The sequence below is a fragment of the Ochlerotatus camptorhynchus genome, unplaced genomic scaffold, assembly GCF_037179485.1.
Source record: "Ochlerotatus camptorhynchus isolate MF236.1 unplaced genomic scaffold, CSIRO-AGI_Acam_v1.1 ptg000077l, whole genome shotgun sequence".
Taxonomy (NCBI): domain Eukaryota; kingdom Metazoa; phylum Arthropoda; class Insecta; order Diptera; family Culicidae; genus Ochlerotatus; species Ochlerotatus camptorhynchus.
Window position 1 is genome coordinate 1,721,175 of NW_027040567.1, and position 144,179 is coordinate 1,865,353.

The window sequence follows — 144,179 nt, forward strand, 5'->3', positions numbered from 1 at the left end:
TCTCACACTAGCGAATCGATCTTCGAAAAATCTTCTTTCATTTCTCACATCTACTTGCATCGCGCATCATTTTTTTTGCAGGAAATCTTCAGAATCGTCATCAATCTTCTTTCTATCTACTCAGCGTGCGTGCAGCTAACCAAAGCAAAACACATTTTTTCCTGTATTGTAGATAGAGTCGCTCCCCTCGGACAAATCTCGGGCCAAAAAATTTACTTTGCTTAAACGTAAGGGGGATGCTCCGGATAAATTCAAATTTGTCTTTGCAGATAAATTCGCTCGCAAGTTGATGATTTGGCAAGGCATCTGCAGTTGCGGAAAGAAACAAAGGTTTGCATCACTGGAGCGACTATGAATGGACAACTTTACAAGGAGGAGTGTCTCCAGAACATAATTTTGCCGTTCATTCAATCACACGAAGGTCCCGTAAAGTTCTGGCCTGACTTAGCCAGCTGTCAATACAGCCGCGATGTCATAGAATGGTATAAGCAGAATAATGTTGTTTTTTTTTTTTAGAAAAGTATAAATCCACCATATTGTCTAGATTTTCGTCCCATTGAACATTTTTGGGTATTTATCAAGCGCAAATTGAACAAATGTGGCAAAACAATCAAAACACCATCTGATTTGGAGAAGTGGTGGAAAAGGATGGTAGATGAGGTTGGCAGTACTACTGTGCAAGACATAATGAGAGATATTCAGCGAGAAAATTGAAAATTCATCCGAAAAGCTGACGAATAATTATTGTTGTATTTTTTCCTTAAAGCTAAATAGAAATCCTACAAAATGATACCTTTGCCGTTTTTGTACTTTATTTCCCCTTGGAGAAATGACCTAGGGGAAATGACGGCTTCGGCATGACAGACTATTTTCGGCAACCCAAATTGAAACACTATTTTCACTGGATTTTCTTACGAAAACACTTCGCTGGATGCATGCAAACGATTCTTTATGCTTTCAGCTTCAATTTGACTATATTTTTACCACTGAGAAAAAGCAATCTAGCAAGGTTTTCTTGAAATGCAACACACGCACTACAAATTGTAGCTGATTTCGAGTTGCCGATAATAGAACAGCAGATTTACATGCAGTTCAAATGGAACGGTTGCCGAAGAAAAACTGGTTGCCGACAATACTCGCTCTCACTAGAGAAGATTGGAGCTTTGTAAAAGCGTTTCAAAACAGTTTTTGACAATTCTTTCGACAGAAATTATTAGAGCAGCTGGCAGCAAAAGATTGTAAACAAACCAATACTGCATATGTGTGCGTTCCTTAGAGAAAAAGGCTATAGAAAGAAAGTCGCTGCTTAGGTTGCCGAGAATACGTAAATTCCCCTATTTTGTGCGACCAAATTCTAAATGGAACAGACTTTAGTAATTATTGGAAAACCGGGTAAAGGTTGAGTAAGCACCGTTCATGTTCAAACACAACTAAACAGCAGGATAACACCTGTATAGAAGCGTAAATAGATATACAATAAGAGTTTGTCCCAACCGTCACAACAGCCTTAAGTATCTAACTGAGTTCGCCAGATTTGCTTGTGTAGAGTTTGAGTAAAGGTTTCCACATATCGTATAACATTTGAATACAGCTTGAGGCTGTATAAATGAAATGAGTAATGCGTTTACATTGCGAAAATTGTTAGCTGGCGGGTCAGCTGTCTTCGGTTTTCTGCCGCTAGGTCGTCTGGGTCTCCTTGAATGACTTCACCACCCGGGAAATCGGTGAATGATGGATTCCCAGGTGTTTCCCAATCCATCTGTGGGACGCAGTCGGATTTTCCACGACAACGCACAAGATTTTTTTGGCGGATCTGCTCTTGCTCCGATGCCATCTCAATAACCACTTGACAGATTGTGATGAAATTCTGCCAGCATAAATATTACACTATTAACTAGTTTCAGTAAAAAAATACTACTTTGTAGCTGCGCCTTCACCGACTGAGCTAAAGACGGCTCCCAACTTCACCGGCCTGGTTAAAACTTCTCAAAATTCTGGAACTTACATAATTTGTGAGGTTTTGTGATTGGGATTTTCTTAGCATTTCAGGCTTATTTTTTTCAGAATGATCCTGGAGGTTAAAAAATTAAAAGATTCTGATTGTAATCTACTGTGGTAGAATATATAGAATAATTCAATCCACTATAATTGACAGTTCAGTCCCAAAATGATTTGAATCCGTTCAGTTATCCAAATAATCCACCATCTTTAGTTTAGAGTAGTTCCACGCCAATTAACGAAACGATTTAATTTTTCCCTCTCCGAGTTTCATGAAACTTCGCATAATTGTTCACTAGGGGCAATGAACCAAGATTGTGCTGGAATTCGGCCATTTTGACTCAGGCCTAATTTTCCAAAATGTCGTTTTCGAAAAAAATATAAAAATATCGTTAAATCTTCAATTACAAAAAAGTACATATCCTAGATATTTAAACTTATGTTTATTAAAATGCTTACTTTTCTGAAATGGACACTTCGTAATTGATCAAACTCTTAAAACTTCAACTATTGACTATTGAGTTTTTTTCCACAAAAATTTTAAATGTTTTTTATGCAGAAAATTGTTTTCTAACACATAAATGTTGAGTGAATAAAAGTTTATAAAGTTTACTAAAATTTTATGTTATACGATTTTGGTCATTTTTGAAGCGTCCATTGTGCCCATTTAAGGAAAATTAGAATTTTTGTAAGCTTTTAAATGAGCATTTAAAATATTATAAATGTATTTTTTTTTGTGAATGACGTTTTTTAAAGTGTTTTCATTTTTTGATAAAAATTTGTAATATTTTTTCAGCGTGTAGCAGCACATTTTGAAAAATTGGCGAATTTCAGCACAAACTTGGTTCATTGCCCCTAGCAAACATTATGCGAAGTTTCATGGAAGTCTAAGAGGTAAACTCTGTTATTTGTACTGTAATGCTTGGAACTGCTCTATAGTATTGGATACAATATTTATTCTACTTTGCCGAACATGAAGTTGTATAGATGCGCCACAGGCAATAATATTGCATATAATAAGGAAAGGGTTCTCGCCCTATCGTTTTACGTAGGTACTTAAATTTAGTTTTAATAATTCCGGTAATGCCTTATTCGGCACGATGCAAAACCATACTTACCTAGTGCCTTTTACGTTGATGTGACAAAAGAGTTCAGAAAAAGAGAGATTTGTGTTGCTACAAGCAGTCTAAAAACAAATCGGTGACAAGTCCAATGTTGCAGCCGTTCAAAAACTGGTTCACAACATATCCTCAACTGCTCGAATTTAGTCAAGACCCATGGATTTTCCCTTTTACCAGATGAAATATTTCACCCCACAAAACCTTCGATACACACCCGATTCATATCCTTCGAAACAGTACTCTCTAGCCGTGAGAGCCATGCCCTGAGCAAGAGCACGACGAATATCCTTTCGGACCACATGCTGCTCTTCTCTCCGGCTTCGAAAAGAAAACTTAACGAAACGTTCGTATCCCTACCCTACAACAGTGAGTCTTCCTCCTTCTCACCATAGTGAGCTAGCACACTTGTTCAGCTACGACTCGCCTGGCAGTCCCGCCGTGAGAGGAGAGTGTTTCGCCCGAATTTTCCTTTCTCTCACGCCTGCCGTATCCTACAGGAAAATTTCATCCCCTTGGACGACGACAATGATAGAGAGAGAGAGAGAGAGAATGAACGGGAGAGCGAAATTGCGTGTGCTGCATGTGTCGCGTTCGTTCTCCTGTCTCACGTGTGTGTGCCACTGGTAGACAATGCTGCCAGCCAGGGAGGAAGAAAAAAGGATGCTAGAAATTTATGCTGCCGTCCGTGTGAGAGAGGAGATTAGTCGGAGCTGGATGTTTCATAACATTGGTTCGTCGTCGTGTTCTCCGGTCCTGTCGTGTGAAGCTACGAGCGAGCTGTGCTGCACACTTTATTGATATATTGATATCGGTGACAAACCCAGGGGGTGGAAGAAGCTCATCGCCGCTTTTGGAAGAAGATATCGGTGCGTGTGATTTGAGGTGAACGAGAAAGGTGTAATTGATACGGCATTGAATGAAAGCCACCGATTTTGCGGTCGGAGCAAAGGAAAGCCGTGTGAATTGGAGCGTGATCAAGGATGTTTCCTTCGTTGTCGTTTTTTTTCCTGTGGTGAGCCGATTAACCTGAAGCTAATTGAAAGGTTACACCCTAGCCGTTGCTGCGGTTTTTGTGGCGTCGTCAAGAGGGTTAAAGTGAGAGATTAAGCGGAGAAAACGGAAGAATTTTCGTGTGCGGTTTTATTTGCGGTCGGATCTGGCGGTTCCGGGGTCAGCAGGTTAATTTTTGTGTCGACTCTCGAGTAATGAAAATTCCGTACGTGCGCAAGGGCGTGATTCGTTGGTGAACACGACTTCTGGTTCGGGATCAGAAGAAAGCAAGCCCAAGCCAGGAAGGGTACAAACATGCCAATTTAGGTGCTACGGTCCTTCGTTTAGGAGAAAGGATTTTGTTGCCGAAAAGGACGCCTGTGTACACAGTCAGTCACAAAACAGAACAGGAGGGAAAAAAGCACCAACCAGACACAGGTTCGTAGTTATTACATTCTTTAAATACTTCTCATGCTTTCCTTTCATTTCTCCATTAAGTCATGAATTATTTATAACGCAACGTTACGATTCTTCCACTCGGCATATTTTTCCGAGAGTTTTTCCTGGCGGCAGCAGTGCGTCGCCGTGGCCACTTTCTTGCTGTGTTTTTCTTTCCGTAGGTAGGTAGGTATTGTGGGTGGGGGTGGTAGGGATCACATTGAAGAAGGTGTCGATGATACGGTGGGCACTTGAAGTGGGTGCTGAAGGGGACGGGGAGGACTTATGGAAACGGTATTCTGCGTTGCGTTGGGCTCAATTTCGTTTCGTGGAAATATTTGCTTAGGTCCACGCTGGGCCTTGGCCGTGACTGGGTGGGTCTTGCGGTGGAGAAATGGCAACTGCGAATCAAAAGCCACCGACTGGAATGGTAAACAGCGAGATTCTGGACAGTGGTGTAGCAAGGGCTGTCTTTCTGCGATGTAGTATTCGTGGGTAGGTTTCGAGTGCCATTTTAAGCGAAGATAGTATCAATTAAATGCTTTTTTCCTCTATTCGGGACCTAACACCACTGCGACCAGTAATTTGATCTATTGTAGTATATCTCGTGTCTTTAGTTTAGTGCATGTCGTATTACTTCATCACTATTGAGAAATGATGAAGTATTCGATTTTTTACAGTAGTCATTCTTGCATTTATCGCAAGGATCCGAATCTAATTGAAAGGTCCCACTATTTATACCCTTTGGAGCGTTGAAACACCCACCAAAGGCGCACCCCTTTGTCAGTAAAAATTAGATTCCTTAGCAACAAAATTAAGGAATGACACCGATAATGACCATGCATCAGAACCCTAGTATTAACCACTTCAAACTAGGGAACAACTAATAGAAGATTAGGAATCACATAGATGAAGACTAACTCATTTTTTTCCCTTGTTTCAATATCATCCTCGGTAGACAAAGCCGAGTCTTGTTACTTTCAACAAGGCATAAAAAGTAACAAGGACTAAGATGTGTTCCTTGGATTACTGAAAAATTGTGTTCTCCTAGATTGAAGTAGTCAGGACTAGGAATCGGTGGTAGATCTTACATCCTGTAACGTACCACGAAAAGGTTATCTACCCACGTTACGGGGCAAGTAAACGCTTTAATATCAAGTGCTTCTTTGAATATTAGTTACTTTTGCGGCATTGCTCACGTTGTATTTGTATTATCTTTTGTACATAGACCTTGACATATACCTAAGTTTAAAAATTATCTAGCTAATTATTTACACATCAATCATTAAACAAAAAAAAAAAATAAGCAGTGTCTGCTTTCCTATTTTTCTTCTTATGAGTTATTATTCCGTATGGAGTTAAAGTATATATTATGCCGAGACATTGTAAAGTGAATGGTTTCGTAGTATTGATTGTAAGAGGCCATCATGCGGTTTAATGGCCCACATTTTGCATAATTTGTGCGATGATGGTTTATGGCAAATAAATTTCGATTTTGGAGTTAGGAGTTACCGAGTAGGTGAATAGAAATTTAATTTTGATAAAAGTTCTGTTGAGTCAATGCGCTGCGAAACGATATCGTGGCAAACGTTTTATTCTGACACTGTCAAATCGTACAAACTGTGAACATAAAATCTAGATTACTAAAGAAAACGGGTTTGTACTTTTTAATCCAGCATCGTCGGACTTTCGAGATTCGATAATGACAATCACAACCTAATCATAGCCAATGATATGCATTTAACCCTTATGTGAGCAAGGATTTTTTGCTTTTTCTACACCGTGTTATTCAAATAGGAGCAGGGTACCCGCCCCAAGTAACATTGCAAGTTTTATCGAGGTTTTAAAGTATTCTACAAGTTCAAATCGTGGTCTACAGAACCATTATATAAACAAAATTGTTACATGGGCAGATACTGCGTCTCGCACATAACGGTTACTACGAGGGATATGTTACAATTTACAATTTTTCTATGTTTGATGGTCGGATTGTGGGTCAAACTCAAAGTGTTTACATTTTCCGACCAATTTTAGCTTCTCGGGAAATGGGACACAGCTGATGAATCTTCGCAGGAATTCCCAGAAAACGGGAAATATTTTTGTTCAAAGTCTAGATAAATATGGGAAATGGCTCTAATGTTAGCCTATGGATCTAAGCTTGGGCCCATCGCTAAAAATCTGCTATTTTTCAACTTTATCTAGATGAACGCGTCATTGGGACGGTACTAATTGATATTTTTGGTCGCTATTGCAAATTTAGTCGATTGCTGAATTTATGTATGGGACAAATTAAGGGCATATAGGCCGACATTACATCCATTTCACCTAATAAGTTGAATTCATACCATCTATTCATCAGAATGTTTATTTATTTACTTCTGTATAGCGATTTATAATATAGAAAGTAGTTTAACCACTTAATTTTAATATTTTTACTTCTATTGGAAGTTTTACTTCCATCGGAAAACTTACCCTACTTCTTCTGGTTTTTGACGTAGAAAACGTCTTTCGGGAAGGTTACTTACCTTACCAATCAGGCTAAGGCCTTGTTGTCCTCTGCTGTCCGAAGAAGTCGTCTCCACTCTACTTGATCCATGGCCACAGTTCGCCAGCCTCGTAGTCTGCGAAGGGTCCGCAGGTCACCTTCTACTTGGTCGATCCACCTTGCCCGCTGCGCGCCTTTTCTTCTTGTTCCTGTTGGGTCGCTTTCTAGAACCATTTTCACTGGGTCGTCGTGCGGCATTCTTACGACGTGCCCAGCCCACCGTAGTCGCCCAATTTTTGCAATGTGGACGATGGATGGTTCTCCCAGCAGCTGGTGCAATTCGTGGTTCATTCGCCTCCTCCACGTTCCGTCATCCATCTGCACTCCACCGTAGATGGTACGCAACACCTTCCGTTCGAAAACACCAAGGGCGCGTTGGTCCTCCACGAGCATAGTCCAGGTCTCGTGGCCGTAAAGGACCACCGGTCTAATCAGCGTCGGGAAGGTACAGGGGGCAAATTTAAAATCTAAAATTGAAACCGTCTCGAAAATGTGTTAGGTTTTGAACGCTTATAACTTAGTTATTTATAGATTAAATTAAAATCTAAACACACCAATCGATAGGAAACATCTGTACAAATCTGTTAAATACTTTTCTAATTTTTCATAAAAAAAAAAACGTTTGAAAAACGTATAAATAAAAAGTAATATGTTTACAATAAACGTTTTCCCCAAACCCAGTCGTGATAATCGAGTAGCACTTGATTGCACATCGTTCTGCTTGAACCTGAAAAGAAGTATAAAAGAATGCTATTGTCGTTCCTCCGCTCTTTAATTAGGTAGGTTATCACTTTCGTACCGAAGTTCATTTTCGCATCGGAAAACGTATTGGACCGATTTCCTGAGCAACTAGCAGCAGCAGCAGTATCTCTGAAGGTAGGATGTGGAGCCTTCTGACTCGGATTGAATAATCGGTACTTCTCAGGACCATCAATTTTTACAGAAAGAATTATATTCCTGGGATAAATCAGCAGTATTGATCGATTTTCCGGTGGACTACAATATTATACTGGGGTGTCGCGTTCAAATATTACGAAACTCGGAAAATGTAATTTTGATAAAACAAAATATATGACGACAATCTAAAAAATCATTTTTGGACTTTTCCGTTAATGTTTTAGCCGCTTTACTACCACAGTGGGATTCTAGTTGTAAAAAATATCAATGCTCTGGGATTACATCCAATTGAGCTGACGTCTTCAGCTGAGTTTCTTGACTTTATTAGGACTATAATTTGATGGATAGAAATAGTTCAAGTTTTTGTCGCAAATATGGCGTAGCGATACCAAATTTTTTATTTAGCACGCTAGAGGATTACTGTCTTGAGCAATGTTGTAGAACGTAAAGTTTCTTGAAAAGTTGTTTTAGACATATTTGCTATAAATCTTCAAACAATAAAGATACAATGTTCGGAATTCTCGTTTTTCGTATTAATTCCAATAAATTCGTTCAAATGAATCCTTAGTTAAAAAGGTTAAGTGATGTTCTATTTTCTTCTAGCGATTGGGACCTGAGCACTAACTCTTGTCCTAGCCCTATATGGTACATGGTTATAGTGCCATTACTCGCTTTTTGAAAAGTTAAGAAGGAAAGGGAAGGAGAGGAAAAGGACTTGGAGTAGGAATTGAGCCTTTCCCTAACACCTCAGCCGTCTCAATATAAATTAATCTTCTTTCCTTTATTTAACGTCGGTCTCTGTTCCGCAATCTAGTACCAATCACCGACGGACATCGATTGCCATCCATTAACGGCAATCGAATGTGCAGGAAGGCAGCTTCTACACCTGCATAGGATATCGCACCCATTCAACACACATGGGCTGGGACCAACGGCTTTACTTCCCTTCCGAAGGAAGACGTGACCAGAGATTTTTATGCCTCAGAAAAATCCCACCGATCTCGGCTGGGATTGAACCCAGACCCATCGGGGTGTTAGAAAGAAGTCACGCTTACCACTACACGACCGGCGCCGGCTATCAATATATAAATGAATGATTTTCCATTATTATTTCCATCGTACTTATTGCCGTTGATGATTCATCAGTACCTAGTGAGTTTACCGACTTCTCGCTATCTGATGCTTTATTTCATAAGTATAACTTTGCAGCCTCTTTCTTCAAAGTATCTCTGTCATGTAGTATTCCTTCGAAGTCGGCTTTTGTCTTACCCTAATGACTGTAATTCTTTGTCCAATGTTACGAACCATGTATTGCATGGTCTGCAGAATCTTTTTGGACTTGATAATCGAAGGTTAAATGCTGCTTCTAGCAAATGATTTTCGTCTCTGAGTCAAGTTTTAAAAAGAAGATACCACGAACGTAATTGAACATGCAGGCCTAGCCCGTAGCTAATGTCGTTGCATTTGAAAGATTCGCTCACTATTTCTACGGTCACATATGTGCTGTAGGCGTATTAAGATTAATTTTACCGTTTTATTGCAATATATAATATAATATTTGTAAATCTGAAGTGATGTAAAAATTTTATTTCAACTGAAATTTTAAGTTTTAATTGTGGGCGACCCTGGCGTAGTGGTTAACATCCATACCTCTCACGCCAAAGTCACGAGTTCAAATCTCACCCCCGGACAAGTCACGAATGACCCAAGAGTGTTAAAGTGACTATAATAATAAAAAAAAAAGTTTTAATTGCTGTCTTAAGTGTTACCTACCAGTGACATCCAGGGAAACGATACCCGGGAATTTTATAAAAAATCACGTTTTCTCAATTCTAGGGAAACTAGTTCAATTTCCTGGAAAACAACTTAAACAGGCATGCCGAATATAAATTTTCACTGAAAATAGAGAACGCTGACCAGGAAACCATTTCCGGGAAATTTTATCTATGTAGAATCAATCAATAAAGCATGAGACATTCTCAGTGGATACTTTTTTGAGAGGTTTAAAAGAACTTCCAGAAAAACCTTGCCGGGAATGGTGGGAGATCAGCATCCAGGATAAGTAAGTGCTTTTGGGACAAGTTGGGTTAAACGCTCAGAAAAAGTTTAGAGAAACTTGCGAAGGAAGTCGAATGAAACTGTCGGGGCAAGTCAGTAGGACTCCTGGGGGAAGTCAGAAGAAGCTACTAGAATACATTTCATGAATCTCTCGGTAGCTTCTGGAAGAAATCTGTAAAAATCACAGTTGCTAGAATGAGCTTCTGGAGGAAACCAGGAACCAGGAGTTCTAAAAAAAACCTCCAGCAGAAGTTGTACGGCCGATTAAACCAACTCACTCAAGTTCGCAAAAATGTAGGTTACTCATAAACTGAGTAGAATTTTTCTTGATATTAAAAGGAAATCGTTTCGAATGTATAGTAATGACCCGACATAAAGGGTGATACGGTCAAAATTTGGTCAATATCAACTTGAAGTATTTCTTTCAATTTTGCATTTAAAAAACCTGAACACCCCTCATTTTGAAGGTGTGTGTGTGTGTGTAGAATGTTGCTCCTATTTTGATTTTGGAATTCACTCTTCAGTTGTCAAAATGCCGTCCAAGCAAGAAGAGCAGCGTATCAAAATTTTGCTCGCGCATCGCGAAAATCCGAGCTACTCGCACGCAAAGTTGGCAAAATCGCTAAAAGTTGCCAAATCAACCGTTACAAATGTAATTAAAGTGTTTGGGGAACGTTTGTCGACAGCCAGGAAGTCTGGATCGGGGGGAAATCGAAAACCGGAAGCCGCTGAGACGACAAAGAGAGTTGCCGGTAGTTTCAAGCGAAACCCTAACCTCTCTCTCCGAGATGCCGCAAATAAGCTGGGTGTATCGTCTACAACCGTGCATCGAGCCAAAAAACGAGCCGGACTATCGACTTACAAGAAGGTAGTGACTCCAAATCGCGATGATAAACAAAATACGACGGCCAAAGCGCGATCCCGGAGGCTGTACACGACGATGCTGACGAAGTTTGACTGCGTGGTAATGGACGACGAAACCTACGTCAAAGCCGACTACAAGCAGCTTCCGGGACAGGAGTTTTATACGGCAAAAGGAAGGGGAAAGGTAGCAGATGTTTTCAAGCACATGAAACTGTCAAAGTTCGCAAGCCATCTGTACCTGTGGCTTGAAAAGCAGCATTTTCATAGCTTCCGGGACTGTCAACCAAGAAATTTACGTGAAAGAGTGTTTGAATAAACGTCTGCTGCCTTTCCTGAAGAAACACGGTTGTTCCGTACTGTTTTGGCCGGATTTGGCATCATGCCATTACGGTAAAAAGGCCATGGAGTGGTACGCCGCCAACAACGTGCAGGTGGTTCCCAAGGACAAGAACCCTCCCAACACGCCAGAGCTCCGCCCAATTGAGAAATACTAGGCTATTGTCAAGCGGAACCTAAAGAAGACCAAAAAAACTGCTAAGGGCGAGCAGCAGTTCAAGGCAAACTGGCTTTCTGCGGCGAAGAAGGTGGACGAGGTGGCTGTACAAAATCTGATGGCAGGGGTCAAGCGTAAGGCCCGGCAATTCGGATTTGGAAAAGCGGAAGCCTAACTGAATATTTTTCCTGAATTTTATACTAATTGAACTTGAAAAAGAAATTTAATTTGATTTTTTAAATAAACGATTTCACCGATTTACACGCGTTTTCCCTTGACCAAATTTTGACCGTATCACCCTTTAGTCAGCACCTCCGCACATCAAACTTTTATGTTTCAATAATTTCACAAAACCGTAAGTGCAAATCTTTCTCATTCATCTTCAAGATGGATGTTCGAGGTATACTTTGGTGTATACTAATACCACTGAAAAGCGCATGGGTTTCATAGGTCGCTGGCAAAATCGGGTCATTACTATATGAGGTTAATAAAAGTATCATTCAGTCTACTTGTATACTCCTAGCCTGAGTAAAAATGTCGTTGATTTTCCTCATATTGGAGCAGATTTTTTAGTAGGAAAAGCGAAGAATATTTTACTCAGTCTAGAGTAATCTTCGTTTATCCGGTTTTGAGTGAAAAGCCACTAAATTTTGAGTCGATCCCATCGGTCGTGTGGATGAATCTTTCGGTGGAAGTCGTATGAAATAATGTAATAAAACTGAAACTAGATTCTGCGGAAAGATGGAAGAAATTTCCGGGAAAACTGGGAGAGCCTTCTTGGAAAAACTAAAAAATTAAATTCCGTGATTAGTCGGATGGCACTTTCTGATAAAAACTATTGGGCAAGCCTGAAGAATTGTTCAAATGGATGAAACTTCCGCAGGTAGTTAGAAGAAGCTTCTGAAGGAATCCAGAAGAACTGGAGATTTGGAAGCAAAAGCTGAATTCTCCTGCATTTTGCTACGAGTGCAGACTTTTTTCATCGGGGGATCGTTAACAAACAATTTCTGCTTGGATATTTTTCGTAAATGGAGTGAAAAATTGACCTTGTACTTCTTCTTTCCTTTATTTAACGTCGGTCTCTGTTCCGCAATCTAGTGCCAATCACCGACGGACATCGAATGTGCAGGAAGGCAGCTTCCACACCTGCGTATGATATTGCACCCATTCAACACGCATGGGCCGGGACCAACGGCTTTACTTCTCTTCCGAAGGAAGACGTGACCAGAAATTTTTATGCCTCAGAAAAATCCCACCGACCTCGGCTGGGATTTAACCCAGACCCATCGGGGTATTAGAAAGCAGTCACGCTTACCACTACACCACAGGCGCCGGCTAAATTGACCATGTAAATAAGCGCTCAAATTGGCTCAAATGATGCACAGTCAACTCTGCCGTACTTTGAAACGGACTTGCAGTCCATGTTTCATTAAGAACCCTATTTGTGGAATTAATTTGCGCCTTAGAAATAGGCAACCAAAGTGCTCGAATCAGTAGATAAGGATGGTATTCAGGGGAGTAGCATGTCATTTAATTGATCAGACCTTAAAGAAAATTTTAATACAAATATTTGGAATCAAGCACGATAGAACCGGAATAAAAACAAAATTTGGAAAAAATAGGCTTCTGATCACGAAAAGAGCACTGACTCGATCTATCCCGTTCAGACCGCCGAGTCATAAAGTCATAAATCGAAAATTTTCAAAGTGTATCTAGAAGCTAATCGAAACCAAGTCTGTGATTGTGATTGTGAAAACAATTTAAATAGTCTAACTTGTTGACATTAAATGAAAAGCTAATATAAAATCGTGAGTCGTGTTTAATTGGAAATTTGTGAAAAAAAAATAAAAACGTGAGTTTAGAAACTTCTAAAAAGGAAGCGCAACCATAAAATTGAAACTACGCGAGTCACCATACGTGGTCGCGTCCATTGTTGGGATATTGGCGACAGATTTATCGGGCCGCTCTTGTGAGCTGCCGCCATCTTGAAGCAGCTAAATCAGCACCCAAAGCTATCCATGTGCTTTTGATCGGACTGGGGCGATCCCCTGGGTTTATTCTTTGTCTCGTGGCTGCGTGCCGCTAAGAATAACCTCAGAGTGCGTGGTCATCGGAAAGGAAAGTTCGGCCTCGCGAGCACCACCCGTTACCACGTGGTTGCCACAATCCGCGAGTAGTCTGTCTGGGGAAAGTTAGCCACTGCCAGAGTGAATCGTCCAGACTCACGTCCCGGGTAAAACTCAAGGACCAGTCCTGATCACATCCTAGCTCTCCCAGTGTACACCTCCGTCGCCCTAAGGAAGCCGGGAGTTCCCTTCCTGGTGTTATAGAACGCTGTCTTGGCGTCCAAGTCGTCCTTTCGCACTCACCGCCCGGTCATCGGAGTCGGTAATCCACCGGCTCGCATCGTCCGGACACACGTGGCGATAGTCGAGACACCCGTGATCGACGAGCGACGACGGCGTCCACCACCAACCCACTCCGTGGCTGGTGAAAGGTAATCCAACGATCGACGGACGCTGTAAGTACCTGAACCATTTCTTTAGTACCCACACGAACACATTCCACCTCCAGTAGGGAAGACAGTTTATAGTAGTAGGGGAAGAAAGGGGAGAGGGGATTTAATCCCAGGTTGACTCACGTTTAGGGACCAGATACATGGAATGTCGTCACAGTTAGGAGAAGGTAGGGTGAGGGAAATGTTTTAATAGTTACAATACAGATATCAATCTTAACAAATAGACTTTGGAGATAAACATATTGCATGAATGGAAGTACAAAAAAAAAACATTTTATTGTTTTTGTCTCACTATGCTTTTCGTTTCAAATGACTGAATTAAAATTGAACTTATTACGCTAATCAAACCGAATTTGGGGAGAATTTATTGGAAAGGATATTGGGAGCTTGGTTGAAAGTTTAGCACATCCTTGGAGGTGGATTCTGCTGTAGGGTTGGACAAACAGCTAGCAGGGCAAACCGATCTGAGTTCTGACAGACGACTCTCGTCGTCTGGCGCATAAGTCAGAATTTTTGGAGGCCCTACCAGGATCCTCCTTACAACTTAAAATTGAAAGAACCGTCAAGTTAAGGAGGATATAAAGCTACGAAGGTGAATTTTATAACAGTTGAAGTATCCTGGATTACCAGTTTCAGGAAAAAAATCGAGTTAGGCAAAGATCGAAGAAGTCTACTGAGAGAGTGAGTTGATGGTATGAAAAGTACCATTGAGCATAAACATATAACTTCATTCTTTCTTAAGCCTCTGGTAAGGAGAGAGGAGTTGAGCAGAAGTACCGTTGAACTCGTTTAATTTAGTACCTAAAAAAATACTTAGATTAACATCAGAGAACTTCACAACAGTTCCGTTAACTCCAAGAAAATTCCAGGAATTTTACAAGACCTTTAAGAAACTTCAGAAAGCTGCGGGCTTACTTTAGCGATATTCAGAGAGGTTCGGGAAAGTTTTGAGAGTCTCAAGACAGTTCCACGATCATCCGGACAATTTTGGAATTCTGAGGGAAGTTCCAAAAACTTCAGAAAAATTTTGAGAACTTCAGGTCCGTTCTCAGGTCCGTTCTTAACTTCAAAAAAATTGCAGGAGCTTAACAGATGTTCAAAAAATAAAGCCCAGATGTCTTTAAAGAAGTTAAGAGTCGAGATCGACAGTCGGATCAGAGGTGCCGTTTCCGTGCTACAATTTTCAGATAATTTAAAAGACGGCATTTTGTAAATTTCAGAAGATCCAAAATGGACGAATTTTAGAAAATAAAAATTGTGAATCATTTTCTATAACAAACAATTATACAAAATTTCATGCAAATCGGTGAAGGTCGAGTTTTCCGAATCGTCATTTGACGTGGAACTGCTCTATATCGAAATCAAGTTAAACCCTTGGGCTTCGCTGAATATAACAGCAGCTTTTTATTAGATCATATAAATATAATTTGTAGTGGAGCCGGTGGTGTAGTGGTAAGCGTGATTACCACTCACCCCAGCAGGCCTGGGTTCAATCCCAGTCGGCGCCGCCGGGATGTTCTGAGGCATAACTTCTCTGATCACGCCTTCCTTCGGAAGGGAAGTAAAGCCGTTGGTCCCCGGTTCATGAGTTGATGGGTCGATAGGTAGGGTCCAGGTGTGGAAGCTGCCTCCCTGGTGTCGGTAGCATTGGTGCTCAGCACAGAAAACAAGATCGACGGAAAACAAATTGAGGAAAACAAAAAACTTCAGAAAGCTGCAGGTATATTGAAAGATATTTAGGAAAGTTCAGAGAGATTCGGGAAAGTTCTGAGAGTTTCACGACAATTCTATGAACATCCGAACGGTTGTAGAAAATTTAAGGAGTTTTCAAAATTCAAAATTTTGAGAACTTCAGTTCCGTTGAATTCACTTCTAAATAATTGCAGGAACTCTACAGATGTGCAAAGAACAAAGTCCAGAGAACTTTAAAGAAGTTAAGAGTCGCATGAACGTCAGAAAAATTGCGGGAACTCCAATGAAGTTCCAAAAACTTTGTATCAGGCGTCAAATTTGATCAGAAGTGCCGTATCCGTGCTACAATGTTCTGGAACAAACAAAGACGGCATTTTGGAAATTTCAGAAGATCCAAAATGGACGAATTTTAGAAAAAAAAAATGTGGATCATTTTCTATAACAAACAATTAAAAAATTTCATGCAAATCGGTGAAGGTTGAGCTTTTCCAATTCGTCATTTGATGTGGAACTGCTCTATATCGAAGTCAAGTTAAACCTTTGAGCCATAGAGGTAACTCTAGGACTAGTAGGTCCCGAAGAAACGTGCTCAACTTTTTGGCTCAGCTCTGGTACTATCTTCGGTCCCAAGCTGATCGATGCACCCCTCGAAACATAGGAAAATCTACGAACCCCTCATTTCATCTGTCAAACTTTCATAGCGAATCAAAACAAACATTGTGTAGTACTAGAATTTTGACTAGAATGGGGTACGTTAATCGATTTGCATGGGACCAATCGGCTAGTCAAGTAGTGAGCCAATTTAAAATCGTTAGTTTCCACCGGTTGCTTGAGCCTCGCTGAAAATGACAGCAGTCGAGCATATTTTTTGATTACACGGATAGAAATCCCCTTATACCTTTTGGCAAATTTCCATTGCTGATTATTCATAAAATGTATAAGTCAACTAATAAGCAGACGCCTTACTTACTACTTCTTCGCTTTTCAAGCTTATTGCATATCGCATATTAGTTTATTGCGTGCTCTCAACTTAGTGTTCTAGATGCACTTCCACAGTTATTAATTGAGAGCTTTCGATGCCTGTACCATTTTTGCATTGGTATAGTTGTGTGGCAAGTACAATCATACTTCTATGCCCAGGGAAGTCGAGAAATTTTCCAACCCGAAAAATTCCTAGACAGGACCGGGAATCGAACCCAGCCACCTACAGCATGGTCTTGCTTTGTAGCTGCGCCTTTACCGACTGAGCTAAGCAGACGCCTTGCAAAAAGTTAATAAAGATCATGTGTCAAATGAAATGTATAAATCCTCACACATACCGTTTATGCATTCTTATAGGACGTATGTGGTTTGTCTTATAGAATGTATAAGGCTGATGTTTTGGTAAAAATATATAAGTGAAACACATGAATAAAATAATTGATTTTCGTTTCGTGTAGATAGTATACGCATAATTTTCGCCTGAATAATTTGTCCGGAATGACTATCGGAAAGCCCGGATCAAATTTCGGTTGGCAGCGAGTGTCCTCAGGTCCATGTTTTATTGGCGTCCTAATATTCACTTTGGTTTGCTACATGGATTTGATGTGTTAAACTATATAGACCAATGTGAGACTAAATTTTCGGAGTGACCACCGGAGAACCCGGATCAGGTACATTATGTGGCTCTTCGACTACATGAGTGTTTTTATGTCTATTTTATATTAGCTTAAAATTGTTTTATTACGTAATATTCCAAGATTACATGTGGATCTGATCTTGCTGATGAACCGTGCTCCTAGTAAAGTCTGTTCCAGTTAGTATTTGGCCGCTTCTTTTTAATTACTGTAGCGCATCTAGTTGTCGTAGCAAGAAGCTATTGATTGCGTTTTGATCTGGAAGGATTGTTTATTTAGTAGTGAAAATTTCATCAGCACACTCACATTTTGATGGACGATGAAACTTACGTAAAAATGGACTTTGGACAAATCCCGGGCCAAAAATTTTACTGTGCTAAACGTAAGGGGGATGCTCCGGATAAATTCAAATTTGTCTTTGCAGATAAATTCGCTTGGCAAGGCATCTGCAGTTGTGGAAAGAAAACAAAGGTTTTCATCACTGGAGCGACTATGATTGGGCAACTTTACAAGGAGGAGTGTCTCCAGAACATAATTTTGCCGTTCATTCAATCATACGAAGGCCTGACTTAGCCAGCTGCCATTACAGCCGCGAAGTCATTGCATGGTATAAGCAGAATAATGTCGATTTTATTGAGAAAAGTATCAATCCACCAAATTTCTAGATTTTCGTCCAATTGAAAAATTTTGGGCGATTGTTAAGCGCAAATTGAAGAAATGTGGCAAAACAATCAAAACACCATCTGATTTGGAGAAGTGGTGGAAAATGATGGTAGATGAGGTTGACAGAACTACTGTACGAAAATTCATCCGAAAAGCTGACGAATATTTTTGTTGTTATTTTCCCTTAAAGTTAAATAAAAATCCTACAAAATGATACCTTCAGCGTTTTTGTACTTTATTTCCCCTTGGAGAAATGACCTATTTTGTGAGGTCAAATTCTAAAAGGAACAGACTTTAGTTGGAGCCGAGGGGGCGACTCTATCTACGATGCAGGAAAAATCGTGTTTTGCTGTGGTTAGCTGCAAGCACGCTGAGTAGATAGAAAGAAGATTGATGGCGATTCTGAAGTTTTCCTGCAAAAAGATGATATGCGATGCAAGTAGATGCGTGAAGATTTTTCGAAGATTGATTCGCTAGCGTGAGATTTGTTGAGCATCTAGAATTAAGATTTAGATCTGTCGCCCCCCCCCCCTCGGTTGGAACCAGAATTTTTTGACTTCATTTTTGTTTTACTATAGAGCAAATAAAGGTCAAATAGTATATTAAAAATTGAATTTCAACTTTGCATTATTGTTTGTTATGGTCAATCCAACCCGAGCAGGAACGAACATCTCGATACCTTAAATTGGTATGAATGAGCCTGACATAAGGGAACATGTATAAATGTCGTAGCATTTGAAGGGGGAGGTGGGGGTTTCAGAATTTGTGACCGGCCATGTATTGGATATAGTGTAATACGCTACGAGGGGGGGAGGAAAAACTGATACTCAACGCATCTGGGGCATGCTGTTTATATTGAAATCGCTGAAACTTTTCCGGAGATCAAAATCGGCTACGGAGATCAACGATGGATACCTGACAGCAAACTTGGTCAAAGCAAACTGGACGAGATGAATCGGAACGAAGTGTTTAAGTTGCCACCGGAACGATCGGAAGACGCAATTCCTCAGTCATAGTAAAATAAAAACCATTTAAAGCCAGCCAATCCAATTTCAAACTGTTCAAACCCAGGAAATTTCGCATTTTTTGTCATATCACATCCGGTACTTTGAGGAATGTGGATGTTAGCGGTTGCCCTGGTTTTGGTCTGCCGTGCGCGGAATTAATTACTTCTCGGACAGCCATTGCTGGGGAATCCAAACTCGGTTTTGGGGAGTCTATGGCAGGTTGAAAATTCGCCGTTGCGATTACCCGAATCCAAAGATTGGAATGTGTCAACAAACAAACAACAACAAACAACAACACAATTGAAAAGACCTCAACTCCATTTTGTAAACAAACCTTGGAAGGCCATTTTCTCGTGAACCGAAACCTACATTCGCGAACCTAAAACACAATAGGGTAGAGGAGAATCTTCCCTACCTGTTCATTTTGTTGGTTTGCGTTGGCGGACTTCAGATCGTGACAAAATGGCCTTACAACCCGAGCAGGAACGAATATCTCGATACCTTAAATTGGTATGGATGAGCCTGACATAAGAGGTAAAATACCAAAAAATAATACCACAATACCATTCCAATACCAAATTATGATAATGCAATACAAAAACAATACCACACAGGTATTCTTTTGGTATCCAAATATCAATTTTTGTTATTTTGTCTTACCTCAAATGCCAATCGTTTGAATGTATCAATATATACATTGGAAATGACGTTCAATCAAATAAACCCATACCCCACTCACTTGGCCAGGCTTCAGAATCGTCCAGTGGGCAGTGCGCTCTACACTCCAAGTTTCCTTTTTTCAAATTTACCCTATTTTTTTTTATTTTACCCCTTTGAGTGTTGATTAATCACAATGAAACATTGTGACAGAGCACGGACTTGAGGTTACTAGAGTATTAAAAAATCTAGGTCCTATTCAGGATTATATCTGAAAAATCCAAATTTGGCCAACGCCCACCAACTAATGAATACTTAATTCTGACCTGATACCAAAATTTTGAGTTGACCAGCATGACATAAGTGGTAAAATTGCATGCAAAATACTTTGTAAATAACAAAAATTGATATTTGGATACCAAAAGAATACCTAAGTGGTATTGTTTTGGTATTGCATTATCATTATTTGATATTGGAATGGTATTGTGGGAATTTTTTTTTTGTATTAATTTATGGTATTTTACCTCTTATGCCATGCTCATTCATTCCAATTTAAGTTGTCGAGATATTCGTTCCTGCTCGGGCATTCAATCTAGTTCCCAGGAGAACTTTAAATTGAACGCAGAATTCCGCGAGTTCATCCTATTTTTCTCTGCATTTGAAAAATTCTTACAACTCCAAATTCGCAACACTTGTAATTTTGTATACACACACTTCTGCATGAAAATTTAGAGCTTGATTTTAGCACAAGCTGTTTTAAACACATTTTTCTTATTTCTTAGCCGACGAATAAAAAAAGCAGTAGAAAAAAAAACAACCCGTCAGATTTTCACCGTGGCTAACTTCGATCGAATTCGACCATTTTGATTCTTGTATGTATGTATGTATCAGAGTCGATGTTATAATAAGAGTCCCGCCAAGAGAAAATGTTGCGAACAAGCAGCACTGTTTGTGATTTATTTTTCGTCAGACTAAACAACAACCAGATTTTTTGTGTTAGCATCGGATGACTTTCATGCAGAAAAGAAAAAATGCATGTCGATGACGGAGCTTCTGGGAGTCAAAAACAATTATAGAACCTGAAAAATGTTCAAACAAGTGCTTGGTATAACTTATAAATACCACAATGTACTAAATAAAGTGAAGAAATGTTTTTCATCTAAAATAACTAAAATATTGTCAGTAATGAACGCAATACTTGTAGTTCATTGGCTGTGGGAACAATAATGTTTATTTACTTTGCTTGTTTGGTACCCCGCTTGATAGTTCGATTGGTACTTCCGGCTTAACTCTTGGCGGGACTCTTATTATAACATTGACTCTGGTATGTATGAATAAACAATCCAACTTCCACTGTCCGGCATTGTTTTAATGGAAGAAAAATGTTTGCAGTATAATCTATTATTATCTTATACTGATCCCATTGGAAACAATTTTAGTCCGGAAGTTGAAAGGTGATAGCTCTGTTGAGATCCAGTAACCCATTTCAGAATGCCTGATCACTCACGTCCATTCCGAGGTTACTTTCACTTACAACAAGCCCCGCATACACGTAGTACCGATATAAAATGTATATTGGTACTGCGTGTACACTTCCATCATCAAAGCATTTCCTGCTTTGTATATGGCACGTATTTAGTAGCATGCATTTACTGATTGAAATATAATCTAATCTAATCTAATCTAATCTAATCTAATACAAACGCAGCCAGTACGAGAAAGCATCCTGGAAAATGATTACGTTAGATGAGGTCTAACCATTTTTCTTCTCTAATTGATGTTTACAGCATATCTGAGATATGATATAAACATCAATACGGCCAGGCCTACTGCGTTGTATTTGCCGCAAAGATGATTCTTGGAAATGAATGGGAACATCTCTTGAATCTACAGGGGTGGAAGGATGCGTGGACATACCGTACCAAACGCTCCGAGTTACTATGTGTAGTTGTGTGTAATGTGTAAATATTTGTACAATATTGAAGAATCATAAAATAATGCAATGGAAGGATCTTACCGAATTTTCTCCTATGTTGGTAATGATTCTTTTGCGCAACATTTACTGATTGAAATATAATGTAAACAAATAAAAATTAAGTCTCATCCGCATCAAATGATTCCAAATGCTATGGATTCATAGAAATTAAGTTTAAATAGATAAAAGTAGAAAAAAGGAACAATCTCACCAAATCAGTCCAAGTGAATCCTTTGCAAGCAGCTCTGTCACGTTTGGTGTAGTAGTTCCGATCATAGGCCCACCTTACGGGGATCAATCCTCTGGTCATACAACGCATAAATAAACTGAAGTTAAAAACTATCACTCGCGATGCCACAAATTTTTTGACCGGGAGCACAAGCGAAATCTAATTACAACTTCACAAAAGTCGAGAAAAAACGGAGCAAATATTGACGGCTGAAAATTTTCCATGTATCTCTTCGAGCACAGCACACTACGATCTCAATTCAACCATTTTGATTCTTGTAAACAAAAATACAAAATGGCGAATTTCATATTTTTAACAAATCATAGCTCAAAACGTTATTGCCAACTTAGTATTATTTATTAAGAAGCTTATATAAACCTGAGCAGGAATCGATAACTAACTGATAAAATATGAATATCTTAATGTGGTATGATACCTTATTTTGGTATGCTTGTGGTATAAGGTTTTTATTATTATTATTATATGATATTATTCAGCTATCGAAATATTTCGTAAAATATCAAATAAATATTAAAATAACAAAATGTGATCTTTCAGTTTTTAGACAATAACACCTCAAAGAGTTATTGTATTGGTATTAGAAGACCTTTCAAATAGCAAGTTATGGTATTCTGGCATTAAAAAGCGTCTGTTATCCGTCAGCTTTTATAATAACTAAATTAATAATAAGTTTGGTATTTGTAGATACCCCAGCAGGAACGAATATCTCGATACCTTAAATTGGTATGGATGAGTCTGACATAAGAGGTAAAATACCAAAAAATAATACCAAAAAATAATATCATAAAATGTTCCCACAATACCATTCCAATACCAAATTATGATAATGCAACACCAAAACAATACCACCAGGTATCCTTTTGGTAAACAAATATCAATTTTTGGTATTCACAAAGTATTTTACATGTAATTTTTGGTATTATTCTTTGGTATTTTACTTCTTATGTCATAAGAATTAGGTATTCATTAGTTATTTTCTCCTGCTCGGGTAATACCTCAATATTTTTGGTATTTTACCTCTTATGTCAGCCTCGTCAATACCATATATAGGTTGCCAGTTATTCTATTTTCATACTTGAATTTGGAATCCATTAGGTATTTTCTTCTGCTCGGGAATGCTAGCTTCTGAGAAATGATCAAGTTGGACACTTTAAATTTAACAAAAGTCATAGAGCAACAACTTCTGGTAAAATTTTTGAATTTATTATTCAAACATTTTTTTAACGAAATTATGCACAGAAAACGATTTGTCCAGAAAAAATCGCCATCCCACTGTGCCCTACCCCTGACTACGGCTCTTCCCGAACCATCCACTCAGCAATTGCCGGTCCACATAATGAGCCTAATGACTTCAGTTGGCTGAATTCGCGGTCACTTATCGAGCGACACTTGGTGGTCATCAAATCCCTCCGTGGCCATTCCCGTCATCAGCCCTGCAAATTTAACGAATCGTCCCATCTGTGCGGGGGCTGCTGCTCTTTATTGCTGACCATAATTTGAACTCCAAACCCCAACGCTTTCCATTAGGAGCAGCAAAGAAAAGAGAAGTTAAAGTGACTTTAAATTGTCCATTTCCTATCGCATCCGACGCCTACTGTTGAGGGGTCGATTTTTCCCGGGGACAGACAGTATCCATCTCAGCTCCCAACCGAGCCCATCATCACCACGACCACCGGGGGGGACATCAGCGATGGCCCACAAAATTTCCTAAGAAAAGGTTTCCATTCTTCCTGTGCTTGCGTGCTCTTCGACCCCACATTTTTTTCCCAGTCCAGACCGACCGTTGATGGCGGCAGTGCGCGGTAGAGATAAAGTGAAGAAAATCGCTTTCCATGTCACGCCCTGAAATTTGAATTCTCTCAGGCTCGAGAGCCAGTCCGATGTGACGTCTGCGATGTCTGAATGTCTGGCTGGCTGGGCTGTGTTGCTTGAATCCCGACTAAGCCTGATCTGAGTCTTTTGCATGCATTTGTGCGGAAAGGGATATTACCTACTGCTACTACTCGTGGTTGTTGGTGGAGGTGGTGGTTCTATTTGGGTCGCAAAACGACGACATTGATATTGAGATTTGCGGAAATTTTATTGACTGATTTTTGCTTCTCGCTGATACCTTCTTCCAAGAGCGAGCCGCATAAGAGTGAGAGTGATAGAGGAATGGAACGTGACTGCTGAAATCCGGAGGATAACGAAGGACCGGAGTTACTTGGAAGATTTATCTGATGATGACGGGCGGTGGTGGGTGGCTGGTTGGTTGGTTGGTTGGTCCGGATTTGGGGTGCTTTTCCTGCTTCCGCCCGTCAGTGCGTACGTGCGGGCGCGTGTGCTTCGGGTTCTCGGAGCAGGGGGCACAAAAATGCCGGAAACATGCCGCTTTGAATCAATATCTAGGTTCATAGGAATATAAATAAATTCGATTTATGGTCTCGGTTGGAATAAATTTTCAATGACTGAAAGAGCGCGTCGCCGTCGTCGAAATGAAGCCATCATACGGGGGAAGGAGGGAGGAAGTCAATCTTTTTGCAGTATTTTTGCTTTGCTTTGTTACGGCGTACGGCGCTCTGGAGGAGTGCAAATTAAATTTTGTGTTGATAAATTTGACTGTCATGACACGACATGTGGGAATCGATGTGCGATGTCGTGCTGCCCGGGAGGGGTGAGGGTGGAGAGATCAAATGACGGGCATATGACTGTTGAATGTATTGCAAGTGCTTTGGCGGGGGTTGGTTCGGTTTGAATTGGACTTGATTGCAGTGTGACGTTGTCGTCAGGTTCCATAGGGATCAATAGCTGAATGTGGGTCATGAAATTTGAGGATTATGTGGTAAATTGACGTTCGATTCCTGGGAAATCGATGGTAATTGTAGCTGTCGGTTGCAGATCAAAGTGCTATTGTGGTTTTAAATTATGAGTTTTTCGATCCAACGTGAGATTCAATGATTGGATATTAAATTATGGGGTGAAGATGTATAAGTATATATGATAAAATTTTAAATGAGGGAACGTAGCGAACTGCGGGTTTGCTGCAACTGAGGCCTGTAGGTCTGTCTTAATTTCAATTTTATGCAATGATTTAAGTTGAACACGGGAAAATGGGCACCTTTTCGTTCCATTTTCCGTTTAATTAAATTTATGTTACGAGTTGTCCTGGAAGAAGATACGATATAACGAAGCCCTGCAATGTGCATGTTGTAATGTATGCTATTAATGACACATGAACGCATAGTTGAATGCCATAATGATACTATTTAACATTAAATTTATGATTATACTCTTTTTTATAAATTAATTTATTTGGAAGGCTCAATAACGTTAGCTTTATCGAAAAGATATTTCCTATAGATGATATCCTGTTTTGCATACGAAATTTTAGCTTATGTACATGGCTTGGCCATAGACAGTTTGCCACACGTTTATTTGGCCGGAAATTTTTTGGAGCATATGAAGCATAAAGTCAATGAAATCTTTAAATAAATCAAAACGATACGATACGATATTTCATAAAATCAATGACATAAATACATGTTTAGCTCATATATTCAAAAGAAAGATTAATTTTCATTGTAATTTCAGAATACTAGTTCATCAAATACTTACCAATTATCGACCTAGTTTTGGGCTTATTCGGCTTAAAAACATTGAATTGAATGATATTGGAAATTTTGTTTATATTCATGTTCATGTTCATATTTGTATTCATAATAAGGCCACTAATTTTACTAAAATCCACTCGCAGAAAAACATAAGTTTGCATAAGAGATTTTTTACTAAAATTGCTACAACTTCATATAGACTCTGCCAATCATGTTCGAAACTATACTGATGAATCAAGAAACAGTAGATGAACTACAAGTCAAGATTTCACAAAATGAGGAGTGAAATGAGCACCCATAATTTTAATAAAACTATGCAACCTTAAACTTAATATGAAATTCAAAACACTTTTGGATTTAGTAAACAATCTTTTGTTCATGATTCGCAGGAAATGAAATCATTATATTTTAATAACATCACCAATGAAGCTTCCACGAGCGTTTTTAAATGTGTTTATCTTTTATTTTTGCGCTGGAACATTCTTTCATCATCAGCTCTCAGCTTTAACACCCATTGATTTTTTTTGCTACTCTAATTGCAGGGCTGTTATAACAGGCGCGGATTTAGCGAATTTCGCGAGTTTCACGATTTTAGCGGATTTGTCGCGGATTTGAAATTTCAGTCGCGAAAATCGCGGAAAAATTAAATGATGTCGCGAAAATCGCGAAGGGACTGATGTGCAGTCACAAAAATTGTGGAATTCATTGCAACCTTTCCGTCCCGGATTATTTTGCTGTCATCAATTTTGTCGTTCATTTGGCTCTCAATTTTTTACCAAACACCCTGCAAATAATCGAGAAATGATCTCAATTCCATAAGTCACACCGGATTTACACGGAAATTCCCTGAGGTCTGTCAAATGTGAGACATTTTCCTGTTTTTTTACAAAATGAATATAGCATTTTTCGTTGTCAAATCATAAACGAATCGTATATATGCGAGTAATTGCCATGTATACCGGATATTCTAGGTTCTCCAAATTGTCCTGGAGTTCAGTTGATTTGTTCTACTGTATCAACCAAGACTGCAATAATGTCTGTAGTATCGAATATGTCCAAACAGATTCAAAGTGTCTATGTTGATCGTACCCTACCTATTGCTACGTATACAAGATGTTATAGGTTCCGAAATCATTCTGGAGATCAGATTATTTTTCTACTAGATCAAGACTAGCCCCAAAGCATCCGGCGGTGGTGTCTTGCTAGCAGTTCGTTCTACTTTTAACTCTCGGTTACTTCATCCACCTAATAGCACAGGTGTCGAACAGGTGTGGGTGGCTGTTACCCTACCGTTGAAAGTGGTCTTCATTTGCGTGTTGTATTTACCCCCGGATTGACTTGGCGATTCTGAGTTGATCGATCAACACATTGATTCACTTTTTTGGGTTGTATCCAAGATGAATGCGACTGACGAAATCCTTGTTGTTGGTGATTTCAATCTTGCTTCCTCGCTGGCTCATACATTACATCTCTAGTAGCATATCTCCTAGATTGCTACAATACTGCTGATCTTCTGCAACGGAACGGGATCTCTAATGAAAATCATAGACTGCTTGATCTATGTTTCCTCGAACTATGAACTCGCCTCTAATTGATCGATTCAAGAGGCACCCGAACCACTAGTTAAACGTTGTAGACACCATTCACCTCTGCAGTTATCATTACATTTATATCAGGCTTGCACTTTTCGGGTTACCGTGGACAGCGTACACACCAAAAAATTATGAATTTTAATGGTGATGTAAATATCCATGCATCCAACCTTTTTCGAAAACATGCGCTGGGATGATGAACTCCGAGATCGTGACGCGAATGCTGCCTCTTCTATTTTCTCGTGTATGCAACTCCACCCATATCTAGTAACCCTCCATGGACCAACCACCGACTCAAGCGACTGAAGTCATCCAAACGAGTTGCCTTGAAGAAATTTTGTAAACTTCGAACGGATGCAGCGAAGAGGAAGTACAACCTGGTTAACAAACAGTATAAGCGGCTCAACAAACGGCTTTATCAAGCCCATCAGCGCCATCTACAAACTAAACTCAAAGCAAATCCCATGGGAACGATCAACGGAAGGTATCGGGCTTACCTTCTACCATTGACAATACGGATCGAGAAGAATCAGATACGGAGGGAATCGCTGACCTGTTCATGTCACAATTCAGCAGTGTCTTCGTCAAAGAAAATTTACCTAACGAGCACATCGTAGTCGCCGTAAGTGATGTTCCCGTACTTTCTGCTGTTGGACCGCATCCGCCTATCTCGACTTATGATGTTCGTAGAGCAGGCCTTCGTTTGAAAAATTCTTTCCGCGGTTTTTAAGAACTGTATTGAAGTGCTGACCGCACCTTTATCATCCATCTTCAACCTTTCTTTGAGTTCTGGGATCTTTCCCGACTGCTAGAAGGATTCTTTTGTTTTCCCTGTCTTCAAAAAAGGCAATAAGCAGTCGGTGTTCAACTACCGTGGTATCGCTACTTTATGTGTAGTCTCAAAACTTTTTAAACTATTGGTGCTAGATTATTTAAATCACACATACTCTAGTTACATCGCGACTGAACAACACGGATTTATGCCGAAGAGGTCGACCGCTACGAATCTCATTCAATACACATCATCAATCATACGCGAGATGGAAGAGGTCATCAAGTGGATGCTATCTACACCGATCTTTCTGCTGCTTTTGATGAAATCAATCACGAGATTGCAGTGGCCAAACTAGATCGACTTGGCATTCACGGTTCTCTTCTTGATTGGCAACTGGACGTTTTTGCTGTTTGGTGTGACAAGACCAGGATGGTATTAAATGCTTCTAAATGTGCCATTATAACGTTGGAAAAATCACCTATCTGTTATGCTTACAGCCTGCAGGAGCAAATATTAAGCCGTGAATCTACTATTAAAGACTTAGGCGTCCTACTTGATTCACAACTCACCTTCAAGGACCATGTGGCTTATGTTTCCGCTAAGGCGTCTTCTAAACTTGGATTCATTTTTCGTTTCGCCAAATACTTTAGGGACATTTTCTGTTAAAAAACGCTCTATTGTTCGCTAGTCCGCTCCACATTAGAGTACTGTTCCGTATTATGGGTTCCTTTTTACAGCAACGAGGTGAATCGTATTGAGGCCATTCAGCGAAGATTTGTACGATTCGCCCTTCGTTGGCTACCCTGGAGTGATTCTTTTAATCTCCCTTGTTATGAAAGTCGCTGTAATTTGATGTCTCTACAATTACTTAGTGTTCGCCGAGGCGTCTCTAAGACTACCTCCATCGCTGTTCTTCTACGATCGGACATTAATTGCGGTTCACTTCTGCAGCAGTTGAATGTCAATATCCGACGCGTAAGTTTACGTTCATATTATTTCTTCAACATGGCTTCTCTCACAAACTACGGCGCTAATGAGCCATTAACTAGCATGTGCAAGATTTTCAACAAATGTTATAACTGCTTTGATTTCAATATCTCCCATGTTAGGCTTAAGAATCTGTTTTATAATGTACTTGTAACTTCCTGACGGTTTCTGTTTTCTGTATTTAAATGAAGTTAATTATGTTTCAGTAATATCTTTTTATATATTTAGTACTTAGTTCAAGCAAATGTATCTGTAGGATTCCATGTTATCTATTGGTATTGAAATGAGGAGGTTTTGCGCCCACTAGTATGGGCTTTTCCCTCCAAATAGAAAAAGAAAAAAATGAAGACTAATTCAATATATGTAGCATCTGTAGTATCGAAATATGTCCAAACAAATTTGCAGTGTCTATGTGGATCATGCCAACCTATTTTCGTGTATGCCAAATGTTCTAGGATTCTCATATCAATATTTCGATACTACAGATATTATCCCAGGCTTTGTTGATCTAGTAAAACAAATCATCAGGAGGATTTGGAGAACCTTGATCATCAGGTATACGTGGACATAATTAAACATTATCCATATAGACACTATGAATCTGTTTGGACATATTTTGATACTACAGACTTTATCCCAGTCATGGTTGATCTAGTAGAATAAATCATCTGAACTCCTGAACGATTTGGATAACTTAAAACATCTGGTATAAATGGTAATAGTTCATGCTTGATCCACATAGACACTGTGAATCTGTCTGGAAATATTTCGATACTAAAGACATTGTCCCAATCTCGGTTGATCTAGTAGATCAAATTATCTGAACTCCAGGACGATTTGAAGAACCTACAACAGCTGGATTACTCGGAAATAGATCATGCATGATCCACATAGACACTCTGAATCTGATTAGACATTTATCGATACTACAGACATTATTGCAGTCTTGGTTGATCTAGTAGAACAAATCATATGATGTCCTGGACGATTTGGAAAACCTATAATTTCCGGTATAGGGGGAGGAGGGCCATAGTGAACAGGTGGGGCATAGTGAGCATCCCGTAGTTTGGCCCTGGATCTCTAGCTGCATGAAACAAGTCAACTGGCAGTAGGTTCAATATCATTATGATATTGATCCTACCACCAACCAATTTGTTCCGAACGGCCGGAAGTCCAAGCTGGTGCACGGGATGCTCACTATGCCCCACCTGTTAACTATGCCCTTCTTACCCCTACATAGTAATAAATCGTGTATGATCCACAAAGTCACATATATACGATTCGGTTATGACTTTACCACGAAAAGGTTCCTTTAAAAAAAAAATATGAAAATGTCTCACCATTGGTCAGACCCCAAGGAATATCCGTGTAAATACAAAACTAGAGCCAAATTTACTACAACATTTAGCACAGTAAAATACGTCAGAGACGCAAATAATTCAAATGAAAATGCATTATTTTTTTTTTTAAATAATGTTTCATCAAACCTAGGCCGGTATTATTAATTAGAATCTAATTAATTAATTAATTTATCTTTATTAGGGAGGCTTTCAGCCTGGGGCTGGTTCGCCTCCAACTAATTAGAATCTAGTAATGTAAGGGTGTTTTTTTATGTTCACTAATTACTCAGAATGTATACTATACATACATAACTGAAGATGATACCACCGACAAACCGACATGACACTTAATTCTGACTTATGCCTGAAAATCGTAAACGGCCGATTTAAATGTGCAGTGATCCGAACTGTGAAAACCATAGGATTTTTTTTATCTAGATAAAAATAATTTGTCCAAAATAGATCAGAAACGAACCAATTCATAACTTTTGTATGCGGATTCATGGCTTAGCTAAATATTTCCCGCGAACACGGAGCCAGATGTCAGTAGTGTGCTTTGGTCAGAAATTTTAATGTTTTTGCTATGGTCATTCATGTCGGTTTGTAGGTGATGATACATTGTTATTTTTTAATATTGTTTTTTTTTAAGTTACACACGATACTCTTTTAGCTCAGTCGGTAAAGGCACAGCTACAAATCAAGTCCATGCTGGAGACAACTGAGTTCGATTCCCTCTATTATTTTTTGGTTTGGAAAATGTCTCTACTTTCTTGGGCATAGAAAGCTCTCAATTAAAATGTGAAGGTACTTCAAAGAACACTAAGTTGAGAGTAGACAAAAATCTAATATGCTATAAGCAATAAGCTCAAGATGCCATGTAGTAGTGCACAAATGGTATTTTTAGGCAGTTTTTTTTTGTCACGGATTAGTATTTGAAGTCGCGGATTTCTTTTGAGAAATCGCGGATTTCGCGGATCAAATTTAGAAAATCTTGTAACAGCCCTGTAATTGGTAAAAAAACACATTTTGACTTTTTTTAGTTGATTGGCGGGGCAAAATGAGCAACTCCACTGCGTCATCTAGCCTCAAATGTCTTTCTTCTGGCTTGTCAATTACGTTGTTTACCTACGCTACTGATGCTGTGAACATACAAATGAAAATCTGGAAGGAAATATATGTTGGGGCCCAATCTTTCATAGGCCAACATTAGAGCCATCGCCCCGAAAAAATAATAATATTTGGATTTAAATTATGAACTTTTTTATCCACGCAATGTATATAAAAAAATAATTAACAACAACTTAGCAGCTAACTTAGCCGAATCAAAAAGCAATTTCGACAACGAATGCGCAATCAAGTAAGGTTGGTTGGTTGTCTTTATTAAGAAGATTTTCAGCCAGACGCTGGTTCATCTTCGAAATCAAGTAAGGATATTTCTACTGTCCACCCAAATAGTTATTGCAGCTATACCAACACTTTTCAAAAAAAAAGTCTGATTCCCTTCCGTAAGGTCAGAAATAACAAAAACAAACCGACTGCATATAGCAGATATCGCGAGTTCCCAACACTTCTCTGATAGGAACATAGGGTTGTCTTCCTTGGGCCTCAAGGGTATTCAAAAGTCGCTCTCTGGTGGCGTTTTTATCCGTACATTGCCAAACTGCGTGATTGATGTCATCGTAATCGTTTCCACACCGACAGATGTTGCTGTCCACGAGGTTTATTCTATTGAGATGAGCATCTCGCGAGTAGTGGTTGGAATGCATATCTGTTAAAAATTACCAATTTTAACCAGGGTGACCAATGAACTGCAAAAATTCAAGAAACTTTAAAACACCAGTAAAAATACTAGGAAATGCTTTCAATTTCAATTACAAATCGAGAAAAATATACCTCCTTCCCCCGAAAACAAATTGTAAACCTTGGAAACTTCTCAAGGGTATTTTTCTGTGCTAGATTTTCAGAAGCCTTTTAAGGATTATTAAGAACTTTAAAAAATCCAAACGAAATTTTAAAGTATTTCTAGGAATGACACCAAGATATTGCAGAGAAGAGTACCAAAGTACACATAGCGAAAATCTCATGTAACATTAAGTGCTCTGAGGGCCGATTTTTTCATCTCCGCTTAAATCTTAAGCCAGGTTTACCCATATAGTTAAACTTGGATTAACACATTGGAGCATCGCTTTTGATTATTGTTTAAATTATTAGAGACGCAAAATTCAGCTGGGAATTTTTTTAGAAATAATTCCAATATAATTGAGACTGTATTTTAACGAGAGTTCTGAGATGAATTATATGGTGATTGGATCCTCAGGTCCAATTGTAATAGAAATTCAAAGTTAGTTTTGAAATTTTGTTGAAGATACGAGAAGAAATCCAATTAGTGGTGCGATAATATCTTGAGGCATAATATCTCTGCTCACGCCTTCCTTCCGGAAAGTAAAGCCGTTGGTCCCCGGTCCATGAGTTGATGGGTCGATAGGTAGAGTCCAGATGTGAGAGCTGCCTTCCTGGCGTCAGTAGCATTGGTACTCAGTACGGAAAACAAGATCGACAGAAAACACATCAAGAAAAAAAATTCTGTGATGGATTTTTGTTTTGAGGAAATACCATGGAAATTTTGAACAGAATACGAATTGAATTTGCTATAAAATTTTGGGGAGAAGTCCAAAATTATTACAGGCAAAAATGTATTACATTTCTGAGGTTAATTGCATGGAATTTCTAAAGAGAATTCAAATAAATTGAAATGAATTTATGGAACCTTCAGGGAGTTCCTGCAAGAATAATAAAAAATCGAAAATAATATACTTTAACTAATCATGTGATATTACTTCATGCTTGAAGTCGATGATTTACATAGTTGGAAATGCTTAACGTCAAATATCAGACTTAAAGTGGAGATTTTATACGATAGATGAGGAGATTAAATTATACAGTTAGTAGTTCCGTTATAGTACAGGAGTGTGAAAATTGTATATAGAAAGTAGAAAGCGAGCGCAGGACAATTTTGAGGAAGGTACAAAACGGGTACAGCAATCGGGTAGATGCTTACGTCAGATGACAACTTTAGTGTGAGACAATTGATAGAACTGTTTCTGCACATCGGAGGTATGTGAGCAAATCAGCGATCATCCCTTTTGCCAGTGGTAGTGGGGGGAAATCCCTCACTATCCCGCATTACTTAATGAGTTTGGAAAAGGAGATGCTCTACTCGAGTCTACAATTCTACCACCTGGCAAAATAATACATTTCCAAGAATTGTGTTGATTGTTCTGCCAAGAATTTCAATAGGCAAGTACAAAAGAAGGGGAATGATTCTAAAAAAGTTCTTGCGATTATTCTGAAGAAACTCTGTGGAAAGTTCTTAACGAATTATCAAAGTTATCTACATAAATATATCAAAATTTTAAAGATTTCGAACGCAGAATCAAATTTAAGATTTTAAAAATAATGCTATCGTTGTAATGATCTATTTAACCCTTTTTAGCACCGTAATGTGGGTAGATCACCTTTTAGTGGTATGTTAAGGATGTAAAATCTACCATCGATTCCTTAAGTCCTGAATACTTCAAATTAGGGGTACAGGATTTTTCAGTAATCAAAGGAACACATCTTAGTCTTTGTTACATTTTATGCCTTGTTGATAGTGGCAAGACTCGGGTTTGTCCACCGAGGATGATATTGAAACAAGGAAAACATGAGTTAGTTAGTATTCTTCTATGTGATTCCTAATCTTCTATTCGTTGTTCTCTAGTATGAAGTAGTTAAGACTAGGGTTCTGATGCATGGTCAATATCAGTGTCATTGCTTTATTTTGTTGCTAAGGAATCCAATTTTGAAAAACAAAGTGACGTGCCTTTGGAGGGTGCTCTCACTCTTCGAAGAGCACAAAGAGCGAGACCTTTCAATTAGACTTGAATCCTTACGATGAAGGCAAGAATGACAACTGTATTAAAACCAAATACTTCATCATTTTTCAATAGTTATGGAGTAATACGACATGCACTAAACTAAAGACACGAGATATAAATACTACAAAACATCAAATTAATGGTCGCAGCAGTTTTATGTCCTCAACAGAGGAGAAAAAAAAAACTATTCAAGGCTAGTGGCTTCATTGTTTATAAATTGATTTAAATGTTATGATTCTCTTCATCGATTACCTCTTTACATTGCCATAGCTAAGCGAAACAATTTTCTGGAATTTGTACTATGTAGTGCTGTAACAGGTTGTATTGACTATCAAATGCAACAGCAACACACCGATAAATGTTTATCCAAGCGAGATATTAACAAATGCAACAACAACACACCGATAAATGTTTATCCAAGCGAGATATTAACAAAAGAGAAAATCGACGAAGAGAATCGATCATCGCGTTTACTCTCTTATGCACAGTCTTGTAAGCGGTCACGGTAGTCGACACATTTTCTGTGATAATTGACTGCTTTTGCCTCCGACACTTGCAAACCAAGCTATCATAGTACAGTACCAAACTAAAATGTCGTATGACAGGCTCTGTCGTACGACACTGTCGCCGAAGACCGTCACGAATGTATGTATTTTAGTTTTTCTCATAATAAGAGCTGCTGATGGTATGCTTGTGTGAATTCTGAAAATAGCCAGCAATGATGTCCTAGTAATAATATTTCTGATCAGAAATGGTTTGATTTACACCAAATTCAGGAATTACAACGAAATCACATATGTCAAATGATAGCTATTTTGATAATTTTCTTTTAGCTCGAATGTTATTCTACCGCTCGTGTTGTGTGAGAGAGACGACGGTAGAGCATGAGTGTTCGAATACAAACAGACTGTCGCGCACGACAACGAAGCGAGTGTAGTAAAAAACGTCAACTGTTTCAACCCCTGCTTATGCATGCTCACTGTCGAAATTTTCCAACTCGAAACATTCCTAGACCAGACCGGAAATCGAACACAGCCGCCTCCAGCATGGTCTAGCTTTATAGCTGTGCCTTTACCGACTGAGCTAAGAAACACAGCAACAAATTAATTTTGATATCACATCAAAGTTGATGCACTTCAATCGTGTCAAAATATGGTGTAATATTACTTCCCAAAAAGGACAAAATTATCATTAATACAGTGCATGAACTGACATTACGCTGCTTTTACTGCATTTGTTTATTTTTGTAGCCATAACAATTACGTGAGATTTTCGACACGATTGAAGTGCATCCTCTTGAATGTAATATTAAAATTTATTTATTGCTGTGAAGGACCCAAAGGTGACAAGCAATGAGGTATTACAAAAATGTGACGAAAGGGACGAAGTGGGATTATTTTTTTCAGAATTTCGCATGACGTACTTAATGGATGCTCCCTATATGTACAAGCTTAGGGAATCGAAGCTTTGATCAGAATAGTACACCCGTTTCCGTAAGGAATGCTCCATATGTCACTATCAAGAATCCTATCATCAAATGGTTTGAAAGCAAGTGATTTGTTGATCCAATTCAATCATTATCTTCATCTTGCAAACCAACCAATTCAAAAGCAGCAATAATCTTCAACCGTATCAACCTTCCGTGTTTATGAATCCTCGTGAGACTTAGCAATAACCATAATTTACGATTGCCCCGGCGATTGTTAATTATCGTAATTGTAGCTAGCCAACATCCCATTCGCATCTCCGGGAGACCTATCCCATCCTCTGCAGCGCCGTATGTTCAATTTCAGGAAGAAAAAAGACCCGAAAGCGAACTACAGAAGTTATTCCTCCATCACTGCCACCGAAGCCAGACGAGGAAGCATCATAAAGCAGAGGATTAGCAGATAAAAATGTGCTATCTTGACCGGTTCCGAGTGTTCCGAGGAAAAATTACGACTGCTCCCGCCGAATTTCCTGAAAATGAGGGAAAAACTACAGAAAAATAAATTATTAATGACTGATTATTCTCACGACGGATGTGATAAAGCAAGCCAGCTCGCAGTGTTTGCCATATCCATATCTGCCCTCTTCTCCGAACGTATGGGCAGGACGGCAGTCCTAGAATCGAATTTATGGGACCTTGAGTGTGAGGGTGCAAATCCAATCGTTCCGCTGCTGCAGTGGCAAAGCAGAAATGGAAAGGAAAATTGATGAACTTTAATTACGATGATTGCTTTTCGAAGGGATCACTTGGAAAGTGGGCGCGTAGCTTCGGTTTGACTGGCAACTGGCAGCAGATTTAGGGGAAGGGACGTGCCCGTTTTGACGGCAGTGGCGGTCCCTTCTGGCAATGCGGCAATGATGCCGATGTCTTCTTAAGTCACGTCGGCTTACGTGGGCTACAATTAGGAGAAGAAGTAGGCAATTAGACTGTACGGGATCGTAGACGGGACGAGGATTTCCTGCTTGGTGGGCGAATGGATGGAGGGATTGATGTGTTTTGCTATTTTCGTTTTCGAGGTAAAATTACGATGGGGATCCAAAGAGGAGATTACCAGCCTTTTTTTTTTGGCGAGGTAAAAACTTTCTCTAAAGACGAATGTTAATCTAGACCAGCTTTTGTGCAATTGAGGGAGATTATTCAACAGAAGCACCGAACTCAGTCCGGTTGGCCAAACACAATCCATCTCAAAGATTTGGTTGTCCGAAGGCAATTAATGAAAACAAAAGTAAACGTAAAATAGCTATCATTATCCAAATTTCACTGGAAGTAATTCAATGGAAATCACCAGTGGGTGCCAGGAAAGTTTGAGTAAGCAAAATAAGTTTCATTGCTTGCATATTACTTTCTCGGATGTTTCAATAATTAATTGTACAGCAACTTATGAACTGACGCAATCAGCATCCATTATTCATTCATCAAGAGAACTCGTTTTAAACACTCAGTGCAAACCAACTGTTAAAATTAGTTCTACCTGCGTTCAACATTCAGGCATCATAGAATGAAATAGGATGCATTCCATCTGTTGAAGGACCAAAAATCTCCGCCTCACAGAAAAAAAAAAATAAAATCCCAAACCCTCATCCCGAAAGTATTCCTATCGGCCAGAAAAAATCTAAATCACCAAAGTTAATAGTCTGTAATGAGATTGCAATATCTGAACAACTCCCAATGATTTTTGTTTTTCAACCCAAGAAAAAAGGATATCCATAAAACAAAGCGGATTTACGATCGAAAATAACAGGTGTTCACACGTTAAGCCAAAAATTGAGGAACCAACATTACGGACGGATCGAAACTCTCTGAGAAAGTAATTATTTTTCCATCCAATCCAGGACTACCTGCGCAGTCCAGTCGGGCAAAGGAAGGACCTTTAAGGGAAAACCTCGACGACCCATGGTCAATTTTCATTCCTTCCCTTTGTGCCTTGATCCTTATCGCAGCGGAAGGGAACACGAGACCTTGTCCTGGTAAGAAGCTCGTGTGTAATGAAGATACCTTTAAACATGCACTGAGCTGAGTTCGGAGAGCTGCTGTCGGTCGCTCAGCAGGATAACATCTGACTTATCGCACCTTTTTCTGAACTTTCGGCGTACGTACGACACCGAGCTGTGTGAAAGTGGAACCATCGCAGAGAAAAAGGACAAATTGGTAAGAGGAGCCTCGGGAATGGGATATCGGGTAGAGATTGTTGCGGATAACGATCGATTGAGTGAAAAATTTGTTTCGGGATGGTCGATCGTGTAATAACTCATAATGGGATCAGGCTCATGAACAATGGTTATTTTCTCGGAAGGGTTCTAGAATTGTTATTTTTTTTACTAACCGGTTTAGGGTAGATTGATTCAAGGACGACAGATCTACGTTCTGGTCTGGGGTGAAATTAATTGACAATTTCAGTTATCAAAGTCTTTGTAAACTTTCTAATTTTGTTCAAGTTTAATCATACATTAATTGCACAATGGTCCAAAAGCCGTATCTACGAAGACAAAAATGTTTTCGCTTAAACCGAAAGTTTTAGTTGTATGCTATCTTCGGGAAAATTTTTGGCAATTTTTTGGAAAACTTTATCATGTAAGCCACATAAGGGAGTTGCAAATATCAACTTTTTGTTATTTGAGAATGCGCAGTACGGAAAACAAGATCGACGGAAAACAAATCAAGGGAAATAAAAAAGTTTAGTTTAGAATTGGAATTTTGACAGGTAAAACAAAATAGGTGTCACCAATAGGTGACTATGAACGTTAAAGGGTTAAGGTACACACTTAGGGCCCTTCTGATCTGATACCATGAAAGTAAGTAGTTCGATTTTGAAATCAATCTCCGTTTCAGCAAGACTTTTAGTAAAGTGACAGCGCCAGAATGGTTCAAAATATAAAATCTGTCTAATTACACACTTAGAAATGACTAATTTTACACGGAATCCATTTTTGACATAAAACATGAGATGTAAACAAATATGCCATGGAGGCTTGCTTCCACTCATTTGCTATAAAAAATGATTTCCGGAATTTTGGAATCATTAGATGCTATAATGATACATTGTACTTGTTAGATACAAGAAGAGGTTGAAAGACAAGTTTTTGACACAAAAAACCTGTCGAATTCGCTTTCAGGTTGCCAAAATTAGCGATTTTACGACTCGCGGGCGCTCACTCTGAGTGAACGCTCACGAATCATAAAATTGCTGATTTTGGCACTCTGAAAACGAAATTGACAGGTTTCATGCGTCAAACATACTTTACAACCCCTTCTTGTAACTTACAAGCACATAATATCATAATAACAACTAATTTATTTATTTATTCATTTATTTATTAATTTATTAATTTATTTATTTATTTATTTATTTATTTATTTATTTATTTATTTATTTATTTATTTATTTATTTAGTTATTTATTTATTTATTTATTTATGACTTAACATCCACAGGCTTCATTGGTCCTAATATGAACTAAACATGAAAAGTACTAAAACTAAACATCAATAAGTCAATAGCAAGGGGTAGGTCACTCAGCACATTGTGCCGAAATTAGATTCGGCGCACCTTGGGCACATTCATCGGCACACTTTCGGCATACCTTTCGGCACCTTCGGCACAATCTCGTAGGCATTAGGTTGTTCTAAATAAAATGGGAGCACTGCTGGATAACTGTCATCGAAGTTATTCACAACATTACGTGCTGTTTGAACGTGCTGTTTAATGTATTGAACATCCTCTAATTGAATATACCAGAGGAACTCAGACCAGCAGTTCACTTATAGATCTAAACACGAAATGTAGGTTCTAGAGTGGGCTCAACATAAAGAGGCAGTTATTCAGACCCCATTAGCACCCTTATTTCAAACAATGATGCAACCTACGGGAAGTACAACTTGATCTGAAGTGATATTTGGTATAAAAATTGCTCAAATTGGTAGTTATTATAATTTTTAGTATAAATATTAATGATATTAACTGTCAAGCGGAACGCTTCAAAGTAGAAAAAATAACAGTGTAACTTTAACGCATACACTCAATGACGTTTCACCGTTGTTATTTATGTTTACTGCAGCTTTCTGTTTGTCATCATGTTTGCCTCGATTTTCGTTTTCGATAGCTCTGATGGATTTTGACTTCGGCTTTTCATGATAAAAACGGTACTGGACGTTCCCCCAGTAGAAAATCTCTCCAAGTTGCAGGCTCATGGCGAACCGAGCGTAATACGACCAGGGAACCATCACTATGGGACTCCGTTAACAGGGGCGGCGTAGTCAGTCGATTCCCGTTCCATCGGAAGACTGCACATTGGTTCGCAGACGATGAAGAATTCGTGGAAATTAATTACTATTTCCTGAGAACGGAAGTGCAGCCGATTATGTACACTGATATCAGCTACCAAAGAATGCCGAATTTATAAGAACAAGGAGCGTATTTCAGTGGCGGTGGCCAGCAAGATCATCAAGAAATGACTTGCCTCTCGTGGGAAATCCCTTTTTTGATTAAACGAATGTCAAATGTACACTTAAAACCAAAAATAGTCAAAAACAAAAAACAAAACAACTGTCAGACTAAGTATAAGATTCGCAAATATTACACATATTAAAATATTTAATATCTCCACCATCGTTATTGATGCTGATACTTGGAGTTGTCCTATCCCTAGGATGCAACTCACACAAAACAAACTACAGAAGTCTATTCATCATCCTTTATAGTCGGTTTCCAACAATGTACTCCATCGGCCGGAAAGGCCGTTGATAGACCGTTGTTTTTCACAACACGATAGGCTAGGTTTCTGGTCTGCCTTTGAGGGAATTATAAAATCCTAAAACACAGGACTTTTATCATCCTATGAACATAAATCACCAACACCCGCCACTTCCCGCGTCATCCTCAATCCGATTTATCCTTGCGATTCAAACCAAAACATTCAAGGTGTCAGAAATACCGGGTTGCTGGGATGGGTATTTACAAAAAATCGCAGCTTGCTCTATGACCGGCACAATCGGTACACCTGCGGCACACTTGCGGCATACTGACAAAAAAGATGACCCAAGATTGATGTGCCGAGTGACCTACCCCTTGGGCAATAGTCATTTCGTAAAAAAGGAACATTGCACAAACTTAACTGATCTAGAAAAAAACGAACTAAACCTCCGGTGAACATGATATAATTAGTTCGCTGTATGGGCAGGTGCAGAATTGAATTATTCCTTAGGGCTCTGGGTTGAACATTGATGTCAATTTTCTTAAGGAAACAGGGCGATCGGTGCGTCCTTGCAAAATATCTGCAATTAGCAATGCCCTTGCTGTAAAGTCTGGAATGCGCAAAAATTGGTCATCTTCAAATTGGTGTATTTCTGTTAAAAATGCATTAAAAAAAACATTAAATGCTGCATTAGGAAGTTGAATGTATATACAATGGTTGCTATGATGAGTTTTCACCGTTTGCTCTACAGTTTTCAAAATGACGTCCAAGCAAGAGGAGCAGCGTGTCAAAATTTTGCTCGCGCAGCAAGAGAATCCGACGTTCTCACACGCCAAGTTGGCAAAATTGCTGGATCGACCGTGACAAACGTTTTAAAAGTGTTCGGGGAGCGTCTGTTGACTGCCAGGAAGCCTGGAAGCGGCGGCAATCGTAATCCGGACGTGGCAGCGACGACGAAGAAGGTGGCGGTGAAATATAAGCGGAATCCTAACCTCTCCATCCGGGACGTCGCTGGCAAGCTCAATGTCACCCACACTACTAAGTAGCGGGCCAAGAAACGAGCCGGGTTGTCGACGTTTAGGAAGGTGAAGGTGGCGAACCGAGATTACACCACTGTGCAAAATTTAATGGAAGGGGTTAAGTGGAAGGCACGGCAGTTCATATTTGGCAAACCAAAAGATTAATCGAACATTTGTTCCTTTAAATATATGAATTGAACTACCAAAAGAAAAATAATAAGATTTTTGTGATATGAATTTTGACTGATAGAAACGATTTTTTGTCTACCAATTTTTGCGCGTTCCAGTCTTTATCTCTTCGGACCGACAGGGGCTCCAGATGGATCAGTTGCAATCGACTTTCGTAGCTAGGTAATCGAAAGGGATCCGCCCACGGCAGTTTACGTACCGCATATCTCAGGAACCGTCGCTGAACAGACTCAACTCTTTCGACACCGTTGTTGTAGTGAGGAGTTCAGACAACCGAGCAGTATTCTAATATGGAGCGAGACAAGGAGCAGTACAACGATTTAAGGCAGTAGATATCCGTGAAGTCTTTGGCAATCCTGAAGATAAACCGTATAATTCTGGAAGCTTTGTCGACGGCGAGAAGTGCTGCTTGAAAGAGAGTTGTGTATCCAGAATCATACCTAGGTTCGACTGACGCACTCAATTTCAGTGCATAACAAAACATTCCTGAACTTAATAGTTTCTTTCTTGCGCGAAAAAGAGATAATCGAGCATTTGGACGGGTTAACGTCCATATGATTCATAATACACCAATCACCAAAAGCATTCAACTGACGTTGAAGGAAGCAACAGTCTTCAATTGAGTGAATTCGAAGGAAGAGTTAGGCCGACAACATAGTAGAAGCGATTCGAAGCGATTCGATTCGTTGGCAATAAGCGGAGCGCTTGCGTGAAAGCACCCTCTATGAGCGTTCTATGGGAATCGCCCAAACCAGCCATAGTGAAAGCGATGCGAAGAGGTGTAAAGCGTTCAGCAAAGCGACAGAGCTGTTCGTGTTGTGTTTTGACGCCTTCGAACGCAAGTGGACTGATTCTAGTGAGGAATAACAAATTTGAACAAATATTTTGCACTGCGCGCGCGACTGTAATGTTTTCAAAAACGCTTTCACTATGTCATAGGTTGCTTCGCTTGCCGCTGCATTTCGCTTTGCCAATTGCTATCGCATCGAATCGCTTCGAATCGCTTCTACTATGTTGTCGGCCTTAGAGATGAACTAGCCAACGGCTAAAAATCTTTCTAATAAAGTTATTAAAAAAAAATCGAAGGAAGAGTTTAAGGTTATCTGCGTAAGTTAATCGTGGTCCCTCAATTACTAGATTCACGTTCACTAGAATCAGCGGTCCCAGATGACTACCCTGGGGAATGCCGGACGTGGCAGTGAACATACGGGACTTGTGATTACCAATGACAACAGTACGATAGCGATCGGTGTTATTGATATGCGGTGATTCAATTTATCGGAGGCGGCTTATAAGTCAATATAAATGACATCCGTCTGAGCACGATCCGACATACTGTTAGAGATGTAGGAAGTAAGGCACAGCAAGTTAGTGGCAGTGGAGCAGTGTTGGAAAAATATCTAACAATCAAATCTCACCAATGCCCAAGATCACGCTTGATTTTCGTAGACAAAAATCAACAAACAAACAACTGCGGTTGATTTTACAAGCTGTGATATCGCAGCCCGGAATATCAAGCTAACAAAACTCACCAGCTGCAAATGTCAACAAACTGTGGTGAGATTGAGTTTCATTATTTTTGCTTTACACCCGAACGCAACCGAAACTTCCATAATGGCTAGCAGCAGTCACTTCGTGTCTGCCATCGGTATAGACTAAAAAGAGATAGCAAACTATACTTTCTCTTTCTAAAAAACGGAATCATTTTTGTGTCGAGTCAACTCTCAGCTTGATTTTCGCACGTTGTGAATAGCCTCACAATATCAGGAGCTTGTAAAATCAATGATATTTTGCTCCAATATCACGCGTGATATTGAGAGCGAAAAAATATCATTTGATTGATGATTTTGCCAACACTGCAGTGGAGTGACCATCCATGACACCATGCTGGTTGATACTAATATACGGCTTACAGTGAGCGAGTAACGGTTCCATAACAACGAGGTCGAACAATTTAGCAACAGCTCTAAGCGAAGTGATGCCACGGTAAATAGTTGCCAACGTCCTGTTGGTTGTCTGTGTTGTGCGCTAGCTTCCAACAGGATGGGAAAACGCTGACGTCCACGGACCGTTGCAAAACGTGCATCAGTGGAGACAAGAAACTGTCCAAGTGCATTTTGAGGAACGCCGATGGACTTCCGTCAGGACCCTGATTGTACGACGACTTGAGTTTCGAGGAAGCCCTGGAAAACATCTCGGGATTGATTTCAATTCTGCTCATGGTTTGGCCAGAGAGTGGTACGTAACTGGCAGCCAGTCGGCCATGGTCGTCACTCAGTCTCTCGTCCGTGAAGACACTAGAAAATTTTTCAGAGAGCTCTTGCGTAGATGAGGCCTCGTTACCATTATGTATCATAGACGATAGCAGACCAGCTTCATGACGTTGTTCGTTGACAAACTTTCAAAGCTGCTTGGGACGTGACTGAAGCTTTCTCTGCAATCCACGTCGATACTGAAGATAGAACCGTTTCGCAATTCGCTTGTATTCGTGATTGATCTTGACATAGTGACGTTGAAAGGATAATGTGCGGTGCTTGGTGAATTTTCTAAGAGTGGCTCTCTTTCTGGATTTAAGTCGATTAAATTCTCTCGTATGCCATGGTGGATGGGTCGTATGATGATGAATCTTTTTCGGAACGTGTCTGTCTATGACATATGCCAAAACATTGAAAATAGTTTGAGCGGCGGACACAATGTCAACGGTGTCCAATAAGTCGTCCCATTCTAAACTGGAGAGTAACTCGGCGATACTACCAACAATCAATACAAAACTAATGATTTTAAATTGGCTCACTACTTGACTAGCCTATTGGTCCCAAGCAAACGATTAACGTACCCCATTCTAGTCGAAATTCTAGTACCACACAATGTTTGTTTTGATTCACTATGATAGTTTGACAGATAAAATGAGGGGTTAGTGGATTTTCCTATGTTTCGAGGGGTGAATCGATTAGCTTGGGACCGAAGAGAGTACCAGAGCTGAGCCAAAAAGTCGGGACCTTCTAGTCTTAGAGTTGCCTCTATGATACTACCATGGTTGGCGTTGCGAAAATCGTGGCAGGTGAAATATTAAAATCATGCATTAGCTTAGTACTTAACGTCACCAGTAATCAGTTAAAAACATGATTGATTTGAGAAAGAGTGGCTGAGCTGTAATTGTCAAGAAGGAGAGAAGCGTTGGAATGGATGACAGAGTGATCCATATCAGGATAGAGGAAGCCGTTGTGAATTTTTTTTCCATGAAATCCCCGGGAGATTGAAGTCACCAAACACAATAACTTCATCGGTTGCTTTACCGGTATCCAGAACAGAGAAAACCGATCGGCAATGGGTTTCGATGAGGTCACGCTCACGTATACGGTCGGGAGGAAAGTACATCGCACAGAGAAACAATGTACGATCACTCAGTTTGATCCGCAACGGAAAACTTCGTAATCGTCACCGAACACCTGACGAGAGAGCGTGCGTGAATCCAACCATGTCTCCGTGAGAACAATGATGCCGTAGCAAAGATCCGAGGTAGCCACGCGAAAATCGTCGACATCACAGTTGATACCACCGATGTTCTGGTAGTAGATGGATATCTCATGCTGGCAGTTTGCAGGATGGATGCATGGACATGATGTGGCTAGTGCGGAGGCCGCAGAACCGGAAACACAGCTAGAAGTTGAAGCGGTATCAGGCAAAGCAGAGGCTGAATCGTCAATATACTTGCCAGTAATAGCTGGTTGGAAGACCCCCGACCTACATCTACACTCAGGGCCGAGACAACTATGCTGAGCGCTGGCTGGAGTAACACTGAAGCAGATAAATCGGGGGCTTCCACAGTACTATCCACGATGCGTCTCGGTGGTGATGGCGGTGGTCCAGAAGTAGTAGAGGTAGTGTTTCGTAAGAGCGGTATATTGGGCAAACAATTTCGGAAAACCCCGTTTCTCAACTCAACCGTAGGACCGAGATGTCTGCTGGTCTCTGGCGGGAATGGTTCGAATGCGGAGAGTGGAAAAGGCGAGCGACAAGAGTGCGTCCCGGTATCCGGCTAGTAGAGGAGACTCCGGCAAACCAACTGGCAGATGTAGTTTCTTTGGCACTGAAATTCGGATCAACATCAGGCTCCGAAAGCTCACAATAACAGTAGTGATATAGCAAGCTGGGAGACCCTCAGCCCACATCTAGACTCAGGGCCAGGACGACTTGAACGAACGCAGGCAGCAATAGGCGCGACTGAGCTAGAGGAGCTGGGGACTCTCAAAATGCTTTCTACGGTGCGTCCTGGTGCAGCATGATTCTTGGCGATCGTGGAAATATCTACGGTGTGTTCCGGATGGACCATTCGAGGATAGCGAAGACGCATCGTTTAGTAGTCCTGATAGTATGTTAGGCCAAGATATCGTCGTCACTCCATGGGCGCAGGATTGTTTAATTTGGTGATTTTCAGTTTTCGTGAATCTTCAAATTCACGAAACCGGATGCTCTCCGGCCAAGAATCGCAATGATTTTATAATTCCGAAATATATATTTTTTATAGCAAGTGAGTGGAAGCAACCCTGATGTCATGTAATATTAAGTGCTCTGAGACTGTAAAGTTCGTTACTCGATGAAAAGTACGTTTGATTGAGCTATATTTCGCATCTGTTATCACTCAACTTTATGTCAACCCTCAGAGCACCTTTTTTTTCTTGGATTAGTTTTCCGTCGATCTTCTTTTCCGTACTAAGTACCAATGCTACAAACGCCAGGGAGGCAGCTCCCACACTTGGACCCTACCTAACGATCTATCAGCTCATAGACAGAGGACCAACGGCTTTACTTCCCTTCCGAAGGAAGACGTACGTGATCAGATATTTTGTGCCTCAGAAAATCCCGGTGGTGCCGACTGGGATTGAACCCATGCCTTTTAGGGTGAGAGGCAATCACGCTTACCACTACCGCTGTCCTCAGAGCACCTAAATTTACATGAAATTTTCTAAGAGTGTATCTAATTTGAAAACGTGTTTGCGAATGATAGTGGTTGAAATTTTTAAATCAATTCTAATAAATACATTTGGACTACCAAATATGGTGTAGTGTTGGTATACATGACAGTCACTTGAAACGTCCACATCCAAAACAATAGGCGTGGCTCCATTGTTAGGCCCAACGTCGCATTTTTCCGACATCGATTCGCTGCCCCAATCTCTGCAGCACAGCACTAACCAAGTGACCTGCTAAAATGCAAGAAAAGGCACACATTTCTCCTGGGAACCATTTATTTTTAGTTCCCAGCTCCAAGCACATTTCAAAGAATTCAGCTTCCATTTCTGGGCGATTTGTTCGGGGTCTGGCTGCTGGCTGGCCGGTCGGTCGGACAGTCGATTGGCTTCCATTCTGACCTGCATGATGAGGTAAATTCTCCGTACCTTTTGGCAATAATAGCCTTCGGCTTATGTGACCAAGTTTGTTTCCCTTCCTGCTGCTATTTCTCCTCGACTCAATCCGATCCGAATTGGGGGGAGGTCAGTACCTGCTTCTGCTCTACACATTGACCAACGAACGGACTGCGGAGAGAACCAATCGATTTCGAGGCTTTTGCCTGAGCCTTCGTTGTGGTCTTGTGGCAAAATGTGGCACACGTATGAGTTAACTCCAAGAGGCGGTTTTTCCCCATTTTCCGAGTCACATATTTCACTGATTTCGTTCGTGGATACGTGAAGCTTAATAGGAGAATCGAACTGGACTTTGCCGAGAAATAACGTTTTCATTGTTGCAGGCTTCATTTTTCCTACGTTCATCGTTTTCCCACAGTCACATACCTAGCACAAAAGTGGCAAATCGAAAAAGGGATTTTTTTTCTTCTAAAGCATTCACCGGTTCTCCTCTATTGCGCCGTGGTACCAATAATAGCCGGCAGAAAATCAGGGTGATTCCGTACCTTTTCATCCGTTCAATAAATCCCGTTCTCAATTTTCGGTCGGGGTCCTTTGCTCAGGGATTCGTTTTTTTTTTGTGATTGCGTCCTCTTCTCTATTGAATGCAGCTCTACTAATTCTGAATACCCTCGACATAAATCGGACACGGAGCGCAGTCAATGGCAAGAACGTGGAGAATGAGCATATCCTGCTTTAAGGATTGCGCTGCAGGGTCCAGGGAATTAAAAGCGAATAAAAAACGAGACGCAGAACGAAAAAAGTTTGCTTCCTTCTTTGCTCGGTTTGCGGCAGGGATTCGTTGTACGAGTCTCTTTCTCTTTGTGTCGGAATAAGGTAATTATATGGCCCTTGCGTATTTCGGTGAGTGAGATTTTGAGCGAGCATTTTTAGAGAAAAAATACGTGACTTGCTCGTAGAGCTTCTGTAGTTAAAACATTTTTGCTTTGCCCTTGAAGGTCTATAAAAAATATGGAGTTGTACTAAGCTATAAATGTTTATTGGTACATTAAGCCCTTTCTCTAACCCTTAAGTGGCACCGAACTGTCTTGATATCGCGCCTTTAAACCCAAAACAAATCGAGAAGAACGTTAACACTTGATGTGCCCTTGAACTCATTCTACCCCCGGAAAGGCCTTCACCGTCCTGCGGATCCAGTTTATAGCCATTTCGATACCCAAACAACCAGAAACAACACCAAACACAACAGGTGTATTTTACTGCATCAAGTATTCATGAAGCGTTTCGAAGGTAATAAAAGGCAATTTGCATAAAAATTACCACCGAGTGTCCTAAATTCCTTGTGCCCGGTCCTGGAGGGAGCACAACGATTGCAGTACTTCCCTCCGTTTTTATGGTTGTCGAACATGACTTGGCACGATTGGCGATGGACTTGGATTGCTGTACCGAGAAAAACACCTTTTTCTGTTAAGCTGATTCCCTTGATTCCGGACAGGACGCGTTGCTTGTCCATGTAGCTCCTCCCAAGGGACTGGCGAAGATGTTTGTTGTAGGAGGATGCTTACCGGGGTACGAGAGTTGCAGAACAAGACCTAACACGGAAACCGTGGAGGGAGAAGTTGTAAAAGTGAAAAGAATAAACAGTTCTACTGTGACGGTCTACCTTCGAGCCGTGTTTTGTTTGTACAAAAGTTTTTTTTTCGTTGATGTTTTGTTGCTTGTATTTCTCAAAACTCGACCATACCTTACACGGTTGGAATGGAACCGGTCTGTGACGTAGATAATTGTTAGTGTTTTTTTGCGCAAATACTGCACACATTGAGGAATAGCACTTCACCCCTACTATAGACTTCGCTGGTTGCTGGTTGAAAACAAATCCCATTTGATTTATCGTGAACAGCGTTGCCAGGTCATTTTCTGAAAATTCTGGACCAGTGAAAAATCTGGATAAATCTGGAATGCTCCAAAAATCCAGGTTTTAACATAATGCTACTGAAATCAAAGTGATGTGCAATCTTCCGTAAAAATCGGTCAGTATGATCATCTGGAATTTATTCAAAGTCTACCAGAATGTTTATGAAATCTATGTATAAAAAATAAATAAAGCCAACTTGTTAGAATTTCTAAAATCATTCAAAAGTTAAGAAAAGTATTGACACGTTAGCGTTGTTATGATATTCTTCGTAGATTGGATACTAGCGACACTCACGTCTCTTCTGAAATTCTCATTTAGACTACTTACAGGAATAATGCTGGGGATTAAACATTGGTCCAATCTCCAGAGTAAAAGAAGCATGACTGTCGCTATTCCCGGCCACGCCCATCTTTACCATAACTAGGGATAGGGAAGGAACTGTTGATGTAGTACTTAATTAACGAGAGGCCACCGACTTAGCGACACCCTCATAAGTGCTACGGAGTTGGAGGGTTGGGTAGGGTATTCGGTTAGGATTCACCTCAAGTTGGCGATGCAACCAAAAGTATGTATTGTTTATTTGTTGTTTATTTAATCTCTCGATAGCCGGCTATCGAAAGAACATATTCATTTTGTTTAGTGATCATGAATTTTAAGAGTCATGACGGAGAGCTTGGGATTAAGCGTTGACACATTGTTCCCAAAAAGTTTAAATATCCATTACGCAGCATTTCAAAATTGATTTAAATTTTTGGTTAAATACTTTAGAAAATATTTTTAGGATTCTGGGGCAGTAAAGAGTCCAGCTACTTTGATGGGAGGATTTTTTTAAAACTAATAGTCGATTTAGTCCCTAATAATTTGATACAGTACCAGAAAATGTCTTAAATTTTTTATTAGTTTTAAATAATTGTAATATTACTCTGCTATTGATCAGACCTTCAATTTCATTCTTGACATCATACAACTCACAACACTCGGTAGACCAGTAGGAAATTTTATTTTAAACTAAAATTCTTCTGGCTGAAGTGAGATTCAAAGCCTAACATCGTGGTACTCACACACAGTTTACCTGAACTTCGGGTAACTCCACATGACCATTACAAATAATTTTATGCCAAAGAATAATATTATTATACAACAAAAATGAAAGTCTGAAAGCGTCATTTTTGAAGTCTCAGGATCTTAAAATGATTCTAAATTCTGGAATTTATATTTTTCCTGGGTCCCAGATCATGAATTTTTTTTTGTTAGTCTGAATTTACTTCATTTACGGAGTTCAATTTGAATCATTCTAGAATTTCATCATACTTCTATTCTGGATCCCCCTAGACTAATCTTTATAATATCCAATCTTTTTCAGTAATATTCTAAGAGTGCTTAGCATTATCTCTTGTAATCACTTGTAAATTGCTCTCTGATTCCACAATTCCCTCAAACTGGTAATAATTTCCAAGAATTGGCATAATTTTGTCTCGTTTTGTCTCTATGAAATTTCCTTAGAATATTCTTAATAATTTCCTTGGTACGCTCTTCAGAATGACAGTCACATTCTTCTCAGACTCAAGTTCTTGCCAAAATAGCCTTGAAAGTCTCCCAGAAATTGCCAGATTTCTTTAAACTTTAATCTCGATAGAAACATTGGACATAACTCCATTGAAATAATTCTCACTATTCGTATCAGCATTCTCCTTAAAAAATTTCTATGATTTCTCTTTATATTGCAGACTGCTAAGTATTGCATACTGCTAAGGTAACTCAATATTAACAGGTACTTTAAAACTCTATTTAAAAATCTTGTTAATTATCCTCAAAAATATCACGAACATACTTCAAAGTCCTGATGGTTGTCTAGATTCTAAAGCCTTGCTAATTTTCCAAAGTTCAATTTATTGTTCTAAAGGGCGAACACGAAATTATTGCGACACCGAAAATGTCATGCCAATTTTCTTACAATGTTTAGAATCAAACCAAAATTTTAGGGTAGTTTTATACATATATTTACTTCAAAAATCAAAAGAAAAGTTAATCGATGGAGCCTTGAGTGTAAAATTAAACGCATTTTCGCTTGATGCCCTCCATCAAAGTCTTTACAGTGTCATCCGGTACCAGTTTCTCAGTTTTTTTTTTCCATTTTCTTAACATGTCCTTCTCGTCTTTGACTGTCTTCTTGCTCTTCCGAAGTTCCCGCTTCATTATTGCCCAGTACTGCTCCACCGGGTGCAGCTCTGGACAGTTTGGCGGATTCATGTCCTTTGGAACAAAATGGACAGAATTGGCCTCATACCACTCCAGGACACTTTTAGAATAGTGGCATGATGCCAAATCTGGCCAAAATAGCGGAGCTTCGTCGTGCTGCTGCAAGAACGGCAAAAGGCGCTTCTCGCGGCACTCAGATTTGTAGATCTCGCCATTTACTGTGCCCTTTGTCACGAAAGGCTCACTCCTCAGTCCGCAAGAGCAGATGGCCTGCCAAATGAAATATTTGGAGGCGAACTTCGACATTTTCTTCTTCTTAAATTTGTCGTCCACATCGAACTTGCTCTTGCCGGTGAAAAACTCCAACCCCGGAATTTGCTTAAAATCGGCTTTTATATACGTTTCGTCGTCCATCACACAGCAGCCATATTTTGTCAGCATCTTCTCGTAGAGCTTCCGTGCCCGAGTTTTAGCCGTCGATTGTTGCCGCTCATCGCGGTTTGGGAAGTTCTGTACCTTGTATGTATGTAGTCCAGCTCTCTTCTTTGCATTCTGGACGTAGCTCTGCGACATGCCGATCTTTTTAGCCAAATCACGGCTTGAGACGTTGGGATTTGCTTTAATCATCCGCTTCACCTTTCCCTCCGTCTTTTTGTTCTCCGGTCCCGGTTTTCTTCCAGCTTCTTTGCCGTGGTCCAACGTCAACCGCTCCTGGAACCGCTTCAACACTCTGGAGACGGTTGAATGGTGAATGTTCAACATTTTTCCCAACTGCCGGTGCGACAGGTCAGGAAATTCCAGGTGTTTGGAAAGAATTTGTTCTCTCAACTCGCGTTGGTTCACCTCCATTTTCGTTGAATCGAAAAACACGACTTCGAGTTTGACAGCATGTACACAATACACATCAATGAGAAAGTGTGCAAAATTTGGTTGATTTTTACCCAATGGTAAAAAAGTTATGCCCTGTTGAATGTGTCGCAATAATTTCGTGTTCGCCCTTTAAATCCTGAACAGTTTTCGATTTCTCTAAATTCCAAAATTAGGAAAATTCCTCCATATTGAAATATTGATTTTTATAAATCCAAAAAAAGGAGCCATAATCTAAACAAAAACTCCAAACAAAAAAAATCCTGGCTCGATATTTTTAAAAATTTGAAGATTTTTTATAGCCAATGATGTTTAGAAAATGTCTCAATTTTCATGATTCTGCAACCCATTGCAAACATGTTACATGTTACAATTCCATGTATAATGTTGGATAATGTCCAACGTTGATGGCCTTTAGTAATTAAAGTAGTAAGTTTGGCTTTTTATAGTTTGATTAGAGGGTCCATTAATTGAAGTGATATTTATAAAGCAACACATTTTAAAAAAACTTGGAAAATCTGGAACATATTTAAAAAATCTGGAAATAAACGTGATCTGTCTGTGTATCTGGAAAGACGACTGAACACCTGTAATATCCAGTTAAATCTGGAATACTGGCAACGCTGATCGTGACAGCTGTTTGTGTTCATCCACACTATTTATGATTGTATTTGTGAACATTTTAAAACGCATGTTTCATTCGCAATGGTTTGTTTATTCTGTAATAATTCAAACACAGACAAACAGACATAACGAATTGAATATTGTTCACTGTAAACACTGCTGCCATCTGCTGAGTACACTGTCACGTGCAGAACGATCAACAGATGGTGGTAGCAACAATCAATACGAAACTAACGATTTTAAATTGGCTCACTTCTTGACTAGTCTATTGGTCCCAAGCAAACGATTAACGAACCCCATTCTAGTCAAAATTCTAGTACTACACTATGTTTGTTTTGATTCGCTATGAAAGTTTGACAGATAAAATGAGGGGTTATTGGTTTTTCCTATGTTTTGAGGGGTGAATCGATTAGCTTGGGACCGAAGAGAGTAGCAGAGCTGAGCCAAAAAGTTGAGCACGTTATTTCGGGACCTTTTAGTCTTAGAGTTACCTCTATGGTGGTAGTGTGTAAATGTCAAACGCAAGGTTATTGACTATGCGCTCCACATGCGGTGGTACAACCAACTAAAGCAGTTCAAAATCGACCATTAAATGTGTAATTGACGAGGAAATTGAAAGAGTCTGTTTGCCTGTGATTTAAATATAATTAAAAATTAAAATATTAAATTCTGTTACGAAAACAGTTCTGAGTTTTCATATAATTCATTTGAAGGTGATCGAACAGAAGAATTGAATGATTTCCAGTCGAACGTATTCTTCAAACTCCACACAAAGATACACTGTTTAGAGAAATGAAGCTCATCTCTGCTTCGAAAAGCTCGGTATCAATATTCGGCGACTGTGTTAGGGAAACCACTTTGTTTTTTCCATCACGGAAACGTACGGAATTTTTGGTTTATTCAATGGATAATAAAAAAAAAAGTGGAAATTGATTGGAGGAATTTCAACACGGATTATCCTGGCGAGCTGTATGTTGTTTGGAACGAGAGTGACGCGCTTGGCATAGATGGTCCACAGCGGCTCATGACGAGCAACTGAATCCGATCAGTAGCGATACGAGGGCTCTTGAAGGCAGCCTTGATATCTAGCTGCTTGTGGGCTTCCGTCTATTAACGTCTCTTTAAACTGTTCCCCTGGTAGAGGAGAATTAAGTTCATTCGAGACGACTGCTTGTGGGGAGCCTTTTGTTGTGTACTAGAAAAAAATGTACAACGCCACGCACCGAAACTACTGCTGCTGATGATGACCGGATACCACCAACCTCTCTGATGGTGGTTTTGGTTTGCGTGGGAGTAGTGAGATTTTAGCCGAATTTATGTTTGAGTTCAAGTATACAAAAGCGCTTTCGTCGTTTTGATGAAAAAGCAATTTTTATATGTCTGCTAATTCTGTGCACGCAAATCAATTTGAAGTTTCTAACGAAACACAAAGTCGATGAAGAGAATCAATCAAAATCACTTTGCCTTCAATTCCCTCAGTTGAGAGCAAGCATCAAGTTCTAGTTGGGGCATAATAGCCAAAGAAGAAAAAGAATAAAATTATATTTTTTCTGTATGCCATTTGGCACAAATAGCATGAAACATGTTTGCAAAACTGTGGTTACTCAATTAGAAAATCGAATGAATCCTTAAATTAATAGATAAATGCAAACAGAACCTCTTGAAATGTTCATCTATATATGTCCAGTATATTATGCTTTCTGATGTGATGTTATATTGAGAAATTCGGGGCTGGTTTTCGGCTCTTGTAGTCTTGAATAAGCAGCTAAATCCCAGATAAAGATGAAATATATCATCGAAACGTTGGACAGTAGACGCAAAACTTCGTTGCAGCTGCTTGTTCAAGACTGCAAGAGCCAAAAATCAACCCCAAAGCTAAAGGTGTCCACGATGAAATTGCCACACTATGAAATTGCCCTAACTTTTTAACCGTTGGGTAGAATTTAATGAAAATTTAGTTCATAGTGCATTATTTACATCCTGCAAGTTTTAAAGTCCTGTGATCAAAACTCGCGGAAATGGAGTCGAAAGAACAGCTCGTGCGTGATAAAATCTTGCGCATTCATCACGAGAACAAGGATCTCTCGCATCGTTCCATCGCTAAAACGTTGGGAACCGTGAATTCCACGGTGTCGCGAGTGATTAAGCGGTTCGAGGAACGGTTGACCACCGATCGGAAGCCCAGAAGTGAAGGAAAAAGTATTCCGTACAACACCAAAAATCACAACCGCGTAGTTGGGACCTTCAACCGAAATCCGAACGCCTCCGTTAGGGATGTGGCTAAGAAGCTGCACCTAAGCCGAAGTTTTGTCCAGAAGGCCAAAACTAAGGCTGGGCTTCGAACGTTCAAGGTACAAAAGGCCCCTAATCGCGACGAGAAGCAGAACAAGTCCGCCAAAACCCGTGCCAGGAAGTTGTACCTCAACATGCTGACGAAAGTTGAATGCTGCATCATGGACGACGAAACATATGTGAAGGCCGACTTCAAACAGATCCCCGGCAACCTGTTTTTCACGGCCAAGGATAAGTTCAGCGTTCCGGAGCATGTCCGCACTCAGAAGATGTCCAAATTTGCGAAGAAATTCCTGGTTTGGCAAGCCATCTGCACGTGCGGGAAGCGGAGTGCACCTTTCGTGACCCAGGACACGATGAACGGACAGGTGTACATAAAAGAGTGCCTCCAGAAGCGGCTGCTTCCTCTCCTGAAGGCCCACAACGTCCCAACAATCTTCTGGCCGGATTTGGCCTCATGCCACTACTCCAAGGACGTGCTGAAGTGGTATGCGGACAATAAGGTCAATTTCGTGCCGAAAATGTTCAACCCTCCCAACACTCCGGAGCTCCGCCCCATCGAGAAGTACTGGGCGATTATGAAGCAGCACCTTCTTAAACGACCTAAGGTAGTGAAGACAGTCGAGGAACTGAAGAAAGTATGGGTTTACGTGCAAAAAACGGTTGATTCACAGGTTGTGCAGAATCTTATGGCCGGGGTTAAGGCCAAGGTGCGGGCATTTGCGTATGGACTGTAAATAAAATACGAGTAAAATGGTAAAATGAAGTTTAATAGTTATTTCTCAATCCCTGAAAATTTGATGGCAATCGGATGAAAACTCGAATTTTGCGAATCAATTTGGTGTGTGGCAATTTCATCGTGGACACCCTTTATGTCCAGTATATGCATAAATACAAAAAAAAAATACTTTTAGGTACCAATTTTTGTGAGCATTAAAACAACAGTTCGTATTAAGCAATCTCAAAACATAGTCAGAAATTATACCATTTTATACCAAATTAAACTGGCATAAACGAACACGCTAATTGTAAAATTATTAGAGAAAGAAAACATCGATGTTGATTTTTCAATCGTCAGAGTAAAAACTTTCTGGATCAGCGTTTACATAAAGTTGCTGTTCCTTTCTTTACACTGTTTCAATCGATCTTATGTCAATTCAGTCACATTTGCTGAGCAGCATAGATTAATATTTAAGAGCATAGGAAAATCCACGAATCCCTCATTTTATCTGTCAAACTTTCATAGCGAATCAAAACAAACATAGTGTGGTACTAGAATATCAACTAGAATGGGGTACGTTAATCGATTTGTTTGGGATCAATAGGCCAGTCAAGTAGTGAGCCAATTTAAAATCGTTAGTTTCCATCGGTTGATGATACTGCTGTTCAGAGTTTGGAAATGATTGTATCGAAAACCGTTTGTTAACGCACATTAAAACGCTCGTTTGGTCAGTGCTCTGAATTCGTTTGGTCTTGGAAAGATCACTACAGAAATCCAGTAGAAATGATTTCTTAGAATCTCAGTTTGGTTGATTCCTGAAATTCCAGTTCGCATGACTATTTGGTTTATTTTCTAGAATCACATTTGAATCCCAATCAAGACGATTCTCTGAAATCTTAGTCGAAATTGTTTTCTGGAATCCCAGGTCAGACGATTCTATGGTACCTCAGTCAAAATTATTTTCTGGAATTGCAATTATATTGATTTTTTGGATTATTCGGGATGATTCTTTGGAACTCCACACAAAATGACTGTGGTATCCCAGTCCTAATGATTCCCTGAAACCCCAATCAGGGTAGGTCTAGAAAATCCTAGTCGTGAAGATTTATAGGAATCCTAATCGGGATGATTCTATTGAACTCATTAGTCCACAGTCATTTTCAGTCCTGATAAATCACTGGAATCCCAGTCGTAGTGGCAAATTGGTAACCAGCCCCAAAAACGCATGGCTTACTCTACAAGGGGGACCACACGCCTTAGCCAGATGAGACTCTCCATGTCCTGTCACGACATTAAATTTCCTAGAAATGATTTACGGGTCAAACAAGTCGGCTGAAAACACAACTATTTTCGTAGATTTACAACCACGATAGTCACTAAAAAAAAAAAGTTTGTGAGCGGTCATCCATATCTATAACCTCTACACACTTAATTTTTTCGCCAAGATGCCAACAGCCGAGTGATTCTGCAATTTATTTTGCTGAGATTCAGTAAAAAAATTGTCGAGACTCAGCTAACAAATAACATTTTGCACAACTAACAATCAAATATTTTGCAGAGATATCAGGAAAATTAAATGCCGAAGTAATCGGCTGTTGGAGATTTTACCGAGCTAGATTAAGTGTGTACGAGACAGACAGAATTCCCAACATTCAAACTCAATCAAGAGGACGGTACATGAAAGTTAACGAGTGCAATTTCAATTAGGATGATTCTGTTGTCGGGTTGATCCTCTAAAATCCCAATTGTAGTAATTCTCTGGAGTTTCAATTGAGAATTTCTGAAATCCCAGTTGGAATGATTATCCGACGCGAAACTCAGGATGACGCTGTGGAACTCCAGTTGGGAATTTTTATGAAATTCTGATCGGTATGTTTCTTTGAAACTTCAATCAACTTCAGTGACTTTGTGGAATCCCAGTTCTGATGATCCTCTGAACCTCCTGCCAGGGTGACTTTGTAGAGCTCCATTTGGGACGAATCTCGGGAATTGCAGTCAGGTTGATTCTTTGGAATCTGGATTTAGGATCTTCTTTCAGATCTAAAGGAAGATGAATCTGTCGAATCTCAATTGATTATTATTATGTAAATCCCAATTGGAATCATTCTTTGGAGTTTCAGTTGGGGTTTCTGAAATCCCAGCTCTAATGTTTCTCTGGAACCCTATACAGGATGACTCTCTGGAATTCCAGGCTAAATGAATATTTGGAATGACAATCGGGATGATCCCAGGTAACCAAAAGTTACGATTAAAATCACTTCCAAGTTCCATAAAGTTCAAATAAAGTTCCGACCGAACCTTCAAATTCCATAAAGTTCTAATAAAGTTCCGACAGAACTTTCAAGTTCCATAAAGTTCGCATAAAGTCCCGACAGAACTTTCAAGTTCCATAAAATTCAAATAAAGTTCCGACCGAACCTTCAAGTTCCAAAAAGTTCTAATAAAGTTCCGACAGAACTTTCTAGCCACATGAAGTAATCCGCACAAGTCTTTATAAGTAACAAAATTTAATGTACATAAATATGCAATTATCAGTGGCCCAAATAATAAATCATAATTCTTATATTTATGCAGTGCATCAACATTCTATCCAAACATAAAAAAGAGTAATTTCCTGGATTCAAACCCGTGTATTCGGCATGCAATCTATGATTGCTAACCACTGCGCCACAAGTGTGTTCGAACACCAATTTAAAATTCATCAAGGTGTTATGTTTCGTATTCAAGTCAATCAGCTGGCACTGAAAACTCCAACAGTTGGTGGGACAACAGCTCACTTTAATATATCTCAGATGACGTAGCGGTTCGTGCTGGGGCTCTCCCGCGAAGGACTGGGTTTAATTCTTCAAACAGCTCCAATTCTACTACTTATTCTGATAAATAAATACACATTAATACCTGCCTTTATAAATAACTTTCATAAAAGTGCGTACTAAATATAGAATTGGTGTAGAGGACAAAAACCTTTTTTAATTTATTTTCTAAAAGTTCCGTTCAAGAAGCTCTTTACTTATGGTACCGGAACTTTCAAGTTCTTATAACGACTTAAACATGAGGCTGCTTAGAATTCTATAGACCACCTTCAACCAAACTGCTTAAGCCACAAATAGCCTTTTATCAGAACTTTTAATTACTTGGGATTCTTTGGAATTTTATTCGGGGTGCAGAAAATCACTACTCGCGATGATTCGCTGGATTCCCATTTGGGAAAATCATTGTGTTCTATTTGAGTTGTAAATCTGGTATTCACGTAGGGATGATTTTCTAATCTTTTAATCGGGATGATTCTTAAAATTCCAGATCGGATCACTATATGAAACCTCAGTCGAGACGATTTTCTTGATCCACAGTTAAATGGCTTCTCTGGAATCCAAGTGGAAATGATTTTCTGGAACTCCAGTCAGGATGGTTCTATGGAACTCCAGTTGAGATCATCCTCTGGTATTGCAGTTGAGATGATTCTAAGCAATCTCAGTCGGGTTGATTCCTAATAATCCCAGTTAGGTTGCTTCCTGAAATACCTGTTCCCTGAGGTTCTAAACAGTCACCGATTTTCTGTTTTCTGCTAGTTGGGTTTATTTTCTGGAGCTCAAGTCAATATGATGGGATTCATTTTGACTGGAGCTTTAGAAAATAAGCCCAACTAGCAAAATCAAACAAACAACGTTTTCAGAAAATCGGTGACTCTTTAGAACCTCAGGGAACAGGCATTTCAGGAAGTCCTGACCCCAATCAGGATGAGTCTTAAAAATTCACAGAAATCCTAGTTGGGATGATTCTCTGGAACGCTTGTCATGAGAAAAGTTATCATTTTTGATAAACTAAAATCAAGTTTAAAAATCTTAAAAATTCACTTGTTTTTGAAGTTTTGAACAGTCTTATTCTTTTTTATTTTTGACGTATATTTATGTTTTTTTCAGTGTGTTTTTTTTTTTATTTCTCCAGTTTATTACAGCTTTGTCTCAGACGTCATTACGATTACATGAGCTTATTTCGAATACCACATTTTGAATATTATTTTTTCATTTGTTCGGGGCATAAAATCACTGTGACCAGAAATTTGATCTATTGTAGCATATCCCGTGTATTACATTTTGGGGCCTCGCTTAGCTCAGTCAGTAAAGGCGCAGCTACAAAGCAAGACCATGCTGGAGGTGGCTGGGTTTAATTCCCGGTCCGGTCTAGGAATTTTTCGGGTTGGAAAAATTTCTCGACTTCCCTGGGCATAGAAGTATATGATTGTACTTGCTTGCCACACAATCATACCAATGCAAAAATGGTACAGGCATCGAAAGCTCTCAATTAATAACTGTGGAAGTGCATCTAGAACACTAATTTGAGAGCACGCAATAAGCTAATATATGCGACATGCAATAAGCTTGAAATGCGAAGAAGAAGAAGAAGAAGTGTATTAGTTTAGTGCATGTCGTATTACTACTGTCATCGGACTTAGATGCGTGTCTTTACTGAATATTACTGGAAAAATCCTGTTCCCCTAGTTTGAAGCAGTTAGGAGGACTAGGATTCGGTGGTAGATCTTACATCCCGCAACGTACCACGAAAAGGTGATCTACCCACGTTGCGGGGCTGAAACATTAGGCGTGATTCAAATTGGGTGTAGGGACCAGGGGATGTAAGATTCGCTTCAATTATGAGGGATTCATCATCGGAGGATGTTAGTGGAGACCGCATGAGCCGAGGATGTAAAATAAAATAAATCACATAACCAGTGGAAAATATCCATTTGAATTTCACATAACGTTCATGTGGTCCCATTATTGGAAATTGCACCTCTAAATCACATGAACGTTATGTGTCCAATGAAATCTATAAGTTATGTGATATTCAGATAAAAATCATATGTTTGTTTTTGGAAAAATATTATATGCTTTCCTAAAATAAACTAAGTGAAAACTTTTTTCAGTGTATACCGAGCTGCGGTCTAATGCATGAAAATGGAGACAGAAAATTGTGGAGTGTATTAGTGAGTGAAAATAATCATATCGAAAAAATAAGGTTGCCGACTGGAGGACTCGAACCACAAACGTTGCGATTATCAGACCTGTGCTTTCTCCACTGCTCTCTCCACTCAAACAAGAAGCGCTCATTTCCTCGCATACTCGACTTCGTTTGAGGCTTTTTCTGCTGGAGAGATTCGAGGCAATTGTGTGCGTCGTTCTACCATGTTACACATTAAAATCAAGGCAAATGCTTGCTTGTGTAGGTTAAAGCATAGACAGAACACGGAATAAAAAAAGATTAAAAATCATTGCATCGTCTGCAAGGTCAACTTTTAACATTCGCTGCGATGTTCATGAACAGAGGATGATAGGAAATGGAACTAACATTCATTGTAGTGAACAACTATGGGAAGTTTCATGGAAAGATAAATTCGATTCATCAGTTGGCGTGGAACTGCTCAGGATCCCAGTACTGATAATGCTCAGAACCGTCCGCCAGGATGACTCTGTGCAACTCCAGTTTGGATGATTCTCTGGAATTGTAGAAGGGATATTTCCTTGAAATCCAAGTCAGGATGATTTTGTGGGATTCCAGTTCTGATGATTCTGTGGAAGCCCAATCGGAATGATTCTCTAAAAGCCTACTTAAGGTGACTCTTTGGAGTTTCGGTTGCGATTCATTGGGGTCTTTGTCGGGATTCTTTGAAATATATCTTGGATTCTTTGAAATTGCAGCCGGGATTGTTGAAAATCCTAGCTGGAATTCTTTGAAATCTCTCTTTGATTATTTTTGAAATCCATGTAGTGATTCTCTGGAATACAAGACGGGATTCTCTGATATTTCAGTCAGGATTCTATGCAAACCAATGGTTAGAATTTTGTCTAGATTCCGGTTAACCTTGACTGGAATACGGAGAATCACGGCTTGGATTCCGAGATTTTCGACTAATTTAGCGAAGAATGTGGATTCAAATCTGGATCCTTTTGATCAGGATGCGCATTTTGGCTGGGATCAGGATAATCTTAGAACTCTCTTTAGCCTAATAAAAGAAGTGTGTATTAATTTAAGGTGTCCCAAAAGTCCAAAAACAGCTATTAAATTGTCAAAAAATACTGATGATGCTAGTTGTTTGGCATTCCTTCTGAGCATGTCTTTCTTCCTTTATTTAGGAGATTTTTAGCCGTAGGCTCCAAGCATGGTAGTGAATAGATTTGAAGATTGTATGGTAAAAAGTCGGAGCCTCAGATAGCCTAGTCTGAAAAAGCACGGTGTTTTCAAGCCGGAAGCCCTACCTTTTGACCGTTTCGACCTTTGGAGGTTCTGGAGGGTCTGAGAAATAAATCCACCGATTATAGCGCATTTCAAAATTAGGCAAAAGTCCTTCTGTCACACATGTACGTTTCACTACACCATTTAGCACCCTTCAGTGAATCCTGATGAAAGAGGGTATCTTAGTGGAAACCTACATAAAGAGAGACAGAGAGAAGTATTAGTAATTAATCATTTTATCAAGCTTCTGCATTCATGTTCCATCAGATGTCACTGTTGTTGTTTGCGGTGAATTCTATCGGAAACTAGACACAATCTGTTTTCCTATAATTGTTCACAATTGTCGAGTGTCAACAAAATACATGGCATGTTGCGAGATTGAGCTCGTGAGAGAGAATTTCTCTCTCAAATTTGAATTTTTTTGGCTCTCTGGGGACTGGTAGTAAAGCAGGTAAAATTGTATGGGGAAAAATCATTTTTATTTAATTGTAGCTTGTTTAGCATTAATTTCCTGGAAAAAATTGAACGACAAAGCCCCTGACTATTTTCTTTAGGTTGTCGTTCACTTTTTTTGACCTGAATATGCACCGAAAGCTAATTATTTCCACTTCTCTCAATTTCTATATGGGGATTTTTATCACTTCCTACCAGCGGAACAGCGCCATCTCTGTGGAAAATGGTCGAACAAAATGATTAATTTCCATATGATTCCACAACGTTATTTGCTAAGCAGTGGAAAGTTGGGTTCCTAAGCTAAAATTCAGATCAACCCTGAGCTTCATGTTAGAAATAGACAGAACAACAGCGGCGAAGCTGCTGTTACGATTTATCTTCCCACTGAGAAAATATATATCTAGACGAATACTATCGAATTGAATAAGATTCACGACTCATTGCTCAATTCACCCTCCATTGCTGCTTAGTGCACACTTAAAGGTCCACCGATTCCATTCATGGGAGTCCTACCGGTATCATTTTTTTATCTACCTTTCGTGTTGTCATCCGAGCACAGCATCTGCGTCAACTTCTGGAGAGAGAGCATCGTACTTACCGACATTGCCAACGAGCAATAATTCGTCGGTCTCAAGAGTGCATCGAACACATAGCCTTTATGCTCTATGAGGGATAAAGGCTTTCAATTTCTTGGAAAAGATTTTCCGCTTCTTCGATCGATCGATCTCGAGTTGTTGGTTGGTCAATTGTGATGCGGATTTGCTCGATTTTCGGGTCAATATTCAGGGACAATGAGCCACGCTGGTTTGAGTTTTGTCAATAAGGGTTTCATCGACGTTATATGTATGGGATAGGGGTGCTTGGTAGAGTGCTGCTGAGTCATTCGATTCTTTACGTCGCTGCGGCAGGGAAGGAAAGTTAGATTAGTCTTTTCTGCTTTGTAAAGGGAATTAACTCGCCCGTTGAGCGAGTGAAAGCCAAAATGGGGATTTGTCGAGATTGATTTTCGGAATACTTTTGTGTGTGTATGTTTTTGTTTGGGATAATTGCGTTACGTGTTGCATCTGCTGAGCAATCAGCGTTGGGTTTGGTTTAGTGGGTTTAGTAGAATTTGATTGTTGCTGGTTGCATCGAGATTTTGACCGTTATTTTTTTTTTCTTTTTCTTTCCAGGTAAATGCCTAAAATACTAATTGGTTGGAAGTCGTTAGACTGTGAGTTGAATTCGATTAGGACGATATCAAAAAAGAGGGAATCTAAGCTTCCGGTTCCCCATGGCAATCCACTAATTAGGTGTAAATCGTTCACTTTTTGCGTTTCTTAAAAAATGGGATTCACTAGGAAACCATCAAATGGTCTGACAGGAAACACTCTATGGTCTTCCCAATCAAACAAGTGCACCTTTCCGATCACCCCCAAGCAGTTGTTTGAATTAAGCTGACACTTCCGTCAAACAGAGATCCGCCTCCGTTCCTGGAAGCAATTTAATTTGAACTAATTTCACTGCACCTCCTTCGAAAGGCCGATACTGGACGACCGACGGAAGCCAGGACGAACTGTGTGAACTGACTGTGTGTTTTAGCAATTAGGCAAAATCCTTTAATCAGTGCTGCAAACGTTCCTTGATTTTTCTTACTGCTGCCAAATGGTTTCACCGGGTTCAGGTGTGCAGGACGTGACGAAAGATGCCGTTTTCTTGCCCGTTGGTGTGTTTATTTTTCACACCTGACTGTGAATTGGCCGGGTCTGACAGAGGTCACGAGAAAAAAAAATAAGAGCTAAATTTACTCTCATAATTATATTTAGTCAACTGGGACGACGGGCCGGTCATAAGTTTTATGACGTTATATCCCTTCCCTTCGGGTTTTGTTTTACGTACCGCTTCCTCCGGAGGGATATTTGAGGATTATCTGGGTGCATAATTACAAGCAAAGAAGCATTAGATAGGCAAGTTTATCTCTTGGGCCGGTAGAATACCGACGTTAATAATGCTTAAAACATAATTCAAAGAGCTCCATGTTCCATTCGCTTCACGTGTCAGGACACTTTTTAACATAAAATATGACTCTAATTCCCGCAATACAACATTAAGTCGAGCGTGCAGCGAAATTGCGTCACTGATCCGTGCACGGCGCATTAGCATAGACACAAAATTATGAATAAATAAAAATGTCTTCCTAAGCCCACGGAATGTCGGGCCCCTTTCCACAAACATGCACGTACCTACCGCGAAGATAATCCCCCTCTGGCATCGAAAACAACAAGGTATGCAAATGCTGCTACCGCACCCGAATTCCCCTTCTCCCTTCGGGCGAAATTACCCTCCTCGCAAACATGAATATTTATTCTGGCCCCGGATCTATCCGAGCAAAGCCGAGACCCCTATTAACACTGAGCTGCCGCCTGTGCAACCCTCCGGCGTATTATCGACGTCCATGGGTTAGGGGATGGGATGATGATGGAACTTGACTCATCCTCTAGCCAAGAAGAGACTATGTTTGCTTCCTCCTGTTTTGTTTCCACTACTGATTGGAAGCAAACAAACTGCTTTGATGAATCCAGGAAATATACCTACCGACGACGTGGGTACCAACAGCGTGTGCAACAATCAACCACGCTTCTTGACTGTTTGCAAACGTAGCCTCAAACCGAAATCCCTTCACGTAGTAGGTATAGTTGGTTTCCCATTGCATTTGATTAGGTTGATTGCACGAGTTGCTGGGATTTCTCCTTCCGCCAAACTTCACGGACCTGATTGCATGGAGATGACGATGGAAAATCTTGCAGTTTCCGGAAGGGTTTTTTAACGAAACGTGTCGTTTCGGAAATGGTAAGTGAAAGATCCTTTGAAGTAAGATGCATTATAATCCAAGATGTTCACAAGTTTACAAACGATTATATGAAGGCCTGTCATGGTGGCATGTCTGTTAGTCTGTGGTAATTCCGCAGATTACGATGTTTCTTAATATAGGAGGGAGAGGGTTTCCACGGTTTTCTGATTTTAAATTGCTGAACTGAATGAATTACTGAAACAAAATCGTACCGGTATTCCATTTTTACCAAACAGTAATAACCCGATTTTGTCAGCCACCTTTTGAAAATATTTTCTAATGTTCTAGGAAACTCATGCGCGTTTTCAGTAGTCTTATTGCACCAAGGTATACCTTAAACTTGATGAGGAATGTGAACGATTTGGAATTACGGTTATGTAAAATTTGAAAAATAGAAGTCTGATTACTGTTTTTAGCAGTTTCTATTAAACCGGGAATTGAATTTCTTAAATTCTATTGAAACCCTGTAATATATTCGGAGTTGACAAATGAGACCTCTTGATTGAACCCATAAAACATTTATTTCATAATATATCAATTCAAAAGATAACTGATAACTTGATTCAACAAAGGGCTGTTCATTAACTACGTAGACAGTTTATTAGGATTCTTGAACCTCCTCCTGCGTAGACAATTTTCCATACACAATTTTTTAAATTTATATGGGCCGTGTATAATTGCCAAACCCTACCCCTAAACTGTCTACGTAGTTAATAAACAGCCCGTAAGACTAAGAAGATTTGCTTTTTCTGCTTGCCCATCGCTATGCTCCTATAGCTGAATGAAAATACGGACAGGGTAATATATCTGAGCAGCTACGGAACTGTATAGCTAAACCCGGACATAAAAAAAAGCGTGCTGAATACGCATGGGGAAGATGGAATTTGCGTTGTTGGAACTTGAAAAAGTACGGATTCACTTTTGTAAAGTTCGAAGTCATTTCGAAAAGTACTGATTCACTTCAGAAATGATTGGAATCTCTTAAGAAACGTTCGGAACCACTTCAGAAAGTACTAGATCACTTTATAAATATTCTAAGTCGGTTCAGAAATGTACTGAATCCCTTCGGAATTGTTCTGAATCACTTCGGAAAGTACTGAATCACTTTAGAAAAAATCGTAATCACTGCTAAAAGAACTGAATCATTACAGATATGTTCGCAGTCATTTTGGAAAGTACTAAATCACTTCAGAAAGAAATACTGCGGAAAGTACTGAATCAATTCAAGAACAAGAAATTCAAAATCACTTCAGAAGTGTTCGGAATCACTTCGCAGAACATTGAATTACACAATGCTGAATTTTTCAAAATTCGGAATCACTCCCTAACGAACTGAATCACTTCAGAAACTATCTGAATCACTTAAGAAAAGTTCTGAATTACTTAAGCAAAGTTCTAAATCACTTCAGAAAGTACTAGATAACTTTAGAAATATTCTGAGTCAGTTCGGAAAGTACTGAATCACTTCGGGAATGTACTGAATCACTTCAGAAGTGTTCGAAATCACTTCGCAAAGCATTGAATCACTTCAGAAAAGTTCCAAACCACGTCGGAAAGTGCTGAATTACTTTTTTTAAAATTCGGAATCACTTCGAAACGTACTGAATCACTTCAAAAACTATCTGAATCACTTAAAGTGTGTAGCACTTAAGAAAAGTTCGGAATCACTTCTGAACAGTTCTAAATCGCTTCTGGAAGTACCAGATCACTTTTGAAAAATTCTGAAATATACTGAATCACTCGGAAAGTACTGATTCACTTTATAAAATAGGAATCAATTCTGAAAGAACTGAATCATTCCAGATATGTTCTGAATCACTTCGCAAAGTACTAAATCACTCCAGAAATGTTCAGAAATACTGCGGAAAGTACTGAGTCACTTCAAAGAAGTTCAGAATCTCTTCTAAAAGAACTGAATCCATTTAGAAATGTTCGGAATTACTTCGCAAAGCATTGAATCACTTTAGAAAAGTTCTAAATCACTTCGGAAAGTGCTTGATTACTTTTCTTAAATTCGGAATCACTTAGGAACGTACTGAATCACTTCAGAAGCTATCGGAATCAATTCTAAAAGTACTGAGGCACTTCAGAAATGATCGGAATTACTTCAGAAGCTATCGGAATCAATTCTAAAAGTACTGAGGCACTTTAGAAATATTCTGAGTCATTTCGGAAAGTACTGAATCACTTCGGAAATGTACTGAATCACTTCGGAAAGTACTGAATCACTTTATAAAAATTGTAATCACTTCTAAAAGAACTGAATCATTACATGTATGTTCGGAATCACTTAGAAAAGAACAGAATCACTCCAAAAATGTTCGAAAATACTTCAGAAAGTACTGAATAACTTAAAAGAAATTCAGAATCACTTCTAAAAGAACTGAATCACTTCAGAAGTGTTCGAAATCACTTCGCAAAACTTTAAATCATTTCAGAAAAGTTCTGAATCACTTCGGAAAGTGCTGACATATTTTTTAAAAAATCGGAATCACTTCGGAACGAGCTGAATCACTTCAGAAACTATCTGAATCACTGGAGAAAAGTTCTGAATTACTTAAGCAAAGTTCTAAATCACTTCAGAAAGTACTAAATAACTTTAGAAATATTCTGAGGCAGTTCGGAAAGTACTGAATCACTACGGGAATGTACTGAATCACTTCAGAAGTGTTCGAAATCACTTTGCAAAGCATTGAATCACTTCAGAAAAGTTACAAATCACTTCGGCAAGTACTGAATTATTATTTTTTTTTTTAAATTCGGAATCACTTCGAAACGCACTGAATCACTTCAAAAACTATCTGAATCACTAAAAGTGTGTAGCACTTAAGAAAAGTTCGGAATCACTTCTGAACAGTTCTAAATCACTTCTGGAAGTACCAGATCAATTTTGAAATATTCGGAATTGTACTGAATCACTTCGGAAAGTACTGAATCACTTTATAAAAATAGGAATCAATTCCTAAAGAACTGAATGATTCCAGATATGTTCTGAATCACTTCGCAAAGTACTAAATCACTCCAGAAATGTTCAGAAATACTGCGGAAACTATTGAATCACTTCAAAAAAGTTCAGAATCACTTCTAAAATAACTGAAATACTTCAGAAATGTTCGGAATTCCTTCGCAAAACATTGAATCACTTTAGAAAAGTTCTAAATCACTTCGGAAAGTGTTTGATTACTTTTCTTAAATTCGGAATCACTTAGGAACGTACTGAATCATTTCAGAAGCTATCGGAATCACTTCTAAAACTACTGAAGCACTTCAGAAATGATTGGAATCACGTAATTAAAGTTTGGAATCTCTTCAGAGAGTAATAGATCACTTTAGAAATATTCTGAGTCAGTTCGGAAAGTACTGAATCACTTCGGAAATGAACTGAATCACTTCGGAAATGAACTGAATCACTTCGGAAAGTACTTAATCTCTGTATAATGTATCGGAATCACTTCTAAAAGAATTGAATCATTACGTATATGTTCGGAATCCCTTCTAAAAGAACTGAGGCACTTCAGAAATGTTCAAAAATATTTCGGAAAGTACTGAATAAGTTCAAAGAAATTCAAAATCACTTCAGTAGTATTTCGAATTACTTCACAAAGCATTGAATTACACAGTGCTGAATTTCTTTTTCAAAATTCGGAATCACTTCGAAACGAAGTGAATCCCTTAAGAAACTCTCTGAATCACTTTAGAATCACTAGACCACTTAGAAATATTCTGAGTCAGTTCGGAAAGTACTGAATCACTTCGGAAATGTAGTGAATCACTTTAGAAGTGCTCGAAATCACTTCGCAAAGCATTGAATCACTTCAGAAAAGTTCCAAGCACGTCGGAAAGTGCTGAATTACTATTTTTTTAAAAATTGGAATATCTTCAAAACGTACTGAATCACTTCAGAAACTATCTGAATCAATAAAAGTACTGTAGCACTTGAGAAAAGTTCGGAATCACTTAAGAACAGTTCTAAATCACTTCTGAAAGTACTAGATCACTTTTGAAATATTCTGAGTCACTTCGGGAAGTACTTAATCACCTCGAAAATGTACTGATCATTTTATTAAAATTGGAATCAATTCTGAAAAAACTTAATCATTCCAGATATTTTCTGAACCACTTCGCAAAGTACTAAATCACTCCAGAAATGTTCAGAAATACTGCAGAAAGTTCTGAGTCACTTCAAAGAAGTTCAGAATCACTTCTTAAAGAACTGAATCCATTCAGAAATGTTCGGAATTACTTCGCAAAGCATTGAATCACTTTAGAAAAGTTCTAAATCACTTCGGAAAGTGCTTTATTACTTTTCTTAAATTCGGAATCACTTAATGACGTACTGAATCACTTCAGAAGCTATCCGCATCACTTTTAAAAGTACTGAAGCACTTCAGAAATGATCGGAATCACTTAATTAAAGCTTGAAATCTCTTCAGAAAGTACTAGATCACTTTAGAAATATTCTGAGTCAGTTCGGAAAGTACTGAATCTCTCTGGGAATGTATTGAATCACATCGGAAAATACTGAATCACTTTATAAAAATCGTAATCACTTCTAAAAGAACTGTATCATTACATGTATGTTCGGTCACTTCGAAAAGTACTGAATCACCAGAAATATTCAAAAATACTTCGGAAAGATTTGAATAACCTTAAAGAAATTCAGAATCAGTTCTAAAAAATGAACACTTCAGAAATGTTCGAAACGGGCTGACATATTTTTTTAAAAATTGGAATCACTTCGGAACGTGCTGAATCACTTCAGAAACTATCGAAATCGCTTCGAAAAGTATGTTAGAGATGAACTAGCCTAAGGCTAAAAATCTCTTTAATAAAGAATTAAAAAAAAAAAAAGCTTCGAAAAGTACTGAAGCAATTCATAAATTATCAGAATCACTTAAGTAAAGTTTGGAATCTCTTCAGAAAGTACTAGATCACTTTAGAAATATTCTGAGTCAGTTTGGAAAGTGCTGAATCACTTTGGAAATGTATTGAATCACTTCGAAAAATACTGAATCACTTTATAGAAATTGTAATCACTTCTAAAAGAGCTTTTTTTTTTAAAAATAATTCGTTTATTTCTTCAGGCTTATTTGCTGTAGCTTTGTGGAGCCGATATTCATTGCTTAGATAACAAAATTACTTAAAACTAACGTTGGTAAAGCGGGGGTTGATTACTCGCGGTTATTTCGAGGTTAGGGGTAACAAATTGTAACAAATGGATGGCAGGGTAGGGATTGTGAACACAAGGTTTGGAGAGCAATGTGCTCTGATGAAAAAGACAAACATGGGGTACACCGATGGGCAGCTAACAACTTGGGAGAACACAAGACGACACTAACTAGTAAATCCTCAAATCTATCCGTTTTAAAAACACATAAATTAAATTCAAATAGTCGAGGTCTCGGCTCGCGGTTATCGCGAGTTGTTTTCCTCGGTCCCTGAGGGATGTGGATAACTCAGATCTGGCAACACGGTGTAAGGTACACGACCAAACAACATGATCGATATCGTGATAACCACTGCCACACGCACATAAATTGCTGCCTGAGAGCCCAATTCGATAGAAGTGCGAGTTCTAAAATAACTGAATCATTACATGTATGTTCGGTCACTTCTAAAAGTACTGAATCATCAGAAATATTCGAAAATACTTCGGAGAGAACTGAATAACTTCAAAGAAATTCAGATTCACTTCTAAAAAAAAATGAAGTGATTGAAGTTTTCGAAATCACTTCGCAAATCACTTCGAAACTTGCTGAATCACTTCACTCACTACTATCGAAATCGCTTCGAAAAGTACTGAAACACTTCAGCAATGTTCTGAAAAATTTCGTGAAGTACTGAATCACTTCATAATAAATCGGATTCCCTTCTAAAAGAACTGAATCACTTGAGAATGATTCTATATCTCTTAGGAAAGTACTAGATCACTTTAAAAATATTTAGAGTCACTTTAGAATATACTGAATAACTTCGGAAATGTTCTAAATCTCTTAGAAAAAGTACTAAATCATCCCAGAAATATTAACTTCAGAAATGTTATAAATAAATTCCAAATGTACTGACTTACTTTTGTTAAATTCGGAATCACTTCGGAAAATACTGAATCACTTCAGAAATGAGCGAAATCACTTGGAAAAGTACTGAATCACATTTCTGATGCGATTCATTACTTCAGAATTATTTGCGGAAGAGATTAAAAACTTTCTGGATTAATTCAGTACTTTCTGGAGTAATCTTTCCGAAGTGATTATGGACTTTGCTAAAGCGATTCAGTACTTTCAAAGTGATTCCGAACATGCCTGAAACCAGACAGATGCAGACGATGTTTATGTCACTTGCGGGACAGCGTTGTCAGCACTGAAACATCGTAGAAAAGAAATAATTAATGGTTTTGAGTTCCTATCTAAAATCTAATCTTTTTTTTTCAAAATTCACATAATTACAACAAAAAAGTTCGATTTTTCGTTGAAGAAATCGTTACTTAAATGCGCGTCAATAATCTATAAGTTGGAATAGCCAAATCCTATGTTAGATTTTAGATAATTCATTTTTACATCCCGTACAGAAGAATCAGCTAAATTAATCGAATAGTCTCCGAGATCCTTGTCTCGCAAGGTAAAATAGTGTGGTTTACAGAAAAGGGCTGCCAGCAGCGGAAAAATAATATTTTGGGCTAAAAAAAAATCGAAAATTAAGCTGAAATGTTGCTTAATAACAATCTGAAACCCAGAAGCGATAACATTTATTCTAATGATCTAAAAAAAACAAAATATTTCCCTTTTTTAGATATTTCAACAGGTGTCCTCTCTTTATCACTGCGGAATGCATTGTATCACTTTAGAAAAATTCGGCATCCTTCCTGAAGGTACTGAATCCATTCAGAAAAGTTTGTAATCACTTCATAAAGTACTAAATCACTTTAAAAACGTTCAGAGCCACATCCGAAAGTTCTGAATCACTTCGGAAAAGTTTGGAATTACTTCAAAATTTACTTAATAGCTTCTGAAGAGTTAAGAATCACTTTGGAAAGTACTGAATCATTGCGGAATATTTGTAATCATTTCCGCAAGAACTGAAACACTTTGAAAGTAATTGAATCAATTAAATAATGTTTGGAACTGACATTTTCGAAAATAAAGCTAAAACGTTGCTTAACACTCCGAATACGGTGGGCAAAAAATTTTACTTAGCCAAAAACTTAGCCATTTCTAAATGAATTTCAAAAATTGTGGTACCTTTAGAATTCCTAGGGTTTTTAGATGATTTTGTTTGCAAAAAGATTGAAAATAGAGTCGTCTACTTTTTTAAAAAGCGAAAAGAGTTGTTACATGTTTTTTGAAAGGTGTGTTTGTAGGGTTCCTATATATGGATCCTGGAGACAACGGTCATCTAAAAATCCGAAACATCCGTAAAAGTGGTCAATGCATGAACCTGATCCTAGAGCTCTGTGTTTTTTTTTGAAACATAAGGAACTGTGATATAAAAAAAAATATATGGGGCTGTGAAATAAACATGGGACCGGGAAGATTCGGAACATCCGTAAAAAAACGTTAGTTTTAAGTAATTTTGCTGTCTAAACAATGAATATCGGCTCCGCAAAGCTACAGCAAATGAGCCTGGAAAAATAAAAGCATTATTAAAAAAAGACGGATGCGGCTGGCGAGCTGTATGTTGTTTGGAGTAAGGGTAACGCGCTTGGCATAGATGACCCACCGCGACTCACGAAGAAACTGATTTCGATCCATAGCGGTGCGGCTTCTTCCTCCTTCTATAGACGCTCATGTGGGCTCTGCAGCTCGCTGCTTGCAGGTTGCCTTTTGTTGTGTACTGGAGAACAATGTTCAACGTCACACGCCGAAAGCACTGCTGCTGCTGACACCAACGACCGGATACCACCACACACGGTTATTGAATGAGCGAGCACCGTTCAGTGAGACCGCATCGAATTCGATTTTTAAATCTGTGTTAGGGAAAGCACCTTTTGCAGGCAATCGGTGATAATTTTTATCACCATTGTAACAGTTGGACATTTGTGTTATTTTCAATTGTGACATATTGAAAATTAATAAAGTTTTCATTTTAGCAGATTCGTAGATAAATTTTCAATCGATTGGCTTGTTTAGAATTAAAATCCATCTGCTATTGATAGAGATATATGTGATCAACACCTAACCACTTTTCGTAATGCGGTCGATTTTGGTTTCTTGAAATTGCACCACCAATATGTTGCCGAAAGACGTAATCCTACGTCAGAAGTGCGTGAACTGGCCGAAGCTACGGAAAATTAAATGAGTTGTTATTTTATTGATTTCTTGGATACTTAATAAAGAATATTAATGAATTTGTATACCATAATAAACAAAACATTCATAAATATATCACTTTTTTTGTGTAATTAACTATACAGTCCTTAACGCCATCTATTGAGAACATTCCAAACTGATTTATCATCTAAGAGATCTGATTCTCTTGGACAACTTAGCCGAAGGCACGATTGTCAGGTCCAGTATGGAGCAATGTATTAAGTTTTTGTGTTAGCGTCTACTAGTGAATTTCGCAATTTATTTCAATCAAGTTCCATCTCAATTTGAATGTTTGGGTCTGATTACTTTGATTGCTAAAATTCAGGAATCCATATCTCCCTTTTCCTATTCGGATGGGTACCTTATACAAGCATCCAATTTCTGGCGAAGTCAACAACATTGCGCTTCTATTAAACTGTGATAATTGTAAAAGAAAATAATACGTACAAAAAATAACCGAATCTGAGATCAATCACATTCAAACGAGTTGATCAAATCTCACATTTTACTATTTTCTAATTTACAATTCCGTGCTCAGTAGTGCTTAAGTTCCAAAGTGCACTGGATCATAATGTGTTTATTTTCCTTTCCCATTGATCCTCTCAGTCAAAGTTCCTGCTCATCGCCAACTGACTAACTGTTCAATCTACCGGCACTAATCTGTTTTCCAGACACATTCACATACGCATGAGGGGCTGTATTGGCATTGCTAACAAACTGCTGCATGCGTTTTCTAAAAGTTCATAAAAATTGCCTTCGTAAAAGGAATGGTATTGTGAATATTACTTTTTAGAGTATATATTTCCAATTCATCAAAAATTAGTATCGCAACTAAAAACCCGCATCAAGCTGTTAATGCTGCTCTTATTGAATCCATTAATAGGGTAAATGGATGTAATGTCCGCCTAAATGCCCCTAATATGGGTGCACATCAGTGTCGCAGAAGGAAGCATCTTCTGCGACACTGATGTGCTTCCTTCGGCACTGATGTGCTTCCTTTGTGAGGCCGGCCTTTTTAACCAAATCTAACCTCCTCACTTTTAAACCTGACCACCACAACGCCAATGGATTCACTCTATTCACCAAATTGAATTACGCTCTACGAACCTACGCTGCTTTACCGCAATGAAACAGGACCTTCTACATAACATCACAATGACTCCCGCTACCCATACAACAACTCTCGAATATCTCACAGAAGGAAGCGGTTACGGAAAACTACTCGGCAACAAGATGACTGCTACTTTGACAGCAAACAAACTGTTCAAAGTCAGTAAAAGAACCACTCTGTATTATGGGGACCCCCATGGGGCCTCACTTGTTACTGGAGATCCCTTTTCGGGATCCCCTACTGTAACCGTTCTGTTACAAAGGTTCAATACAATATTTTAAATATGCACCATGTGATCGAGCATTCAAATAAACTTGTGTAACACTTGCGGTGAAACCCACTGGGCAGACGACACGGCCATGCTTAACGACCGACTGCTGAATAAGGCGCGCATGGCCGCGGCAAAATGGTGACACGGAGTCACGGGTGATGAGCTGAAGGGTTCTGCGATGCTTAGAGAACGGCCATCGTTCACTTTATCTCAGGCGAGCGTGTAGACCAGAAGTGTCTGTGGAATACATTTTAGCAGAATACAGTGCGAGTAGTGAATCAAGGTGCAGTGGAAATCACCAATTCAGCTGATTCAGGACCTTTCTTTTCAACCAATCAAATGGTTTTCTGGTTGGCGAGTCAAGAACCGCCATTGCACGCTACGGTCTAGGTGACATTGAGTTACCTTGACCTAACCGTAAAGGACATCGTTCTCGGGCTGAAGGCCCTAAACGCCAAGGAGAATTTCCCTTCCCGGTTCGACAGAGGGCGGCCTTGCCGTCGTCGACCGGCTTCGTCAGAAGGAAGCGCCTGTGCATCGGAACCATCTCCACAAACCGCTATACCAGCCCGGTAAAACCAACCCGCCATCGCACTACGGCCGACGTTCGGTCAGCCTCGCTTCGTCCGCCATTGTCGGAATTGTACCGGAATTTCACCGAGCGGTGGTACCGCCATCTTGCCGACAAGATCGGCCTTTAAGGATCTTTCCGGAACCACAGCGAGCGCTCGCTGGTCTGCAGTCGTTGTAGTCGCCATCGTCATCAAGGGTATGTGCCAAGAAAATCGAACACAACACCACACAATCCACACTATCGGTAATTGGAGAAATACAGTGTTTAAATTGATCCGCGTTGTGTTTCAGTTTAATTGAAAGCTTGAGTGCCTTTTCATCCGCGTAGCCCCTCCAGTTTGCCCAGTAGTGCGCCGACTCTGAGACACAGTTCAAGGAGTCTCGTGCTGCTGAGTTGTTGTCGGGCAGAACATTAGTTTCACTACATCAAACTCTGGAATTCCCAGCCTGAGGAAACATCATTCTGGGGTTTTCAAAGGCAAACCAGCCCACGACTAAAAGTCTCTTCAATAAATAAAAAGCGTGATTCAGTACTTTCCAAAGTGCTTCCAAGCTGTAATGAAGCGATTCAGCGCTACTTCTGACGGGTAGTGTATGTCAAATGATGTTTATATAATCTATATTATGAACATTACACATACAAGTATTCTAAGTCTCCAAATCGTTCAAGAGCTCAGATAATATGATCAATACGAATCGGGGAACCTAGAATATTTGGTATTTAAGGGAAGCGATCGTAAATGAGGTACACACTCATACTTCATAAATATGCAATGAAAAGCTGGATTCAGAGCTCGTCTAATTCATCATCTTTCATTTAGGGTTCAGGGAAAATTTCTCGAAAAAAGTTGCACTTGCCACTGTAATCTTCGGAGAACTTCAAAGAGTTTCGAGGAATTCCGTTTAAATTCAGATAGGCTAGTGAATTTCAAAGATTTTCAGCGATGTTCAATATAATTTTGAATCGGGTTCACCTCTAAACTCCACCCCAAGAAAATTCTTTCCCCTCCGTGATAGCACTGCTGTTCGTTTGCAGTGAATTGAGTTGAAACTAAGCTCGTTTATGGCCGTCACTGTGTCAATTTTCGCAGTCTGCCTTAGCTGGCACTCTAATCACGTGCCGGAAAAATCCCAGACACCGCCAATGACGGATAATACCACCCCACGTTATACAACCCCCTCCCCACAGACGGCAAAAACTCAACCAGCTCGCTTTTAACTAACCAGGGAAATAATAAAATTGCACACGAACTTCCCCCAGGAAACTTTTAATCAACCACCCCAACCAGCCAACTGAACGGAATCGGAGAAAATAACCGCTTCGATTCAAGCCGAACGCCCTCGCCCCGAATGAGCGAGCGCTGGCTGTCGGAAAATTCGTTCCGTACTTTAAGATTGACATTTTTCCAAATGCATCGTGAAATAAAGCCGGCAGAAACATGTGTTCAAGCTATTCCAATAAAGGGCATTCCACTTTCCGCCGGTCCCGATGATGGCCGGTATGGTGGGTACCTACTGGAAGCACATTTCGACGTGATTGTTTGCAAATTGGGTTTCCGTTCCGCGCGCGCCACCAGAACTACTTGAGCATAATTTTTCCCCCTCCAGCAGCAATTTCATATCGAGCACGAAACTGCTTGTTTTCGAGGAGCAAAGTGCCTTGCTGCTGCTGCTACTGCTCCCTGTTGAGCTGCCGGTGCATGAAGCTAGGTTAGATGGGGGAGTCTGATTTTAAAGTGCATGTAGTTTCCCATCTTGGGTTGAAAAAGGGATGTAATCTTGGATTTTTGGTCATGGTGGGGTATTTTTTGGAATGGGCGGATTTTGGTCGAATGAAGAATTTTAATTGGTGATAAAGTGTGTCGTAAAAGAAGATTTGCTGTGGGAAGCCAAATTTCGCTCGGATCTGGCTTGAAGATGAGTGGATGCTAGTGTCAATTAACGTCTGATTTTGAAAACACAACCAATTCGAATGATAAACTTCAACCCTCACGCAGTCCCCTTCCTTGAAACGTCAACTGAACCCGCTATTAGCAGCAAATTTCGAACGCAAATACATGTATGCTATTAAGCGATCCAATCAACCCTCTCCCCCCGTCTAACATAATGTCTTTGCATCATGTTTGCGCGAAATGAAAACTTGTTCAAATGTCTGTCTCCCCCCACACGATAATATAATGGTCGATGTTGCCCGGAATTGAGAAGAGTGTTCACATATTTCTGTAAATACCACCGACTAAGGGAAGCCAGTGAACCACAAACATACGGATGAACACACACACACACAAATACGCAAACAGAACGCAAATTTAACTGCTGTGTTGTACCTACGTGGTTACAGGGGAAAGCTCGTCCTGAATCACCTTCGACGAAGGAAGCTTAGCTTTGCGAATTGTTGGCATGCTAATTTTCCTTGGAACTCAAAGGGGTTCACTCGCATTTTAAAGCGAGAATCTGGGAAAAACGGATGCCGTAGTGCACCGATCACCGGACTAATGCGGACATTTAATTTATTATTAAATATCCCGACTTCTTTCCAACATTTTAAATGTGTGTGATGATTCGGATTGATACTAAAGGATAAAATTTACGTTCTATTTTGAGCATGGTAGGCAGTCATAATCAACTTTTAAAAGTGTCCAGATTTCAAGTCTATACGGTACGTGTCTGTCTGATGGTGCAGACAGTTTCTCGGTGGAGCCACAGTCATGGTCTCTGAAATCGGGGTTGTGCACGTTCTTTTCTAAAAAAAAAAAAAATGATGGTTTATGCAATTCGGTGAACACCTGATCCCACGATTCAGGTTGAGATGTTTGGATGAGGATGCAGTGCTCATGGTGATTTATTCGTCGTATGTGTTTGTCTGTTTTGAATACATCTCTTTTGCGTCTAAATAGGTGGCCAATTAAAGTCTTTGGATTGCTTTCCGGAAGGTTTCTTTCAGAGAATTCCGAGGATTTTTCCGAGGAACTTACGAATAAATTCAAGGGGTTTTCCACAGATGAGGTGGATTTTTAAATAGTTTGTATTCAGGTCTTCTAGGATGAAATATCCTTGTAATGATCTTTAAAAAAATTATATCTTATAAAAACTAGGAATTCCGGGTAATGAGAAAGCGGACTCATTGACTAAGGTGGGCGCTATGGAAGGCGATATTTTTGAGCGACAAATCGCCTTCAACGCATTTTTCTCCATTGCTCGTCAGCAAGTCCTCATCAGTTGGCAACACAAATGGAATGATGGTGAATTGGGAAGATGGTTACATTCTATTCTCCCACAGGTGTCGAAAAAATTTACTTGAATGACCTTTTAAAATTCACTTCAGAATTGTCTGGAAATTTTGCTCAGAATTTTACTTAAAACTCTATAGAAATTCGTTTCGTGATGCCATTGGAATTTCCTTAAATTATTATCAGAACTCCTTTGGAATAGTACCCTCAAAATTCAATCACCTTGGTTTTTTTCACGAATCCTAGGATCCTCTTCACAATCGACTTGGAATTTTCCACAGAGTTAGTTAAAAATTCCACTCTGAATCTGAACTCACACTGTAATGCGAACTGGGTTGCTCTAGGGCGATTGTAGAACCAAACAGACTAAACACCAATAAATCGGCCTAGGAGACACTGATCACAGCCTTTCTGCTGAAAAAGCTCTGTTTAGGCGCTAACAAACTCCAAATAGGGGGTTTGATGCGAAGCTGCGCGTTTAATCCCGACTCAGGGCAGGTTAGGGTAAAGCGTGACCCAATCTCAAGTACTCTACTGACGGACAAAGAGCACTGAATAACCGTCTCATAGCCAAACTGTGAGAATAACGTGATACACTTGTATGACCAACTCTGAGCATGAGCATTATTTGTTTAAACAATTATAAGCAAATAAAAAAAACTATACAAGTGTGATCATGCATGTGCTCATAATTTATTATACAAGTAATGCTCATGCTCATAGTTGGCCATACAAGTGTATCCGCTGCTTACGACTAAGATAAAATTGCAAGATCCTTCATTTCATAAAAATTCTAGTATATGAATATGAAAAACAAATTAAATAAGAATTTTAATAACTACAATATGTCTAACCTAATCAAAAGTTTTAGATTTTATGAATATGCAAGAAAAAAAAAACAATGAAATCCTGTTCAAAATAAATTTTAGTGATTAAGAAAAGGTTTTTTTTTTGTTTATAAATTTATTTGATAAGGCTCAACCGAATTAACTTTACAGAGCCGAGGATTCTTGTTCACTATACAATACATCTTAAACTATAGTCAAAAGGTACAACACAATAAACATTTTATCTTCCGCTATCCATAAAGCCTCCTCCATCAGAACGGGAGCCGCTTCCAGTGGTTTCGTTGTATGGCAGATTCGTCAACGATGGGCAGAGCGCTTCCATTCTAACAATGGACGCAAAACGTGGTCAGAACCAGGGCTGGCAAATGTCATTTTCAATGAAAGATCTCACGCGATATTTACAGAGATACTTCTGTCACTATCACGGGATGAGAAAACAATGACAGAAATTTTCTTCAAAATCTCATCGATTTTTTCGTCATGACAGAACGTGACAGTGTTGTTATCATCGTAATTACTAGCTCATGTATTGCTATTAAAGTTTCTTGTACCGAGGAAATCTTAAAAATATATTCACTCTACCGATTACATACGGTTACTTGCTTAAATTCATCTAAATCAGTTAGAAATGTTGATGTCAAAACGGTATAAGAATTATTCTCATGAGTGCTTGATCATTGGAAAATGACAAGAGAGCTTATGATCGGTCGCTTCGTCTCATGATAGTGAGAGGGCCTGTTTTCTCATTGTCACATGACAGCTGTGATATTTACCAGCTCTGGTCAGAACTTACACATTCATCACGAAACGGTTGGTTTCCAAAGTCGACGACGCATCGACTGAAAGAACTGCTGATGAAGAACAATGAGGAGGACCACACAATGGTTGCTGCCGAGTGAACACAGAAGAAGAAAAGGGTTTGATATTATAGACTTAATTCGTTATTCAAAATCATGGGAAACTGACCTGATTCTGAGATTTAAAGAATTTTTCGAGAGAAAAATTCTCCGAGATAAGAAGTATAAAAACTAAAAGGGACAGTCCTATGTGGTTGTAAGCAATGGTGAAAAAAAGACTTCGTGGTCTTATATAATACATACGTACAATTTTCAAAAGTGAGATATTGAAAAATGATAAAATATTAAATTAAACAAATGCGCTGAAATATTTCTAATCGATTGGTGATAAAATGATTTAAATTGGTCTAGGGGCAGCTGAGTTATTAACGTTCAAAATCTTTCATAATTTTGTTATATGTTCTATTTTCGGTTTGCAAAAAATGTACCCTCATATAGAAATCACAGACGTAGTCCTACGTCAAAAAATTAATATATATATTTTTTTTAAAAATCTTGATGTTCGACCAGAATTATGGAAAATCAGGTTATAATTTCATTTCATCAGGTTTTTAAGAAACTGGATTTCGAATGCCATGATTCTCTCTTGAACAAAGAATTTAATGCCCTCACTCATCGAAAGGAATGATCTATGTCGCTATGTCATTCTATGGCGCTATGTCATTCAAACTATCCTGCAGATGAATTCTGAAGTCTTGGAAAAATATTGTAACAATCCCTTTTGTTACGCCCGCTCAGCCCACAAGTGACTCTAACCACACTCTGTGGTCGGCTTCTTTTCGCCGAGACCATAAAAAATTAATTTTCTTACTGACGACGATTTATTGAATGTTTGCCCAAACGGTCCCTAATCTTTTCCTACAAAGAATACTACTCACAATTTTAGTTTGTATGCGGTGTCAGTGTCGGGCTCGTCGATGAACGTTAGCTGGTACGAGGGCCCGTCACGGCTGGTACGAGGACTCCGTGCCTGGTTGTATGCTACGGACTTTTGTCTCCTTCCTTGTCGTTCACGCCAATCGTGCCGATTGCCCCGTTAGCGTCGATTACGCGGATCTGGCTTCTACGAATCTGGTGGGATGGTTGCGCCAATCGTGCCGATTGCCCCGATTGCACCGTGTACGTCGAACACGCTTATTGTGGAGATTGCACTCGTCTGGTTCCCCGGGACGTAGATGGTTCCACGCCGACACGTGTTACGACGGGACTACCCTCGATGCAGCGTTGATTCGCAGCCTTATTGTGTGGCTTCGTCCACTTGATGACGGTGTCGCTTACCGTTTTATTCAAGTATGGCAGTCGATCGTTGGTCACCGAATTTCACTTGGTGGTGCTCAAGCAAGTGACCGAGCCTATAGACTTCCAATCCTCGGGAACTGGCGAATAGGCCTTGTTCTGTGGTTGTTGTAGGTAGCAACCACCCATCAGGCAGTACTGCTACCATAATTACCAGTGGCGTTTAGGGGTGGACTGTGGGTGTGTCGTGTTGTTGAGGCTGTGTACAATACCTTCACAGTGTGTTGTGTGTTTTTTTTAATTTAGTCGTTAGACGTCTTTTGCCTCCTAGATTAATTTTGCATGATACCTAGTTTAATTTACTTATTTGCCAGAATTTTATTATTTATTTAGCTTTATATTTATTATTTTAGATTGAATTAAGTCCCTATCTAGCTAGCTAAGGTTTTATTTATGATTTTTCCTCTATACACATACATAAATCCCCATTTGTGGAAAGAATACTTTGAACTGAGTGAACGAACGGAGTGACTTGTCACAATATCCAGAGAACTTTACTTATATCTTTGTCTATATGGAGATCTTTTGATGTCTGGAAGAATAGACGGTAATTTATGCAACGTTTCCTGAACATCTACAAAACTCCCTTAAGTTTTACAAATGTTTCCTCAACTTCTACGAAGTTCCCGAATGTATTCCAAATTCCATATTTTTTCCATTATTCGTAATTCTACGATTATTTCCGAACATCTTTGCCCTTCTGGAAAGACACCTATCATCTACAAATATTCTTGAACATCTGGAAAGTTCCTTGAAATTTAACGAAGTTCCCAAAACCTCCATGGAGCTTTTTTGAAGTAAAATCTCTGACAAACTGCAACGAAGTTCCCTTAACTGAAGCGAGGATCCCTGAAGTTCTTAGAAGTTTATTGTACTATTATTAGATATTCTACGAAATTTGCTGAACTTTTTCAAAATTCCTTACACTTATATGATTTTTACGCAGCTCCCTAAAAGGCTACCAAACTCGCAAAAGTTCTACAATGTTTGCTGTACTTTACGTTTCTCGTTGATTTTCCGCGAAGTTCCACGAACGAAATTTCTTGAATTTGAACGTAATTCCCACAACTATTCCAAGTCCATAAGGCTTCAAAAAAGTGTCCTGAAATTATATAGAGGTTCCTGATCAATAATGAGCTTCTCTGATATAAAATTATGTTCGCTTAACTTCTTAGAATCTCCTCAAACTTAAAATTAATTTTCCACTTCTACGCAGTTTTGTTGCTGCTAGGGTGGGGTACCTAGGGGGCTACCAGGACAAACACCTCGGTGGGCTTGGCTAAGCAACGGCCTACCAATGAGGGTGGGTCATTCAACGACCTCTTTTGATGGCTAGCTCGATCTGGAGGGCAATTCTTAGCCTCAAGGTCGGCTGGAGTAATTTACCGGGCTAATCAGGACTCGGATATAGTGTGATTGAATGGAAAAAGCTACTGAATTACACTTTAGAGGTTTATTTCCCTACAAATTACATGCTGTGTGTGTGTGGCGTGTATAGTGTAGGTTTTCTACAGATACCTGGCCGGTCGGCGACTGCTGAATTTTTTGTGCGGTGATGCTGCACGTGGTGGTGGTTGATACGGCGGTGGTGATGCTGTACGGGCCGTGGTGGATTCGGCATTGTTAACGTCCGTCGTGGCGGCGATTATGGCGGTGACGCTGGCCGTGGTTACACCGGAGACTACGGCGTTGGTGATGGTGACGGTGGTTGAGTAAGGTCGTTTGGTGGCGCCAGTAGGTATGCCAAGTCACAATGGTGGACGGTGGAGAGGTGGCTTCTTCGGTGGGAGGTTATGTCCCGGCACCTTACACGAGGTATTGGCGGGTCCCTCTCAGGATTCTGTGACCCTGCGGGAACGATCAGGGTACGAATCCGGTTGGAACTCGTTCAGATGACTTCGAGCTTCCAACCCCTGGTCGGTGAACTACTACTGGTATAACGGAAAGGTCCAATGTGGTCCTATCCTCCGGTCCGTCGAACGGAACTGGCTCTCCAAGGGTCAATCGCCCACGGAAGGCCTGTCGGCGTGATCTGGCCGAACTCCTCGATCGAGCGTACTTAGTACGAAAACTTAACGGTTTTTATTTTAGCTTGTTCAACTGCTCTTCTTTAAGGTTACTTGGCAAGTGGCGGAAGAAGTTTCCGTGCCGTTCCCTTTCTATGTACTCTTATGTTCCACTGAACTCAAATTGTTGGCTCATCACCTATCCCAGCAGTTGGTAGTAAACTGTGGCACTGTATAATGTACTAAAACTAGGGTTGTCAAATTGGCAATTACTATTTAAATTCAAATGGACATGCAGAATACGATAAACATGGACATGCAGAATACGATAAACATACAGAAATACACGAGTTTTTCCGAAGATATACCATATGCGTGATAATGTTGGCACCATTGAGCAATGCCAAAATTTAAAAAAATTCTCAAAAATTTCGTATTTGAGTTTTTTTTTATTTATTCAAAGGGGGGATGTTTCTCATAGTCTTAAACTATGTTAATCATCGATCGAGTTTCCACTTGCTGTAATTACGGCCTCGACACGCTTCCAAAATACACAACAGGTTCTAATAATGTAGTCTAGATCAATTTCTCTCCAGGTACGAGTCAATGTTGGTCTGAGGTTTGCTGTACTCGGGTGGCGTTTAGAACAGGCCTTGGCCTTCATGACGCGCCATATTTAGTAATCCAGTGGATTAAGATCGGGGCTGGATGGTGGCCATATATCCTTCGCCCAGAACGGAAGATGTACCTGCAACCACTTCTGAGTGCGGTTCGAGGTGTGGCACGGAGCCCCATCTTGTTGAAATACAACATTTGGCTTCGGACCGTACTGTTCTTTGATCCACGCAAGAACATACTTACTTAAAATCCCGATGTAGACCTTGTCGCCTTCTGGAAAAAACACGGGGTCCATTTTTTGCCATCGGAAGCCACCAATCCAAACACCATAACGCTAGCAGGATGCTTGGTCAGATACACGTTCTTGTGATCGTCGGCCACGTCTTTTACCGGAAGAGAACTAATACACCGGTCGGTTCTGGAATTTGATACGGGATCGTCGGTGAACATGCTCTCGTCGGTGAACAAGATTACCGGATTTTTTCGCTTAAGGAAGTTCAAGATTTTCTTGCATCGTTCGACTCGTAGCTCCCGGATGCTACGATGATCATGTGAGTTTTTTTTTTCCGTGCCCTCGACTTCGCCCCGCAATCTTACTTTACGATCTTCCGTGCAGTAAAGTCACTGATCCCGTGTTCCTTTACCATTTTCCTTATTGAACGCCCTGGATTCACCCGAATCTTGCTTTTGATAGCAGCGATAACCCTTGGAACCTGAGCTGACCTCGGATGACCTGTGGCCACCTTCGCGGATAGTTGTCCTTTCTTTTCTCGGTCTTAAACCCTTTTGACGGTCTACCGGGACACTCCAACGGCGATTGAAATGTCTTTTTGCGACATTTGCGCGTGGGACAAATCACGAATACGCTGTCATGGTGCAACTGTCAAACTAAGTAAATCATTTTCTTTTATTGATCAGTTCACGAAGATTTGCCGCACTCTTCTCTCACCCGTAAGTTTTGACAGTTTTGGGTGGTTTGTTTTGGCTCCCATTCGTTGCTATCTCTTTTACTCAGAAGCAAAATGATAGGGAGCAAAAAGTGAGGTTAGGGACCGTGCACTGATCTATACACAGCCTCCTATGGTATGAGCTATAGGTTACGTGCTTGCAAAGAAAACCAAGGCATTGTATGCACAGGTGAAACGGGAACCTTATTTGTATGATGGTGCAAACATTATCACGCATACGGTATGAAGTTCCCAGAATTTATATTGAGTTTCCTCTATTTCTACGATGTTCCCTGAACTGTTTAGCAGTCCTTAAAGCTTTGCGAAGTTCCCAGAAGTTGACAAAAATCTCTGACCTCATGGCCAATTTGTAGAGCCTGAAGACGGATTATTATGCCGTCGATTAAATATCTCCTTCTTCGAGTTTCAAGCTTTTTGCTTATCGCATATTAGCTTATTGCGTGCTTTCAACTTACACTCAAAAAATTCTACACGTTTGATCGAAGTGTTTAAACACTTGATTTTTTAAATGCACAATCACATTTACTTTAAATGTATTTCACCTTGGTTCAACGTGTTATACACGTTAATTTCTAGTGTTACAAACTTTGAAATGTTCTGCTACTGTTCAAAATAGATGGAGTTAAAGTGTTTTGCATTTCAATGCGATGTGAATTGCTTGCTCAGAAAGGTAAACATAGAGAACAAGGGTTGTGACTTTATCCTATCAACCCGCCTCATATTTGAGAACAACCGTGGCACAGTGAGATCGAACGAAGACTCCGGCAGAAGCGCACCCCAACAGTCCATGATCGAATCCCAAATCAGACTCATTAAAAAGATATGTGAAAGCTCTAGCCTCTGGCAGTTTTGTTTATATATTTGTCGATTCATTTTTAGAGTCGGTAAATCAAAAGTCGATAAAGTAGAATATTTTAGAATATTGAACTATGATGTGCAAAGCTATTTATATCACCATATGAAGCACATAAAATCCAAGTGTGTCACAATTCAAATCCATAGTGTTCAGGCATGATTCATAGCATAAGATTCACACATGAAATGGATGTGTTTCACAATAAGCGCAAAATTAAGTGTGAGAATTTTTTGAGTGTAGTGTTCTAGATTCATTTCCACAGTTATTAACTGAGAGCTTTCGATGCCTGTACCATTTTTGCATTAGTATAATTGTATGGCAAGCACAATTATATTCTATATGCCCCGGGATGTCGAGACATTTTCCAACACCATACCGAGAATCGAACAGTTATCTCCAGCATGGTCTTGCTTTGTAGCTGCGCCTTTACTGGCTGAACTTAGGGAGGACCCAAAAAAATGTCTAATGTATTCATATTAGATTCTTAATTGACCGTAGTATATGGAAAAGATATTCAAATCTGTATGATTATCAAATATTTAAATTATATTCCCCATCTTTAAGCTCGTGCCTTGAGGTTTCAATCTCTTCACCGACTCCGAATCCAATTCTTCAGTCCGTGAAATTTCCTCCGAATACGACTCCGACTGCTCGTCTTCAACTCCCATTCCACAGCCCTAGTCATGGTCACTCGGCCCTAGTAGATGAGTGCAGTGTCGTCTGTGAACAGAGACAGCTTGCCTCCACCAGGAAGTGCGGGGATATCGGAACGGAAGTGAAGATGTTGACCTGATACACCTTGGCACCATATTGGTTGGGTCATGATCCCAGAGGTTCTAGACTTAGAAATATTTTCAAGATTCTTTACTAAGACATGTATGATGTGACTTTTTTATATCCTGGGGTTTTGAAATACTACTTAAAATCGACAGCTCAATTTAAAAACAAAATCCGAGCATATCAAAATAAAAATGATCAGTTTCCAAAAGCCACATGAAAATTTGAGTTGTAGGACCTGAGAAAATGTATCCCGGATTTGTAATTTTTTTTCAATATCAGTATTCATGAAAATGTAAAAAAAAATTGTCGAGGCAATACCAGTTCACAAAACTTTTAGCATCGTTTAATTTTCGTAAAGAAGAAGAAGAAAAAACCGCAGCTGTCATTCATTCCAAACACTGACACAAAAAATATTATTATATTAACTGTAGACTATGAACTTCGAGGCAAAATAAATTCTTCTGTAATCTACTTTGTGAGATTGTGTCTAAGCCCTCTATTTATCCCGAATATCAAGCATTTTAACATGAATTAAGTTTTGAAAGTTTTGGAGTAACAAATATCGTTTATAAATGGCACGTTTAAGGACAACATTAGCTGTTGACTGCTGACCCGCTAGACTTGGTTGATGACTTTAAACACGATGAATATAGCTGGATCGCTATGAAAATTTATCTGGTTAATCTGGATTGTAGGCTAGAATGCAAGATGAACTTCCGTTATATTTGTAGGCATGATTGGTGGGTTGAACAGCTGGCAGCTGGACTATAGACTGTGTAAATTTATATTTAAAATGTTTTACTTTTTATTTTCTTCAATCTTAATGTGACCAATGGCGTAGCTGTAATGCTATAAATCCGCACAAACATAATTTGTCTTCCATTTTGACTCCGAACTTTCCTTTGTTTTATTATTGTCACTAAAGCACAAAACCGAAGTTCGCTAGTGGGACTAGCGAAGCATCTGTCAGTTGTCATCAGACAAAAGAAAACCGAAACATTTGTCGCAGTTGTTTATCACTCTTATAGCGAATTCGTTTATTATCGGGGTTGGAACCAGTTTCAACCCAGTGCGAAACCGAACTTTTTGTCAGTGCGAACCTCAACCTGAGCTAGGTTTTAAAAACAAACGAACAAACTGACGTTTGTCAGAAAACAAGCAGACCCAATCTTGATACCCGATCCAGGTTGGAACTGAATAATAAACGAATTCGCTATTAATCTCGGAACATACACGGTAAGAAAAAAGTACACAAAAGTAAGTTCTTTTCACTCATCTCGGCACTATAGTAAAGGAACCCAAAAGTAGGTTAAGTGGGTAAAAGTAGTTTTCATTTACTTGTGCGCAATTCGTAAGGAATTGCCACTAGCTTTCTACCCAAAAGTAAGTTTGCTGTACCCAACAGTAGGTAAATATGATTATACTCAACGTTGAGTTCCCACACTTTACAACCCCTGTTGGGTGGTTTTGCTCCTCCGTTTTTGCCAACATTAGAAGGAGAAAAGGAGACAAACTAGTCAAAAGTAGGTGAAAGTGAAATGGCCGTTGGTTACTTTTTTCTTACCGTGTATATTTGAATATTGTTTGTTTTTGTTTATCTAATTTTGGTACTTTTAAAATAGTGCAATCATGGCTGATCTTCAAAATAACTAGCTTTCTTTATACATGAATCAGTGTTGTGAAAATATCAAAAGATCTATTCTCACCGATGTGCATAATCTCATTTGAGTATCGTAGACCAAAAACTCAACACGCAAACAACAGCCGATGATATTACAAGCTGTGATACGGTTGCTATGATATCATGCTAACAAAACTCCCCGGCTATAATTCTCACCAAACTGTGTTGAGTTTGAGCTTCAAGATTTTTGCTGCACATCCGAACACGAAACGAAACTTCCATCACTGCTGGCAGCAGTAACTTCGTGTCTGCCATCTGTGAAGCGTAAAGAAAGATAGCAAACTATGCTTTCTCTTTCTAAGAAAACTATGTGCAAAGGAATCATTTTTGTGGTAAGTTAACTCGTGGCTGAAATTTTACATGTTTTGAATAGTCTCGCAATATCAAAGGAGCTTGTAAAAACAATATCATGCTTGATATTTTATTCCAATATCATGCGTGATATTGGGAGCCCTTGAGAGCGAAACAAAATCATTTGAGTGAGGATTATGCCATCACTGACATGAATACAGGTAAATGTTAAGCGTAGAATGGCTAGTGTAATTACACAACACGTTCGGTGGCGGCACGCTCTTTATCGGCATTATTTCTTAGGATTTCGTAAATAAGAATTGGCTTGCATTTATGGAAAATCATTGTTCACAGTGTGTGAGAAGTTTAGTGTCGAGATGAGAGAATGGATCGTCGATCTGTACATGAAGGAACCTGTGTTGTTTCTAGACGAGGACTAGCACAAATTTCAAACACGATTTCATACTGCTTCAATTTGTACCATTCTTCATGATGAAGGACTGTCCTGGAAATCAAACGAACGACGAGCCATCTAAATTAGGGACGAAGAGATCGTACGGTTCATGCGGGAATTATTTGTTATACGGTGGGATATCTACAATCTCGTGTTTCTAGACGAGGTGAGCTTTGAAAACCGAGATATGCCGCGGACGAAAGGCTACGGTGTGGTTGGTCGTAAAATATTTTATCGACGCGAGTTTTGTCGTGAACCTCGAGTATGCTGTTTGTGCTTTCTTGGAGTAAATGGAATGCTTGACAGTTTTACTACCGATGGAACCTTTACCAGAATCGATTGTTTTGAATGTTGTCGAAATTTCGCTCTGCGTAACGCACAAGTTCAAACGTACCCGGGAGTCCACTCAGTGTGGATTATGGATGGTGCGAGAAAAGACTGCGAACAAATGTAATCCGTTACTTGCGATCGATTGGTATAATTCGAATATTTCTGCCAGCGTATTGCCCTTTTATTTAATCCTATAGAGGTTATATTTGGCATTATAAAACAACGACTTCGAAGAGATCGCCTCGAGAATAAGTCTTTCAACGAACTAGTAATACGTGAAGTATGTGATGCGATCAATCACTTTAAGGTTTATCCTTGTAAAAAGTTTTTTGCTCACTGCGGTTATTTGTCTCTCACAAAAGGGACTTAACCAGGGTATGAACAAAATGGACCATGTAACGAATGTTTTATTGCCGTTAAGTGAGTTAATCAACAGTTAAAACTGTAAATGGGAACTATATATGAGAGAAAATAAATCAAATTTCCGGTCGAAGAAAAAAACATTAAACATGGTCAATGTCTTCGCAATCCGTAACCCTTTCAGGAAGTTTAATGCTCAATTCAGATTCCTCTGGACGTACAGCAGTTTCCTTAGCGTTGAATAATTCAGCCCCAACGGATCCTCTGAGTACCATTTCATCAACCCTCTGTGCAACTCCTTGCAAGATGGAAAGCGCCACTTTTTTAATCCCTCCAATTTCATTCATCTATCCTTCATTCACAGTATTAGCTATATTCTTTCCCCGATGTACTGCCTGAAGCCTGGCTGCTTCCGATACTCCCGTCCACCTGAAATATTTCGCCAACTCTAGTGGCTGCAATGTTGCTTGCCTAAGCTGTCCGTGCCTGTGCGCTGGCGAAGAGTTGATATAATTTGTCCATAGAAGCCAAGAGCTGCGGTGGCCTTCAAGACCTTGATGACCTTCACGAAGTTCTTCTGCTAGCATAGCATCGTCTCTTGTTGAATGCACACCAGCACGGTCCGGATTACGAGGTGCAATTAAAGTACGCAATACGTTTTGATGTTGAGAGTTGGTTTTCGGGCTTGTGGAATACACATTACGTGTACTTTGATGCATTTACCTCTCCATGTTGTTACATGTTGGAGTCAGGCTAGTTACAAGGTAAGTTTTACGCATCGATGGATCTTGCAGAGGTAAAAAATTAGAAATATCCTCATGCCTAGGCTCTACTGTGTCAGACCAATGTGACTCCTCGTCATTGAATATGACTTGTCGATGAATATGCTTATTTGATACCGACCACAGCAGCGTCAACAGTTCCGGAATTGAATTGGCACCAATGATTCTCTGACACAACTCACGTGGACGCAGCAGATTCCGATAATGCCGCCTGTAAAATGTTTTTTTTTTCCTTTGGTTTGTTTTTTCCGTCGATCTTGTTTTCCGTGCTGAGCACCAATGCTACCGATGTGCCAGGAAGGCAGCTCCCACACCTGGACCCTACCTATCGACCCATCAACTCATGAACCGGGGACCAACGGCTTTACTTCCCATCCGAAGGAAGGCGTGATCAGAGATGTTATGCCTCAGAACATCCCGGCGGCACCAACTGGGATTGAACCCAGGCCTGCTGGGGTGAGAGGTAATCACGCTTACCACTACACCACCGGCGCCGTTACCTGTAAAATGTTGCTTCGAAGAAAAACAGGCAATCTTGGAAGTTTTCCTCTGATGTATCCGGTTCATTTTCGTTGTCCGCTATTCCACTTAAATCAAACTCAGGGTTCAGGGTTTCATCAAGTCGATTTTCATCTTCCGGGACAGGCGAATTTTTCCCACTTATTCCATATCCACTCGCTGAAGGCTCTAACTCTTTGTCGTATGTGCTGGCTTCCGTAGCATGTCCGGTTTCGAAGTTCTGTTGATTTTCTGACTGGAGTGGATCCTCAGAAGAATGTTCGTTCTTTGATAGCTGTACCAAATCAGCATTCTCAACGTCTTCCAAATACTCTGTATCAACGTATCTGTAAACACAAACATGTTTCAAATGGTTTAGTTCGAAGAAATTAGTGATAAAGTACTTACTCGCTTCTCCATTCTTCCATTTTCGATACGTAAACAAACAACAACAATTCTATTGACGAGTCGGCCAGCGTTGCCAGATGGTTTTAAAGATTATCGGTATCGAAGGTATTGAAAAATCGGTATTTATCGGTATTTACTATTTTTTTAATTTTATACTTTTGCCGGTTTTTAAAAGCGAAAACTTTAACGATGGTGACTACAGGGATTTGAGGTGAATTGCTTTGTTTGACGGCTTTCTCAGTCTTAAAACACTCTTTAATTTTTTAATTTAATTTTTAAAATTATCGTTGTCCTTAAGTGGTGATCAAAATTGTGACCAAGTAGTGTTTTTTTTCAATTAAATATCATTAAATGAAACCAAAATATGGAAAATCAGCCACAACAAAGACTAACGTCAAACAATATTTTCCCTTGAAAAAAGCCACAATCTATGGCCAAAATGTCGGGCAGATTACATCGTAGTCGTTGCATTGTTTTGAGGCTGAGAAAGCCGTTAATTAAAGCAAAATTTTAGCTTCTGAACTATGATCGAAAAATTCAGGAAGAAAACTCCGGGGCATGTTTGAATTAGCTTCTGAATGGAGCTGGAAAAATATCCAGAGAAAGACGAAAGAAGCTCTCCTGGATGAAGTTCGAGAATAGTTGGAAAAAACCTCCGGGAAACTTCCAAGACACGAATTGAGAAACTTGTGGCGAAAATTTAAAGCCAAAGAAAGCCAGAAAAGTTTCGGAAACTGGAAGAAAATTTTCAGAAGTAGCCATTTCCAGGGAAAGCCAGAAGAAGCTCGGAAAAACCTTCCAATAGAAGTCGAATAAAAAAACCTTTTACTAATGGTCAAACTTCCAAAAGTAGACGAAAGAAATTTTTGGGAGAATTAATTGAACTTCCTTGAGAAGACGAAATAAACTTCCTGGAGACGCTGGCAGAAACTTCCTAAGGTAGATTGCAACAAACATCTGAAGAAAGTTGGAAGTCAGAGCGCTTACGGAACAGTCGAAAGAAACAAGGACATAATTTCAGAAGAAAGAGATTCCTGGGGGATACAGAAAATTTTCCAGATATTCAAAAAACATCCCTGAAGTTTTCGGAACATTCTTCAAATGCACTTAGGAATATTCCATAATTCCTCGAAATTCCTTAAAAGTTCTTGTAATTTTCCTGAAATTAGGGGCTGTTTTGGAGTTCTCTGGTCAGCGCTCGGAACTTCCCTGATTATAATAAGACTACATATTCCGGTATATAATCATCTTAGAAGGTCTCTGGACTTTCTTGAAGATTACGAAATCTCTTAAGTGCTCTCACAATTTTCTTGAATTTATTGTAACATCAGCATTGAAGTTCTCTGATTTATCCCGACACTGCCATTAAAAAGCATAGAACTTCTCATAAAATGTCCTAACAATGATCTAATGTTCATGTTACTTCCCTTACGTTTCCTAAATTTGCATGGACATTGCTGAAGTTTTCGGAAATTGCCTGAGTTTCTCGGAACTCCTTTATAATTTCAGCAATTTCATTGAAATTAATTGATCTGTCCTGATGCACCCTGAGCTTCACTAAAGTTCCTGAAAACCATTAAATTTTCCTGAAGTTCTTTGGACTTGTAAAGTTTCCAAAATATTTATGATGTTTCCTTAAGTTCACTGAACTTTTCTGAAACTTCCGCGTTTTCGAATTTTTAGAGAAATCAATGAAACTGTCTTTAATTTATCGAAACTTACACAAAAGTCTAGACTTTTCTTAAATGTGCCTGCAGCTAGTGTGGATCCGCAATAAAAATCTGATAGCATCCTTGGGGCTCCAGGAAAAACTGGCGGGAGAAGATGAAAGAATCATTCGAGCGAAGACTGAAAAACCTTTCAAGGTAAGGTGGAAGAAAATTCCAGGGAAAGTTGGATGAAACTTCAGGAAGTTTAAAAATGAATAAATGTTTCTCGATTCCCTAGGAATTACCGGAAAGAGCTATCGACTATTTCTCGATTGATGGGTAGCCAAAAACGGTGAGGAAATGCAAACATTAGTCGAAAGAGTATCAAGCATAAGGCAGAGATGATTGTTTAGAATTAAATGAAGTATTCAAAAAGATACAAGTCTCTCAAAAAATTTTCTCCGAAATTCGAGCGCGGGCAGGCAATAATAATTTTGATTATTAAAAAAACGATATAAATCGGTATAAAATATTAAAAATCGGTATTCTGAGGAACCTTATCTGTATATCGGTATCTAGTTTGGAAATCGGTATAAATACCGATAAATCGGTATATCTGGCAACGCTGGAATCGGCATAACCAAAGAAATAAGACGAAGAAGAAGAATTTTCAATGACGTCTATTGACGTCGCTAGTGAATGGGACTGAAAAAAAGCAGTACGGCATTTTCTGATTTTTGTCTTAATAGTCAATATTGTTTTGTGATGCATTTCGCGTTGTTATGATGACATGGCCTTCTGTGAATGGTTTTGGTTCAGTGCTTCAAAGTTTCAGTGGCATTGCCTGTCAGTGACGATTGTTAATTTCGGTTGTCAAATCTGAAGCTAAATGCCAATTTATATCTCAAAAAATAAATTATCATTTTGGCATAATGATTATTTTGGATATTGTCGATCCCTGAGAATAAAACCACGATATCATCATTAATTCAGGCGTAACATTTGATAACGACACAAAAGCATTTGTAAACAAACTTTCTAAGGCCCTTTACCCGCTAACCAAAGTACGCCCACCCAAACCAATACCACTTTCGGAAAGGTGAGAGTTGCTCCTATCCGATGATGTTGTTGGTTTGCGTGAGCGTAATTCGGTTCGCGTGTAAAGGGCCTTAACAAGTTTGTTTACAAAAGCTTTTGTGTCGTTATCAACAGTTACGCCTGAATTCTACATGGTGGAATAATTTCCCATCGATCTGAGTGTGAAAAGCAACATAACACGTTCCACAACGTGTTATTTTTGTAAAATTTAAATAATCGTTTTGCATTTGATATTCAAAATAATTCCCACCAAGATGAAAATGATAATTGATATTGACAACAACACAGGCGAAAATGAACATCCATCCACGAATGAACCAAAACAGTTGTTAACTTCGAAAATTCAGCGGTTACCTTGATCGAGAGAATGTGGTCATGTCAAAATTAAAATTCATGCAGGTAGTCGGTTTATCTTTTAAGATTGCCTTGATTTTTAGCTAATTTGGGAAGGTGAATGTAGAAGAATTATTTTTATCACCGCTAAATCTAGATAGAGCTGGAATTAGGGCGTAACAGCCTTTGTAAACAATGACTTCTGTCGATGATTTCTCGGAAATCATGGCTCTCCCTGGCAAATCGACATCACCATCGAGTAGAGAAAGACTTCTCCTACCCGATGGATATGTTGGTTTGTGTAGGCGTGCCGTGAATTCCGAGGAATCAACGAGATAAGTAATTGTTTACAAAGGTTGTTACGCCCTAATTCCAGCTCTATCTAGAAATAGGATTTTACATCTCCCTGTTGGGTGTGGCTACCGAAAAGTTGCTGGACTATGACGTCGTCAAAGTAAAGAAGAACTAGGAACCGAAATCGATGTCCTTGGATCCTGCACAAGCTGTTACAGTTCTATACGGTTTTGCTGGGTTTCAGCAGGCAAATTCCACATCCCGACGAATCTCCAGCTCAACTTTTCTCCTCCACATGGCACCATCATGCGGCGAAAGCTACATGTCACTACCAATATGGTGGAAGCCTTCTAGATGAAAATGAATTTTCCCAGACATCCTCGCCATCGTGACGCACGGAAACATATTGATCAGTTCCGAAAGGTATTACATCATCCCCAATTGGGGAGGCTTTCCACGATCTTTCCAATATATTTCTCGCAGCCGCAGCTTCCCTTTCTTGGCTCACATTGTTGACGTGAGAAACTAAAGGATATATACACCCACTCTCAAATTGGTGGCTCAAGCCATGTGTGGAAACACATTAAACAGCGCGGCAAACATCGTTCGATTATGTGCGTTGTTAGATATATCGGGATGCCGCGAATCACACATGCTGGAGGCGCGTTTGGGGAAAAGTTTTCCTCTTGGTTGAACTTTTCCGTGTTCGTGCGTGCGTGCACGCGTCTTCAGGTTCTTGGAGGTACATATTTGGTTGGAAGGCAGGTGGAGGAGGAGAGTGAATAGATGTTTTGTTCGCTCGAAAACTGGCAACCGATGATGAAGGAAAACGACGAGAGTTTCCTACATAAAAGCGGATGGTTCCGGAGAAAAGGCTGTTCTTCATGGGGCGTTAATACTAGGATGGTTGGCGCTTGAGGAAGTAGTTTAGTGTTGAGCTAAAGATGCCGGTTCTTTCGTACGTGACGAAGGAGGTACTTCTGGTAGGTGCTATTTGTCTTGTTCAAAATACCAATAATCTTCTTAAGGAGGAAATTGCGCTGGGTGCTTGAGTTTTTCTGAGCTTTGAGCTTTAAAAGTTGTGGAGGCAGATTCTCGTGATGACACATTTAATTACTCGTGTTATAATGAAAACTTGCCCCAACACTTACTTTATTCCATTCCCGTCATGAACATGCCACAAGTCAAATTCAAAAACTTCCAGCTAATTTTCCTGTCTGTTAAGTTATTTATTTACCCTCCAACTCGGCAACTAAACCCATCCCCATTTTTTCCGCAACCAGCTATTCGCTCCGAAAACGCTTTTCACACCAAATTTGAGCCGAATTGAACACAGCCAGTGAATTCCCCCGCACCGCGGCCGCACGGCAATGGCAGCAGGAACAACGTACAAAGCAGCTAATTGGATTATCGGGTCGAGCAATTGCGAGTGGAAACTTTTCTGGCCGTTCACTGTAGCCCCTAAGGTGGTAAAACCCCCCGACTGGCAATAAGCTAGACAGCTGCCGCTGCTGCTTCAAAGCCAACGACCGCTACGAGGAGTCGGCAGCGTTCGTGAGCAAATAAACATAAATTAAATTTTCTCTAAAAACCGTCCGAACCCTTTGATTCCAACAATCCGAGAGCATACCAACCAACTCTGCTAAATGGATACGCTTTCGACGGCCAAGTAAATGCAGGGCCCGCCGCGGCAGGGATGCGCTTTTGTGAATCATACTGATCCTTCCGGGTTGAGGAGGGGTGGGGGAGTCACGGTTTTTTAGAAACTTCAAAACGACTAGAGTTGGTACGTTCATCACTCCACCCCTCGGGACTGGAAACGTGGTAGTTTAAAGTTGGGGGGATTGATGGAAATTCTTGAGCAGTGATTGTATCGTTGTGCTGATGGTTCTACTAGAAACTAGGGGGAAGTACATTGAGCCTTTAATACCAGTTGTCGTTGAATAATGGTTTCACTGGTTCTGAGGATGAGTTTGAGTGCGGGTGGATTCTATAGCGTTTACAGTTTAGGCGAGAGAGTGGTGGTAGTGTTTCAATAGAAACGAATAGATAAAATATATAAACTGCTGCTAAGCCCACAATAAAAAGAGAGGTGATAGCTCATAGACGGCCGCAACATTATTTATTTGATTAGATTGAGGAATAGATGATAAAAAAATACTTAAAGTAAGATGTTCCAGAAAGGAACTGTTGGAATTAAAGCAGACCTACCTCCAACACAGTAGGATTTCTGGGACCGGGATGGTTAAGGTTGTCTCATTAATTGAAATTTTTAAACTGTTGAATCAAACGGAAAACTAGTCCTGCTTTTTATGAGATCACTTGGATTACTGATTTTGCATTGATCTGAATACGGGCCTGGCTTAAATCGTTGCCCGTATTCGTTGACTTTCGTTCAAATCTAACCCCGAGAATGACCTAAAACGTGTTAAACAAAACAAATGAAAAATAACTGTTAGTTCAACGACAGATGAACTTAAAGTAAATTTTTAACCAGACGTTAACAGCAAAACTTGAAGTTAAGTTGCTTCCATGTAATTACCTTGTATGGAATACTTGACTGAAATTCATTTGATTTTATTCATGAATTTGCATGCAACTTTCTATGAATTTATTTTTTAAGCCCATCTAGATACTGTCTGTCGTTCTGGCCTTCCCTTCATTTTCTTCACAATACTGAAAGCGTGTTCTATAATTTTATGCAAATGTTAGAGTGAATTTCAAGAGCTCTAGAAATTCACTCGCAAATTCGTATAAAATTTCTATCCAATATTGTTATTAACTCCGGTATTCTCGCCAAAATTCTCCTTTAAATTCTCATAGAATTCACGTTTGAGCTGCCTTGCATAGGAATAAAGGGTGATACGGTCAAAATTTGGTCAATATCAACTTGACGTATTTCTTTCAATTTTGCATTTAAAAAACCTGAACACCCCTCATTTTGAAGGTGTGTGTGTGTGTGTAGAATGTTGCTCCTATTTTGATTTTGGAATTCACTCTTCAGTTGTCAAAATGCCGTCCAAGCAAGAAGAGCAGCGTATCAAAATTTTGCTCGCGCATCGCGAAAATCCGAGCTACTCGCACGCAAAGTTGGCAAAATCGCTAAAAGTTGCCAAATCAACCGTTACAAATGTAATTAAAGTGTTTGGGGAACGTTTGTCGACAGCCAGGAAGTCTGGATCGGGGGGAAATCGAAAACCGGAAGCCGCTGAGACGACAAAGAGAGTTGCCGGTAGTTTCAAGCGAAACCCTAACCTCTCTCTCCGAGATGCCGCAAATAAGCTGGGTGTATCGTCTACAACCGTGCATCGAGCCAAAAAACGAGCCGGACTATCGACTTACAAGAAGGTAGTGACTCCAAATCGCGATGATAAACAAAATACGACGGCCAAAGCGCGATCCCGGAGGCTGTACACGACGATGCTGACGAAGTTTGACTGCGTGGTAATGGACGACAAAACCTACGTCAAAGCCGACTACAAGCAGCTTCCGGGACAGGAGTTTTATACGGCAAAAGGAAGGGGAAAGGTAGCAGATGTTTTCAAGCACATGAAACTGTCAAAGTTCGCAAAGAAATATCTGGTTTGGCAAGCCATCTGTCCCTGTGGCTTGAAAAGCAGCATTTTCATAGCTTCCGGGACTGTCAACCAAGAAATTTACGTGAAAGAGTGTTTGAATAAACGTCTGCTGCCTTTCCTGAAGAAACACGGTTGTTCCGTAGTGTTTTGGCCGGATTTGGCATCTTGCCATTACGGTAAAAAGGCCATGGAGTGGTACGCCGCCAACAACGTGCAGGTGGTTCCCAAGGACAAGAACCCTCCCAACACGCCAGAGCTCCGCCCAATTGAGAAATACTGGGCTATTGTCAAGCGGAACCTAAAGAAGACCAAAAAAACTGCTAAGGGCGAGCAGCAGTTCAAGGCAAACTGGCTTTCTGCGGCGAAGAAGGTGGACAAGGTGGCTGTACAAAATCTGATGGCAGGGGTCAAGCGTAAGGCCCGGCAATTCGGATTTGGAAAAGCGGAAGCCTAACTGAATATTTTTCCTGAATTTTATACTAATTGAACTTGAAAAAGAAATTTAATTTGATTTTTTAAATAAACGATTTCACCGATTTACACGCGTTTTCCCTTGACCAAATTTTGACCGTATCACCCTTTACTCCACAAAATCAAGCAAGTTTTTTTTTAACTACTTCGTTTATTTACTAGGCTCAGTCGTGTATGACACTTTGTGGAGCCAGAAGTAGTTCTAGGTTAGTATTGGGTACCAATTACTCGTGGCGGGCTCGAGGTTAATGGGTAACAATTTCGATTGGAAGGAGTCAGGCTGGAAATTGTTTGAATGGCTGGAAATTGTTTGAAAAGGAGGGGGGATGGTTACATGAAACTCTAACATCAGACAAACAAAGGAATTCGTAGATCGCCTGCATGTAAGGAAGATAACGGGTTCCCAATACATCCCGTACTTCACGGAAGGGTTGTCTACCTCGAGCCACTAGGGTATCCACCAGTCGTACTCTGGAGGCGTCATTTCCCGGGCAATGCCAAACTGCGTGATCAATGTCATCATAACCGGTTCTACACTTTCATATATTGCTGTCAACGAGGTTTATTCTGTAGAGATGTGCATCTAGCGAGTAGTGGTTGGACATAAGACTTGACATCACGCAAATGAAGCCCCGACTTACATCCAGACCTTTGAACCACGCTCTCGAAGAAACATTTGGAATAATGGAATGTAACCACCCAAGAGAATTACTTGTCCAATCGTTTTGCCAACTTAAAAGAGAACTCTGACGTACTTATGGGAAAAACTCATCATGTGAAATTCTTCTATCATAAATCTCGCCTTGTTGTGCGATAGAGTCTGTCTTCTCATTGCCTGGGATTGAGCAATGTGAGGGGACCCATACAAAGGTAATCATATGTATATGATATTTCGACCAGTAAACTCATCTGCTCCCTTACCATTGAAAGGAAATAAGATGAGTGCCTCGGATAGTCTTAGTTCGATGAAGTAATGGTCTATGGGCATGTCGGAAATCATCCCCAATGCGAAGTTGATTGCTGCTAGCTCAGCAACATAAACGGAACAAGGTTCCTGAAGTTTCCGAAAGGCGGTTGAGTATTCATTGAAGACGCCAAAGCGAGTGGATCCATCAATGCGTGATCCATCAGTGAAAAATCTTCTATTGCAATTGACTTGTTGGTACTTTTCAGCAAACATACGGGGAATTGAGATAGGTTGAAGTTGATCTGGAACTCCTTGAATAGCCTGTCTCATGGAGAGATCATAGTCCATGGGGGAACTGTAGTAAGTAAAGCATACACGAGGGGGGCTATAGCACGGAAGGCTAATATCCCATGACATATAATTAAGATAGATTCGCACGAATCTAGACTGGATGCTCAATTCGAGCATTTCTTCGAAGTTCTCAATCACAAGGTTGTTACTGACACTAAATTCAATCAATATTCTTAATGAGAGCTCCCAGCAACGATTCTGCAGGGTTTTTACTCCCGCTAGAACCTCTAGGCTCATATTGTGTGTTGAATGCATACAGCCAAGGACAATACGTAAACAACGATATTGAATGCGTTCCAATTTAATTGGGTGGCTTTTTCTTACTGAGAGGAAACAAAAAGAGACATACTCAAGAACTGAAGGAATAGTCGTTTTATATAGTTTAATGAGGTCTTCCGGGTGAGCACCTCACCGTGTCCCGGAAATCAAGCTAGGTTGTTGCAAATAATGCTTTAAAACTGTCAGAATATTCTTAGATTTCTATTTAGTTGCTATTTGGTCTACCTTGGATTTTGGATTAGAATTAATTTTAAGATTCAATTCCAATTTCTTCAGAATTTTCATTGGAATCCAAGATCGCAGCCCTTGGTTATAAAAAAAAACATGTAAAATACCCTACAATATGGGTATTTTTGGAACAGGGACGAAGCCGAGGGGCACGCACTAGCCTTTCAATACTACGCAGACTGCTGACCAAATATTTAAAATCTTGTCAGTACTGCATTTATTATTTTGAATGCACTCATAATTTCATGAAATACTTTAATTGCTTTCGAAATTTTATTTAGTTTTTTCATTGCATTTAAATTATTTTTCATTACATTAATTATCGCTAATTATTTGCTGCTAAAAGTGCTTAAATTTAAAATATTACTGTCTTCAAATTATTTGAATTACTACGGTGTGTTTTAAATATCACGCCTTCATATCTGGAACTACGTGCCGCTCGGACGAAGCACAGTGTGACGAAAAAAAAAAAAGTGGGACATGGCCATTTGCCATGAAAACTCATTTAAACCAATTGAATTTTGGTCCACCATCTTGGATTCCAAATTGGTGATGGATGTCGATTTTTTGCTTCTACTCATCGAGCCTATTCCATAGATACCCATATTGCATGAGTTTAGATGCATATACGCTATCCGGGGGCCGCCATATTGGATTTTGGTCCACCATATTAGATTCCAAAATGGCAGCGGATGTCGATTTTCCACTTCTACTCATCGAGTGCATTCCATAGATACTCATATTGTATGGGTTTAGATGCATATTCGCTATCCGGAGGCCGCCATAATGGATTTTGGACCACCATCTTGGATTCCAAATTGGTGATGGATGTCGATTTTCCGCTTCTACCCATCGAGCCTATTCCATAGATACCCATATTGCATGAGTTTAGATGCATGTACGCTGTCCGGGGGCCGCCATATTGAATTTTGGTCAACCATTTTGGATTCCAAAATGGCGGTGGATGTCGATTTTCCACTTCTACTCACCAAGCCCATTCCATAGATACCCATATTGCATGGGTTTAGATGGATATACGCTATCCGGAGGCTGCCATAATGGATTTTGGACCACCATCTTTGATTATACTTCTACTCATCGCGCTCATTCCATAGATACCCATATTGCATGGGTTTAGAAACATATACGCTATCCGGAGGCCGCCATATTTGATTTTGGTTCACTATCTTGGATTCCAAATTGGCGACGGGTGTCGATTTTCCGCTTCTACTCATCGAGCCCATTCCATAGATAGTCATATTGCATAAGTTTAGTTGCATATGCGCTATATAGAGGCCGCCATATTGGATTTTGGTCCACCATATTGGATTCCAAAATGGCAGCGGATGTCGATTTTGCACTTTTACTCATCGAGCCCATTCCACAGATACCCATATTGCATGAGTTTAGATGCGTATGCGCTATCCAGAGGCCGCCATATTGGATTTTGGTTCACTATCTTGGATTCCAAATTGGCGACGAATATCGATTTTCCGCTTCTACTCACACACTTAGATTTTTTTTACCGAAATCTGTGAAATTTTATCGAAATCTCAATAGCTGAACGTTCGGCAAACAGTACGATTTTTCACAGATATTCAGTGAAAAGTTACAGGAAATCTGTGAAAAATCACCAAACTGTTTACCGAACGTTCAGCTGTTGAGATTTCGGTGAAATTTCACGGATTTCGGTGAAATAATCTTTTAAAAAATATTGCATGAGTTTAGATGCGTATACGCTATCTGTAGGCCGCCATATTGGATTTTGGTCCACCTTAAAGGATTCCAAAATTACAGAGGGCGATGGATTGTACTCACACACACACACACACACAACACACACACACACACACACACACACACACACACACACACACACACACACACACACATACACACACACACACACACACACACATACACACACACACACACACACACACACACACACACACACACACACACACACACACACACACACACACACACACACACACACACACACACACACACACACACACACACACACACACACACACACACACACACACACACACACACACACACACACACACACACACACACATACACACCATAAAGGATTCCAAAATGGCAGTGGATGCCGATTTTACACTTCTATCGAGCCCATTGGGTTTAGATGCATATTCGCTATCCGGAGGCCACCACAATGGATTTTGGACCATCATATTGGATTCCAAAATGGCAGCGGATGTCGATTTTCCACTTCTACTCATCGAGCTCATTCCATAGATACCCATATTGCATGTGTTTAGATGCATATACGCTATCCGGAGGCTGCCATATTGGATTTTAGACCGCCATCTTGGATTAAAAAATAGCGGCGGATGTCGGTTTCTTACTTGCACTGTAATACAAACGTATTGATTTTCCGTTTGGAGATTTTGCTACCTCATGATTTGCGATTTTGCTTATCTCAAGATCAGCGCAGTGATTTTCGGCCATGCGTGATTTTGGATTTTTTGGATTTTTCCCATCACTGATGGAGAGAAGTTTTGAATTTTTACGTGGCGCAACTGTGCAAGTGAATCTCCTGAATGTGTATCTCTGCTATACCTATAGAAGGTTACGGTCTCTGAAAAATTTGTTCAGTGTGTCAAGGTCTTTTGATCAGCGTGGTGGTGTAGTGGTAAGTGTGATTACCTTTCACCCCAGGTTCAATCCCAGTCGGCACCGCTGGGATGTTTTGAGGCATAACATCTCTGATTACGGCATAACATCTCTGATTGGCAGGGAAGTAAAGCCCTTGGACACCGGTCCATGAGTTGATGGGTCGATAGGTAGGGTCCAGATGTGGGAGCTGCCTCCCTGGCGTCAGTACCATTGGTTCTCAGCACGGAAAACAAGATCGATGGAAAACAAATCAAGGAAAAAAAGGTCTTTTGATTGGTGGACAGAAGTTCAGAATTTTCTCACTACGTGAGGCTAGTGGGTAAGTGAATTTCCTGAATATGCTTTATCTTGAGATCCTGGTGATATAGAAAGCTACAGTATTCGGAAAATTTGTTCAGTACGTCAAGGACTTTTAGTTGATACACAAAAGTTCAGAATTTGCTCACTACATGGTGTAGTTGTAAAGATCCCAAGACATAGCTTTTTCAGAAAATTCAATTGTTTACTAGCGCCATGTGGTAAGAAAATTCTGGACTTCTGTTCACCAATCGAAAGTCCTAATATTCCGAAAACTGTAGCCTTCTATACGGCCTGGGTTCAAAGATATAGATAATTCTGGAAATTCACTTGCACTAGCGCCTTTTAGTAAGAAAATTCTGATCTTTTGTCTAGACTTTCTGGGGCCCTTTACACGCGAGCCGGGTTGCGCCCACGCAATCCAATACCATTTTCGGAAAGGTTATAGTTGCCCCTATCCGATTATGTTGTTGGTTTGCGTGGGCGTGCTTTGGTTCGCGTGTGAGGGCCTTAGGGGGTTTGTTTACATATGCTATTGTGCCGTTGTCGGGTGTTATACCTGATATATCGACGAGATGGATTCGGAATTTTGACGTCTTTGTTTTAAGAAGATACCTGCGATTGGTCGAAGAAAGTCCACTAAGAGACCAGTTGCTGTTGATGCAGCTCCACTTGGTTATTGGAGTGAGATCATTCCTTTTTATTTATTTATACAGTAACCCCTCCCTATCGTTAGGACGTCAATTCTCGCGTAACATTTGAAAAGGGCCTATGTCCAAAATGCTTCCAAAATGCTATTTTCAGTGCGTCCTGGTTCCAAAGGTTGATGTATGAAAGGGTGTGCAATTTCCTGTGTACGGGAAACTTTTTTACGCGATGAAATACTAGGTCGAATCGAGTACTTGCCTGTACAAGCAAGGTGGAAGACCCCCTCCCTACTTCCAACCGCAGGACCGAGACGACTATGAGGTACGCTGGCTGCAGTAGGCGGGACTGGGTTGGAGAGATTGGGGGCTTCCATCAAGCTTTCCATGGTGCGTCTCGGATGTGATAGCTCGGGTTCTGTACGAACAACGGTCGAATTATCGGAACAACTTCGAAGAACAGCAGCTGCAGCTAGGTTGCATAAATCAGCAGTTCCAGTGGAGTCAACATTCGGTCGGGTGGGTCAGGAAACGAAAAACCGCTACAACATGCATACTTGCCTGGAAGTGCAGGCTGGAAGACCCCTTCCTCTCCTCCAAACACAGGACCGGGACGACTTTGATGGCGGTAACAATGGTGAATTTCGGCTGAGCTCCGACGGGAAGCAGCGACGGCTTGAAACTCGACTGTGACGGAGGCAGAAGGGGCTTCCATTGTACCTTGCAGCGTGCATCCCGGATTGATTGTAGAGAAAACTAAGTGGCTGTTAGAGGTGGAGCAGCATCTGTTCCGGAAGTTCCATCCATCGGAGTTGGTTGGCTGTTCGGATCTTGCGAGGATGGTATCTTGACAATTATCGACACGTTTTTTGAGCGATCTTCAAATTCTCGGAAGAGAATGTTTTGAGGCCATGATTCACAAGATAAGGCTTCCGTCCTTAGATGTTTACCAATCCCAACTTTGAAGGACACAAAGTTAAGAGTCGACGGATCTCGCCCTTTTGGGATGAGCTTAATAACTTTTACTGGTTGATCGTCACCCATGTTAAGACATTCACGAACAAAACTGACGGTTTCTTGCACTGTGGTTTCCGGATGAAAAGCAGAGAGATGAATCCATAGCAGATCGTTTCCCGTTTCAACTGTCCTCAAAGAACTGCATGTCGTTTTCGTTACACAATATTGCTTCACCATCCGAAAAAAGTACATTTTTTTAATGCAAAAGTGAGAAAATTCTGACCTACTAAACAGAAAAGTCTTTGACAAACTGAACAACTTTGTCGAAAACAGGTACCTTCTGTATGGTCTGCATGCTAAGATATAGCATGTTCAGACAATTTACTTGCACACTAGCGCCGCGTAGTGAGAACATTCTGAACCCACCGAAAAAAAATTGCCGAAGACAGAAACCTGATATTTGGTCAGGAGCCCAAGATATAGCATATTCAGGAAATACACATGCACACTAGCGCAACGTAGGGAGAAAATGCGGGACCTTTAAAATACTTCTTAGTTTGGGATCACAAGGTAATGTACAAACATCCACAATAATAATAAATTTTAACTTACTGAACCTTAGATTTTTTAAATTCCAGAAGCTTATAATTAAAGGTACAACGCATTGTCATTGAATCAAGCCCCTCATTCCGGATTAAATATTCCACCTTCTTATTGTAGGACAGTAGCAAACAAACTACTTTTCCTAAATCCTGAATTTCCGCAAGCAGTCTTTACAAGGTCATATAGCATTTCTGGATCAACAATAGAAAAGGGCCCATCAGCATTTGTAAACAAACTGTTTCAAAGCCCTTTACTCATAAAGTGAAGGCCACCCACGCAAACCAACACCATCATCGGATAGGGGAAACTTCTACCTACACGATGATGGTGCTGGTTTGTGTGGGCGGCCTTCGATTTGTGAGGAATGGGCTTTGGAACGGTTTGTTTACAAATGCTGATGGGCCCTTTTCTATTGTTGATCCAGATTTTTTATTGGAATCCAATTTTATCCATAAAACTATCAATCATTAATTAATTGAAAAAATCTTCCCTCAACCATGTTACAGGAATTTTATGCTCGGTGATTTATTTCAGAAACTGTATAAATTTTATACAGAACCTGTAAAGGATCCCAGTTGGGTGCTTCCAAATCTTCCTGAACTGATTTTATGTTTCTTGTTCGCAAACATTATTTTTACTCGATTAGTCACTTGTATTTACTCAATTTAGCACCCAGAAACAATGCATAAACACCAAATGTGTTTTACATGAAACGCAAGAATTGCGTTTTCCCTCGTAAAACTGTTTGCAGTTTTTCCCAAAAGGGGTGAACGTTAAATCTAAAGTCACTTTTGCTAACTTCCATGTTTTCCTAGGAAGTCGAACAAAGGGGAAGCACCAACGATATGCTTATCAAACTCGATTCAAGCTACCGATGAAACATTGATTAAAGTAAGCTTTCCATTCCAGAGACTATCGCAGGTACATAGAACCGGTAGACGGCAAAACTTCTGTTTCTAATGTTTTCCTCATTTCCGTGTCGATCGTTCGTTCGGTCTGGATGCCCATGTAACGTTATTTGGAGCACACATTGTCATTCGAGTGTGTGTGCGGGTGTGTGACTAAGACTTTGTTTGCAAGACCGTTTCCCGTTCGATTTAAATGGCTTAACTTTATCATCTTGGCACTTTTTGGATTTTCAAACTGCCGAGTAAATAAAGGAATTATTGGAAAAGTTGAACCCCCCTCTTTCGCCAGCTTCCGCTCCTCAACCGACGAGGACTACGGGACGAGGTGCTCGCTTACCGAAGACGGTGTTACATTTCCAGGTCACATTCGATATACTAATGCATGTAGGCAGGCGGCAGCATGAAGTTTCCTTCAACTTGGTAGATTGGTGTAAAAAGTCTTAAAGCAAACTCTTCTACTGGGGGGTGGGGCTAGAGTAGGTGGGTAAAAGTTAATCGTCTTCCACTTAGGCGCAGGCAGGCATGGAAGGTGACAGAATGTGCTGTCGGTTCCTTCCTGGGTTGAGCTGGGCGTATTAGGATTTCCACTTGCAGAAGTATGGGAACGCATCACACGTACGATACTGGAAGACGATGCCACTTCCGAGAAGCGGGAAAAGGTGCTTGAAAATTGAATTCTGATATGATGGGATGTGACACGTGATGGGGAGCAGGAAGATTTTTTTTTCAACGGAACAAACGGAACGAGACGGAGAGTGTTTGCAGAAGAGCTTAAAGTCAGATTTGAACTATTTGGAGTGTGATATATGAATTTTCGTCAAAATTATGTTTTCTTAGAGTTTTCGTAGAGAGTAAAACGTAGGATACTTCTTAGAACTTCATAAATTTTTGTAGAAATTTTGCAAGCTTTATAGAAATTTAGTGGATTTCGTTGAAATTCTGGAATTTTAATCCAGGAACTTCGTAGTTGTTCAGGGTACACCACGGAAATAGAGCGTAGAAATTTTCGGGGAGCACTGTAGGGCTTCGGAGAGCTTCGTATAAATTTAGAGAAGTTTTTAAAAATTCTGGAAAATCTTCATAGAAGCGGGAACTTTGTACAAGTTTGGGAAGCTTCGTAGAAGTTTATGGAACTTAGCTTAATGTCAGGAAACTAAATAAAAGTTCAGGGAGTTTTAATTTCATGATACTTCGTAAAAATTTAATAGACTTGGAAAATCCGTAGAAGCTTAGGATACTTCGTACTTCGTAGAACTTCAGGAAACTTTGTGGAAAATAAATGAAATTCGTAGAAATGCAACGAACTTTGATGAAGTTTATCGAATTTCGTAGCAAGTTTGGGGATCTTCATAGAAGCTAATGGAACTTAGTTTATTTTCAGGGAACTTCATAAAAGTTTGGTAAAATTCTATGATACTTCGTTGAATGAACTTGGAATTTCGTAGTACTTCATCAAACTTTTTAGAAATTTGGTGAACTTCATTATCATTTAGCGGATTTCGTAGAAATTATGAGAACTAAGTTGATGTTCAGGGATTTTTCATTAACTTCTGAGAACTTTGTAAATTTTCAGGGACCCCATAGTTGTTCAGGGGACACCTCAGATATACAGGAAACTTCGCAGAGCTTCAAAGAACGTCGTAGAAAAACAGGAACTTTGAAAACATTCTGGAAATCTTTATAGAAGCGGAAACTTCTAGTGTTTTGAAAAAAACTATGTTTATTCTGAAAATATTTTGAATAGAATGGGGGTAGTTTTTACGTTGAGGGGTTTAAAGTTAATTTCAGGGAACTGCCTAGAGTTCAGAAATATTCATAGAAAAGGTTCAGAATCTTCCCAGAAATTCGGAGAAGTGCATATATGTTCTGAGATCTTGGTAGAATTAAAACTTTTGGTACTTCAGGAACTTCATTGAAGGTTATATAATTTTCTAGAAGTTAAGGAAACACTGTAGATGTTCAGCGAACATTGTATGAGTTATAGGAATTTCAAAAAAAGTTCAGGAATCTTAGTGGAAACTCAGAGATCATCTTTAAGTTTAGCAAAGTACAATTAGTTATAGAAAAATCGGAAACCTCAGAGAACTCCTTATAACAGTATTTTTCAGAAGTTTAGGGAACTCCCCACAAGTTCTGGGAACTTTATAAGGTGATAAGCTCAATCAGGGTGTCTACTACCTGAAAAAAAACCTGGAAAACCGGGAATTCACAGGGAATTTTATTTTTTCTGGAAAAACCTGGAATATTGAGGGAATTTTGGTTCCACTCAGGGAATTTTCAAATTATGACTTCATTCGTAATTCAAAAGAAGTTTTTCGTTCAGTTTCTCGAAACGTTTCTTAAGGACACTGAACTTGACAAGCATCTGACAGCTAAGACAACGTGTGCGAACGAGACAAGTTCATTCAGAGAGTCTTGTCACGCTCGCTCTTCGCTGATTTGTATGTGGACGTTCAAAATCGTCGTAAAAAGGAAACAACCGAAAAAGAGAGATTGGCAACCGTCAAAAGGAAGCATACGAAGCATGTATTGTATAAGAATAAGCATGCCAGACAGCAGGTCTGAGAGCCTACATAGAATTTTTTTGAGCTTCAGAGAGGGTCGAAGATCTCCTGAGAAGTTTGTTGAGCTTCAGGGTAGTTCGTAGAGCTTGAGAACAGAACTACAAACAAATTAAAAGTTATTAACAGAAATTTATAAAAACAAAATCAAAAGAGAGGTAGTAGATCTTCAGATAAATGTTCAAAAAAATTTTCAAAACTTCAAGCAAGCAAAAATAATTTCAAATCAATTTGTAAAACTATAAGCGAAATTTTGCAAATCTTCAGGGAAATTCGCATAACTTCAGACAAGTCCAAGAATCTACAGTGAAATATAAAGTATTTCACAGAAGTTTGGAGATCCTCGAAACATTATTCAACATCAGAAAAGTTCGTAGATCTTCAAAACAAAGCTACAGAACTTTGAAAAACATTACAGGACTTCTGAACAAATCACAAGAATCTCAGAAATGTTAATGGATCTTCAGTAAAAATTGCAGAACTTCAGGGAAGCTGGGCGATTTGAAAAAAATATTTGCACGTTTTCAGGAAAATTTGTAGATCTTGAGAGAGACATTTAAATCTACAAAGAAGCTCAAATATTGTCAGATAAATTTTGACAACTTTAGGTAATCTTCAAGGAAATTTTCAAATCTTCAGGGTAACCCGAGAGGAACTTACAAAACATCAGAGAAGTTTGCAGATCTACTGAGAAATTTATTGAGGCTCAAGTTTTTTTTGTAGATCTTGGGAATAGAGCTACGGAGCTTAAGACAACTTTACAGAACTTTAAAGATATTTGCAGGAATTTGACTGAAAGTTTCACAGTTTCACATAAATGTGAGATCTTCAGAAAAATACGTTAAATGTCAGAAAAGCTTCTCAATTCCAAAAACAAATCGCAGCGAAGTTCAAAAGTACAATATTTTGCAGAACTTCATGGAAGTTGGAAATAGATAGATCTAAAGAACTTCAGAGAAGTCCTTAGACCTTAAGAGAAGTCCGTAGACCTTAGGAGAAGTCTGTAGAACGTCAGAAAGTTCGTAAGTTTTTAGAAAAATTTGCAAAGTTTCAGCAAAACTCACAGATCTTCGGGAAAGTTCACCGATCTTTAGATCAATAATCCACAAAGAAATTTATAGAACTTTAGAAAAGTTCGGAGATCTACTGTGAAATTTATTGAACCTGAAGTTTTTTTGTAGATCTTGGGAATAGAGCTACGGAGCTTAAGACAACTTTACAGAACTTTAAAGATATTTGCAGGAATTTGACAGAAAGTTTCACAGTTTCACACAAATGTGAGATCTTCAGAAAAATTCGTTAAATGCCAGAAAAGCACCTCAATTTCAAAAACAAATAGCAGCAAAGTACAAAAGTACAATATTTTGCAGAACTCCATGGAAGTCGGAAATAGATAGATCTAAAGAACTTCAGAGAAGTCCATAGACCTTAAGAGAAGTCTGTAGAACGTCAGAAAGTTCGTACGTTTTTAGAAAAATTTGCAAAACTTCAGCAAAACTCACAGATCTTCGGGAAAGTTCGCTGATCTTTAGATCAAGAATCCACAAAGAAATTTTAAAGAACTTTACAAAAGTTCGGAGATCTACTGTGAAATTTATTGAACTTCAGGGCAGTTCATAGATCTTTAGAGCAGAAATACAGTACTTCAGAAAACTTTACAGAATTTGAAATAAATTTTAGGAACTTCAGAAAAGTTCAGAGGGTAGATCGTAAATCTACTAAAAAATTAGCAGATGTTTAAATAAATTTTCAGAATTTTACTGCGGTTCTTGGATTTTGAAAGACATTTACAGAACTTCAGGTATGTTCGCTGATCTTCAGAATACTTCCTAAAACTTCCGGAAAGCTCAAAAATTTCTAGATAATCTTTTAATTCTTTAGAAAATTGTATAAATGTTCAGAGATATTTACAGATATTCATTGAATTATGAAAATCTGCAGAGAAAATTACAGAACTTTCGAGAAGTTTGTAGATTATAAGAAATTTTGTGCACATCAGAGATAATTAGCCGGCGCCGGTGGTGTAGTGGTAAGCGTGACTGCTTTCTAACACCCCGATGGGTCTGGGTTCAATCCCAGTCGAGGTCGGTGGGATTTTTCTGAGGCATAAAAATCTCTGGTCACGTCTTCCTTCGGAAGGGAAGTAAAGTCGTTGGTCCCGGCCCATATGTGTGTTTGAATGGGTGCGATATCCTACGCAGGTGTGGAAGCTGCCTTCCTGCACATTCGATTGTCGTCAATGGATGGCAATCGATGTCCGTCGGTGATTGGCACTAGATTGTGGAACAGAGACCGACGTTAAATAAAGGAAAAAAAAATCAGAGATAATTGTTGATCTTCAAGGATCTTAAATATTCAGGGATTTAGCAACTTTGTAGATTTTTAGGAAAATTTGCAGAACTTCTGAAGAACACACAGAACTTCAAAGAAATCTGTAGAACTACCGAGACATTTGCAGATTGTCAGGAAAGATTGTTGATCTTTAAAGAAATTTTACCGGAGAACAGAAACAAAACTTCAGGGACGTCAGAAGGTTTGAAGACCTTTCAGAATTGAGTTGTTAACATAAATTTTCAGAACTCAAGGAATTATGTATATATAGTAAGAACTTTTCCCACTAGTTTGTCTAAAGTTGGTATCGACATCCTGGCGAAGTTTTAAAATCCATTTTCATCTTCATATCGCAGATCTTGATGGACAAGATGAGCCAGATCAATGCCGGTGTTCCTCCTGAGCAACCATTCCCTGCTCCAGAAAGTTCGCCTTCTCTTTCTCATTTTATTTAAAATAATAAAAGCAAATACGTCTGCCGAAACTAGAGCAATTTTCCGGTAATTCATGATGGAAATATTTACTTTTGATTCCTGATACAGTTTTGTTTTGAAATCTAAATTGACAGTTCTTTCGACATGTGCAAGTAGAGTGAACACCAGCAAACAGGGGGGTTCGACAAAGTGTGTCGAAAGTAAATTCGAGCAGATTTTTCATTATGGCGGCGGTCAAAATCAAAAAGATAGTCTAAACGGACCTTTAGAGATTTTAGACATGTGAAACCATTATTTATTCTGTCTTGATCTTCCAAACAGAGTTGGACTCAAACATATTATCAAAATGATAATTTGTTTTTGAAAGCATATTGTTATCAAATTTTAATATATCGTTTTATCGAAATACTATAGACAGGTTTCTAACTTGTATTTATATTCTTGAATCAAAAAAATACTACACAAATACCAAAAAAGAATGTAATATTCATTGACGTAATGCATGCTACTGTATGAATAACTAATGTAATTGCAAAAACCAAATACAATATTAGACCCATAGATATAATTTCTTTTCGCAAATTATGTGTAGGATAAATGCACCAATAGTGGAGATACTTTAGTGCAATGTGTTCCTATGGTGGCTTATAGAGTCTCCCTAAGCCGCTTTAGAAGTACATTGTACTAACGTACCTCCACTATTGGTGCATTTACTAAACATAAATTGTACAAATTAATATTAAACAACCTATGTGCATCTGTTCTGCTGTAATATTCAATAACTTTTTTGCTGTGCCGACTTATAAGCACCAACGCCCAAGTTTGAATAATCGAAAATAACATAAATCAATAAGTACATAAAAGGGATTCCAGATGGATAAATAGATAAAATAATAATGTGTATAATTTGTATGCACCTGGAATTTTTTTTCATTCGACCTGGAAAAACCTGGAAAACTCAGGGAATTTGATTCCTTGGATTGAGTAGACACCCTGTCAATGGATTGAGCTTCGTTTGAGTTTACGGAACTGAGTTTAAGTTCAAGAAACTTTGTGGAAGTACAGAAACCTTCGTAGAAGTGCAGAAATTTTCGTAGTTAAGAGAACACTGTTGATGTTCAGCAATCATTGTTTGAGTTATAGGAAACTCGAAGAAGTTCACCAAACTTGGTGGAAGTTCAAAGAATTCCCTTAATGTTTAGGAATGTTATTAGCGACGGAAAAATCGTAGATGCTCACAGAACTTCTTACAAGATGACAGCATTTTCCAGAAGCTTACGGAAGGCTCCATAAGTTCATAGCATTTCATAGGGGAAACTTCTGATTCAGTAGAAGCTCAGGCAGAATCGTAGAAGTTCAGCAAACTTCTTAGTATGTAATTCAGGAATTTTCGTATCAGTCTAGGATGCTTCGTAGTATTTGATCAGAGAATTTAATTTGAAAAAGATCAATGAACTTCCTGGAAGTTTAGGAGACTTTGTTTATTTTCAGGGAACTGCTCAGAAGTTCAGAAGTGATCAGCTTCAGAATCTTCCCAGAATCTCGGAGGAGTGCATAGATGTTTTGAGATATTTTTCATATTCTTCTTCTTCTTCTTTTTCTTCTTATTCATCTTCTGGACCGGGACTCAAATCCAGCCACCTCCAGCATAGTTCTGCTTTGTAGCTGCACCTTTACCGACTCAGCTAAGAGGAGGCCTTCTGACATCTTGGTAGAATTAAAATTTACGGAACTTGGAAGTTTCTAAAAGTTTAGGGAATATTGTAGATATTTAGCAAACATTTTATGCGTTTTAAGAAATTCGTACAAGTTTTGCAAACTTGGTAGGAATTCTGTAGATGTTCAGTAATCATTGTATGAGTTATAGGAAGCTCGAAGAAGTTCACTAAACTGTGTACAAATTCAAAGAATTTCCTTAATATTTAGGAAACTTATTAGCGATGGAAAAATCGAAGATACTTACAGAACTTCTTAAAAGATGACAGCTTTTTCCAGAAGTTTACGGAAGTCTCCATAAGTTCATGGCATTTTATAGGGGAACCTTCTGACAAGGGAATTCAGTAGAAGCTTAGGTAGAATCGTAGAAGTTCACCAAACTTCTTAGTATGTAATTCAGGAATTTTCGTATCAGTCTAGGATGCTTCGTAGTAGTTGATCAGAGAATTTAATTTGAAAAAATTCAATGAACTTCCTGGAAGTTAAGGAGACTCCCTTTATTTTCAAGGAACTGCTCAGATGTTCAGAAGTGATCAGCTTCAGAATGTTCCCAGAATCTCGGAGAAGTGCATAGATGTTCTGAGATTTTCTTCTTCTTCTTCTTCTTCTTCTTCTTCTTCTTCTTCTTCTTCTTCTTCTTTGTCTTCTTCTTCGTCTTCTTCTTCTTCTTCCGGACCGGGAATCAAATCCAGCCACCTCCAGCATGGTTTTGCTTTGTAGCTTAACCTTTACCGACTGTGCTAAGGGGAGGCCTTCTGACATCTTGGTAGAATTAAAACTTATGGAACTTGGAACTTTCTAGAAGTCTAGTGAATATTGTAGATATTTAGCGAATATTGTATGCGTTAAAAGAAACTCGTACAAGTTTTGCACACTTTGTGGACATTCAGAGAATTGAAATGAAGCTTAGAAAAGTTTTTATTAGCTATAGAAAAATCGTAGATGCTCAGAGAACTTCTTAAAAGTTGACTGCATTTTCCAGAAGTTTACGGAACTCACCACATGTTCAGATTCGTTTGAGCTCAAGGAACTGTGTTTAAGTTCTTCTAATTCGTGGAAGTACAGAAACCTTCGCCTTCTGTCGACGACGACGATGACGAATGGGTATTAAATTTGCAACATATTTACAATCACGTTAAGCGGAAAGGCACAGGGGTTGAATCGAAAATCTAAAATAGTGACCATCATAAAAAGGTGTTAGGTTTTGAATGCTTATAACTTTGTCGTTTATAGATGAAATTATAATCCGAAAACATCAATCAATAGGAAATAACTTTACAAATCTATTGAAATAAATAATTTAAATTTTCCAGAAAAATGTCACGGTTTTCATTAAATAAACGTTTTCCCTAACCCAGACGTCATAATCGAGTACCACTTGGTTGCGCATTGTTCTGCTTGAACCTGCAATGAACCTGTAAACTCACTTTTGAACCGGACTATGATACGTAGCTATGATGCTTACTATCAAAACATTTATCAGATGAAGAACCTGTATACGAGTTTAGGCTCTGATTTTGAAATTGAATAACTGAATCCCCCTAATTTTCAATTAATGTTGTACTACGCACCTACTAATTGGAAACCAAACGTGTGATTTGAAAAAAAAGTCTCTTCTACTTCTATTGTATTTTAAATCAATATTAAGAAATATGTACGAGAAGTTTACTAAACAGCTCAACGTAGTCAACATCAACTATGCGGTCGTGTCTTGTACACAACTTCACATTGTGTGTCACATTGTTGTGTCATTTTGTACTTACAGCGGTCAAAGATCTTCAGCTGCTCACAAATTAAAAAGACTCCTCTAAGATATTCTCCTTAGTTGGCAGGGTGATCAGAGGCTACTCAAAAGATCTCCAGCTGATTGAAGATTTTAATAAAGTCTTCTGGATATTTTTTAAGACTTATGATCATCAAGCATCATTCTGAAAATCTTCAACTGTTCAAAAATGAAAATGTCGTCCATCAGGTATGCTCCCAAGATGTCGGGTTTATCAGGGAGTATTCAAAAGATTTCCAGCTAATTCAATTAAAGTCTTGTGCATTGTAAGCTCGATCGAGTATTATTCTGAAAAGAAAAACTCATTTTGGTTACATTACTGATAATCAACATTTTCAAGAAGGTGCTAAAAATATTAAGTCAAAATCTTCATTTGATCTGCTTGAAATAAAAAAAAACCCTCAAAAATCATCTACAATTTCAACATGTCTTCCAAAATCTTCACAAAACATTAAATTCTTCAAATGTTCACGGGAAATAAATTTCTTCGAAATGAAGACATGTCTTCATACCAGCCATTCCAGTTATTAATAGCTATGGCTGGAACAGGGCCTCTCCGCAGCTTAAGCCGTTTTATACCCTTTGAATTATTGGAAATCTTGGAAAACATCCTGCTACCTAGTGTCAGCAACGGTACTTAAACATGCAAGTAAACATTGATTATAGTTAAGGAACGAGTTAACTGCAATTTTCACACATTTTTATGAAATTAACTCAGTAACGTGATACCAATTTTAAATCATGTTCTGTTGCGCTGTGATGCACACTACTCGGGTTGCCTTTTCTGATGCAAAACTGACCTATGGAACCGGAAATCGTGTCGATGAGAATTCAGAATTGCAGAAAATTCTATACTTTTTCTTGCTTTGAGATTTGAAATTTGAGATAATTTTTCTTGCTCACATCTATTGAGTTCAGCAATTTCTAACCCCCATTTCCTTTGCTTCTCCCATTCCAGACCACCAAGGAACGATGACCCTAATCCTGTCGTGGCTCTTCATCCTGGCCCTGATCGTGCCGGATCTGTCGTCCAGTCTGCTGCACTGCCCATTCCGGTGCCACTGCGACGATGAAAAGCTGGACGTCAACTGCGACGAAGGTCACCTGGAAGTGGTCCCAATCGCGCTGAACCCATCGATCCAACGGTTGGTTATCCGAAACAACAAGATCCGCATCATCGACTCGACGGTGCAGTTCTACTCCGAGCTAACGCTGCTGGATTTGAGCTTCAACTATCTGTTCAACATTCCGGATCGGACCTTTGGGCGGCAGAATAAGCTGCAGCAGTTGCATCTGAACCACAACAAGATCAGCGTGGTCTCGAATAGGACCTTTCTGGGATTGGGCAATTTGCTGGTGTTGAATCTGCGAGGGAACCTGATTGATCAGATTGAACCGATGTCGTTTACGCCGTTGGCGAAGTTGGAGGAGCTGAATTTGGGTCAGAATCGGATTACGAGTGTTGGACTGTCTACGAAGGGGTTTTTTGGGTTGATGGATTTGAAGATTCTGTACTTGGACGACAATCGGTTGGAGGTGGTTCCTCCGGAGGAGACATTTCAGCCGGTGGATAAGCTGGCAGAGATGTACATCGGGACGAATTCGTTGAAGGTTGTGAAGCATGGAGCATTTGCAGTGCTGTCGGAGTTGACGCTCCTGGATGTGAGAAGTACGTTGTTGAGCAATGTGAGTGCGGAGACGTTTTCCGGAATTGAGAACATCAAAAGTCTCAATCTGGCGGATAATCGGTTCGAGCGGATTCCTTCGCAAGCACTGGCAGCGCTGAAGCGGTTGGAGGAGCTTTCCATTGGGCAGAATCATTTTGAAACCGTACCGGCCAACTCATTTAGAGGATTATCGAATTTGAAACGATTTGAACTGAGAGGTTCACTTTACCTGAGGAGAATCGAGAAGGCAGCATTCCACACCAATACGAATCTGGAGAGTATTGCCATTGAATCGAATAAGGCCCTGCACGAGCTGGAGGAGGAGACCTTCTCGGGGTTGTTGTTTTTGAAGCATCTAAGTCTGAGGAATAACGGCTTCGAGCGTTTGGACGAAAACATGTTCTCCTGGAACAGTCTACGGACGTTGGACATTTCGGATAATCCGATAAATTGTGATTGCTACTACTCCAAGCTGCTGCACCGGTTGCAATCGTCCAGCAGGATTGGCTACAACGCAACCGGTTGCCCGCACCATCTGCCCGATCAGTGGGAATGCGAGTACGCATTGGACAGGAACAAGAACCTAATCTCGGTGCTGGTGCTGGCGGTGGCCATCGTGACAGCGATTGCCCTCACCTTCTACCGTTTCCGGGGACTGCTGCGGGAGTACATTCATAACGGGTGCAAGAACAAAGCGCACGGCGGTGGGACGGGCGGCGTCGGTGCCATTCCGAGAAGCGATATCAACAGTGTGGACTACGAGAAAACCATCACCGAGGATGATTACGTGATCCGGCAGAGTAATTTGTACAGCAACCAGGTACAACCAATTCTCACAGACTATCCAGCCTACATGCAGCAGAATAATGTCTACTACAACAAGCCGCTCCCGATTACCGAGTTATAGTATTGAAAGCTAGTCGAGTGTGATGTCAGTGTGTAAATTAATTTGAATGCTCTACGCTAATCCCATTCGCTGTCGGACTCTCTCCCTCTCTCTGTCTGGCATTTGCTCGCTTTCAAACTTCCGGCAACACGATTTTCCGAACTAGTCTGGAATCATTCCAAATGTGAACTGATACCTTACAAACTTCCAGAACATAGTCACAACATACCATCATGTACGACCTTTCGAACGGCGATAATAGCCGAATCGGATAAGCCCTCCTCTGCAGCAGCACCACTTTAAAAATATTCAATTAAAACAAACGAGGAGATATCCTGGTGCTGAAAACGAAACCATACACTCAATCCCTCGGCTTGGCTTCGGTTTGGCAGGGAAAGAGTAAGTGAAAAACTTTTTCACCAGGTACCTGTTTGGTATTCCAAAAAGGGCAACACTCGGCCGGCAATTCACCCATTCACACGTGTTTGGACAAAATGCAATCTCCTCCACTGCTTTTGGCACATTGTTTCCACTGTATGCCGTGCCATGCTTGGATTGTTACATGTAGAGGGAGAGAGCGGGAAAGTCCAAAGTGATAATAATTCCATGGAAATTGTAGCAATACCATTTAAGTTTAAACTGTAATTGTTGAAGGTTAGTGAAAACCTCGGAGACGAGACGAGGGCGGTAAATGGTAGGTGGCTCAACCTTCTCGTCCTCCTCCTCCTCCTTGGATTGGCAAGTATAAGCAGCGCGCGGGATTATTCGCACCACGACGGTATAATCCATGAGGTGCCTCGAGCAGGCCGGATGGACCTCTGCTGCCGGCGCGTTTGGTTGCGAGCAGATACGTGGAATGCTTTTCCTGGCATTTTTTGTGTTGTGTTTTTCATGGAACTGCTTCCTGGACTGGACACACGTCCAAGAAGAGAAACTCTGCGGTCAGACCGGGAATTTTTGCCACGGAAAATGGTTGGAATATTCACAGGTGGATGGGCTTTTTTTAGAGTGAAATTCAGTACGGGTTTTTGGGGATGTCGTGGAAATTCAATCCTGACAAGTCTTTTGCGGGGAAAATGGTCTTCGCGGATGCTGCTCATTTTGAACGCTGATCTTCTCTAATCTCTGAGATTTCGAAGAAGGTGATGGACTTAAACATAACGACATAATCGGTAATATTGGCGTCGGTACACAATTTGAGTGTACAGCACAAAAAAAATATGCACAGCAAAAAATTCTGAATTTTAATTGTGATGGCAACAGTCTTTTTTTTCCTTGATTTGTTTTCCGTCGATCTTGTTTTCCATGCTGAGCACCAATGCTACCGACGCCAGGGAGGCAGCTCCCACACCTGGACCCTACCTATCGAGCCATCAACTCATGAACCGGGAGCAACAACTTTACTTCCCATCACTAGCGTGCACAGGAATCTTGTTAAGGAGGGACATTTTTTTCTATGGTGCATTTAATCTGGGGATGGGGAGTATTTCAAAGTGCGTGGTGGATGGTGCTGTGCACCCACCACTGTTTCCTTACTGTTCAATTTAGCAAATTTATTTATTTTTTGCTCCGGTGGTGGTTCATCTTCTCAATGCATACTGCTTTCAGATAGCCTATGGAATTTGCAATTTAATCCCATCATTATCAATATACCTGATGACAATCACCAACTGCTCGTCGTGGCAATTTTTGGCACCTTCCGCCAAGTGTTTTTTTAGCACAGGATCGTAGTTAGCCACCAACTGGGTGGCACACTTTCCACTCCTTCCGAAAATTTGAAATAAGAAAACTAGAGCAAAACAACTGTTTTTTAGAGACACCCTAACTCAATTCAAGAAAATAGCTCTACATCGGTCAATATAAGAGATACAAAAAAGTCTTTCTACAAAATTGCTTGAAAGTAGCTCAGCTATAACTTTGCCGAAAAATGTATACCTTAATTTCTTCAAACAAAAAAGTTAGATTGATTTCAATGATAATAAGAACCACCCTGGAAATCATCGTCATAAAAATGAGGGCCTAACTATAAGGAACAACTTTGTAAAGAGACTTTTAGTCTAAAGTTTCAATTTCAGGCTCAAAACACATCATTCCACCTAAATCTGCATTCTGGACCACTGTGTAATGTTCAATGGCAAACTAATACCCACTTTTCAATTAGGGAATCCAAAAGCTGTCTTTAAACTTTGTACAGTTGCGAAAAAGTCCATCCTTAGAATTTCTTGAGGTTCTATTCGAAATTTTTAGATATCTATTCGCTCTTTTGAAATTCTTCTCCAAAGGCCTCTGGAATTATTTTAAGAACTCTTCTTGACTATTGATCAGAACACCTTGGAACTGAAATTCCCTTGGAGTTTCAGAAGAATTTCCTCAGTATTATCCAGAAATTATTCCCGGAATGAGCTAGAAATTATGGGTACCCCCTTGAAATTTTCCTCAATATCCCTTTGGAATTTCACTCAAAATTTAATTTTTTCAGTATTCTTTTCGGAATTATTTTGGAACTATCTGCAGGATTAACTAGAAATTATTCGCAGAAATTTCTTGGAATACTCCCCAGAAATTCTTTGGAACTGTCCTCAGAATTCAATATCCTTGAGGTTCTTATCGGATTTTTTAGAACTCTCCTACGAGCTCTTATGCAATTCTTCTCAGAAGTCCACTGGAGTTATACTTAGAAATCTTCCTTTTTTTTCTTAGAACCCCTTAGAACTGAAATTCCTTTAAAGTTTCAGAATTTTTTCCCGGAATGAGCTTGAAATTATCCTCGGAATTCCCTTGAAATTTTCCTCAACATCCCTTTGAAATTTCACTTAAAATTTGATTTTCTCGGTATTCTTTTCGAAATTATCTTGAAACTATCTGCAGGATGAACTAGAAATTATCCACAGAATTTTCTTTGAATTCTCCCCAGAAATATTTTGGAAGTGTCATAAGAATTAAATATTCTTGAGGTTCTCCTCGGTGTATTTTATTACTTTTTTTTCTCAGAACACCTTGGAACTGAAATTCCTTAAAAGTTTCAGAACAATTTCCTCTGTATTCTCCAGAAATTCTTCCCAGAATGAGCTTGAAAATATCCTCGGAATTCCCTTGAAATTTTCCGCATCATCCCTTTGGAATTGCATTCAAAATTTGATTTTCTCGGTATTCTTTTCGAAATTATCTTGGAACTATCTGCAGGATGCATATCCTTGAGGTTCTTCTCGGAATATTTCAAAACTTTTTTTTTTCTCAGAACACCTTGGAACTGAAATTCCATAAAAGTTTCAGAAGAATTTCCTCTGTATTCTCCAGAAATTCTTCCCAGAATGAGCTTGAAATTATCATCGGAATTCCTTTGAAATTTTCCTCAACATCCCTTTGGAATTCCATGAAAAGAATTGGATTCTCTCGGTATTCTTTTCGAAATTATCTTGGAACTATCTGCAGGATTCACTAGAAATTATTTGCAGAATTTTCTTGGAATACTCCCCAGAAATCTTTTGGAACTGTTCTCAGAATTAAATATCCCTGAGGTTCTTATCGGATTTTTTAACACTCTCCTAAGAGTTCTTTTGAAATTCTTCTCAGAAGTCCGCTGGAGTTATACTTAGAACTCTTCATGTTTTTTTCTTAGAACACCTTGGAACTGAAATTCCTTGAAAGTTTCAGAAATTTTTCCCGGAATGAGCTTGAAATTATCCTCGGAATTCCCTTGAAATTTTACTCAACATCCCTTTGAAATTTCACTTGAAATTTGATTCCCTAGGTATTCTTTTGAAATTATCTTGGAACTATCTGCAGGATTCACTTGAAATTACTAGCAGAATTTTCATGGAATCATCCCCAGAAATCTTTTCTTTTGGAACTGTCCTCAGTATTCAATACCCTTGAGGTTCTTCTCGAAAGTCAAGTTTAAGTTGACCGTCCATTCACCAGAACTGTGCAATTTTTACGTTAGGAATTTTCAATTCAGATTGCTGCAAATCTTACACCAGAAATTTTCAATACAAACTTGCCCCCAGGTAATTTTACACCAGAAAATTTCAAATGTCCAGAACGATACAAATTTTTCACCGTTATTTCAAATAAATAAAATCAATAAAAATCGCTTCTCCAATCTTCTGATTGGTGCAGATTTCCTTTTTCCATTTTCCACCAGACATTTTCAATATAGCTGGTTTCTCCTATCATCGGAATGTTTCATGTTTTCCAACAAATAAAGCTTGCCCTTATTTTCAGATTTTTTATCCTAAATTTTCAGTAAATCAACTTCCCTCCAATCATCAGAATGGTGCAAATTTTACACCAGAAATTATTCTTAAAATTTGTTTCTCTATTGCAAACAAATGAATGCAGGATGCAAATTTAAGACCAAAAATTTTCCGAAAAGCTTGTCCATCCGTTTACCAGAACGGTGCAGATTTTCCACCAGAAATGTTCAATATAGTTTAATTTTAAATAAAGCTCGTGCCTTCATTTACCAGAACGGTGCAAGTTTTCCACCAGAAATTTTCTGTTTATTTCATTAATCAGAGCAATGCAAATTTTGCACCAGAAATTTTCAATAAAGCATGCTCCTCCATTCACCAGCAAGGTGCACCAAAAATTGTCAGTGAAGTTTGTTTCACCATGCACCTTTGTGGTGCAATTTTCAGGCTTTGCCTCTTCATGTACCATACATTTTCGATGAAGCTTGCATTCATCAGAACGATGCAAATTATGGACCAGAAAAATGAATAAACCTGCGAACTTTCCACCAGAAACTTTCAGCTAAATGTGCACCTCCAAATTTTTTGCGTTATGCAATTTTTCCACCAGAGTTATTCATTTAGATTAGTCCCTCCATGCACACTATACTGATGCAAAATTTGACTTTTTCGCTCCACAGTGCTTAAATGGTTTCAAATTGGGTCCTGATTAGCCTCCCAAAGTTACAACTCATTCGGTTAGAAACAGACTTCGCACAAGTCATTTGAAGTTTGCATGTAAATTACTATGGGAAATCTCAACTTTTTGTTCATTGCCTTCTAGTCTTTTTCCATATTGAGCTGCGAAACAGTTCGATAACCATTCTTATAGAAAATTTTCTCAGCTACAACTTTGATGAAGATCGTTTCTACGTAAAACGAGACAGGAAAAAGTTATTAATTATTTAAGAGATTTGTAAACTTATGACATGATCAAGCAGCTGCTCTGTAGGCAACACTGTATTTTGCAGCGTGACATAGTAGCCATGATTTTTGTGTCCTATTCAACGCCCCAGAAACAGCAATGTTGCCTGCTGAGCAGTTGATTGAGCATGATCATAAGACATCAGCGCATTGAATCATTGATAACTTTCGATTCTTGCATTTAATCAAAAAGTGATCTTAGGCAAAGTTGTAGCTAGAAAAATTTCCTACAAGTACAGTTGAAAGCTTTTGAAGCAGACCAATATGGTGAATTATTAGATAGACATGAACAAAAATCTTGGTTTAACCATAGTAATTCCCATACAAACTTCAAATGGTTTGTGCGATCTCAGTTTCTCACCAAATGGGTTCAAATTTGGAGAGGTTAGTCAGGATCCGATTTGGAATCGTTTAAGTATTGTGGAGCGAAAATTTCAAATTTTGCATCACTCTAATGCACACCCTTGATGATATTTTAACAACAGAAATATTTAATAAAAATCTTTTTCTTCGATTTACCACCACGAAGGGGAATTTTTTCAACCTTAAATTTACCCTCTTATTTTAATCCTCCATCCTCAAAAAAAAAAAAAAAAAAAATTACATCAGATTTTTTTGTATGCGTGGTGCAATTTTCTGACCAACAAATTTCATTGTAGTTTGACCCTACATACCCCTTTGTGACGAAATTTTCAGGCACCATGTTGAAGGAATTGACGCAATAAAAGAATTTCTGTACCCTTATATTAAGAAATGACGTTATTTTACCTTCAAATCAAGTTATCAAGAAATCAAGTTATTTTATGCCATAATTTTATAAATGTGGAAATATGCCAGTGCTTCCCATATTTTACTTATTAGTAGTTCTGTGACTAAGGTTTCAACTTAATTGATCATAAGACAACAAAGTTACATCATGTAAAAGTTGACCATTTTGTGTGAAAATTTGCATGCGATGTTGTTATATCGAACAGCACTGTACATTTAATTTATTGAAAGATAAATGTGGCCTGTATTCAAAATTAATTGTTCTTCAAAAAAAAAATCATCTTAACCGCACAAATTTCATTTCTTGTCGGATTATTCTAAAATTATGCAGTTATGGCAAAAAATCTATGTGAGAATCTGAAAAAAATATTATAAACATAAAAATCAATGAAAAAATATTTGAATTACGATCCGATGCGCCCCAATGTGCATTGCTTCAATCTCCTATGGAAATTATTTCTATCTGGATAAATAAATCCAAATGAATTAGGTTTTCAAAACTACAATTCCGATCACAGATCGGCCAGTAAAATGGCGACAAAATCTCCGATGTTTAAAGTATTGCAGGTACACAATGCTCGTTATAAGACCACCAACCTAAAATCCGGTCCACAATTATGAATAACAAAATGACATGGCTTCAAAGGCATAATTATTATTTTGAAAGCGGTCCACAATCTTGGATTTCAAAATGCCGTGAAACATCAATTTTTGAATTCTGCTCAATCGATAGACATTCATAGTACAGGGTTTCAGGAGCATAATTATCATCATTCGACAACCACCTTGGATTCTAATATGGCGTCGTTCATTAATTTTTAAGTTCTACTTATCAAGCTTGATCTCAAAATTTCAAAATGGCGTCGAACATCGATTTTAGAGTTCTAATAATCAATGATCCATAGGCACCTATATTGTATGGTACCAGATGTCATACGGTAGCCATCTTAAAATTCTATCCATTATATTGAGTACCAAAGTGGCGTCGGACTTTGATTGTCGAGTTCTGCTAATGAAACCCGATCAATAGACACCCATGTTGCACGGTTTCAGGGAAATTATTTTCGTCATACGGCCGCCAAAACTGCACTGCTGTAGATTTTCAAAGAATCAATCCAGCATCCACCTTCTTGAGCATCCCAACTCCCACGTACAGACATTTTTGTTTTCCGTTACCTTAAAAACAAACAACACCTTTTTCGGTTGGCGACTTTCCGTCCTCGGGCCGTCGTTTCCAGAACCATCCCCTTTCACAACTGCTCCGACTGCATTCAGATAATCCTGCCCTAACAACGACCGCCCTGAACTTCGCCGGTACATCTCGTGTATGCACACCCACACACACATACATACACTCACACACACGTTGGTTAGCAACCATTTTCGTTTGTCTGCTGGTGTGGGCTAAATTTTCCTCTCCCTTGCGTGGAGGACCGGACCGTGGTGTCCCGCATGACCCATCAACCTGCCAAAACAAACCAGCGTCGGGAAAAAAAGGCCATCCATACCGAGGGGCAGATCGGGCACGTAAGTGTAGTGGCCGTAATAATCGCAAACAATTTTTGGCCAAAAGCTGCTCTTTTATTTAACGTATCCAACGGAAGCGAAACAATCCGTGCCCGGTGTGGAAACACCTTTTCTGACCGCCACGATATAGCCATGGGAACGTTTGAAACGGTTTCCGCTCGGTGTGTTACATGAATGTGTAATTACACATATTTGCATCCCGACTTTGAAGCTCACAACATTAGCAGTACATTTAGCAGCAAGTTTAATGGGGTGTATTTTTAGGCGAAATTAAAAGAGATTCCACCCCTAGAGTTCCCTTAAGGAAGGACGGCCGGTGGTGGTTGAATCTCATTAGTTTTTGACAGCATTCTGTCAAATTGTGTTTGTCCCGATTCCCGGTGTTGTTCTTGCACTCGGGAGGAGGGGTGAGCCAAATCGTGTTTCGGCTGTTGCGTGGGCAACTTTATCTCATCTGCAGCTCTCTCGTCTTATTGGGTAGATAAGTCGGGTTAGTTAGAGGAAACTTTTGGCCCGGCTTCAAACAGTTACGGAAGTTGGTGAAGCTGTGTCAATTTGCCACCCGGAAGAGACGTTCGTCTGCTAGCTTGGTTCGCCCATTGACGGAGGTAAACAAATTTGGAAAATTTTCTGATTAGATTAGCTCGTGCGCAAGGATAATGGAGTGAAGGAAGGAGTCGTTTCGCATCTTCATTGGGTTCCACAAATGGAAAACTTTTAACTGAGTGCCTAATTTTGGAGCCTATTAAGGCTTTTGTCTGACGAATGAGTTCAAGAGGGGTGACGGCAGTGGTGCCAGATTTGTGGGACTGGATTGCGTTGCCCAAAGAGGATTTTTTTTGACGTAGGATTACGTCTTTCGGCAATATATTGGGGGTGCAGTTTAAAACAAACCAAAATGAACCACGTTACGAAAAATGGTCAGGTTTTGACCACTTATTAATCTGACAATAGCGGATGGATTTTAATTCTAAACAAGCCAATCGATCGGAAATTTTTCTACAAATCTGCTAAAATGAACACTCTATAATGTCCAACTGTTGCAATGGGGATCAAAATGATCATCGACTGTCTGCAAAAAAGTGGTTTCTCTAACACCGTCGCCGAATATTGATACCGAGCACGTAATTCTACGTCAAATCTACGGTCGTGTCTTGGATACAATCTCTTTTTTACCAGTCGGTCGTGTCGAATATATCTATTAGTTTTTTGAATCTTTTCGTGTTCTTGAGAGTTCCGCTTGACAATAGCCCAGTATTTCTCAATTGGGCGGAGCTCTGGCGTGTTGGGAGGGTTCTTGTCCTTGGGAACCAACTGCACGTTGTTGGCGGCGTACCACTCCATGGCCTTTTTACCGTAATGGCAAGATGCCAAATCCGGCCAAAACAGTACGGAACAACCGTGTTTCTTCAGGAAAGGCAGCAGACGTTTATTCAAACACTCTTTCACGTAAATTTCTTGGTTGACAGTCCCGGAAGCTATGAAAATGCTGCTTTTCAAGCCACAGGTACAGATGGCTTGCCAAACCAGATATTTCTTTGCGAACTTTGACAGTTTCATGTGCTTGAAAACATCTGCTACCTTTCCCCTTCCTTTTGCCGTATAAAACTCCTGTCCCGGAAGCTGCTTGTAGTCGGCTTTGACGTAGGTTTCGTCGTCCATTACCACGCAGTCAAACTTCGTCAGCATCGTCGTGTACAGCCTCCGGGATCGCGCTTTGGCCGTCGTATTTTGTTTATCATCGCGATTTGGAGTCACTACCTTCTTGTAAGTCGATAGTCCGGCTCGTTTTTTGGCTCGATGCACGGTTGTAGACGATACACCCAGCTTATTTGCGGCATCTCGGAGAGAGAGGTTAGGGTTTCGCTTGAAACTACCGGCAACTCTCTTTGTCGTCTCAGCGGCTTCCGGTTTTCGATTTCCCCCCGATCCAGACTTCCTGGCTGTCGACAAACGTTCCCCAAACACTTTAATTACATTTGTAACGGTTGATTTGGCAACATTTTAGCGATTTTGCCAACTTTGCGTGTGAGTAGCTCGGATTTTCGCGATGCGCGAGCAAAATTTTGATACGCTGCTCTTCTTGCTTGGACGGCATTTTGACAACTGAAGGGTGAATTCCAAAATCAAAATAGGAGCAACATTCTACACACACACACCTTCAAAATGAGGGGTGTTCAGGTTTTTTAAATGCAAAATTGAAAGAAATACGTCAAGTTGATATTGACCAAATTTTGACCGTATCACCCTTTAGTAAATCACGTATCCCTGACATCAGGAGAAAGATTCCGGACAGTCAAAAGTTTCCAAGTCTATGGTTTTGATTGTACTGTTCATGGAGCTATTATCAATGGTTTGCATGTATTAAGAGGCAAGGTAAAGTGGTGTGATAGATTGTTATTCCTGTTAAATTAATACATATGTTATTCAATTTTTTTTAGGTATCACATTCTATGATCTTCCTCCACTAACGGCATGGGTGATACCTCAATCAAACGGAGTCGTACAATACGCACCCTGCAATTGTGTGGCTGGTCTGAGTAAAGCCTGTTCGCACATCTCTATGCTGCTTTTTGCACTTGCCAATTTGCATACTCGAACTGATGGTGCAACTTGAGTCATTCGATTTTCTACGTTTGGCATTCAAAGCGATTTTTGGATTCTGATGGAAACTTAAGAAATTACATCCTTTCCGATCTCTTTTAGGTTCACAATTTTTCAAAACGCACTTTTTTTTTAAAGAGCACTCGAATCGAAACTTCCGAAAAACGACTAATTCAATATAAACAAGCTCCCTGAACTTTCAATTTTTTTTTGGTGACGGCATCATGCAATGATCTATGATATAAACCTGGGACGGGACTTGACAATCGGGTAGCGATCTCGAGCAGCGTTGCCAAATATACCGATTTATCGGTATTTATACTGATTTCTAAACTAGATACCGATATACAGATAATGTTCCTCAGAATACCAATTTTTGAGATTTTATACCGATTTATACCGATTTTTTTTTAAATAATCAAATTTATTATTGCCTGCCCGCACTCAAATTTTGGAGAAAATTTTTGTGAGAGACTTGTATCTTTTTGAATACTTCATATTTTTGAGCCTTCAAAATTCTAAACAATCATCTCTAAATATGCCTTATGCTTGATACTCTTTCGACTAATGTTTGCATTTTCTTACCGTTTTTGGTTATCCATAAATCGAGAAATAGTCGATGGCTCGTTCCGGTAATTCCTAGGGAATCGAGAAATATTGTTTAATCTAAAAACTTTCGGAAGTTTTTATTCCTGAAATTTCATCCAACTTTCCCAGGAATTTTCTTCCACCTTACCTTGGAAGCTTCTTCAGCCTTCGCTCGAATGATTCTTTCATCTTCTCCCGCCAGTTTTTATTTTCAATTTTCCCGGAACTTCAAGGATGCCAACAGATTTTTATTGCGGATTCACACTAGCTGCAGGAACATTTAAGAAGTTCTGAAACTTCAGAAAAGTCCAGGCTTTTGTGTAAGTTTTGATAAATTAAAGACAGTTTCATTTTAACTTCTGTTAAAATTCGAAAACCCGGTAATTTCAGAAAAGTCCAGCAAACTCTAGTGAACTTAGGGAAACATCATACATATTTTGGAAACTTCACAAGTCCAAAGAACTTCAGGGAAATTAAATAGTTTTCAGGAACTATAGTGAAGATCAGAGAACTCCAGGCAGATCAATTAATTTCAATGAAATTGCTGAAATTAAACAGGAGTTCCGAGAAACTCAGGCAATTTCCGAAAACTTTAGTAATTTCCCCCACAAAGATGATTAGAGATATTCCGGTAGTCTCATTATAATCAGGAAAATTGCAAGCACTTCGAGGATGACCAGAGAACTCCAAAACAGCCCCTGATTTTAGGAAAATTACAAGAACTTTTAAGGAATTTCTAGGAATTGTGCAATATTCCGTAGGGCATTTCAGAAATTTTGCGAAAACTTCAGGGAAATTGCGGAGTCTTCAAGGATGGTTTATGAATTATGTCCTTGTTTCTTTCAACTGTTCCGTTAGCGCTCTGGCTTCCGACTTTCTTCAGTAGTTTCTTCCAATCTACCTTAGGAAGTTTCTGCCAGCGTCTCCAGGAAGTTTCTTTCGTATTCTCCAGGAAATTCAATTAATTCTCCCAGAAATTTCTTTCGTCTTCTTCTGGAAGTTTGACCATAAGCCAAAGGTTTTTTTGTTCGACTTCTATTGGAAGGTTTGTCCGAGCTTCTTTTGGCTTTCCCTGGATATGGCCACTTCTGGAAATTTACGTCCGATTTCCGAAATTTTCTGGCTTCCTTTGGATGTGTCATCCGATTTTTTTTTCCGATAGTTTATTTAAATTTTCACCACAAGATTCTCAATTCGTGTCTTGGAAGTTTCCCGGATGTTTTTCAACTCTTCTTAGAACTTTCCTCGAACTTCATCCAGAAGAGATTCTTTCGTCTTTCCCTGGAAATTTTTTTCAGCTTCGTTCAGAAGCTAATTCAAACATTCCTCGGAGTTTTCTTCCGGAATTTTCCGATCATAGTTCAAAAGCTAAAATTTTGCTTTGATTAACGGCTTTCTCAGTTTTAAAACACTGCAGCGACTACGATGTAATCTGCAAGACATTTTGGTCATGGGTTGTGGTCTTTTTCAAGGGAAAATATTGTTTGTCGTTATTGTCAATAGTTGAGTCGTTGTTGTGGTTGATTTTCCATATTTTTTGTTCATTTAATGATATTAAATTTAAAAAAAACTACTCCATCACAATTTTGATCACCACTTGAGGACAACGGTAATTTAAAAAAATATATTAATAAAAAAAGAGTGTTGTAAGACTGAGAAAGCCATTATATAAAGTAATTCTCTCAAGTCCCATTAGTCACCATCGTTAAAATTTTCGTTTTCTTAAACGGAAAAAAATATAAAGTTAATTGAATAGTAAACACCCATAAATACCGATTTTTTAATATCTTCGATACCGATAAGCTGTCACACAATCTGGCAACGCTGATTTCGAGCCAATTGGCTGTCAAATCAGAGCCAGCTTCGGCAATCGTGGAATAAAAAGGACGGAGAGATCGCATCATTCTGGCTGACAGTGATGTCGGAATCAATGTTGACGTCAATGGCGTTGTTAATTGTTTATATATGCGAAAGGAAAGTTGAACAATTTAGTGCACTGCGTTTTTTAAGTGATGGATATTGTTGTTTGTTTATGGTTGTTTTTATTGTGTTGAGAAAAAATGATGTACAAGCTGCTAAACTGCGGTAGAAACTCCGGATAAAATCCAAATTAAAATTGAAAAAATATTTTACATTCCTGGCATCATTGGTCAACTCCGTCAAATACCACGCACAGTCTTGTAAGCGGTCACGGTAGTCGACACATTTTCTGTGATAATCGACTGCTTTTGCCTCCGACATTTGCAAAACGAGCTATCATAGTACAGTACCATAATAAAATGTCATATGACATGCTTTGTCGTACGACACTGTCTTCGAAGATCGTCACGAATGTATGTATTTTAGTTTTTCTCATAATAAGGGCTGCTGATGTTGTGCTTGTGCGAATTTTGAAAAATAGCTAGTAATGATGTCCTAGTAATAATATCCCGCATAAACGCGAACCATAACTTGAACTTACCAAAAATGGTTAAAAATTGTTTACAATCCCTGCTAAACTTTAACTGAAATCGTCATGGAACTTTACATGAACGTTTGTGTGATAAAGTTTTAACCTTATGTATTATGGTTCTTTGGAAGTGGACCTTACAAATAATGGGTTGTTAAGAACCATTACCATTCAAAATAGTTGTTCTCTTCATATATTTTCGGAGAGAGGACTATATTAAAACCTTTTTACTTATGGTTTGAGAACTTTAATTGTAATAGTTATGGTAGCCAGTAAGGTCCATTAATGGTTTAATATTATCGGTCAACTTTACGTGAAATATATCGCGAATTGGTAATCAGTAATTTACAGGCAACCAACTCGCGATATATTCCACATAAAGTTGATGGATGTCACAAAACCAGCTATGAACCTTACCAACTACCATAACCATTACCATTAAAGTTCTCAAATCATAAATAAAATAGTTCCAATATAATTACTTTCCCAAAAATGTATGGAGAAAACAAGAATTTGGAATGGTAATGGTTCTTAACAACCCATTATTTGTAAGGTTCACTTCCAAAAAACCATAATACATAAGGTTTAAACTTTATCACACAAACGTTCATGTAAAGTTCCATAACCATTTCAGTTAAAGTTTAGCAGGGATTGTAAACAATTTTTAACCATTTTTGGTAAGGTAAAGTAATGGTTTGCATTTATGCGGGATTTCTGATCAGAAATGGTTTATTTTACATAAAATTGAGGAATTAGAACGAAATCACACATGTCGTATGATAGTTATTTGATAATTTTCTTTTTGCTCGAATGTTATTCTACCATTTGTGTTGTGTGAGAGAAACGACAGTAGAGCATGAGTGTACGAATACAAACAGACTGTCGCGCACGATAACGAAGCGAGTGTAGTAAAAAACGTCGACTGTTTCAACCCCTGACCACGCACATCATTCCGAAGGGCATTCTTCAAAAATATTAAGAATAGTGAGAAGCTTGATTGTCAAGTCCCGTCCTGGATTTAAACAAATGGATTGGATGACATTTCCTCTCAAAATCGATTAGCGGCAATGACGTTTATATAAGGTCTGGGCCAACAGGCAGTTTGCAGGTGTTAGAAGCAAAAATATTGTAAAAATTGCTGAACATACTGCGAACGGATAGAAATACGTCACTGCCAACAGCTGTTCCGTGTAAAAGGATAAACATTGCAATGAAATACGAACACCACTAAAAGCATTTGCTCATTTCACTAACACCAATAAGTCCTTTGGCCCAGACCTTGTATAAAGCTATGTGCTTTATCTATAGGTGAGCTATGTGCTTTACCTATAGCTTCAGGCACCGGAGACAATAAAGTTGCAACGTCACAATCACGATTTTTGTTCGGAGAGTTGGTTCTTGTGTCGTCACCACTTTTCATCTCCGAAAATGTTTCGTAGTATTGCTCTCAAACACAAACAAGCACTATCATGTGCCACTCCTGTATGTTTATCTCATTGTGTATAAAGGACTTTCGGTTAGCGGTGTCTACATTGATGGTGCATGAAAAGAGCCTATAGAGATTTTCACGTCCCGTTGTATTGGTGCGATATGTGAGAACGTGTTAGTGAAAATCCGAGGAAAATACATAACAAATCGCTGGCAAACTCATTGCGATAGATCTAATTTCATACATTTAGGTTAGCCAGAGGAAAATAATAAACAAATTTACACGCCAGTGCATCCGCTAGTGTGCGTGCGTTATACGTCACAAATCTCTATAGCATACAAGTTTTCGTGAAATGCATAGCTGCGCCTAAATGCTGTCAAGTTAATGACAACAATCGATACATCCCTATGACCGTTTGTTTGAATGCTGATATTGAATGCTAAAGGGTGGAACGGTCAAAAATTGGTCAATCATGAATAAGTGCACACTGATTTTGTATCCTTTTTTCTTTTTGAAGTTCAATGACTAAGATCTGTCGGGCTTTACGTTTCACACCTTCCATCAGATTTTGTACCACTGTTGTATTAACCTTGTTGTATGTATTTGCTTACGTCAATTTGCTTTGAACTGTTTCGCATTTCCAACTGTTTTCTGAGTTTTCTTGAGGTTCCGCTCAAAGAATGCCTGATATTTTTCAATTGGGTGCAGCTCCGCCGAGTTTGGAGGCTTGTTGTCCATGGGTACGACTTGCACGTTATTGGCCGTTTACCGTTCCTGAGCCATTTTCCCGTAGTGACAGGAAGCGAGGTCTGGCCAAAACAGCACGGAACAACTGTGTTTCTTCAAGAAAGGCAACAATCATTTTTGCAAACATTTTTTCTCATAAATATCTATTTAAACTAAATTTACATGATTATCTAAAATTTGGAAAATTCTTAATGGTCCACACATTCCATTTTTTGTGTATTTGAAATCATCATTGAACGCCAAATGTCTGCACATTTTTGAACATGTGGTGGAACAGTACTGTAATTCATATATATTAAAACATTATAGTATATACTGGGTTGGGGGGGCAGCCTAAGGAAATCAAATGATTTGTTGACTGCACGAAGGTTCATGGATTTGCCAGTCCCTTGTCACGTGATTACAGATGGCCATCTGGTCCTTTTGTCTTCCAAAGACACATACATTGGTAATCCTTGCACTGATGGTGGGTTCCATTCACATCACATCACATCATCACATCATCACATTACATTTCTTTTCATAAATATCTTGGTTGACAATGTCAGGTGGAAATCACTTGTCAAATCAAGTATTTTTTCGGGAATTTTGACAACTTTCTCTGCTTTAACTTATCTGGAATCTTTCCTTAACCGGTAGCCGTGTAAACTCTTGACCTCAGAGCTACTTGAAATCCACCTTGATGTCGTTCATTATAACGCAATCAAATTTCTGAATAATTTGGATTTTCGCTTATGCGCGAGCAAAACTTTGATACGCTGTTCCTCTTGCTTCAACGCCATTTTGAACACTGAATGGAAAATGGCAAAAACAAAATAGAGGAATTATTCAGTACGCACAGAACTACAAAATGAGGGGTGCTCATGTTTTTTTTTTAAATGCACGATCGATCAATTTTTGACCGTTGCTCGCATTATTGAACGTCAGTTAAATAAAATTAAAAATGTTGTTATTGAATTAGGTGGTAATTTGGAATCTGACCTTCCATGGGAGGCGTTCTCGCTAAGCCCATCCTTTAACAACATCTTTTCATTTACGTTTCTGTATGTATTCTGCTGATACTGGTTTAGGATGTTGCCAAGAACCTCAGTAAAGATTTCAGGATGGATTTGGATGTTCATTGGTATTCGATTGTAATCGAAGAGATTTTTTTCGATCTATTTGAGATTACCTAGATCAGTGGTTCTCTGAATTTCGTAGACTCCGCGATCTACCAACATTGTATGCATTCTGACATAAATTGCCAAAAAACTCTTACAAAATAATCAAAACTGGGGGCAACCCCGGTGTAGTGGTTAACCTAAACTCGTCAAAATCAGCTTTTAAATCACCATGAATGACATTTTCATGGTGATCAGCAAATCTCGATTAGAAATTTCCCGTTTTTTTCCTCCTGAACTTGAGGATTTTTTCCCGGTTGTGCGATACTCATTTAAATTAAGCATAAAACCGAATACAATTGAGACAAAGCAGTGGCGCCGATGGTAAGCGTAATTGCGTCTCACCCCAAAGGGCCTGGTTTCAATTGGGTGTTTGGTTCCTTAGTGCAAATAATTTAAGGGGCGATAGAAGATCATATTTGAAGTAAAAAAATTGTTCTACGCTTATGATCAAATCTCAAAGATTACTGAGCTATTGAACTTTTCTGTTTCAGTCTATGCTTGCCATAAATTGGCTCTAACTTAAAAAACTATGCCATTTAGCACAAATTTTTTGCCTCCATTGGACAGTTTGGTAAATTTTCTACTTAATAGTGTCTTTTGTACTTTAAGTAAGATGCATTTAGACACATTTTAGGGATAAACGAGTGTAAAACTTGTGTTTTCCTACGGGTTTTCCCTTATTACTTAAAAAAAGTAAAGTGAATTGTCTTGTCTAACCAAAAGATGCCTCTCAATGCGCTCTACAACTCTCTCTTTGACACCAATTTTCTATCTTGTTTAGTTTTGTCGCAATTTTGTACTAAACACATCATGTTGGGTCGTTAATTAACGGTTGCGTAAAACATGCATTCAACCCCACCGTGCGTTGCTGTTGACGTCTGTTTGCAGCGCGCATAGCACACTTGATCGCCACGCGGAGTGACGGTATAAAAAGAGTGACAAGAAAAGCAATGCTGCGGACGGTTCAATGATGATGAAAATTGAAATTGTTCTGTTTTTTTCTCGATACCAATGTATGAATTTGCGACAAAACTAAACAAGAAAGAAAATTGGTGTCAAAGAGAGAGTTGTAGAACGCATTGAGAGGCATCTTTTGGTTAAACAAAACAATACACTTTATTATGTATTTTTTTTAGACCCGTTTATCCCTAAAATGTGTCTAAATGCAGCTTACTTAAAGTTAAAATGACACTATTAAGTAGCTAAATGGCATAGTTTTTGAATTAGAACCAATTTTTTTTTTGTAATTACTTTATTTGTACAGGCTCAATCGAATAAATTTTACAGAGCCGAGTTATCCTTTGCGTTATACATTATTACTGCCTTATATTTAAAGTTAAAAGAACTGGACCGAGTACTCGCGGTCGTCTCGAGGTTAGTGGAGATTTACAATTTTTTGGATGGGAAAAGGGAAGAAGGAGGTTTTAAATGTGGTTTACGATACAACTATTTAATTAATCCTAAAGCATGAAATTATTTCTATTAATCTTGAAAACAAACATTGAAAAAAAACCCCAGACGTACAAAACACAAACTAAACACAAGGTTAATCAAACTTACAATCTAAGGTTGATATCCTTAAAGTAAACATATATGAGTTTCATAAACTCCAGATCGCGTCTAGCCAAAATATCCCGAACTGGAACATTAGGTTGTCTACCTCGAGCCCGAAGGGAATCATAAAAATGTGATCTGACTCCACGATACTTCGCACAAGACCAAAGGATGTGATCAGCGTCCTGGTAACCTTGTCCACATTCACAGAGATTGCTGTCTCCCAACCCCACACGGAACAAGTGAGCGTTTAGACAATAGTGATTGGACATGAGACGAGACATCACGCGTATGAAGTCTCGACTCAAGTCCAACCCTTTGAACCATGCAAACTTCGACACCTTAGGGATAATTGAATGTAGCCATCGTCCCAAGCTCCCTTCACTCCATTGATGTTGCCAGCTAACGAGCGACTGCTGACGATAAATAGAGAAAAATTCACTATAGGCGATCTGTCGATCATAAATGTCGCCTTCCATAGCGCCCACCTTCGCAAGTGAATCCGCCTTCTCATTGCCCAAAATTGAGCAATGCGAAGGGACCCACGCGAAGGTGATGATGAAAGAGCGCACGAATAAAGCACTAAGCAGTTCTCGTATTTTCAAGAGAAAATACGAGAAGTGCCTTACCGGCCTAATGGAACGGATAGCCTCGACAGAACTGAGACTATCCGTAAAAATAAAGTAGTGGTCTGGAAGAAGAGAAGCAATAGTTTCCAAAGTGTAGTGAATTGCTGCCAGTTCAGCCACATACACAGAACAAGGAGCTTCAAGTTTTCGAGAGACGCTATGAAATTCAATACAAAAAATACCAGCGGACTCCTATATTAGAGATCCATCTGTGAAAAACGTTCTTGCAGAATCAACATGGCCAAACTTTGCAGAGTATAATGACGGAGCAATCATAGGACGATGATGCTCTGGAATTCCGCGGATTTCCTGCGTCATAGATAAATCAAAATTAACTGAATTGCCGAAATCGGAGAAGACTACACGATTAGGAATATTTCTTGAAGGGCTGACATCCTGTGTTAAATATAGGTAGTACAAAGTCATAAAACATGTTTGAGGATTTAGCTCCAGAAGCTTCTCAAAGTTTTCGATCACCAGTGGGTTCATTACTTCGCAACGGGTGAGGAGCCTCAGAGATAACTCTGACAAACGGACGGATAGTGGCAACATGCCCGCCAGCACTTCGAGACTCATAGTATGAGTCGAGTGCATGCATCCTAACGCGATACGAAGACAACGATACTGGATCCGTTCCAGTTTGATGATGTGCGTTTTAGCTGCCGACTGGAAGCAAAAACTACCGTACTCTAAACCGATAAAATCGATGTCCGGTACAACGTCAGAAGTTCTTGTGGATGGGCTCCCCACCACGTTCCGGTAATTTATCGAAGGAAATTGATCCTTAGTTGGCATTTTCGTCTCAGATACTCAATGTGGGATCTCCAGGTGCATTTGGAATCGAACCAGACCCCGAGATATTTAAAAGACATGGAATGAGTGATCGGTTTACCCAAAAGTTGAAGCTTCGGTTGTGCTGGGCTATGCTTCCTAGAAAAAACGACCAACTCAGTTTTCTCCGTGGAGAATTCGATACCTAGCTGAATAGCCCAAGTAGACAAATTGTCCAAGGTATCCTGTAAGGGTCCTTGCAGGTCAACCTCTTTTGGCCCTGTGATAGACACTACGCCATCATCTGCAAGTTGTCTCAACGTGCAATTGTCACTAAGACAATTGTCAATTTCACTAACGTAGAAATTGTACAAAAGGGGGCTTAAACATGAGCCTTGGGGGAGACCCATGTAGCTAAATCGAAAAGCTGTAGAGTTTCCATGAGAAAAGCTCATATGTTTTTCTGACAGCAAATTGTACAAAAAGTTATTCATTAATGGAGACAATCCACAAGCGTGGAGTTTCTCTGAAAGAACTTCAACGGATACTGAATCAAAAGCCCCCTTGATATCCAAGAACACAGAAGCCATTTGCTCTTTCTTAGCAAAAGCCAACTGAATTTCCGAGGAAAGCAACGCGAGACAGTCGTTCGTTCCCTTACCCCTACGGAAACCAAATTGAGTATCTGAAAGAAGGTGGTTCGTCTCAACCCATTTGTCGAGGCGAAAAAGGATCATTTTCTCCATCAATTTCCGAATACACGACAGCATCGCGATGGGCCGATACGAATTGTGATCCGACGCGGGTTTATCAGGCTTTTTAATGGCTATCACCCTTACTCGTCTCCAATCGTCGGGAACAATATTGAGCTCCAAGAACTGATTGTACAAGTTCAACATGCGCCTCTTAGCGACGTCAGGGAGGTTTTTCAGCAAGTTGAACTTGATTCTATCAGATCCCGGGACAGAATTGCCACACGAAAGAAGAGCGAGTGAAAGTTCCACCATTGAAAAAGGCTGACTGATGTCGTCTACCGAATTCGCGGTTTCGCGAGGAATCAACTGCGACGGCACGGAATCCGGACACACTTTTCGCGCGAATTTAAGAATCCATTGATCCGAGCATTCCTCGCTTTCGTTGTTAGTAGACCGGTTACGCATTCTTCGCGCCGTACTCCAAAGCGTATTCATAGACGTTTCGCGCGACAATCCGTCTACAAACTGCCGCCAGTAACCCCGTTTTTTGGCCTTGATGAGGCTCTTGAGTTCGCGTTCAAGAGATGTGTATGCGTTGAAATGCTCGCGTGTTCCGCGTTTCCGAAAAAGTTTAAACGCGTCGGACTTTTTACGGTAAACCTCCGTGCATTGTTGATCCCACCAGAGCGATGATGTTTTCTTACGAATAGACGATCGCGGCACCGGTCGTGTTTGAGCTTGAAGTGCGCTGTCGACGATGAGATTAGAGAGGAAATTATATTCCTCCAACGGCGGAAGCTCTTCCACTGACGATGCTGTATCGTCTATCGCGGATTGGAACTTAGTCCAATCGATGTTACGGGTTAGATCATACGCGACGTTCCTGCGGATCCTGGATTACATGCCAAGTGCAATCCAACGATAGTGAATTGGAGCAAAAGGTGAGGTCTAATCTGCTACCATTAGAGGATGGACCAGCCAAACGTGTTACTTCTCCATTGTTAAGGATTGTCATGTTGAAGTTGTCGCAGAGATCATAAATCAAAGTAGAACGGTTATCATCGTACAGTTCCCCCCAGCCTGTACCGTGGGAGTTAAAATCTCCCATGATCAACCATGGAGCGGGAAGTACCGCACATATATCGAAAAGTTGTTTGCGATTAACAGAGACTCTAGGAGCAATATATACAGAAGCAATACAAAGGCTCTTACCTTTAATGGTAGCCTGACATGCGACAACTTCAATACCGGGGAATTCGGGAAGATTCACTCTATAGAAGGAATGGCACTTTTTGATCCCCAAAAGTACCCCTCCTCCACGTGAATCCTCACGATCCAATCGAATAATGTTAAAATCGTAAAAAGAGAGATCAATTTCTGAAGAGAGCCATGTTTCACAGAGGGCAAATGCATCGCAATTATTGTTATGGACTAAATACTTGAACGAATCTAATTTCGGAATAAGACTTCGACAATTCCACTGTAGAACAGTGATCAAATCCCCGACCTCGTTTGGAAAATTATCCATCGAAGGAGATGATAGCTGCAAGAAGGGGCCATTTTGAAGTCAATTGCTTCAAGAAGGATTTCACAGTGGGAAGCAATGTGAGGACAATGCTTTTCAGAGGATCAGAAATGTTGAGGTATTTGAGAATACCGTCCACAATGTCATCAAATGAGAACAACCCAGATGAAGAAGGGGTTTCTGTTCTTAAAATTGGGGCATCAGGGGTTTTGGATGTCCCCGGAAGAGGTGGAAAATCCTGGATATAGTCAGTTCTGCGGAATCCAGGAGGAGTAGAATTCTCCTTTTTTCCACCACTCCTTGATTTGGGCAAGCTGATTTGGGGTTCTTTATTTGCAACAATCCGCGAACGGATGCGCTTTCGTTTCCGTGCAGAACCTTCCGGAAAACTGAAAGAAATTCCCTCCTCAGCCAAGTCAGAGTCAGTCTCGTCATCTGACAAAAGAGAAAAGGGATTTTTGTCAGTGGTCGATGGCGTGGCCGTCTTAAGCATTTCTGCAAAAGACCGCCTGGAACGTTCCTTAAGGGAGCGTTTAATTTTGTCCCCGAGCTGTTTGTACGCCGGGCACGACGAGAGAGCATGAGGAGGAGTTCCGTTGCAGTACACGCATTTTGGTGCAGTAGCTGCGCAGGCGCCATCCTCATGTTTCTCCCCGCATGTGGAGCAGCGTGCCTTGTTGCCGCAGTGGGAGGCCGTATGTCCCAACCGCTTACAATGCTGGCAGTTCATGACCCGAGGTACAAACAACCGCACAGGAAGACGAAGTTTTCCCAGCTCGATGTATTGAGGAAGGGCAGATCCAGAAAAGGTCACCCAAAACGAGTCTGTGGGGGTAAAACTCTTTTTACCCTCGCTGAGCGATACTGACTTCATTCTATGTACGGCCAGTATCTTTACCGGAGGAAGCAAGGGGTTCTTGAATCGGCCAACCGCTTGCTTCTCCAGTATCTCGGGGTTCAGACTCGCCTCAGTGACCACGCCTTCGATCTCCACATCAGAGGCTGGAATGTACACCCTATATTCCAGTGTGAAAAACTGGGAAACAGCAATCTCATTGACCTGTTTCAGGTTAGCGACGGTCACACGAAGTTTGTTTTGCCTAACCTTCGTTATTTCGGTCACGGCAGAGCATCGCTTTGTCAGATCATCAGATATCTGAACAACATTCAAGGGTTTGTTTTTAGGCTGAAAATAGACAACCCATGGGCCAGTCGAGTCATTCGGGTAGGCACGATTTCGATGGAGGGTTTGCGTCTGAGACGACGAACCACCGGGGTGATCTGCAGATCATTCGTAATAAGCTTCCTTTCGTAATGCTGTTTAAAACTAGTTTAAATTATGTTTAGAATTCTCATGCACATTAGATCCTCATAGTTGTCCGTGGTGAAATTCAGCTCAAAATTATCTTACCCTCTAAATTAATTTGAAAATTCACTAGGATTTCTCCAGGGAATTATCCAGAAATTTTTGGAATAATCCTTGGAATTCCCTTGAACTCTCCTCAAAGTTTTTTTTTTAATGCTACCCTTAAAATTCGATTCTCTTGGTATTTTCCGAAGAGTTCCATAGGAATCATATTTAGAATTAACGTAAAATTATCTTTAGAACTTCCTCAGAACTTATTACCTTCGGATGAGTTGGAATTCTCAGAAGAACCAACCGGTGGAAACTAACGATTTTAAATTGGCTCACACTGGACTAGCCTATCAGTCCCAAGTACATCGATGAACGTACCCCATTCTAGTCCTACCCTATGTTTGTTTGATTCGCTATGAAAATTTGACAGATAAAATGAGGGGTTCGTGGATTGAATGGTAATGGTTCTTAACAACCCATTATTTGTAAGGTTCACTTCCAAAAAACCATAATACAACTTTATCACCGAAATATTAATGTAAAGTTCCATAACTATTTCAGTGAAAGTTTAGCAGGGATTATAAACAATTTTTAACCATTTTCGATTAGGTCAAGCTATGGTTCGCGTTTATGCGAGTTCCCCTGGACATTTATGTCAGAATGTCCCAGAAGTTTCTATCGGTTCTAAGAAGTTCTTCTATCCTCCCCTCGAAGTGTCTTCCGATTTCAACGGGAGGGTTTTTTTTAATCCCGCTGAAATTGCTTCTGACTTATCCTTGAAGTATCCTTCACCATATCCTGGAAATTTCGGCCAGCTTTCTCCAGAAGTTTCTACTGGATTATGTGCAGTGATTCTTGTTCCTTAGGAAATCTGTGAAAAATTACCGAACTGTTTACCGAACGTTCAGCTGTTGAGATTTCGGTTAAATCGGCTCCTGTACGAAAATAACTGAAGTAAAACCAGTTTTCCGGCTATCTGAAAATATAAATTATGTTAAATTTCTCGGGTTGTTCCTACAGTATCTACGAAATGGGCTCGATGCGTAGAAGTTGAATCGTATTTCATAAAAATCCGTACATGCCTGGAAATCAAAGACCACTCACTTGAGGCGAGGGCAAGCACAAAGTTCCACTTGAGATCATCAGGACCAGGAGTCAACAACGAACAGAATTTTTCTATAAATTTAACCCAGATCAATAAATTTAACTGACATCCTTGCCACTTCCTCCAGCGAAAAGCCAAAGTGCCAAGGCGAGGGGGTTGTTTGGGGAATCAAATAACTAGGACTGGGGTCTAAAAACTTTCCGTCCCGGTTTGTCTGTCTCAGCTGCACGCCTGTCAGCTAGCCAGTCAGTCAGTCCATCAGCATCGGATCCGTTCCGAGTTCCTGTTTTTGTCGCTACCACACCGACGGGGTAGCGCCGGGGGAATAACTTTTGCTGGAAGTTTAGACACTTTGCAACTTCCATCACGATTATCCCCAACGAAGACGAAACCACTTTGCATATACCTAAAGCTCTGTTCTTTTTTTTTCTTAAGAGAAATGGGTCGGGTAAAAGGTGTGTGTGTGTGTGTGTGTGTGTGGTATGTTCTTCGGGGAACTGTTCCAGAAAAGGTACAAATTATTAGCCTACCTTCACCGCTGCTGCCACCGATGAGAAAGTGTCTGCGTTTGATGGAGTGGAGGGAGTTTTGTTTGTTCTTGAAAGTTGCTGGCTGCCTACAGGGGGAGAGGGTGGAGTGAGAGCCCATGAAGGAGGTGTAAAATTTGAGCATTATGAAGATTATGATAAGCGATGAGTAAGAAAAGAAAATTCGACACACACACACAAAAGTAGATTCAAATACGAACGTAATGGAATAATTCAAGTGAATAATAAAAAAAATGAAAGAAGGCTGTTTCTCGGTTTTGAGTTTCTTTTTTTTCTGTACCAGTATTTAGGATAAATTATGTAAATGCGGTAACATTTTAGGACGTAAGTTTTTATTTTATTGGCTTTATCTGGCAGTAGTGAGCTGCCGAACGTGAAGGAAACCGACAGAGAGGTAGCAATTTTATCAGTGAAAGTAAGTGATGAATATTTATAAATTCTTAGCTAGACGGTGTTTTGCAAAAGAGAAAGCAAACCTGGATTTGAAGTGAGTCGTTTCTTTTTTCTTGTCATGCGATAGTTATCATACATTCCACATTTATTCAAACAAAAAACTACAATTACTACCAATCTACAGATAGAATGAAAGCAAACAATCTTGTGACTAAATAGAACAAACTGCAGCCAGATATCAAATGTTAGGCGGTTAAGCACTTGTTATTACATTCCATTTTAGCATATGACGAATGTGTACAGGTACATATTGTATTGTAAAATTAAGCGTACATAGTAACTACAAATCACGATCTCGAAGCACCTTAAAAAAACCTATCTTAGAATTCTCTTTTGTACAAAAAAAAAATAATTGTGAATTATTTTCCTTATAATGGAGTGAAGTGTGCTCCTTTTCTTACAAAACCATCTTAATCTCTACATTCCACATCGTGTTCGTGTACAAAAACAAACATGAAGCAAACAGCAAATATATTAGGATTAGGGCAATTTTACCTACGAATACGAAATGAATACTGTGTGCAGTTTTAATAAATACAACTAAGACTATAAATCATCTACTTATGCCGTGAAGCGTAGAACAATGAAAAAAGGAAATACCATTATATGCTAGGTATGAGTGTGCAGGAGAAGAAGTGGTAGAAGGAACCACAAATTGTATATCATGACATTTTTATTACAATTTAATACGGAAACTTTGTTTGAAACATAATCTACGTCTGGTGATTCCTTTAAAACTGTCCGAAAGTTCTTAATTTCCATTTTTTAAGAATTGAAGTGAAAACAAGCCCAAAACGGTGGATGTGTATGAACACCAACTTAATATTGATGGAATTGCTCTCTGGCTGAAAAATAGTGGTAAGTAAATAGTTGTTGTAGGGTATAGCGCTACTTCGTCGTAGTCGCCCATTTCCATTATATTGAGCATAAAACATCAATAATTTCATCGTACACAAATCAATAATAGAGGAAATGCATGTAATGTCGGCCTAAGTGTCCCTAATTTGGGCCCATACATAAATTCAGCAATCAACTAAATTTTTAATAGCAACCAAAAATATCCATTAGTACCGTCCCAATGACGCGTTCATC

General features: G+C 39.5%; 1 protein-coding gene across 1 annotated transcript; it reads left to right on the plus strand.

The window, feature by feature from the left end:
• The first annotated feature begins 3,862 nt into the window (after positions 1–3,862).
• LOC135697692 (insulin-like growth factor-binding protein complex acid labile subunit) lies at positions 3,863–118,260 on the plus strand. Its single transcript, XM_065217467.1, has 2 exons — positions 3,863–4,547; positions 116,425–118,260. The coding sequence occupies exon 2, from the start codon at positions 116,439–116,441 to the stop codon at positions 118,038–118,040; it is 1,602 nt and encodes a 533-aa protein (XP_065073539.1). The 5' UTR covers positions 3,863–4,547; positions 116,425–116,438; the 3' UTR covers positions 118,041–118,260.
• The last annotated feature ends 25,919 nt before the right edge of the window (positions 118,261–144,179 follow it).

Coding starts and splice junctions, on each gene's coding strand:
- LOC135697692 (XM_065217467.1), top strand. CDS start 116,439: ATGACCCTAATCCTGTCGTGGCTCTTCATCCTGGCCCTGATCGTGCCG.